The sequence below is a fragment of the Hakea prostrata genome, chromosome 7 (assembly GCF_041222555.1).
Source record: "Hakea prostrata isolate BN-2017 chromosome 7, UWA_Hpros_2, whole genome shotgun sequence".
In the NCBI taxonomy this organism is placed as follows: Eukaryota; Viridiplantae; Streptophyta; class Magnoliopsida; order Proteales; family Proteaceae; genus Hakea; species Hakea prostrata.
The window spans coordinates 58114558-58258736 of record NC_142606.1 but is presented as its reverse complement, the minus strand read 5'-3'; the positions used below and the strand labels follow the sequence as shown (position 1 = coordinate 58258736).

Below are 144179 nucleotides of genomic sequence, written 5' to 3'. Positions count from 1 at the left end.
GATCCTGGAAGATCTAACCTAGACCCAGGTTACATCAAATTTTTATCAATTAAAATTTTACTTTATTTTTTGTAAGGCAGCTGTGTTCCATTAGTCAGTCTTGGCGCATTTTTCTTAGATTATTTTTCCAGTGTGATTCATCTGATTTTCATGTGTTGTCTCCTCTAAGATGTTGGGAAAGCAAAATCACCTACTTATGTTTCTATGCAAAATGAATCCTTAGCTCAATATGGCAGAGCACTTGGAATTATTCAGGGAATGTTGGTTTAAATCCAACAGGATTCATACATTGTTCTAGTATGTGGTTTAAGTTGAATAATTTAAAAAGTGTTTGAACTATTGTATATTATGGGATCTGGTTGCTCTATTGTTGCTGGTCAAGTTTTAAAAACTTTAGCAACATAGAGAGGAATAGAGGAAAGCATATGAGGTGGAGATACAAATTCATGATTTCCTAGAAACATGATTCCAATGTTGAAACAGTGCTCCTAGCATAGAAACGTTATCAATGCATGCTAGTTTATGAAATAAAATTTTGAAAGACTATTATGAAGCATACAAGTTTTAAAATTAAAAAGAAAATCATTTCTGCAGAAAGATATGACAAGCTAGCACATTTTTTAGTAGTTTCTTTTGCTTTTACTTATTGATTACCAAACACTTTTTGCATTTTGATCAGAAATCATTTTTAACACTGATTTTTGAAAAATAGGTAAAAATAAAAAATGAAAATCACACCAGAGAGAGCCTTATTGACTAAGCAAGCCTAACAGTGAATAGCGTTTACAAGAAATAAATTGACTTTGAATAATAGACTGAAAGAAAACCTAAATGACCTCAAAAAAATAATGACTTTAGCCAAGGAGCTTTACCTGGGCTTCTAAGGGCAGGGCAACAAGTCCAAGGGCTTTAATTAACGGCTGGATCTCCTTCACAAGATTAGTTTATAATTTTTATTTGAAAGCGTTTAGGTCCAAGAATCCTCCTATAACCTCAGCCTTTAGGACTGAGAGTCCTCTTCTAACTTTGATACAAACCCCATAGAGGGCTAATACAAGGTTACAGTTGATTATCTAATTGTTTGCCAAGTGCTCTTAGTGCTCTTGCACAGGATCAGCCCAGGTAATTCCACATAGCTGCTGCCTAGGTGGGGAAGCCCTAGGAGAAGCCATAAGGCAAATAGGTGAAGACCTTCTCTTTCAACTGACTGTTGAATCAGCCCTCAACAGCACCAATCTTCAACCATTGACCCAGGTACAGTACAAAACCCCCTGCCCCCTTCTTTCCATTTAATTTTCATTGTTTCATAGTACAAGAAACCCCATCAGAGCACCACCTTCATCTCCACAGACCTCAGAGTTCCACTATCATAATTCTCTCAGAGTTGGTGTACATATATTCCCCTACATAAACCTGACTTTCAATCCCTGTACCAGCCAAACCTGAAAACCCTACCCTTGATTCTTGAGATTCTTGATCAGAAACCCCAAATCTTGGGACTGAAAATCAAGATTTTTCATGATTTTCAAGCCACCCAGCTAGATCCTTTGAACTTGGGAGGATATTGTCCAGCCAATAAACTCTAAATTTGACCCAAGTTTCACCAAGCTCTGAATTCATTTCACCAGATGCACAGGCAATTAAGGTTTCTCCATATTTCATCCCATCGAGAATTTACCTATTCCTCTTGAAACCTCACCTAATCTCATTAATAAAGAACCAGAACCTACTTGTGAGATCACCTGTTCTCAATACATTATCAACTTGATGATCATAATAAACATCCCACCATGATCTATATCACCCTAATTGAACATATGTTGGACTAGTAAAACTGTTGCTGGAGCTATTTCTGACTGACCTCTTGGCTGTTCAGATTTCATTCAGTTGAGGCTACATCAGTGAGTATATATTTTATGGATTTAAACAAATATATGAAGAAAAATTCCTATGTCAGTGGTGTAGCTCGGGCCCGGCCCTTTATAGATATCACCAAATACATGCTTCACCACCAAATCTACTCCACCGCTTCAACCTTGTGAAATGCAACAACTGGATTAAACTAACATATGAGAAGAAAATTCATAGATGCTAACAGAATAGCTTTGGGCAATCCTTTACAGATACCATCAAATCAAATTCACCACTTCACCTTAAGTCATGCAATAACTGGTGCAATACAAATTAGTTTTTTCCTCTGCCATACATCCACGTATTTAGACAAATCCAGATTTTGACATCCCAACTTGACTGGTCAAACTGGTGATCCAGACTCCAGAAGCATTTAGTCATTATGAGTGGGAGTGGCCAGTTTTCAGGATACACAAAAGAGAAGTATACAGAAGCTAGCAAACTAAATGGATACATAGTTAGACTCGTACCGTCAGTTAGAAAACCAAGGCAGTGGCAGATCCTCCCTCAAAAGAAGAAGAAGTAGAAGAAGAGAGAGAGAAGGGGAAAAAAAGAAAAAAAAAGGGGTTCCATTGCAATAATCAGAAAATCACTCATTGCATAAATGCTGCTAAGCATCTCATAAGAAAATTAAGGGACATTCAACTAGTCTCAACTCTCAACTAGCATCGCTCTAAACCATTAGTTCCAGCAGAAACTGATTTTGAAATTCACAACATATTAAGATGTAGAAAAAGATTACTGACTTTCTTATGAAAGAAAAAGTGTCTAGAACAATAAAACCCTCAAATCAGTAATGAGTATCTATTGATCGGTTGACCACCTCTTATACATTAACATATTATAAAAATGGATCTAGATCGCATACCTCTTTGACAAGATCACTTAATGCACCAATTCCAAGGCAACCAACAGCATTCCAAACTAAGTATGATTTCTTTTCCTTCAAACGTCTACATGTGTCAATCACAAACCTGCAAAATGGTATAATATTGAACAGAAATAATCAGAACCTCAAAATCATGAATAGCTTTCTAATTTGGCCTGCGTTGGTAAATCTATGATGTATAGATTTATATCTTATGTTCAGTGAGCAATGTTAGAAAATATAGCCATAGATATAATGATGATCACATCATTGCATGAATGCCATTAGGGATTGTAAATCATATAAATCAGAAATTTAGTAACACTTGCCTGTTTATGTCTGTGATGCTAGACGTTGAGATGCCCCTTTTCTTATTCTTCTTCTTCTTCTTCTTTCTCTTCTCCTTCCCCTTCCACCTGCGGTTTCCATCAAGTGAGTCTTGAAGAGCCATTTTATCATCTTCTCCACTAGCTTCTATTGGTTCAATGTTCTTATCATGCTCCACACACTCACCTTCTTCTACATCAACCATATCAACATCTTCCATGCTTACATCATCGTTAAGGGAATCTAAAATACTCTCTTCACCTTCCAAGAAAGCCATGGAACTTATAGATATTTTGTGATTCTACCTGTAAAATGTACATCAAAAAATAAAAAATAAAAATGATGAAAATCACAGGTATCAACAAAACTTTCTCATAAAATCCTCATAAATTAAATGCCCAGATAAAATTACTGTTAAATTGAAAAGCAAAACAAGGGACAAAAAACCGATGCCCAAAAAGAAAAATCACACTAGACGAATGACTAAAATGGAAAAAAAAAATAGTTTAGGGTAATGATTTTACAAAACATGCTTTGATTAAGGGATTAAAACAAAAGAGAATGCTGCTTCATTTGAAATCCATCAATACCCTAAACTTCAAAACAAATTGAATTATAAACAAAAACAGTGAAAATGAAGAACAGAGACGAAAATCCAGAGGCAATATTCATGAAAATGAATCCTACAGAAGAAGCATCGTTTGTGGAAAAACATGTAAACCCTTGAAGACCAGAACTCCGATGTGCCGGTGGGTAAGCAGGTAAGCGATAGAACATCAAATCATCCTGTCGGTCTCTCCATGATAAAAGCTTTGTGTCTGTGCCACAACTCTCTTTAAGCAGTTTCACTGAAGTTGTGCTTCGGGATCTCGTGGGGTTTTGGCGGTTTCGGTTTAGAAAAAAATTGGATCCCTCCGTTTGGTTGCAGGTTTTGGAATTTAAAAAGGGGTTGTAAGTTGTAACGAGGAGTATATCCAAATTCCTAGAAAAATATGGAAAAGTTAAGTGTTTGGTTACGAGGAAATTAGGGAACTTTATGCGCCTAAATGATCTGATGTATCCAAATGAATCTTTGAGAGAAATAGATTCCACGTGATAGATTCTGTTTGAATGTCTCACCTATATTTACATACGTTAAAGATTCACCATACAAACTTATAACCAAAGACAGGATTTCCGTGAATAATATTTTTGGTAGAAAGTTCATTTATTAAAGATCAATCAAGGCCATCAAAGAAACATCACCACGGGCGGATCCAGAATTGAATATTGAAGGGCCGAAGAATAGAAGTATAGATTGGGAAGCACAAATGCTTTTTCATCGTACATATTATGTGGGCCCTTATAAGACTCATTGGGGGTGCCACCTATGAATTATTTTATTATATTAAGAAATATGCCCACATATATTTGTGGGGCCCACACATATTTGACAAAAATAAATAAATTATTGATATTGATATTTTTTTCAACAAGATATAGGTAAATTAAAGCATTAGTATAAAAAAAAACAAAACACATGACTTCCAACCCTTAATAGTCAGATGCAAATCAAACTTTTTTTAGGTAAGAGATGCAAACCAATGGTAGTAAATTACCTTACTACCTATAAACATTTTATTTACAAAATAAAAACAAATATAAAAATTGCAGAAGAAATAAAGAAACAAATAATATAAAATCAAATAAAGAATAAAAAAAAAATATAAACAATAAATAAATTGAGAAAGATAAAGAGTACCTAATTGTGGAGAAAAATTTCTTCCCAAATTTTCCTTAACTCACGCTTATAGAAAGGGAAAAAGAATAAATAGGAAGAAATAAATGTTAGAACCAAAAGACCAGAGGCACAATATAGACCGACCAATAACAGAATCAAGGAGAAACAAATATATAAAGTATTCTTTATGTCAGAATCACTTACCCAAATGTAGTAGAAGAACCGAAGGAAAATCAGCACGAACTCGAACAGGGTGAGTTGAGGTGTACGAACAGTACTTTTCCTTAAGGTATTTGAATGCCCCCCTTTATGCTACTGGGTTTGACCTTGACGTTCTCACCTCCAAGATACAACAACTCCTAGATCTGAATGCTGCACTCCAACAGAGTCTACTTGCAACGGAGATCCGAAAGTAATACACATCACAGAATGAAGAAAACAAAAAATGGATTTTTTTCTAACACTAGATTTTCGAATTTCTGTTTTTCACCAAAAATGGAGTAATTCTTTGTTGAGAGCTTAACCTCTATTTATAGGCTCGTATGGACACCTTCAGAGAGCTACATTTGTACGTAAGGTCACCTTCAGGAGTTCTGTATTGCATGATCACCTCCCGCCCCCCAAAACCGGGTTTTCAATCCCATCATAGACACCTAATATTAGTTATATAATATTATAGTGCCCCATGGCTTGGTTAGACTAGGGTCTATGGACCACTACCGCAACCACGCCCAACTCGGTCCAGCTAGTTGCATGCAGTGGCGGACCCAGGATTCAATAGTGGGGGGGGGGCGAAGAATGAAAACCAGTAACCTTCCTATTTGGGATCCCACCGCTAAATTATTTTATTAAATTAAAGAATAGACCCACATATATTTTGTAGGGCCACACTTATTTGAAAAAAATGATGAATTATTGATAATGATCTATTTTTTTTCGACAAAATATACGTAAAATTAAAGCAACAATATAAAAAAAATATACACATGACTTCAACCCTAAAAAGTTAAATGCAAACCAAAATTTTCTTTGATAGGAGATGTAAACCAAAATTTTTTTTTTTAGGTAAGAGATGCAAATCAATAGTAGTTAGTTACCTACTAACTATAGACATTTTATTCACAATACAAAATCAAATAACAAAAATTGCAGAAGAAATAAAGAAACATAGAATATAAAATCAAATTAAAAATAATAACAAAAGAAAAGAGAAAGAAAAAAGAAACAATAAATAAATTGAGAAAGAGAAAGAGACTTAATTTTGGAGTAGATTTTTTTCCAAATTTTCTTAAGCCACGCTATAAAAGGGAAGAGAATAAATAGGAAAAAAGAGGATAGAGAAGAGGAGATAAGAGAATAAATAGGGATTGAAGAGTTAGTTTTTAATTAAAATAACATTTTGATTTTTGAATACCTAATAAGATTTTTTTTTAAAAAAAATTTCCTTTAACCCACGTTTATAGAAACAGGAGAGAATAAATAGGAAGAAAAGATGAGAGAGAAGAGAGGGGAATAAATAGGGATTGATGAATTAGTTTTTTTATTATGAATGACATTTATACCCATCATTTTACCTTTAAAAATTGTTCACAATATTGGGGGGGGGGGCAAATAGTGACATTTCACATGTGGGGAGAGAATAAATAGGAAGAAAAGATGAGAGAGAAGAGAGGGGAATAAATAGGGATTGATGAATTAGTTTTTTTATTATGAATGACATTTATACCCATCATTTTGGGGGGGCAAATAGTGACATTTCACATGTGGGAAGAGAAAAAACCGGAAAAATTAAAGGAATTAGGAGAATATGCATAAAATTTTAAAATCCGGGGGGGGGGGCATGGCCCCCTCCGGCCCAGGTTCGCCCATGGTTGCATGCACGTGATCCACTCGTAGTTCTCTACCAGCATACACCCCACTTAGGAGCTATATATATATATATATATAATCATATAATCATTAGCTCCATCCGATGTGGGACTAAACACATATGGTAATCTAAATCACCTAATATACATCCAGAAGAGTCCTATAGAGTAAGAATAAACAATAGTCCTAAAAACAAAACTAGGGAGATAGAGTTTTAATGATTTTGAAACTTATCTAAATAGTATATTATATTATATTATTATTTTCTTTTAAAACAAAATCCAACAATAAATGGAAGAGAATAAATAGGAAGACAAGAGGAGAGAGGAGAGAGGAGAGATGAGAAACATGAGAGAATAAATAGGGATTGAGAAGTTAGTTTCTAACTAGAAATGACATTTTGAATTTCTAATAAGATTTTTTTCAAAAATTTCCTTTAACCCACGTTTATAGAAAGATCCGGCATGGGCTACGTGAGCCCCGAGTATTTACCAAATTTCTAATAAGATATTTTTCAAAAATTTCCTTTAACCCACTTTTATAGAAAGAGAAGAGAATAAATAGAAATAAAAGATGTGAAAGAGAAGAGATGGGAGAATAAATAGGGATTGAGAAGTTAGTTTTTAACTAGGGATGATAGTTATACCCATTATTTTACCTTTAAAATTGTTCTCAATATTGAGGGGGGGGGGCAAATAGTGACATTTCACATGTGAGAAGAGAAAAAGCTGGAAAAATGAAAAAAATTAATATAAAAAGTGAAAAACTAATGGAATTACAAAAAAAAGTTAAAAATACCGGGGGCATGGCCCCCTCAGCCCCTTTAGTGGGTTCGCCCTTGAACATCAGTGAGCCCCGGAATGGGGAGCAGCCAAACAATTGAACCTCCTACCAACTGAGCCTTCTTGGCTAGGACATCTGCATGGGAAATTGCGAGTCTTAGTAACAAAAGAAAACTTACAAACTTCAAAGTTCGATGCCAAATGTAAATATCAAATGGTATGTATTTTTGTAGATATTGGCATCGATACCAACCTATTAAATGGGTTGTTTTGAGTTCGCTAAGGCTATATGTACAATACTAGGTTTTATTGCTCTTAGGTTTTGGGTTGTTAGTAACAGGCACTAACTCATGATAGGAAAATGTTTGGGTATAATCTATAATTTGTTATTTTTTTTATTGGACCATGGGTTTGAGTTTAGTTTGAATCATCTTAAACCGGCGCCGATACTACCGGTTCAACCTATGCTATTTATATTTAGGTTGGTTCATGTATTTTGGTTAAGATTCATTTGGGTTCAGCATGCTCTGTTCTTCTTCTTCTTCTCCCACAAGCTTAAGGCTCTAAGATCGTCGCTGTTGCTGCATCTCTATGAAGATTCTTCGGTGTACAAGCGAGTTTTCAGGTGTGAATTGTGCCATTGTGATTGCCTCTGCAAGGGTTTCCTTCGGTTGTACATATAGAACAATTTATAAGGTCTTTTATTACCCTATGATATAGTGGACTTGACTCTATCTAGTGTCCCAGAGGCGTACGCGGAAAAGCCGAACTCCATCATCAATTGTGTGTGTGTGTGTGTGTGTGTGTGTCTCTCTCTCTCTCAATTTCTTGCATAGTCATAGATTTATCATCACTGGTCACAACATGTGGCATCAAAGCCAGTTTAGGTTTGATCTGTGATGAAACTAAATTAGGGTTTTTTGTTCTAATTGCTCTAATTCGTAGTTTAGGATTTATCTAAGTGTTTTTGGCATATGGTTTAGTCAATCTTGCTCACTATTTGCTTATTAGGTTAATTATCTTAGTTAATTAGGTTCATCTAGGATTTGTGTGCATCTAATTGAATGTTCTAGTGGTTTATACCTTGATTTTGAGATCTGTTACATACATCTGATGTTATCTAATTTGATTAGTTGGTTGCTCCTCCTGTTAATTGTTAATAATTGTGCATAGTAGTTTGTTTTTTGTTAACATTGCCAGGTTTGACCAATAGTGTGTTTTCTTAAATCAATTTTGTGATAAATTTTTATTGTATTTTAGTTTAGATTATACCTGTATTCATTTTGTATATTATGATTGTGAGAATATTGCTTAAAGAAATTATAAGTGGAGAACAGGAAGGGGTTTGGTTTGCCTAGGGAGGAAACACCTCCCAGACTCCCAGTGTGACTACCACAGTATCTAGTTGGGTTGTAGGTAAGGGTGATAACCCTAAGTATTTGAATTTGAAAGTTCCAATGGAGAGCTCAAGGATAGACATAGAGAAATTTGATGGGACTGAAGACTATGGGATTTGGAAGAGAAAGATAAGAGCCCTGATGGCCCAACAACGATTATTGAGGGCTATAGATGATCATGATACTTTCTTTGAAGCATAGACCATATATTGAAGATTGAGGTGATAGAGAATGCAATTGGTTGCATGCTTTGAAACAACAACGAAATGGTAAGGAAGGACCCCCCCCCCCCCCCCCCCCCCCCCCCCCCCCCCCCCCCCCGATCCCACCACTGGTCTTGAATCATTGATAATTGGGGGGGGCACAGGTGATAGAGAATGCAATTGGTTGCATGCTTTGAAACATCACTGATGATGTTATGGGTGCCTTGGTGAGGAAGATAATACATCTATCAAAGTGTGGACAAAACTTGAACAAATTAATCAGAAAATAATTTAGGTAACATGATCTATTTGAAATAAATATTATATGGCTTCAAAATGGATCTTTCTATTAGTCTAGACCAAAATCTAGACATGTTTAAAAAGTTAGTTCAAGATTTGGCTAGTACTAGGGAGAAAAGTAAATTAGATGACCAAGACTAGTCTATTATATTGTTGAATTCCCTTCACAACGATTATCTTGTTATTAAGAATTCTATAAAATATGTTTATCAAAATATGACCCTTGTCCAATGTATTGAGGTTCTCAAAAATAGGGAGTTAGAGGTTTTGGCTTCCGAAAAGACCAAGGGAAGTGGGGAGAACCTATTTGTGAAGGGAAAGGGCCCTAACAAGCAAGGTAAGCCCAAAGGAAAAGGTAAGGGGAATGACAATCATACTAATAACAATAAGAACAATAATAGGAATAATAAATCTGACTCTAGCACTAAGAGAATTTTTTTTTTTTTGTAAAAAAATGGGTTACTTTAAAAGAAATTGTTATGCATACAAAAGAAAATAAAAAAAAAAAAAAATGAGACATCAAATTCTAATATGTCATCCACTAGTAAAAGCCAAGCCAATGTATATGAAGATATTTGTGAGATATTGACTATGTGATAGTGATAAGCATGATGAATTGATCATTGATTCTAGTTGTACTTACCATATGTGCCCGCATTTACATTGGTTTACATACTTGACTGAGATAGATAATGCTAATGTCACACCCCATTTAGCCGGATCTGGTCATACTCGAATACTTGTGGGGGTGATACACCGCAAAACCTAAGTTGAGTGACAATTCCATACAACATATGATATAGCATAAATTAATGGACAAGAATAAATCAAGTTCAAGTATTAAATTTCAAAATTTGAAATATCGGTTACAATCATCCCACAACTAAAGTTAAAGTTAACTAAAGTTAATCAAATAGACATCAGAGTTGAAGAGGAAAGTAAATCATTTGAAGCGGAATATCTCTAGGGAAAACTTTAATGGAAGGGGACTCCATAAGAACAATCTTAACACGAGAATGAAGCATCATATGCGTCCACATCTTCTCCAATCATGCCTTCATGGTAATCTCCCGACAATTGATCCTCCATGGGAGTGGGGTCCTCATAACCTGAAGAGAAGTCTAAAGAACATACACAAATAAATGAGTGAGTTCACAAAACTCAACGAGGATAACTAGTATTATTGTCATGCATTCAACCATAATTTCCATATCATACCCACAATAAGATAATAAAAATAAATGACAAAATATAATAATGCGTGGTTATGATGATGTGTGCCTAACTCTACTATGAAGTCTCTAAGGTAGACACCCATCAAGAAAATCATCAGTCTCCTTTGGGTGGTCTCAATAACTCTCCCTCAACAAGAGATGTCTATTGGGTTCTCCATGGTTGTTGGTTAAAGTCCGTCAAGCCATGGTTGGGGTTATAAGTCACCATTCTCTCACATCACCATTTGGTATGAGACTCGGTGCGCGTCAAGGTTATACGTAGGCCTAATGCAAGGTCCTATAGTCTTGCACTACATATGGTCGGGATATCTCCCCTCATGCCTAATCCCTTTTGGTTCGATACCTTCCCACTTATGAATGGAATCCTCAATGGGAGGCATCTGTCAGATCCCATTCCTTAACCCAATGGTCATCCAAATATAATGGACATGATACTCTCCATGTCCTCTCACGGGTTGGGTACCGGTCTTGAGCGCCCATGAGCCCTTATCTATTATATGCAATTCTCCCAAACTATAATGATAGTGGGCCTGCTTGACACAGGACCTAGCCACTGGCATCATGGGTTAACCGGCTTCAATACCCCTATTGGAAGGGTAGTAGTACTCATAAAGATTCCTAGTGTGAAATCCAGCATTAACCCTAACCCGAAACCTTGTTGTTTGTAGGTTCGAAGACCCAAAGTGAAGGTAAAAGACAACTACGAGCCATCCCAATGGAAGACATGGTGTTTGACCCAGAACCCATGGAGATTGATGATGGAGTTCCATACTTGGAAACCTTGTCAGAGTTGGAGAAGAAATTGCACCTTAATGAAGAAGAGCTTGGTTGATGGACTTAAAGCCTATTTGGACATGGTTTGAAGGCATCTCTCCATGCTAGGTGAGTTGCTTGATGAGTTGGGAGAAGCCCCATTGAAAATTTGGAGGTTTAGTGCTTCAATTCCCTAACATGGGCTTGTAGTCAGCCTGGGTTGACTGCTTGGGTCTATTGGGCCAATCGACCCACAGTCTCAGGGTTTAATTTTAAACTTTTGATTTAGGGTTTTGATGCTCTATTTAATGGGACTACGTGGTTTTCAGCCACTCTTGTTTCTAAAACCTTTGGAGAACATGGAGAACCTCTCTCAAGCCTTCTCTTTGGTGTGTGGAAGATCCAGTGCGAGTTCTCAAGTTCCTCGGCGATTATTCCTCATTAAGGTTAGTAATCTCTCTTAATCTTCTATGATCTACTCTTCTACTGATGGTTTCTCATCGCTGTGATTATGAAGATGGTGTATCCTTGCAAACACCTCTTCTTCAATCTCTGTAGTAGTGAGTGAACCTCCATTCACTCCAATGCTCTTATGATCTACACAACTGAGTTTTATGAAGAGATCTTGTGAAATCTTCATGAAGGTGTGATCATTCTATTGTTTTTTATTTCAAAGCATGTTAGATTCACTCATATTAGTTTCTATCATTGATTTACTATTGTTATTCTTCTAAAGTGAATTCTCATTCTCTCTAGCCTCTCCGTTGAATCCATGGACTGTTTTCTCCAAAAACCTTTTTTTTTTTTTTTTTTTTTTAAATCAATTTAGAATTCTACTATTTTGATCAATGTTGGTGTCTAATCTATGCTAGCTAATCTTAGATTACTGTTCTAGAAGTTCCTTTGAATTTTTGGAGTGTTTTGAATATCGGAAGATGAGTTTTGGATCAAAATTCAGAATTTTGCTTTGCACTGTTCATTGGGTTGACTGTTTCGATTTGTTTGACTTCTAATCTTCTAGGGTTTGTTCCTAATGATTGAACTATGCTTGTTTAGGGTTTATTTGCTAACCTTGGACCTATCCTCTTGTTTCTCTGGAATTATTCAAAGTTATTTAAGGTAAGGACGATTGATTCTCTAATAACCTAGAATGCATGATCTTTGGTTTATGATTTGGATTTGCATGGTCATACTACTATTGTCTTAGTTTCCTTTTAATTATATTACTACTGTAATTTCCTTAACTATAGTAGGTCTTGTTCATGTGATTCTTTTATCAATTTGATCATGTATGAATATTATCTTTCTATGTATTGGATTGTTAGTTGTGTATGTGAATGACTGATTTGGGAATGTGATTGCTTAAGTATAATTTGCGAATGGGGAATGTCCTTTTGACGTTTCTGTCTTTAGACATCAGTGGAAGTGGTATGGGACATTTCCTATGGTGCCCCTTGACTCTTTCCAAGATTATTGGTTGACATACCTAAGGCTTGTCTAGTAGTGTTTGGCTAGGATGTCCTTGTTATATATCAGACCCGATTTGGAAGGGTATTGAGACCGAGTAACCCGTGGCAGCAATGGGGGTTTGTGGGCACTCAAGACCGGTAACCAACCCGTGAGAGGACATGAATCACATTGTGAGGGCCATTCATTGGTAGGGTTGCAGTAGTAGACTTGGGCTCATGGGCTCTCAAGACCAATAACCAACCCATGAGAGGACATGAGAGCTTCCCATTTACTATTTGTGGATGACCTATAGGGTTGATGAGTCCGTAGTCCGAGTTGGTTGTAGCCATAGGATACGTTGACTCTAGTGAGAAGGATACCGGAAAGGATCGCGAGAGGCGAGGAATGGAAGTATCTAACTCTGAGTTGATATAATTAAGTAGAAGACTTGCATTGGGCTAGGATTAACCTTGACATGCGCCAATACTCAAACCAATGGTGATGTGAGAGAGCGGTGACCTAAACCCAAACCAAGGAATGTTCGAGAGGGATGCAAGACCCAATTACCACCGCAGAACCCAAGATACCGAGATGGTTGAGGGAGAGTGATTTGAGACCTACCAGAGGAGTATGGTGCTATGACTTAAATCATATCTGCCAATAGAGACCAGCATACATAGAGTTAGAATCATACATGCATTGTCTATTTCATAGCATCTTGTATTCCTTATGATTTGCTATCATTCTTTATTGTGTTATTATGGAATGAATTGCCTAGCTGAGTTCTTTTGAACTCACTCCTTTTTGCAAACATCTTTGTTAGACTTATCTGCAGGTACTAATGACTATGAAGGCCATTATTATGAAGCCCAATCGGATGACTCATACTACGCCCAAGGTGCTGACTATGGTGACTACAATGGTGAAGAATTCCATGGTGACGGTGTATCGTACTAGGATTAGTCGCACCCATGTGTTAGTTTAGCGTTATCTAGATACTAAGACTTAAACTTTTAGAAATGTTCTCTATGGGCTTGAAGAGACACTAGTTTAGTTTTTGATTACTTCTTTTCTATTCCTCTTATTTTGGGAATTGGTTGTAATATTTCTTTTTACTTTCGATCTACATTTCTGCTATAGTGTAGAGTGATTTTCCGCTACACTCTACATTTGATTATTATATTGGTATCATTATTTTTTCGCACTCTGATTATATATACATGTGTTCTTTGAATCTTATCTTGATCTTTCAGTTAATATAGTATAACATTGATTTAGTCTTGTTCTTGATTTTATTATTGTGAATGTGGGAGGTTGGTTTCCTCGATACTGATCTTCAGGGCTGTGGATCACACACCCTGGTATGCCAGATAGGGTACCGGCTGGGTGGATGTGACACCTAGTCCAACACTTCTAGACACCTATAATTCTTGTTGTTGGTCTAGATGCAATCACATAAGATCACTAGGGTAATGGGCAAACCCACAACCCTAGTTGATAAAATAAGGTAAGAAGAATAATCTCATTCAACATCTTTCATCTCATACATTGTCATATCATTTTCATATCAATAATATAAGATTCAAAAATAAAGAGTAATACCCAAACATTAAACCTTACCTTCCGTTTGCGCAAAGTCACACACAAGCATATCATGATAGATATCAATTTAAAGAAACTTATCTCACCAATCATTTAAAAATAACACCTAATGATACAAAACATGGTTAGTCGTTCCTCACCTTCAAACTGGATTTCTTTCCTCAATTACACAATTTTGGCTAACAAGAGTCGGCGATTAAACTCACAAAAATTCCTAATCATACAAGAAGATTAATAGACACAAATTAGAATTCAATTGGGTTTCAAAAGATTTCCCAAAATCACCCAATAAAAACCCCATTCTGACAACTAGGTTCAAACCCGCCGTTCTCAACCTAATTTCAGCGAAATTCACTATTTCGCCACCAATATGAGGTTGAATCGAAATGAAACTTTGGGAAAGTTTAATTGGAAGCAATAGGGTTCTAAGAGTACCTTCAATTTGGTCCAATTCGTTTTAGATCTAAAAGCCCCAAATTTGGCTCTCTAAATTGCCCACAGGCATTTTAGAGAGTCAAAACGGAAATCTTTTGCAACGATTTGCACAACAACTCTCATACTAAAGGGAAACATTAATACCAGAATTTAAGAGAATTCAAAATACCTAACACGCTTTCCTTTCAAAATCCCACATTCAAAGTGAAGAAAAACTCCCACAAACTATTTTTAAAGAGAAGGGTTTAAGGATTCTCACCTTTTTCCAATGTCTCGCAACGATCCGAGTCACAAAGCACATTTGGTTGGATGGAATCTACTCTTCTTCTTGGTTTCTCTTCCAAAGCCTCAACCCCACTCTAGCATTAGAAAATGTGTTTAGAGGTGAGTCAAAACATGAAATGGGGTTTTAAAACCCAAAATCCTGATTCTTGTCCCGAGCTGGGAAAGGGGTGGGGGGTTGGGGTGGTCAACCGGTCAATGTTTGGACCCCCATCCGGAATCCAATTTCGGTGATTTTTTACTTGAATGAAATGTCTTTTGATTATCTACGTTTGGATATCTTTACCTCATCAATTAGACTCTCCATCACCGGTTTACGGACGTGCCTAATTCATCTTTTAACGCCATCGGGATTGACCTTCTTTCTTCTCTTAAACTCTAGGAGAGATGTTGAGTCATCACTAGGGTCATCCACAATCATTTGGTCCGCTTTAGAATCTTCAGGCTCGACTCAAATAGCCCACAGTTGTCACTGACTCGTGGCTCGGGTTCGTGGTCCTGAAATCATGCGTTAAAGGGTTAGAAATCTGAGGGATTTCACATTTAAAGTTATGATACGTAACAATGATGTGTGTGATGTGTTTGGCATTTGTACTACTAAATTGCTCACCCACCTTAATTTTGTTTTAACACTGCATGATGTTAGATACATTCTTGATTTAAAGAGAAATTTAATTTCCATAAGTATTGTTGATAGTGTTGGTTTTGATACAAGTATATTTAGGGGTGTTCTTACAATTTCTAAAGGTTCACATGCATGTCTGAAAGGTAAATATTAGTCTGATTTGTACATGTTAGATGGTAGTACTTATCTTGATGATGTCTCTAGTACTTGTTGTTTGTCTAGTGAGTCTACATGTACTAGTATGTGGCACTCTAGGTTGGGGCACATTAGTAATAGAGGAATGCAAGCTCTAAAGAAACAAAGTCTTTTTGGCAAGGATAAAGTTGAAAATTTGAAGTTTTGTGAGTAATGTGTTTTTGGCAAGCAACACAGGTTGAGTTTTGGGGTTGGGTTCCACTTATCTAGTTTCATATTGGAATATTTACATGTGGATTTGTGGGAACCAATATCATCATGTCTTCCGGAGGTAACTCCTACTTCTTAACCTTAATTGATGACAACTCTAGGAAGACTTTGATATTCTTGTTGAAGTCCAAGGATGGGACTTTTGTTAGGTTTAAGGAATGGATTGCTTTGGTTGAAAACATGAGTTGGAAGAAAGTCAAAATATTAAAAACTGACAATGGGTTGAAATTTGTTAATGAAATATTTAATGGGTATTGTAAAAACAAAGGTATTCAAAGGCATAAAACAATTAAAGCTACTCTACAACCAAATGGCACTTTTGAAAGAATGAATAAAACTATCCTAACTAAAACAAGATGCATGCTTATTAGTTTTGGGGTTTCCAAGGGGTTTTGGGGTGAGGCTATGGCTACAACTGTCTACCTAATAATTAGATGCCCTTCTGTGACCATAGGTTTGAAGATTTATGAGGAGATGTGGCGGGAGAAGCCCCTCAAGTTGGATAACCTTAGGGTGTTTAGTAGCGAGGCCTTTTCTCATCAAAACATTGGCAAGTTGGAACCTAGGAGTAGGAAGTGTATACTCTTGGGTTACCTTGAGGGAGTTATAAGGTTATAAATTATGGGATAAATCTATACCTGGGATGAAGACTTTTGTAAGTAGGGATGTTCTATTTAGAGAGGGTGTCTTCCCTTGCATCTCTATTGACAATACCAATCTTGACCCTCCAGACCAAAGACTGATCTTACTTAATTTGACTTAGAGCAGGTTGGTATTCCTTAGGATTCTATTTAGACCATTGATGATCATGAACCTGTAGCACCCATGATTTCCTCTCAACCCAGCTCTAGTGATAATGAACCTAAGGTTGTGGAGCTTGACATTGTTAGTTGACCTTTGCTCTTTTCTGTGACTTCTACTAGTGATGTGGGTCGGGTTCTAGACTTGAGTAGCTATCAACTAGCAAGGGATAGAGTAGGGATGTCAACGGTGCGGTTTGAAGTGGTTTCGGGTTGGGCTTAACGGTTTCAGGCTCAAATACACCCAGCCCAAACACGGCCCATTAGAAAAATGATGGTTTTGGGCCGGTTTCGGTTTGGTGCGGTTTGGGTTCGGGCTAACTAACGGTTTGGGCTAATAATTTATTGTATGCAAGGAAGGAAAAAAAAAAAAAAAAAAAAAAAGAAAAGAAAAGAAGAAATAGTTGAGTATCTTGCAACAAGAACCAAAATTCTATGGAAAGCAAAATTGTTATTGATCAATTCTCATTAAAAAATGAAAAGTCATTCTACATTGTAAAAATTACACCCACTTTAGAGAAATCAAGAACTCAGATAGTAAGTAGTAACATAGAAACTACAAGTTCATTCATTAGGCTCCACCAGATAGTCCTCCTAAACAAATCTTCAAACTAAAAACTCTTTTAGATTCCAACTTGTGCTATAATTGATTGTCTTGAAATTGGGTTCTTGTTTTGTGAGAATGTAGATTTTTTTTTCCCTTCTATCCGTCTATTTTTTTTGTTGGTATTTAGCTTGATATGCAAAGAAATACCTTTGGATTGGATAAATATTCACTTAATTTAAACAAACTTGGTACATTCAATTGGCATTTGTTTGTGAAATTAAAAATAACCGCAAGCCCATGGTATCCTGTAACTAATGGGTCAATCTCAAGGAGATTTGCCACTTTAAAATTAACCTCTTAATGATAATGCGAGAATGCAATGGTTCAAAGATTTTAACTTATTAATTAAATTAAACGAGTGGTCCTAATCCATACATCTAATGCAATCAAATTGAGACGAAAAATAAAGCAAACATAACCAATGCATAATTAAAAAAAGAAAAAAAAAAAAAAAGTGAACAATAAATAAATAAAAATAAAAGGGAAGTGATCCGAATATCAGCTCTGTATCTAAGGAAATGGAGTATAATTATAATGACTTTGACCATGGACCCTTTGCCGTAGCTTACAGTCCACTGATCGGGGGAACGGATATTAGAGAAAAAAAATTTCATAAAGAAAATAATCAAAACAATGAAAGGAAAAAGGAAGCCTTAACCACAGAGAGGCACGACTATAGGCATCTCTGATCAAGGACCTAGGGGAAGGGAGAACAATAAATAAATGTTGAAAGTAAATTGCAGAAAGTAAATAACTGAGTAATGAAAGGAAAATGAAACCTTAACCAAAGAGAGGCACGACTATAGGCATCTCTGATCAAGGACCCAGGGGAAGGGAGAACAATAAATAAATGCTAAAAGTAAATCCTAAATTAAGAATATGGAAGGGTAGATAGAAGCGGGAATGGAGGGGGAGAGAAGATTATTAAAGAATGTTACTTATTTGAATCTTTGAACTTCAAATAATAAAAAAAGAATTGAACAAACGATTCGAATCTCAACTAACCCTAACAACTAGATTTAGATCTAGAATGATCTAGATCTGCAATTGCTAGACCCAGAGAAAAACGAATCTTGAAACTTGAATTTGAACTTGAAATTGCATTACATTACATAGAAAAATTAACCCTAAACATTCAATCTAGAAATTAAAATCTCACAAAAGCAAGCAAAGAAAACTAGAAAAAGCCTAAATAAACTAAAGAGAAAAAGAAAGAGTGCTTCTACTAAGCTCAAAAACATGTTCTCCCTTGATGGAATATGCGCTCCTTTTATAGAGTTTACATGGGATATGAATCTTGACAGAATTTGAATCAAACTCGGAGTTTCTATCTAACTTAACCAATTAGGGTTTTGACGTACTAATCGAACTGGCTTAGAGAGATCAAATGCAATTTTCCACCGTTGGATTTGAGAATCAAGAAGTCATGAAACTCTCCTCCAAATATCAGATCGATCGGACATCGGATGACCATTCGATGAAGGGCTTGATCGAAATTGAACAAAGACATTCAAGAAACGGGATTATTCCCTCTTCCTTATTTGAATATAATTTTTTTTTCTCTCTTTAATCAAATCCCAAATAGGAAATAAGATATTGAAGTATGCAAGGACTCTTTTCTCCATTTGGATTCTCTCAATAATATCTCCGTAGATTTGATTGATAATTTATAATCTCAGCCGTCGATCAAATTTGCCTTCTTTATCTCTTAAATATTTCGGAGTTGGCCCATAATCACATCTCTAGCCCATCATGCTCCACATCAGGCCAATTTTTGCATTTGAGAATTTGAATGGACCTCTTGACGTATAAAATTGCATGATTCATACCCAAAACTCCAAATATTTGCTTAAATCTTGAAAAGTTCTAAAATCTACGAAAACAACATAAAACCCAAGATAGCTCCACTCTAAGTGTGTAAAATGCATGCTTTATGCCCTATGATTTCACACATAAATGTGTGAAATCAGATTCCCCTACACTTAGACTAAGCTTGTCCTCAAGCAAGAATAAAAGGAGAAAAAAAAAATAAAATACAAATGCAGGTAAGAAACTAATGCAAAAAAATAAATTCCTAACTCACTTTCGTAGGAATCACGGTTATACTTAGCATATGCAACAAGCCTTTAAACCCTAGGTTACCCCTAGAGGACGAGTTTTGTCTTGTGGATGTTTGCAGAGAATATACATCAAAGATTCAAATTTAGCTCAAAATAAAACATTGCAAATTCCAACTCTAACAATTGGTAAGTACTCATACAAGATCAATAGCTATGACAATTTTTCTAACCATTGATTTAAGATCCCCCACACTTGAACTTTATTCCCCATATTGATTCTTGAGACTAAGCATATATCTCAATCAAAGACTCACCTTATATCTTTGAAGTACGCCTCTCCTTTAAGCAATGTCCTTGGAGTTTTTCAATCACCAGTGTAAAAAGGCTCATAGAGATCAATGACCTCTACACTATCAACACTTGGCATTTCAAGGAAAGGCTTTAAACGTTGACCATTCACTTTGAAAATTTGGTTGGAATGAGGATCAATTATTTCCACAGTACTATAGTTAAAAGCACGGTGAATAATAAATGGACCTTCCCATCTAGTTCGCAATTTTCTGGGAACAAATGTGGCCAAGTGTTGTACAACAAAACCTTATCACCAATAGGAAATGATTTCCTAACAATATGAGGTTTTAGTTTTAGCCTTGTAAATCTTTGAGTTTTCATAGGCTTCATTTCTAAGTTCCTCCAACTCAGATAGTTGGATGCAATGATGGATACCCGCATCGTCAAGATCAAAATTCAACTTCTTGATTGCCTAGAAAGCCCAATGCTCTAATTCAACTGGGAGGTGACAAGCTTTACCATACACTAAATGGTATGGGGATTGATCCAAATCCGTCTTATATGCAATTCTGTGGGCCCATAAAACATCAATCAAACAGTTTGACCAATCCTTATGAGTGGGGTTAGCTGTCTTTTCTAAAATTTCCTTAATCTGTCTATTGGAAACCTCTACCTGACCACTCATTTGCGGATGGTATATAGTAGCAAGCTAATGGGTGATTCCATATTTTTCATCAAGGCCTCAAAAGGCCAATTGCAAAAATGCTTGCCCTTATCACTAATCAAAGCACGAGGAGTGCCAAAACGAGAGAAGATATTTTCTCTTAAAAACTTAACTACCACTTTGTGATCATTTGATTGACAACCTATGGCTTCTATCCATTTGCTCACATAATCGACAACCAACATAATATATAGATTCCCGTAAGAATTAGGGATTGGTCCCATAAAATCAATACCCCATACATCAAAAATTTCAACAATTAAAATCGGATTCAGGGGCATCATGTTCCTTTTGGTCACTCGACCAAGAGATTGACAAGCTTGCAAGCTCTGCAAAAAGAAAATGAATCCTTAAATATAGTAGGCCAATAGACCCACATTGAAGCATTTTTTCTGCAGTTTTCCTAGGCCCAAAATGACCCCCACAGGCATGATCATGGCAAAAATGAAAGAACATACAATTGTTCATGCTCACGTACGCAACGCCTAATGATTTGATCTGAACCTATTTTAAACAAAGTATGGATCATCCCAGAAAAAAATATTTCACTTGTGAATGGAACCGATATTTATCTTGGGTGGACCAATGGGATGGAGTTTCATTGGTCACAAGATAATTTACAATATCTGCATACCAAGGTACCGTGTTTACTGACAACAATTGCTCATCTGGAAATGTCTCTAGAATTGGACTCTCTTCCTTTCTAGAATTAGAAAGGCAGGATAGATGGTCTGCAACTAAATTTTCAGTTCCCTTTTTGTCCCTAGTTTCTAAGTCAAACTCTTGTAGTAGCAAGACCCAACGAATGAGTCGGGATTTTGCATCCTTCTTTTGTAGCAAATACTTGATAGCTGAATGATCAATGTAAACAATTACATGACTACCTATCAAATATGAGCGGAATTTCTCTAATGCAAACACAACAGCCAAAAATTCTTTTTCAGTTGTCGTATAGTTAAGTTGTGCATCATTGAGTGTTCGACTTGCATAAGAAATCACAATGGGCATCTTATTTAGCCTTTGACCTAGAACTGCCCCTAAAGCATAGTGAGAAGCATCACACATTAACTCAAAGGGTTCTAACCAAGTTGGTGCTTGTATTATAGGAGCGGTGGAGAGCTTCTCTTTCAATAGTTCAAAACATAGTAAGCACCCAGAGGTAAAATGAAAGGGGACATCTTTAAAAAGTGATGAAGTTAACGGTCTGGCTATCATACTAAAGTCCTTTATAAAGCGGCGGTAAAAACCAGTATGACCTAGAAATGATCTAACATCCTTGAAAACTTTTAGGTGATAGTAAATTAGAGATAAGATCAACCTTAGCCTTATCAACCATAATTCCTTCCTTAGAAACAATATGACCTAAGACTATTTCACTCTTCACCATGAAGTGACATTTCTCCCAATTAAGAACTAATTTTTTTTGGCTCTACTATGTTCAAGAACTAAGCGGAGATGGTGAAGGCAATTAGAAAAGGTAGACCCATGAACAAAGAAATCATCCATAAATACTTCCAAATAATCATCTACCATATCTGAGAATATGCTTATCATGCATCGTTGGAATGTGGCAGGAGCATTGCATAACCCAAATGGCATGCGTTGATAGGCATATGTTCCATATGGGCATGTGAATGTGGTTTTGTCTTGGTCTTTTGGTGCTATAGGGATTTGATTATAGCCAGAATAATCATCAAGGAAACAATAATAAGCATGATCGGCTAAACGTTCTAACATTTGATCAATGAAAGGCAAAGGAAAATGATCCTTATGAGTGGCTGCATTAAGCTTCCGGTAATCAATACAAACACGCCAATCAGTTTGAATACGAGTTGGGATGAACTCATTGGTAGTAGGTGTAACTACTATAACTCCGGACTTCTTAGGAACAACTTGGACTGGGCTTACCCACTGGCTATCTGATATGGGATAGATAATCCCATTATCCATGCATTTCAACACTTCTTTGTGAATGGCTTCTTTCATCACTGGATTAGCCCTTCTTTGGGGCTCCCTAAAGGTTTTGGATCCATCAATCAAATTTATATGATGTTGAACTATGGAGGGACTAATTCCTTTAATGTTGGCCATTTGCCAACCTATGGCTTCTTGATTGTCTTTAAGCAAACTAAGAAGCTCATCCTCTTGGTCTTTGGTAAGATCAGAGGCAGTGATTACAGGAAGAGTTTCATTAGGGCTTAAAAAAGCATATCGAAGAGTTGAAGGCAAATGTTTCAATTGGAGTTGGGGGGCCTCAGCCACAGATGGGACAGGAAGATTTCTAGACAACTTACCAAGTGGTTCATTAAATTGTTGCAAGCTCATCATATCAGAAAAAGAAAAAAAAAATCACTCGCTATATCCTCTAGTTCTTCCAAACAAGTGTAAAAATCATCCTCAAAACCTTTTTCAATGGAGAAATCAATATCATCAGAAATGCTTTGCAACATACTAATATTCTTAGAAAAGTTTGATTGTTTCCCCAACCTAAAGACATTGAACTCAACGGATGTATTCCCAAATGATAACCTCAAAAGACCATTTCGACAATTAATAAGGGCATTGCTTGTAGCTAAAAACGGTCTCCCTAATATCACAGGAATTTGGTCCTTAAGATTTGTAACTGGATGTGTTTTTAAGACAATGAAATCAACAGGAAAAACAAATTCTCCTACTCGAATTAACACATCTTTAATTATTCCATTGGGTATTTTAACAGATCTATTAGCCAACTGGGGAGTAATTGAGGTTGGTTTGAGTTTCCCAAGACCCAATTGTTTATATACTGTATATGACAATAAATTAACACTAGCGCCCAAGTCTAGTAAAGCATGCTCTTTTTTTTTTTTTTATTTTTTTTTATCTCCAATAACACATGGAATTGTTGGACTTCCTAGATCTCTATACTTAATTGGGACTTGTTCTGAGATGATTGAACTCACATTGTTCGTTAGAAAGGCCTTCTTTGGGACATCTGTAGTTCTCTTTTGAGTACACAAGTCTTTAAGAACCTTAGCATAAGAAGGGACTTGAGAAATAACATATAAAAGAGGAATGTTGACACTCACATTTTTGAAAACTTCTAAAATTTTGTCAACATTTCATTCCTTTTATTACTTGCTAATCGGCTAGGAAAAGGGGCCTTAGGTACATAAGATTTCTCATTTGAAGTTTGTTATTTTCTCAGGGTTTCAGATAATGATTCATCAAACTTAGGTACCTCTAAAGCAATTGGTTCATCCTCAACTTCTAAGGGTTCTTCAGACAAACCCTCATTAAGAGATACCTGAACATTCTCCGCATCACGATGGTCACTAATTTTGCTATGGTCAGTAATAGGAGATTCACCTGTTATATACCCTTTTCCACTTCTCAATGCATACACAGAAGTAATTGTCTCTAAAGAAGAAGAAGTGGTATCAACTTGGTTGACTTGATTTGGTGGCCTTTGTTGAATCTGAGTCCTAGGATTTAACTCAGGCTGGCTAGGCATTTTACCTTTTTCTCGCTTAGACAAAGCACTTGCAAGAGTGGAAATTTGTTTTTCCATATTATGCATAGAAGTCATGAAGGTGCTAAAAAGTACTTCCATATTCTTCTCTAAGGTAGAAAGACGAGAAAACTTTGGATTATTACCTCTATTGAAACTAGGTAGTGATTGATTTTGTGCAATATGAGGCATATGAGGCACAATAGGTGGATTGGAAGGCCTAGCTAAATTGGCATTGAAAAATTAGGGGCTTGTGGGAACTGAAAATTTTGATTATGAGAAAATTGTGCACTTTGCTTTTGAGGGGCACCAAAGTGATTTTGTGTGGATTAATTGAACAGATAATGAGATTTAAGTTCAAAATTATTACCCCTCACATCAAGAACGTATAAGGGGGGTTGTGCAGATCGAGTTGGATATAATCTATCTCTAAGACTCTTAGGTAGAGGTAGGTCTTCCATGGTCAAGGTAGACACTCGGACAATTCGATTTGTGGAATCACGAGTCCAGACACGCATGCACTAACCACCTAATGCAATTAAATGTTATAATGAAAGAATTAGTCTCTCTTTTTTTTTTTTTTTTAATTATTATTATTTTTAATTTAAGTAACTAAAGAATAAAAGAAAAGAAAATAACAAAAACAAAAGGGAAAGTAGTGAATTTTCCACCACAAAGATTGAAACAATGATTCTAAGGCTGTAAGGTTGCCGTATAGCGGAGTGCTGTATAGGTTTGACAGCAAGGGAATCTGTATAGTCTTCGGAGCCACCTAGGGATTCTGCAGTAGAGTGGGGACTACTATATGTTTTTGTTTCTACTCTAGTTAAGAGTAATATCTTTGATTTTTTTTTTTTTTAAAAACATTTCGATTTACCTAAGAATGAGAAAAATAAAATGGACTAATACCTCCCCGGCAACGGCACCAAAAACTTGTTTGTGAAATTAATAATAACCGCAAGTGCACAGTATCGTGTAGCTAACGGGTCGATCTCAAGGAGATATGCCACTTTAGAATTAACCTCTTAATGATAATGCAAGAGTGCAATGGTTCAAAGATTTTAACTTATTAATTAAATTAAATGAGTGGTTCTAATCCATACATCTAATGCAATCGAATTTAGACGAAAAATAAAGCAAACATAACCAATGCATAATTAATAAAAGGCAGAAAAAAATGTGTACAATAAATAAATAAAAATAAAAGGGAATTGATCCAAGTGTCAGCTCTGGATCTAGGGAAGGGGAGTATAATTGACTTTGACCGTGGACCCTTTTCCGTAGCTTATAGTTCACCGATCGGGGGAACAGATATTAGAGAAAAAAAATTGCAGAAAGGAAATAATCAAAGCAATGAAAGGAAAGAGGAAACCTTAACTAAAGAGAGGCACAACTGTAGGCATTTCTGATCAAGGACCTAAGGGAAGGGAGAACAATAAATAAATGCTTAAAGTAAATTGCAAGAAAGTAAATAACGAGTAATAAAAGGAAAAATAAAACCTTAACCAAAGAGAGGCACGATTGTAGGCATCTCTGATCAAGGACCCAGGGGAAGGGAGAACAATAAATAAATGCTAAAAGTAAATCCTAAATTAAGAATATGGAGGGGTAGATAGAAGCGGGAATGGAGGGGGGGGAGAGAAGATTATTGAAGAATGTTACTTACTTGCATCTTTGAACTTCAAATAATAATAATAAAAAAATTGAACAAACGATTGAAATCTCTACTAACCCTAACAACCAGATCTAGATCTAGAATGATCTAGATCTGCAATTGCTAGACCCAGAGAAAAACGAATCTTGAAACTTGAACTTGAACTTGAAATTACATTACATTATATAGAAAAAATTAAACATAAACATTCAATCTAGAATTTAGAATCTCACAAAAGCAAGCAAAGAAAACTAGAGAAAGCCTAAATAAACTAAAGAGAAAAGAAAGAATGCTTCTACTAAGCTCTAAAACATGTTCTCCCTTGATGGAGTATGCTCTCCTTTTATAGAGTTTACATGGGATATGAATCTTGACAGAATTTGAATCAAACTCGGAGTTCCTATCTGAATTAACCAATTAGGGTTTTGGCGTACTAATCGGACTGGCTTATAGATATCAAATGCACAATTCCACCGTTGGATTTGAGATCAAGAAGTCATGAAGCTCTCCTCCAAAAATCAGCTTGATTGGACACCGGATGACCGTTCGATTAAGGACTTGATCAAAATTGAACAGAGACATTCAGAAACGGGATTTTTCCCTCTTCCTTCTCTGAATATAATTCTTTTTTTTTCCCCTTTATTTCTTTAATCAAAATCCCAAATAGGAAATAAGATATTGGAAGTATGCAAGGACTCTTTTCTCCATTTGGACTCTCTCAATAATATCTCCATAGATTTGACTGATAATTTATAATCTTAGCCGTAGATCAAATTTGTCTTCTTTATCTCTTAAATATTCCGGAGTTGGCCCATAATCACATCTCTAGCCCATCATGCTCCAGATCATGCCCATTTTTGCATTTGAGAATTTGAATAGACCTCTTGACGTGTAAAATTGCACGATTCATACCCAAAACTCCAAATATTTGCTTAAATTTTGAAAAGTCCTAAAATTTGCAAAAACAACATAAAACCCAGGGTAGCCCCACTGTAAGGGTGTAAAATGCATGCTTTATGCCCTAAGATTCTACACATAAATGTGCTCATTAGCATTCATACATAGTTCTTCTAATTGTCATTTACTAATAATAGGAGACTATTTGATCTTTGAATTCATACTTAGTTTTTGTGATAGTTTATACCAACTACCTAGTGGTAATATGATAACTCAAACAATATTTAATGTAAAACTATAAAGCGGGTTGTAAAATGGTTTTATAACGGGTTGCGGTTTGGGTTTGGGTTGGTGAGGGCTCTGCCACCCTCAACCTAATATGGCCCATTAAGGTTCGGTCCTGGCCGGTTCGGGCTATAACGGGCTTGTGCGGTTCGGTTTTAATGGTTTGGGCTACAAATTGACACCCCTAAATAGAGTGAGGAGAGAGGTTAGACTACCTAAGAGATATTTAGCTAATTTTGCCTTTGAAGCAGATGATTCAGCTTCTGAGTTTGGGTCTAGTGAACCTAGTTCCTAAGAGGAGACCTTAGATTCTAAGTATAAGGATCTCTGGATTCAATCCATAAATGAGGAATTAGATCATTGATGGTAGCTAGTTGATAGACCTAAAGACCTTAAGCTGTTACCTTGTAAGTAGATCTTCAAAATTAAAGTATGTGGGGTGAATAACTCCAAGAGATATAAGGCTAGACTTGTTGCTAAGGTTTTGTCCAAAATGAAGGGGTGGATTATGATGAGATATTTTCCCTAATTGCGAAGTATAAAACTATAAGGTGTTGCCTTCCTTAGTTGCTTAAGCACAAATGACAATAGAATAAATGGATGTTAAACAAAGAAGAGATGACATACATGCAGCCCCCTTTAGGCATCTTAGCAATCGGTGATGAAATTAAAGTTTGCTTGCTAAAGAAATCCCTATATGAAATTAAACAAGCCTTGAGACAATGGAATAAAAGATTTGACTCATTTGTGTTAAGTATTGGTTTTAAAAATAGTGTTTATGACAGTTGCCTCTATTTTCTTATGTCATACTCTATTGTTTTATACATGCTACTTTATGTGGATGATATCTTGATTGCATGTATTGATTCTAGTCTTTTTCAAAAAATTAAATGTATATTAAAGTCTGAATTTGAGATAAAGAGCTTGGATCAGCCAAGAAAGTGTTAGGGATTTGAGATATATCAAAATGAGGGGGAAGGGACTATGTATGTTTGTCAAACGTCTTACTTGCTTAAGGTCATTGAGAAGTTTGATATTCTGAATTGTGAATCTGTTAAGGTTCCTTTGGCTACACTCTTTAAACTTTCAAATGATTTTTGTCCTAAGACCAGTTTTAAAAAGATGAAATGTTGAAGATCCCTTACTCTAGTCTTTTGGGGTCTCTTATGTATCTTATGATATATACTAAACCTGATATCACTCATACTGTGAGTGTGCTTAATAGGTTTATGTCCAATCCTGATAGGAACACTAGCTTACTCCCAAGTGGCTCTTGAGGCATTTGAGAGGTACTGTTAATAAATGACTTGTGTTTCCTGGTGACTTTGTTCTTGAAGGTTATGCAGACTCTATTATGCTAGTAGTAAGGATAACATGAATCATCTTCTTATTTCTTTATGTTATCTCGTAATTGCATTAGTTGGAGGTGCAACTATAGTCTATGGTTCCCTTGTCTACTACTAAGGCTGAGCTTGTAGCTGCATCTGACTGTGTGAAAGAGTGCATATGGTTAAATGGTCTTTTTATGTGAATTGGGTGTTTTATGGAATAAGCCTATTGTATTTGTTGATAATCAAAGTGCAATTTTCTTGTGTAAAAACCCAATAATTCAATACGGTTTGTCTGTAAAAATTTGGTTTTGGTTTCATTGAACCATACCGTTGAAAGATGCTAGGTTTACCATCGGACCACCCGTGAGCTTGTGGTAACTTAATTGTGCTTCTAGTAAATATAAGGATTTAAGTACTATATGCTATGAAATTAAAATGAAAATTTTGCCATGGAGCAGACCTAAGCCAGTCCGTTTAAAGATGCTATCTTTAGCATCTGACCACGGTTGCACTTATATCATTTAAAATGCAGTTATAACAAATATATTTAAACTATTTTTGCATACCGATTTCGTATTGGAACCGTACCACACTGTTTTTGCAAATACCAAACCGTACCGTACCGTAAAAATTCAGTAAGGTACGGTTTCAATTTGCATTTGTCAAATTTGGAATGTACTGAAATCGTACCGATTGACACCCTTAGTGGTTTAGGGCTTCTGTACCTGTTGCATTTGTTTCATTGTGTGCCAACATGTTTTATATTTTCTTATTGCATGTTTTGATGTGCGTTTAGGTATTTTGCATGTTGTATTTGCATGGTACTTTGTTTTCTTTTTTGTTGCCTTGCAGATACATGTGGACAATGACGGTTGAGTCCAGTCAACAATGTTTGAAGGATTGCCTTACAGATTAAGGGGGAGAATTGTTAGGGTCTAATCTGTAATTTGTTATTTTTTTTATTGGACCATGGGTTTAAGTTAGCTTGAACCATCTTAAACCGGCGCCTATACTACCAGTGCAGGCTATGCTATTTATACTTGGGTTGGTTCATGTATTTGGGTTCAACGTGCTTTGTTCTTCTCCTCCTCGAGCTTAGGGCTCCAAGATCACCACTGTTGTTACCATTGCTTCTCTATGAAGATTGTCCGGTGTACAAGCGAGTTTTTAGGCGTAGATTGCGCCATTGTGATCGCCTCTGAAGGGCTTCCTTCTGTTGTACATATTGAATGATTTGTAAGGCCTTTTGTTACCCTCTAATATAGTGGATTGGACTCTATCTTGAGTCCCAAATACGGAGGCTGAAAAACCAAACTCCATCATCAATTGTGTGTATGCGTCTCTCTCAATTTCTTGCATATTCATCGATTCATCATCACTGATCACAACAGAAGAGAGGAAAATCTGAGAATCCTAGATTAAATTAGATGGGAGATCTATTCCTACTTAAATTTATATGATAATTCCAATTGGGAATCCTATTGTAAACAACTTATAAATTAGAGTTTTTGCTAAAAGAAGGCTCACAATTCCATCAAAGCCTCCATAGCAAAAATCAAACTTCTCTCCTTCTCCTCTCCTTCGTTCCTCTTCTTATTTTCTTCTCAAAATTTACAATTTTAAAGCAACCCAATAGTGGTTGTTAAAGGAAATGCCCACTATTAGCAGAAACTCAATTCCTCTATGGCAAAACTGCGTCTACAAAAACCACAGATAAAAGAGGATCCTCTGCAATCGCCAGTGAAGTATCTATCATCAATGTTGAGCAAAAATGGTTCAACTTTTAGGCTAAAATCCTATGATCGCTTGAGCCCATCTTGGACTTGCATCAAGTAACTGGCAGATCGAAGTTAGATTTGAATTTAGTTCGACCAAGCATAATTAGCGTGAACAACCAAAATCAACAACCAACAAAAGTTAGAGAGAAAAAATAGAACCCAAAACTTAAAGTTTTAGAAGCATTGAATACCTTGAATTGAAATTCCTTATTTAGTTGAAGAATCACACTGTTGGTTGATGAGCACATTTATGTGTGAAATCTTAGGGCATAAAGTATGCATTTTATACACTTAGAGTGGAGTTACCTTGGGTTTTATGTTGTTTTTGCAGATTTTAGGACTTTTCAAGATTTAAGCAAATATTTGGAGTTTTGGGCTTGAATCATGAAATTTTACACGTCAAGAAATCCATTCAAATTCTCAAATGCGAAAATGGGCCTGATCTGGAGCATGATGGGCTAGAGATGTGTGATTATGGGCCAACTCCGAAATGTTGAAGAGATAAATAAAGCAAATTTGATCTACGGCTGAGATTATAAATTATCAATCAAATCTACAAAGATATTATTGAGAGAGTCCAAATGGAGAAAAGAGTCCTTGCATACTTCAATATCTTATTTCCTATCCGGGATTTAATTAAAAAAAGAAAAAGAGGGGGAAAAAATTATATTTAGAGAAGGAAGAGGCAAAAATCCCGTTTTTGAATGTCTCTGTCCAATTTCGATCAAACCCTTCATCGAATGGTCATCCAATGTCCGATCGTGCTGATATTTGGAGGAGAGCTTCAAGACTGCTTAAGCCTCAAATCCAACGGTGGAATTATGCATCTGATCTCTCTAAGTTGGCGCGATTAGTACGTCAAAACCCTAATTGGTCGAGTCAGATAGGAAACCTGAGTTTTATTCAAATTCAGCAGTGCCTCATATCTCATGTAAACTTTATAAAAGGAGAGCATACTCCATCAAAGGAGAACGTGTTCTAGAGCTTAGGAGAAGCACATTTTCTTTTCTCTTTGGTTTATTTAGGTTTTCTTTAGTTTTCTTTGCTTACATTTGTGAGATTTTAATTTCTAGATTGAATGTTTAGGTTTAATTTTTTTATGTAATGCAATTCAAGTTCAAGTTTCAAGTTCTTAGATTCGTTTTTCTCTGGGTCTAGCAAATGCAGATTTAGATCATTCTAGATCTAGATCTGGTTGTTAGGGTTAGTTGAGATTCGAATCGTTTGTTCAATTCGCAAGTAAGTAACCTTCTTTATTAATCTTCTCTCCTCCCTCCATTTTCGCTTCTATCTACCCCTCCATATTCTTAATTTAGGATTTACTTTCAGCATTTATTTATTGTTCTCCCATCCCCTGGATCCTTAATCAGAGATGTCTACAGTCGTGCCTCTCTTTGGTTAAGGTTTCCATTTTACTTTCTGCAATTTACTTTCTGTTATTCACTTTCTGCAATTTACTTTCAGCATTTATTTATTGTTCTCCCTTCCCCTGAATCCTTGATTAGAGATGCCTACAGTCGTGCCTCTCTTTGCTTAAGGCTTCTTTTTCCTTTTATTGCTTTGTTTATTGCTTTGTTATTTACTTTATGTTATTTACCTTATGCACTGTTTCTTTTCTTTAATATCCATCGGTGGACTGTAAGCTACGGCAAAGGGTCCACGGTCAAAGTCATTATTATTATACTTCCCATCTCTCGATCCAGAGCTGACACTTGGATCACTTCCCTTTTCCTTTTATTTTTATTGTTCGCATTTTTTTTCCTGTCTTTTATTTTTGCATTGATTGTGTTTAATTTATTTTCCATTTCAATTCGATTGCATTAGATGTATAGATTAGGATCGTTTAGTTTAGTTAATTAGTTAACAAAAATTGAATCATTCCACTCTCGCATTGTTATTAAGAAGTTGAATTATAAGTGGCATATCTCCTTGAGATCGACCAGTTAGCTACACGATACCGTGCGCTTGCGGTTACTTTTAACTTCACAAACATTGGTGTCACACCCCAGCCACCGGTATCGATCCCGCCCGACAACCCCTGTGTGCAATACACAGTCACAAGATCCATGGTTTACCCATCAATGATAATAAATACACGCAATAATAATCAAGAGCAAGAATAATCCAAATAATTAAATAAAAGGAATTACATGAGTCCAATACGCAAAGGAAAGAATCATGAAAAATGAATAAAATAATCATGTACCAAAATTAATAAAGTTTCAGCGGAAGCAAAATTAAATTAAGTTTGATTGTTTATTTGCGCTCTTTCATAGGCGGCGGTCTTTTCTTCTAGCTTCGCGATGAAGGGAGTCATCCATTCTTGCTCCATTGACTTCTCAAAAGGACATGCTACCTGAATTCTCCTGCCATCAATGGGTACTGTAAGCATACTCCAGGCATCCACAAGTGGCTTCCTGGTATACATTGCCACTTCCCACTAAGCTTCTTCACTAGGGTTCTCCTTGTCATAAGGAATTTCTCCCAATCCAAGATTTCCATTTGATTAGTTTAACAAATATCCACAAAAGAAATGAGTTATGACGAACTCAATAAAAAAACACATCTCATATACATGTCAACATTATATCATGGTAAACAACATATATAAAGGATAATATGCAAGTGTATGGATGCAACTAAAATCTAATTATGCAAGTCTCTATTACGGTAGACATGCTTTAAGATATAACACCAACCCCCCTTTAGGTATTTGAACTTGCATTGGATCAGTTCTCGTCAATCAATCATGGCTGGGGTTTAGGTCCACATTCTCTCACCACAACCATTGGCATGAGTACTGAAGCATGTTGGGCTTTCTAATCCAATGCAAGTTTATACAGTGACATACTACATGTAGTCCAAATACTTCCCCTATGAAGAAACCTGACGGTTTTGAATCAGCCCACATTTGACATTGTTTTGTAGGAATCTGATGGTTGATCAATTTTTGGACGCATCACTTGGGAAAAATAATACTCTTGCAACCTAACATCTCAATTTTTGTATATAGAAAATAAACTTCATTTTGCATCAGACTATTTGCATTCTAGAATACTTAAGAGACAGAAAGTAGAAGTGCTGAGATCTTATTGTTAGGGGTTTTTTAGTCAAGAGAGGTGTCTTGGTATTAGTTCAGCTAGGAGATGTTGTTTTGTTAATTTATTGTAGGGATAATTACTGTTGCCCCCTTGTACTTTGATTTTATTACTACTTTATCCCCTGTACTTTTTAAAATTGCTAATCCAACCTTTAACTTTGTCTACAATTACTAATGCCCCCCTACCGTTAAACTCCGTTAGTTTACTGATGATGTGGCATCTATATATTTATTCAAAATCCAAAAAATAACCCCCCAATTATCTTTTTACTTATTTACTCTTTTGTCAAGTTATAATACTACCCTTAATTAACTATGGGGAAAAATTAACTTTAAATTAACTTTTCTTTTCAAAAATAAACCACCGAATGAAGGAAAGATGTGATTTTCTTCTCTAAAAAGAAATCACCAAATAAATGAATGTAATTAAATAAAACTTAAAATGGAAACTAAAATATTAAGAAATATCAAATTTAATTCAAAGTTGGAAATTGAAAATCACCTAATATATGCTGACCATAATATATATTACCAAATTTTCTATCAATTAGCATCTTATATGCTAATTTGTTTGTAAAATTTCCATCATGGTGATAATGAAAAATTTAAGTGGAATGTGAAAGTTTCAACAACCATAAGTATGTGGTTCCACCAAATTCAAAACTAATTCTAAAATATAAGATTTTAAGGATATAATTGACATTCAATATAGTTTCTATAAATGAGTGTAATGCAATATTTTTGACTTCTTAATTCTAAGAGCAAAATAGACATTTCATATTTGATGTTAACAGCCACTTAACACCATTAGAAATGAGGGGGGGGGGGCAATAGTAATTTCACAAGGAATAGGGTTTGATTAGTAATAAAACCAAAGTATAAGGGGGCAATAGTAATTATCCCTTTATTGTAAGTTAGTCGTCAACAATAAGTGCAAAATCATCATCTCTATTGCCAATGATGGGTTAGTAAAAGCGGTTAAAGGCCCAAACTCCCTAGGAGAGGTCTTGGGTTCGCACCCATTCGGTGGCATTAATTATATAAAAAGCTCCATTGAGGATGTAATCGTGGTGCGTGCAAGCTGGACCAGATGAACCTCATATCCAAAAAAAAAAAAGTACCATCTTGGTGACTGTTTCGAATATGAGAACCGAATCTCTTTGTTCTAGTAAGTAGGTTTCACCAGGAATTCCAACCAATTTGAATCCATATGGAATCAGTGTTAGTATAAAGATTTTATATAGCAAACTAGAAACTTCACACAAAGGTTAAAAAATAGTGTGACTCTTATCTTGCACCTTGCCTAGCCCTCGATTGACAATATAAGGTCACCCGAGGCCAACTTGGCCCGATCATGATTGATTCATGCTGAGACAAACTGGATTGAGCTAATACAATCACTATGCATCGATGCATCTTGAAAGAGCAAGAGAGAGTCTATAAATAACAACATAGTTCTCAACAATAGTCTTTTTTTTGGCCAAATTTCTCAACAATAGTCGAGTCTGATACAAATGCCTCAACCAGATGTAGGGAACGGAACTTGGTTGCTACCAAGGTATTAGAATTGTTCTTGTTACCCCTACTAATAGCCAAGATATTTTTGAAAACATAAAACCAAGAATGTACTAAGGGCTTGTTTGGTTACTTGAGTCTGGAGATTTCCAAAATCTAGAGATTTCAAATTATGGAGTCATGGTTCATAAAATTAACTATTTGGTTAGCCTGAATCTTTAGAATGAAATCTGTAAATTCATCATAAAAGAACATCTATGGAATCATGGTTTAAATGTTTAGCGCTTTTATAATAGGGGTGAAATATCTAGATTTGATTTCACCTCATATCCATAAATCTTCATATTCACGCTTTTAGTTTTAAAAGGTGAATCCCTAGATTTCATGAATCCAGGGATTCACACAACCAAACGGGTATAAATCTCCCATTTGTGAATAAAAAATTTGAAATTTCTAGATTCATGTAACCAAATAGGCCCTAATTGAATCCAAAAATGGATTGAGTAACTCCATTTCATTGTAAATTCCTTGTAGCCAAGTTTTTTTTCCAAATTTAAGTGCGTAGTTATCTTTAACCACACCCCCCCAGTTACTATTTATCAAGGGTTGCCTGTGTCTCAACTCAATCCTGAAAATAAAATCAAAGAGAACTAGGAAAGGGTGTGGTGTAGTCCATTACCTCCAATGGGAATTCTCATCTTTTGCAACCACAAAGGTATCAACTATCCGTCAAGCCTTTAAGGAGAGTCTGTCATGTAGATAATGACGGATATAATGGTGGAGCATGTTTCCTCAAAGTACTCTTTTGAACCATGCACTTTTTCCTGAACCGACCACCAACCGACTCGGTTTGGAGGAGTATTATGAGGAAACATGCTCCATTGTTAGATCCGTTGATGTCCACATTAGGGGTGTCAATTTGTAGCCCAAACCGTTAAAATTGTACTACGCCAACCCATTATAGCCTGAACTGAACCTAATGGGTTATGTTTGGGCTGAGGAGGGTGCAACTCGCACTAGCCCGAAACCGAACCGCAACCCGTTATAACCCATTTTATAGTTTTGTTGCTCTTCCTATTAATGACAAATTAGGAAGAAAAAAAAAAAAAAAAAAGAAAAAAAAAAAAAGAAGAAGATGAAGAAAAGAAAACGTGATCCCAGCCTATTTGGGGGGGGGGGGATTGTTGGTTGGGTGCATCTTCTCATGAAGAACTTTTTCGAATATCCTTGTTTGGTAGTTGTTTATTTGTTTATTTGTTATATGATTATGTTGTTTATATGTTTCTCTTGTGTTATGAATTTCCAACACTTATAAAAAAGAATCATATATGTTGATTTTAAGGTTGGGTGGGGTGTGGGATTGTTGGTTGGGTGCATCTTCTCATGAAGAACCTTTTTGGATATCCTTGTTTGGTAGTTCTTTATTTATTTTTTTTCTTATTTGATTATGTTGTTTATATGTTATCTTGTGTTATGAATTCCAACACTTCAAAAAAAAAATAATAATAATAATATATGCTGATTTTAAGGTGGTGCTGAATTTGAAACTACTGAGCACATTCTTCTTGTTCAAGTATTACGACTAAAAATGTTTGGTTACAGTTACCTTTTGAATGCAATTTAAAGTTTTTGTGTTTATTATTCTTCCAAGCACCCTTGCCAACAGAATTATCTAGTTGTGCATATGTATTGTCTTTTTTTGTTTCTCAGTTAGATATACGATTTCTTTTTTACTCTATTATATAATCTTGTTGTCTTATAGTTTGTTATAATCCAATTGTTTCCAAAGTCTTTTAATTTAGTCCAAACCATTAGCCCAAACTGAACCCAAACCGCACCAAGTTAAAACAGGTTCGAAACCATTATTTTCCTAATGGGCCGTGTTTGGAATGAGTGTTTCTCAGCCTGAAACCATTAAACCTAGCCCGAAACCACTCCAAAACTACACTGTTGACACCCCTAGGACTCCACATGGCAAACTCTCCTTAAGGGGTTGATGGATGGTTGATGCCTTTGTGGTTGTAGAGCATGTAGATCCCTCCAATGGAACCCACATCTCATAAATTAGAATATTTTTAGCAGATCTTGTTTCCCCCCCCCCCCCCCCCTTGAAAAGGTAGCTTTATCTCATTGAGGTGCATCCTCTAGAAGTATAATATCCGTCTTCACACACTCTCAATGTAAGGGCCCTTCCTCTGTTTTTCAAACACAACACCTTCACTAGGATCTTCTCTCTCCACCTCAAGAGGTTGGGCCCAATACTGGGTTGTCCATTTGGATGGATCACAATATATCTATGCTTGTCCTCTCGAGCTCAGGGGTCACACCCCACCCGATAGTACTACCCTTGGATGTGATCCACTGTAACAAGATCAGGTTACAACCACAGTAATAAATATCGCACACAAAACCACAATCTTGAGAAAAACTAATAAATCCATTATAAATAACATAATACTATCCCTATTAATCAGCACCATAAGAGTGTTCTGCATGGTCAACTTCCATAGGTGCCTCAAGTAAACCTTCTGTGGCAAATTCCTCAGGAATCAGTGTCTCATCAAAACTTGCAAAACCATCTAAAGAAAACAAAGAACCATAAGGGTGAGTTCCAAAGAACTTCATAAGATAATCAATTCACTTATACTAGGATGATATAAGATGTACAATGTAGTGATGCTCTAGGTATGCAATTAGTATGCTAACCATGTCAGTCTCTACCTATGTAGACACGCATTAAGGTGAACACCAACTTCCTTTGGGTAGTCTCACTTAGACCCCTCACAACATCCAACCAACTTTTAGGCATCACAATTGAGGCATAAGGATACAAATCCAATCTGACCAATGTATGGGTTATAGAGCCACAATCTCTCACCACAACTATTGAGATGAGAACTGGCTCATGTGAGGGATATCCTAGCTTAATGTAAAGTTGTATGGGTCAAATACTACATGTGGTCCAAATACTTTCCATCTTTTCTAGTGCCCTTTTAGTCAAGTATCCTTCTCTACTAGGAACATTAATCCTCATGGCATCCCTATCAACGTTGGATTAACACCTCGTAACCCTACGAGCATCCACATATGACATGGTGGACGCCTCTCGCGTCTCCTCACGAGATGGTTACCAACTATTGGATGCCCACGAGCCCAACCCTCAACGTGTACAACCCTACCATGAATGATACGTCAATAGGTCTATGTCTCCTCACCGAATGGTTACCGACTGTTGGATGCCCACTAGTGCCATAGTACTATCATGGGTCATTCAACTTCAATTCCCCGTTGAATGGGTAATAGCATGTACAAGGGAACCCTAACCATGCATCTAGACATCATAACATGCATAACCAACAACTATATGCAGCTCTAAAAGCATCAAGGGCGAAGGTCTAAGCCACAACCCCTAATGTAAGGTGATAGTCATACAAGTTAATGCAATCCCGAACTCAAATTCATAATTCCAACACATCACACCAAGTACAAAAGTAGTGAACAACATTAGATAAGTATTCCCCATTGCATTCCACATGCCTAAACAGAATATTACAACATAATACATGACCATGAACACGCTTTAATTATCCAAAAAGAAGCATATTAAACCAACCAAGCATAAGTGTATTGTTCCCTTACATTACCAATGTCCAAAATCTTCTATAAGACTTGATTTCATCCATACCAATAATCTAACAAGTCACAACAGGTCCCATTGACATGTTCATACAGTTACACTTAGTGTTTGGACTCAATTAAGCCATACATCAAAACCAAGACAGGGGAGGGGCCGGTTGGTTGGCCAACCTACCGCTGGACCAACCGCTAAGTCTCTATGGCAACAGGTGTTCGTGCTTGAACTGCTTGTATGATGTTTCAATTGTTTTGATCTTTGTGGGGGTGTTCTTTAGAGACATAATAGAGTTTGACTAGGAATGCATAACTTTGCTTAGGGAGGGTTTACCCTTTCAAACCTTTTGATAAACATTTTAGGACTTCCGCTATTATAACAATGAATTTTGATATTTAACTCTGATAATATTTTGATATTTAAATCTTGGACAATTGTAATAACTTACATTTTAATACCTTTTAATTGTTTACTCCTTTGTTTATGCTATTGTGTATTGAATGGTTATAGATTGGCCATGAACCTAGATCTTGCGGTTATGGATCACCTTCATGGGTATTTGGGTAAGTCTGATACTGGCTAGGTGGAGTGTGACAAGTACTCTCGGCGACAATGCTCCTTGACCATCCAATCTCATATTTGGAACATTTAGAGAACAAAAACCCAGCCAAGGGGATGTGATTTGCTCAGAGAATAAAAATGGACAAACAGGTAAAGGGTAGGGTTGATCGGATTTTTATCCGCTCTAGTTTGTGTCAGGCTCCAGTTCCTCCTGTTAGCCATTAGATTTTCAACACATATTTCATTATAATCGTATGGTTACGATTATTCCAACTTAACTAGTTTATCCTTTATTTTTTTTCTTTCTCTTGATTCGGCTGGCTCTCCCTCTTCACCTCAGGCAACACCGACTCATCGTTGGCGAAGCGAATCAAGGGATCGAGCGATCACTGAAGCGAAGCAATCGGTCTCAGATCTGCTTCTTAGATCTCTGTTCTTCTTCTTCTCAGATCTGGGTTCGGTTTTCGGTTTCGGTGTTCTTCTTGGTATTCGAAGCTTGTTTTTCTGGAGACTTGTTCGTTGCAGGAGAAATAGAAAGGGAAAAGAAGAAGAAGAAATATTTGGGCACTTTTTTTTTCAAAAATTCGTTATATAAAATGAATCCTCTGCAACCCCTGCTACTTTTCTGAGCTTATACAAATTAACAATGGAAGAACAAAGACCCATCAGACGTGTTAGCATATAGGCAATCTCCTTTATGGTATTTCACTTTTAAGAGTATTTTTGCAAAGAAGCATAACTGCTACCCATTTGGATTCCCCGAGTGAAAAAAAATGCTCAATCAGAAATGAATTGAGTGAATAAATCAAGAAAATACAGATCACAATGACCCTTCATGGATCTAGAGTTCTTTCTGGCAACGGCAAACCACCATTAAGAGAAGAAGAAGGAATGCCTATCATACGAGATCTTGAAGAAGTAGGAATTTTACTCTTTTTGACGAAAGCCAGATCTTGGAAACGGAGAAGCTCTCGCCTTCACTTCGTCTACTGAGTTTCTTTCCCTGCCAAACCACAATAACGGGGGGGAGAGGGGGGGAGGGGGGGGATTGACATCCGTCGAGGGGCGGGGGGGAAGTGGAGGGAGGAGAAATATATATACTTTTTTTATATTAATGCCGCCGAGTGGATGCGAACCCAAGACCTCCCCTAGGGAAGTTGGATCTTTAACCGTTTTAACATACCACCTAGTGGTCAACATGATGAAATGATTAAGGTTTTACAACCATAGGATTAGAATAAGATAGGTGTTCCTCATCTAGTGGTCAACCGGATGAAACAGGGGGTTGATCCCCAATTTATGGCAAAGCCCTTTAAACTCCACGATGTGACGCCAACTATTCGTCGGCAAAGCATCACAGGCAAAATCTCCCAATGGTTACAGATGGCTATGAAAAGATGAAAGAAAAAAACCAAACGCTGCTCTTGAAGGTGTCAGCATAAGTAGTAAACTCGCCAATAGGTCAAAATTGGCACTCTCTTTGGAATCTAGAATGCACAGAGCAAACCCAGGAGGGATCGAGTACTTGGCAATCAGCCGCTCTAGTTTCTCAGGCAAGTAGTGAGATTGGAAATGTTAGGGATCCCCCAAGGGCCCCTTCCCAAAGGAAACATAAAAGGCAGGGTGTGCACCAACCCTAAAAGAACCAACTTTAGGATGGGGGGAGTGGGGCGAGGCACCTGAAACCTATGAGGCATTTCCTGGCGCGTCCTTCCGAAGGTTTGATTCGACTGCCGTATACCATCCAACGGTAACCCCAAGTTCTCTGTCGAAAGAGAGAATGATTGAGTTCAACCGTCGAGGTGTAGTTGAAGAGCCAAGTCACCCAAAGCAATACGGTTCTCAAAATGGTCTTCACTTGTTCTAGCGCTACCCATTTTCTGATGGATGCCAGAAAGGTCTAAGAGTAAGGCAAGAAGGTCCTAAAATGCCCAAAAAAAGCAAGAAGGAAGAATAAGACAACAACAAAAATGAAGAAATAAGAGTCCAGAGAAACAAAAATGCAGCGAAATAAAGGGGCGAAGGAAGGAGAACTTTCTGGCTTTCACTCGCCAGGAGAGAGTTGGAGAGGAATGCGTAAGCTTGGGACCACCAAAAACCGTAGGGAATGTGCTGGAGCAAAAGAAGACTAAGCGCAGAAAGCTTGGAGAAACCAGTGAGTTCAAAATGGCCAACTGTTAAGGGGACGGTCACTTCAAGGAAGAGACAGTTGGGTTCCCTTTAGGAAATGCTGAGGTCTTTTTGAATTCACTACACATGGGTAACGACCCAAGTAAGGACACCGATTGATAAATACATCCCATCCTCCCAATTAATATAGTCAGGGTGCATGGTCTGGGGGTCTAATGATGAACAAAGAATAGTCCAAATGGACCGGAATGATATGAAAGACTCAGTTATAGATTTGAAATCTCTAGATTTTTAATAGTTCATATCTTTAATGTAAAATCACAAAATTCTAGAGATTTCAAATCTGTAGACTTTAAATCTCTAGAGTCATGATTCATAAAATTAACTGTTTGATTAGCCTGAATTTTTGGAATGAAATTTATAAATTTATCCTGAAAAAACATTTATTGAGTCATGGTTTAAATGCTGAACTCTTTTATAGTTGGAGTGAAATCTCTTGATTTCACCTCATACCCATAAATCTACAGATTTACATTTTCTAGTGTAAAAATGTGAATCTTTAGATTTCATGAATCCAGGAATTCACACAACCAAATGGGTATAAATCTCCCATATGTGAATCCAGAGATTTCAAATCTCTGAATTCATGGGCCAGTTTGGTTACTTGAGTCTGTAGATTTAAAAAATCTAGGATTTCAAATCTATAGACTTAAAATCTCTAGAATTATGGTTTATAAAATTAATTGTTTTGTTAGCTTGAATTTTTGGAATGAAATTTGTAAATTTATCTTAAAAAAATATTTATTGGATTATGGTTCAAATGTTTAACACTTTGATAGTCAGGGTGAAATCTCTGGATTTCACCTCATACCCATAAACCTACAGATTCACGTTTTTAGTGTAAAAAGATGAATCTCTAGATTTCATGAATCTAGGGATTCACACAACCAAACGGGTAAAAATCTCCCATTTGTGAATCTAGAGATTCCAAATCTCTAGATTCGAATAACCAAATAGGCCCGTAACCAATGAGTCTGGAGATTTCAAATATCTAGAGATTTCAAATCTATAGATTTCAAATCTATGGAGTCATAATTTATAAAATTAAATGTTTGGTTGTGGAATGAAATCTATGGATTCATCCTAAAAAACTATTTGATCAACGTGATTTTTGTGAATGTGCAAATGTATAGCTTTTTTTAAAATCTCTGGATTTCACCACTTACCCATAAATTTACAAATTCACGTTTTTAGTGTAAAAAGGTGAATCTCTAGATTTCATGAATCTAGAGATTTTTACAACCAAACGGGTATAATTCTCAGATTCATGAATCCAGAAATTTCAAATTTCTTGATTCATATAACCAAACAGGCCCTTAAGTGGTGTTTATATTGCCTTGATCATCGGAGGCGGCTTCCCGACCATCAAAGTTGGCCTGTGTTTAACTCTCTCTCTTGCAAGACTTTGTCGATCAAGGTAATTCACAACTCCAAAAAGTTAGAAGCTCACAACTGGTCATTTCAAAGAACTTCAAATTCTGAATAAGACGCATACTTACTCGGTGATAAATGACATTGCAAAACGTTTTCTTTTTAAGATATTTCAAAACGTTTCATATGCTGAAAATTCATCTTCACCATTGCACCCTAGGTTGTAAAAGACATCTTTTAACTTACCAAAAAAAATATATATATACATCATTTAAAACTCATACATAATTATAATTGAAGATTTTACATTAAAGTAGTTCTATATTTTTGGAAGGTTCATTAAAGTAAGTAAATTCGTTACCAAAATAAAAAATTAAAAAAAAAATAATTTAAGAAGTAGACTCCAAAAGTGAAGCTTTATAACAAGGGATGATGATCCCTTCTTCCATGCTTTTCAATGGAGATAACTCTTTTTCACCAGAAAGGATGACTCGCTTCTTCACCGGGATTATTCTCTCATTCTTATTCTCAATTTCAATCCAAAATGTCGATGGCCGGAATCTTACTAGTCTGCCGTCGAAGGTGATGGAATTCATAAATGGTGAAGTAAAAGGCGAAGATGGTCATAACACTGGGACCAAATGGGCCATCCTTATTGCTGGTTCCATGGGCTTTGTTAACTATCGCCATCAGGTAATAAAATGAACCTTCTTTAGACCCTCTAAGCATATATAAGGTGTTAATTCTTGTTTATCGAACTCGAAACCATGCCACTCATACTATATGATTATATCATATCATACCAAATAAATATTAAGCTTATATTACATAATTATATCATATCGTACCAAATAAATATATAGTATAATATTAGTATGACATAGTTGTACCATGTTGCTCCAAAAATCCAATCAGTGCTTCTTTACCGATGCGAACCTACAAAACAACGTGCTCAAGTTCGACCAAGGGTGGTTTGAGGGACGTCTCTGACTATCAAGTTAGTGAATCCAAGCAATTTGAAGAACGACTCTTAAGTGTGATGATCTTCAGATCCTTGATGCTGGAATAAGGGTAATGAATGAGTCCTAGCACAATAAACAAGGTTTATATAGCCGCTAGGGAGTTATCTCAACCGTTATTGATTAGCGGTGTTAGTTTCCTGGTCGTTGGATGCAGGGCATCCCTCCTTGTGATGGTGGTTGAATCCCACTTAAAAACGGTATGTGACACTTAGATTGATCAAATCCTTGTATGTCTGGCATTCTGTTTGGTGATTTCGGAGTGCTTGGCGAGACCCCTTCATTTTTATCGAATTCGATCTTCGTTCCTAGTAGCACTCAGGCTGGGTCCAACTGCCTTTGGTCCATCAGGCTAGTTCATGTTTCATCTGTCCCTATCATGTCGTTTGATAAACGAGAGTGTAATTGTATGGACAAAATAATACAAATGAACTATATAGCACCCATACATAGGATATGAGGTAAATGTATTCCTTACCATATACCAATATCGTATTAAATACCGGTTTCACACGGAGTAGACACCCTTAGTCTAAGTGACAAAAATTAGTGCACTGGGTATGTTTTTTTTTTTAGGGGGGGGGGGTCAAAGGGAATGACATACTCTAATTCACTTAAACCAATCCGTTAACTTTAATGATATGATATACTCTTTTATGGATGAGGGAACAAATCAAGCACAAACTAAGGAGTTCTAAGTTTCGATATTTCTTGAGTTAGAGTTGGGATCTAGATGGTACTCCCTTCATGCTCTTCTATCATAAATTTTGGAAGGAGGCTTATGTCTAAGAATTGATAAAGTGGGCAGAGGTGAACCCCTTTCTGAAACATGTGATGAGAGCACAATTTGACAGGTCATGGATCAAGACTCCTAAGTTAACTAACAATCTAGTGAATATGCCCTGTGTTTCTAACAATTACTTATATATCTCCTATTTTACAATCTATCATTTCACTTTGCCTTAATGGTCGATTAGGGGTGAAATTTGAAATTTATATTTTTAATGACCAGAATAGCCTTGATAACTGACTCTGACCTATTCTTTGATCAAAATACTCTTTTTGTTCATAATCCCAACCAGGAATGAGCACTTAACTGATGTTATAGTTGTTTAATTAGTTTGATATTGAAAAATTTTAACATGTTTATGGTTTTGTTCTTATTTTTATCAGGCTGATGTATGCCATGCATACCAAATCATGAGAAAAGGTGGATTAAGAGATGAAAACATTATTGTTTTCATGTATGATGACATTGCTTCAAATAAGAGAAACCCTACACCAGGCATCATCATCAATAAACCAAATGGTCATGATGTTTATAAAGGAGTTCCAAAGGTTATTTTATTTTTAAGTTTTATTCAGACCTAACCCTACTTTAATTCTTTTTCTCTGGTTAACTGTTTCATCTCATGTATGGAAATTGACCTGTTGCAGGATTACACTGGAAAAGATGTTAATATAGACAACTTTTTTGCTGTTCTACTTGGAAACAAAACTGCCCTTAAAGGGGGTAGTGGAAAGGTTGTGGACAGTGGTCCACATGACCATATCTTTGTTTACTATAGTGACCATGGAAGTCCTGGAGCTCTTGGTTAGTAACTCCATACATGCTTAAGCCTTCTCACCTTGGTCTCATGTTTTCTTCATGGTTTAAGATCCGAAATTTTGGCCATCAAGGCTTGGTGGTTTGATGAAACTGACATGCTCTGTGGTCATGTTTTCCTTTTCAGGGTTGCCTGGTGGTCATACCCTATATGCACATGATCTAATAGATGTTTTAAAGAAAAAACATGCTTCAGGGACATACAAGAGTTTGGTAAAAACATTTCTACATACTGTTTGTGTTCTTCAAGGTTCATGGAGAGAATGCTTTCTTGCTTAGCTCTTTATCTATGTGAAATTGTAGGTTTTCTATCTTGAAGCTTGTTACGGTGGGAGTATTTTTGAGGGCCTTCTACCAGAGGGAATAAATATCTATGCAACGACAGCTTCAAGTGCAAAAGAGGACAGTTATGGAACCTACTGTAGTTATCAAAATTATCCATGTTTGGGTGACATGTACAGTGTTTCATGGATGGAAGATAGGTATGTTTCTCCTTGAAGCTCACTTGCTTTCATGATCAACTTGGAACTGCACCCCTTCATCTATGTGTATAATTGTGGGCAGTGATCGAAACAACTTGAGGACTGAAACTCTGGAGGAGCAGTATGAGCGGGTAAACATTTGAATTTAGTGCTTATATTACTTTGATTGATTCTACATATATGTCTAAGAAATCTATCTGTAAGCATTTTCAGGTTAAACGGAGGACATTAGATTCAGGCTCCCATGTTCAGCAATATGGGAATTTAGGTCTTAGCAAGGAGCACGTCGCTCAGTATATGGGTACAAATGGAGCAAATGATAATTCAAACTTCACAGAAGAAAAATCTTTCCCATCTTTAACAGTGTCTGTGAAGCAATTGGATGCAGATCTTCTTTATTTATGGCACAAGGTTTGGTCAAAATCTCACATTATAGGGCTTCATGAATCTTTACTGTGTTTTTCAATGTTGGTTGCAGCTAACTGTAGTCACTTCCTCATGAGAACCTGTAAACAAAGACTTCTTAGCTTTAGAGAACAGCTTTGTTTCATGTATTATGGCTTTATATCCATGTTCACTACATAATAGTAAACAAGGCCTGTTCTTCCTCTGACCTTTCTTTTTGTGGGTTTCCCTGGGGGGCATTGTTCTCCTATCAGTTGACCAAATCTCCAGAAGGCTCTCGAACGAAACTTGCAGCTCGAAAGCGGTATGTTGATGCAATGTCTCATAGGGTGCACATAGACCAGAGTGTTAAACTTATTGCAAAGCTTATGTTTGGAACTGAGAAAGGTTTAGAGGTTTTGAATGCTGTTCGTCCTAGAGGGCGGCCTCTTGTAGATGATTGGGATTGCTTTAAGGCAATGGTAAGTGACCCAATTCTTACAATACCATCTTGTAGAAGGTTATCCTGATTCAAGATAAGTTTTCAAGCTGCTTTAAGTCTCTGGGAATTTATTTGCTTTTCTTGCAGGTGAGGAGTTTTGAGACACATTGTGGATCTTTATATCAGTATGGAAGGAAACACATGTTTTTCCTTGCTAACATCTGCAATGAGGGTATGAAAGTGGAGCAAATGGCACAGGTCTCAGCCCAAGCTTGTGGCAGGATGGGTCTCTAAACCTTCAAGTTCTCTTTAGAATGATTCTAGATATCTAACTGGAATCATCTTAGAAACATCCTATAAAGGGGTAGTCTGTAATGAAAATTTGAAGTTGTGACTAATTTGATAAAGCAAGGAGCTGTTTTTGGCATTTCAATCAGAAGGACTAATAAGATCTGGATACAGAGAAAGATAATTGAGACTTTGAAATTGGGACAATTTCTTAAATTGCAATTTATTTTTCTGATCTAGTACCTTTAAGGCAATTTTTCCTATAAAACTTCCTTTCCTCCTTGGTGCTTTCATCTACTCTTGTCACTCACTAGTCATACCCAGCAAGCCACATGAGCAGAAAACTGGTGAACGTCAGCAGAGGACTCATCAAATTCCAGAGTCATCTCCAACTCCAATATCGATACTTGGAAACCAATTCAATTTCTGATTCAAATCTCTCCCTAACCCACGTAAAACCCAACTCACCTGTCGATCCTGCTCAGCTACTTCGGGTCTTTACGATCCTCTACCAACAACAGGACGCGGTGGAGTCAAAGCTACACTCATGCCTCTGTAAATGCGAATTCAATCTTTCTCACGAGTTCTTCCTTCAGGTCTGCAACAAGTTCCTTTATTCATGGAAACCCCTCTATGCATTCTTCAAGTTCACCAAAATCCAGCCGGGTTTCACTCATTCGTCGGTCTCCTTCAACAAGATGGTCGATGTGATTGGGAAGTCAAGAAACATCGAGCTTCTTTGGGAGGTGTTACAGGAGATGGCCAGACGACGGCTTGTTAATGATTGAACTTTCAGAATTGCTCTGAAATGTTTGGCATCGGCGAGGGAGTTGAAAAAATGTGTCGAATTTTTCCATTTGATGAACTTCCATTAGTTTACTTACAATCTGGAGACTCTTAACAAGGTTGTTGAGACTCTTTGTTGTAGTAAGCTTGCTGTTGAAGCTAGATATATAGTCTTCAAGTTAAAGCCATGGATCAGACCATCTGGTGTCAATTACAAATACTTGATTGTTGGGTTCTGTGATACGGGTGATCTAGTTGAAGCAGGCAAAGTTTGGAGTTTAATGGTGGATGAGGGGTGCCTGCCAGATATAGATGCAGTTGAGAAAATGATGGAGACTCTTTTCAAAACAAATCGATCTGATGAGGCGTTGAAACTTTTTCAGTTTATGAGAACAGAAAGGATTAACGATTTGGGTTTGTCAACGTACAAGCTTGTGATCACTTGGTTGTGTAAAAGAAATAAGTTAGCCCAGGTTCATATGGTGTTTGAAGAAATGCGGAAGAGAGGAATCAATGCAGATAACCAGACATTTGCAGCACTAATTTGTGGGCTTTTAACCAAACGGAGAGTCAGGAAAGCATATAAGATAGCAAGTGAGATTGAAAACCCAGATATAAGCATCTACCGTGGCTTGATTAAAGGGCTACTGAACCTGGAAAAGCCGAATGAAGCAACTCAAGTATTTAGGGAGATGATAAAAAGAGGGTGTGAGCCGATTATGCACACTTACATCATGCTATTGCAAGGACACCTAGGGAAGAGAGGAAGAAAGGGGCCTGACCCTATTGTCAATTTTGATGCCATCTTTGTTGGAGGCTTGGTTAAGGTGGGAAAGCTTTTAGAAGCTACCATGTTTGTGGAAAGGATGATGGGTGGTGGAGTTGAGGTGCCTAGGTTCAATTACAATATGTTTTTGCACTGTTTTTCAAATGAGGAAGGTGTTGTAATGTTTGAGGAAGTGGGCAAGAGATTAAGGGAGGTGGGATTAGTTGATCTTGCTGACATATTTGTGAGGTATGGGGAAAGGATGGCTACTAGAGATAGGAGGAGAAAACGAGTAGCAGAACCATGAAAATAGCTCCTGAAAGTTCATCTGATTGATGGAATTGAATGGTAGGACAGTGGCTTACATATAAAGGTATCTGGAGAAATGGAATTCCTTTAACTGGATCACAAAGAAATTTACCTGAGTCTTCTACATATCCTTTATCCATTCCTTGTGGACAGACAATTTCAAGCCAGGTGGACATGATGCAGATCACAAGTATTCTTCTAATTAGGACTATGAAAAAGAATAATTATACAGGTTGGAATCTCTGTTACAAATTACAGTCCTTTTAAGCTCTTGTTGGTTTTATTTATATATTAAGAGATGTAGCAATTTTGGAGTTCTCCCTCAACTCACTTTCGGGAGTTACATAGTTTTTGTTTCCTTTTTCATGCTTTGTTAGGGGGTGGATCTTGTTAGTTGGCAGGTTTCTGGTATTACCTATAATGATTTATCTTTGTGAGTTTTATAAATATTGTAAAGCTGCTAGCAGCTCCAATCTCCCCCTTCCCCGGGCAACGGTTTTGAACTAATAGAAAACTGGCTTTCTTTCTCTACCAACTTCGATGTGATTCAGTGACATGTATGGTGGGGACTTTGAAATTGCCCTTCCTTTTTGTCATATATTCTTTTTGCCTGCAATCAGATTTCAAGTGAGCATCTTGTGCAGTATTTTTCTAATGTTGTTTATCTGATTCAATTTCACGCTATGACTGAAATTTGTTGCTGTTCTGGGTAATAATTTGACCCGAGTTAGTGACTGTTATTGCATATTTGGCTGATGATATAACTTAATCTTCTGAGAGCTACATTTTTCCATATCAAAACCTGCTTATATTATTCCATTTCTGTTTGCACTCACTGCATCAGAATCAATTGTTCGTTTAATCTGAGATTCTGACTTACCCTACAGGTTGGGCCTTTTTGGAATATCCCCTGTTTTTTTTTTTTTACTTTTTTTTTTTTTTTTTTCCCTTAATATCACCTCAATCTAAATGTGATTCATTTACCTCCCCAAATCTAAACTTTTGACGTCTTTGGTTCGTTTAATCTGAGATTCTGCTTACCCTACAGGGTGGGCCGTTTAGATGACCGTTGAATGCTGCATTGGTATTCTCTGATGGGATACTCGTAAGCTGGTGACTGAAATGGTTTGACAGTGTACTAAATGTAAGATCCCTGATCAATATCATTACTATTTTTTGGTACTCCAACTTCAGGAAGATAACTTATGCAAATATGACAGATTTCTGAACTAAATCTAATAGAGAAAGAATTCTATTGATAGACAAAGAAAATGATAAATATTAGTGGACATTTACTAGATTGTTCATTCTCAGAATTTGTCAACAGGGATTCAATGAGATGTGAACTTATAGATGTCAAATGGTTCATGTGTCTGAGTCATATGTGAAAGAAGTATTAGAGATAATGGGCAGTTGATTCAAAGACGTACCACCATAAACCAAGTGTTAATATCATGTGAGTGAAATTATCCAATCCCAAGTTCACTATCAAACAATATCAAATCATCTTCTATATTCTTACAGCTTCCTCGTTTCAATTCCAACTTCCTCATCATTGTCATATGTTGAAATGACAAGAATGAACTTCTCGATCTCTTTTGATTTGATTTTCAATTCCAATAAATAGGAAAATCGATACAGTAGTTGCCAAAGTCAGGTACAGAAACAAGTGCATGTGTTCTCCTTCAAATCTCCTCCATTGTGTCTCTCTTTAGTATTCTTCATCCAAGAACTAGCCATAACAAGATTTTATTACTATATTAATTTAATTATAGCAAATAAAATAACCTTAACTATAATAGGTTTATACCAAATTAAACAGATTTAATATAACAGATAACCAATTAAAATATCAATTATGAACATAATTTACTTAAAACAGTTTAATATCATGTGTGGTTTGTGAATGGATTAAGTTAAATTGACCAACAATTTAATCACCAGTAGTAAATTAGATTCAACCGAACCCAATTCGATCATTCCAACAGAGACAGTTCCCAATCCTCACCCTTAATTAATTCACGATTTAGACTTGTAATGGTTAAACTAGCTAGGGATGTCAATGGTGCGGTTTGGGCCGGATGTCCCAACGGTGGGCTAAAGCTCAGTCAAAACACGGCCCGTTAGCAAACTTATGGAGTACTGAGTAGCTCTACCTTAATGATGTGGCAAGATTGGGAATAAACAACGGGTTAACTAATGGTTTGGACTAATAATTTAGTAATGCAGCAAAAAAAATTTTTGATTTAACAAACTTTGTACATTCAATTGGACATTCAGACTTAATCCTTCTAATTGTCTTTTACAAGAAGTAGATTGACTATTTGTCTTTAAACTTTTGAGATAGTCTATAGCAACGGTCAATGGTAATTAGATGTATTCAAATAATATTTAGATGCTGAACCATAAACGGGGGATTGAAAATCTAGGGAAAAACAAAATGAGGCTTTATGGATTGGCAGGCCAATGCTATAACGGGCTAGCGCTTTGGTTTTAACGGTTCGGATTGTTAATAGACACCCTAGTTAAACGCTCGGACCCAGATCTCGTCAAGTTAGACTTATACGCAGATTTGTTTGCTGTACCTTAATGATGTGCCAAGATTGGGCCCAAACAACAAGTCGGGAGTGACATGTGGTAATAGAAATAATGGATTTAGAGCCGTATTCATTCATGGCGAGATATCCAATGTTTGACAGACAGTGTTAAAGTTAAAGCGAATTAGTCTCCTGGGAAGCATTGAAAATCTAGGGAAAACAAAATGAGGCTTTATGGTCCAAGAATGCCAGGAGGCGGAACCAAGCACTAGCACCCTCGGAAGATTTGTTTGTGACTGGCAACATCCCCAAAAACAATAGGTGCTCTGAAAGGAAGTTAAAGCCCTACTTTCAGTCTCATCCGATCATAGTATAGATTTTAGTATTGATCGATCATCAGACATTATATTGTCAGATGTCAAAATCCTGATAAGTAGTTGCAGGGAATTAGAGGAAAACTAATTGCAAAGGATGAAAATCCGAAAAAAGAGCAATTATTTCTTCCCACTGTCATCTAGCATATATATTGCTCAGTTCCAGTTATTTATCTATTCTTCTAAACCAAGATCCAAACCGAAGAATGCAACAACACAATCTTATGGAAGTGACCCCTATTCGAATGAGCTGGAAGATGATGAGCTTGATTCTTGAGTAACAAGACGAACTAGGGTTCTAAGGTGGCAAATTACTTAATTCAAACTTAAACAACCTGAACATGGTTAACACTTATGAAAACACCCACCAAAAAGGTGAAAGCATGCTTTTTTTATTTCAGTCACTGCTGCAATGCGTAGTTTTCTAACCTACTGTACTTCAATTTTAGTTGAAATCCAGTCATGATGTTTCTGCATGATACGATAAGCTTAACCCTCAAACTCAAAACACATACAATTTTCCTCCCATAAAGTCTCTCTATACTTGAGAAATACATCATTTCCATGCCAATAATTGAAGTATCATGCATGGGTTGACTCTCATTCTCTAGTTTTATCTATTAAGTTTAAAAGAAATTCTCAAGTTTTGAAATCATCAGTGAACAATGTAAGTCCTGTGGGGCACAGATTCCAAAAGTTGTTTAGTTTGATAATTCATACACTCATAAATTATTTGGCATAAATGTCATTTTAATCCGTGGTGAGGGCATTCTTGGAGGAGGCCTTGGAACCTCTCCATTACTTTAGCAAATAACTCATTAATCGGGTTTTTAACAAAATTGAGGAATGATATTTCTTGTTTTATTCGTCTTGGAAAAAGGATAGAATTTCTTCAATAATAGAACAGTAAATTGTTCCCATGTGGGTAATGTTATCTAGAGGTAAGCTATAAAGCCATTTTTTTGCTTGGTCCTTTAATGCAAATGTTATAAATCGTAATTTTACAGCATCATCAGTGAGTTGTTGCATTTTTATAAGGACACAAACCTCCTTAAACTCCCTAAGGAACAAATATGCGTATTGATCAAATAACCCATGAAATTGGAATAATATAGATAGATAATGAGGTTTAAGTTCAAAATAATTATCCCTCACGTCAAGTAAACGTATACAGGAGGGTATGTAGATCGAGTTGGATTAAATTTATCTCTAAGACTCTTAAGTGGAAGTATATCTCCCGTGGTCAAGGTAGATACTCGAACAAATCAATTGATGGAATCACGAGTCCAAACATGCATGCACTAACCACCTAATGCAATCAAAGGCTCTTATGAAAGAATAAGCTTTTATTTTACTTTGTTTTATTTTTTAAATAAATTAACTAAAGAAGAAATGAAAAGAAAATAATAAAAGCAAAAACAAAAGGGAAGTAGTAAGTAGTGAATCTCCCTACCACAAAGATTGAAACAGTGATCCCAAAGCCGTAAGGTTGACGTATAGCTTAGCACGTACAAGTTTGACAGCAAGGGAATCCGTATAGTCTTTGTAGTCACCTACAATCGAATTTTAGGGATTCTGCAGTAGAGTGGGGACTACTATACGTTTTTGTTTATACTCTGGTTAAGAGTCATATCTTTGAATTTTTTTTTTTTTAACACTTCAATTTACCTAAGAATGAGAAAAATAAAATGGACTAATACCTCCACGACAACAGCGCCAAAAACTTGTTTGCAAAATAAAAATAATCATAAGTGCACGGTATCATGTAGCTAACGAGTCGACTCAGTAACATATGCCACTTTAGAATTTAACCTCTTAATGGTAACGCGATAGTGTAATTATTCAAAAATTTTAACTAAACAATTAAACTAAATGAGCGGTCCTAACACTCTAATGCGATCAAATTGAGACTAAAAATAAAACATACATAACCAAACCACCCATCATCTAATAATAAATGGAAAAAAATGCATAAATAAAAAGGTAGAAATGAAAAAAATGCAAACAATAAATAAATAAATAAATAAAAGGGAAGTGATCTGAATATCAGCTCTCGATCGAGGGAATGGGAGTATAACTAGGATGACTTTGACCGTGGACCCTTTGTCGTAGCTTACAGTCCACCGATCGGGGGAACAGATATTAAAAGTGTTATTCCCAGGTTGACACTGAGAGTATTGAGAGGGGGGTGAATCAATGTCTTTTAAAATTCTCTTTGATGTGACGCTTCTTTAAATTCAAGACAAGGTTGCTCAAGATAATCCTGTAATTATCAATTACATAAGGGCATGTCCACCACACACCACAATGTGGCTGTGTCTACCAGACAGTGCACCACCACTCTACAATCAAAGCACTCCAATATATGCAATGAAAAATAAACTAGAAATGCAAAACACCAAATTTACGTGTTTCAGCCAAATTGCCTACATCCACGGAGTAATGCCCTAAATAGAGCTTCGTATTTACTCAATACTTTCCAACTAAAATTTTGATCACTACAATGATTAGAGAACACACTCTCAATTAATTCAAAACATAGAGCACCCACTCCAGTATTAATTCTTGCATCCAGAAAAGTATAAGGCATCAACCTCAAGCAACTACTTGAAAGGTGAAACTTTTCACTACAATGATCAGAGAGCACTCACTCTCAATTAATTCAAAACATAGAGCACCTACTCTAGTATTAAGTCTTGCACCCACAAAAGTATAAGGCGTCAACCTCAAGCAACTCAACCCTAACAAGCAACTACTTGAAAGGTGAAACTTTTCAAATTAAGGGAGATTACAATAGATTACTCACCTTCTTCAACGTTTTCACCAAAATACGCATCCAAGCTTGTTCTCCATACCCATATTGCTTATTGGCTTCTCTTCCACGTTTTTTTTAGTCTCCACAAGACAAAAAAACTCAAAAACCCCCTTGTGTTTTGCTCAAATTCGAGCTTTTAAAGAGAATGAACGTTGATGCACAGGAACCGTTGGATTTCATCTTCTAGATGAGTCCCAAAGAGAATTTAATCCCACAGCCGTTGGATATCCACTTTAAAAAGGCAGGTGAGATCTGGGCTATCAAATCCTTTAAGTGATGTAAGATTAGATACCCTTAACCAGATTATTCAAATGGAATCTTTTCTAATCTTACCTTTAAGCTGCGATACACAGGATCATGTTGATCATTATACTTTCCAGTGCACCATATTATCATGCTCCCGACCAACCAAAAGGCGCGCGATGGAATCTTTTCCATCTTGGGCACTTGAAAACCAAGTGCATCAATCTTGACTCTCAAAATTGGTTCTTCATCCACATCCTTCTAATGACCATTAGATTGTATCATTCAATCTTTCAAAATTACACTTTCTTCCTTAAGATGTAAAATTTATTTCACAAAGACCTCCGAACTCTTAAAAATTATTTTTGAACCCCTGAAAGTAAATTACATCATAGTAGCCAAATTTGATATTTCTTCTACAATGCTCAGATTTGCTTCCATATTGCACACTCTCACGATAAACCTCATAACTCCCTTGTTTGATATCGAAATAACAATCCAAAAAAATGCGTTGGAAAGAAAACTTCATAAAATACGTTTATTCAATTTAAGTTGAACCCAGAAAACAACTGGATGACTACTCAAAAATTCATCTAATGTAACCCTTGTGCAGTGACCTGTGAAATCCACTATTCTAAGTAATCTTCACTTCACCCAAAACACTTAAATCTTCTCACAAACACTCAACACTGTTGTAATAGTGTTAATCACTCTCCAAAATATATAACAAATGCCCAAAGTCTTCTATGGGAGCTTCACTTCAGTACAAGTCATGTACTCTTAGAACACACTGTATTTTAGTTGCCAACAATGACAACATATGCAATCTCAGCCAATGGAACAACAAAAAGAAAAAAAATGCAGAAAATAAATAACAAAACAAATAAGAAAGCAATAAAAAGAAAATGGAAACCTTAACCAAAGAGATGCACGACTGTAGACATCTTTGATCAAGGACTCAGGGGGAAAAGAATAATAAATAATTATTGCAAAATAAATCTTAAGTTAAGAATATTGAGGGGGAAAATAGAAGCAGGAATGGAGGGGAGAAGATTATTAACAAAGATTACTTACTTGCATCATCGAATCTTGAATAACAAAAAAAACCTTGCAGATCCAGATCTGCAATTGCTAGACCCAGAGAAAAACGAATCCTCAAACTTGAAGCTTTTGAATTTGAACTTGAAATTGAAATTGAAAGTGCATTGATCAAAAGAAAGAAAAATACACTTGCATAAAATAAACTAAATAACTTGAATATTCCTTGCGCTACATAGAAAAATTGAACCTAAACATTCAATCTAGAAACTAGAATCCCACAAAGCAATCAAAAAACTAGAGAAAACTTAAATAAACTAAAGAAAAAGAAAGTATAAACCTAAGTTTAAGAGGGGATGATATATTTATAGGAGATGGTGAATTGGGGTAGAAATAAGAAAATAAATAATAATAATAATAATAATAATAATAATAATAATAATAATAATAATAATAATAATAATAATAATAATAATAATAATAATAATAATAATAATAATAATAATAATAATAATAATAATAATAATAATAATAATAATAATAATAATAATAATAATAATAATAATAATAATAATAATAATAATAATAATAATAATAATAATAATAATAATAATAATAATAATAATAATAATAATAATAATAATAATAATAATAATAATAATAATAATAATAATAATATATATATTATTTATTTATAATAATATAATAATAATAATAATAATAATAATAATAATAATAATAATAATAATAATAATAATAATAATAATAATAATAATAATAATAATAATAATAATAATAATAATAATAATAATAATAATAATAATAATAATAATAATAATAATAATAATAATAATAATAATAATAATAATAATAATAATAATAATAATAATAATAATAATAATAATAATAATAATAATAATAATAATAATAATAATAATAATAATAATAATAATAATAATAATAATAATAGGTAATATAAGAAAAGGGGAAGGGAAAAAAAGCCTAATTTCGTTGGAAAAACCTAGGTCTAAGAGGGGAGGGTATATTTATAGGAGGTGGTGAATTGGGGTAGATAAGGAAATAAATAAATAAAAGTAATAATAATAAGTGAAATAGGAAAAAAAAAAAAACAAATAAAAAACCTAATTTCGTTGGAAAATCTGAGGAATGAAGATAGAGAGAGAGAGAGAGAGAGAGAGAGAGAGAGAGAGAGAGGGGAAAGAAAGAAAAAAAATTTTAGAAAAGTAATGTGGTTAAATTAAAGAAGGAAAAAAAAAGTAAACTAAAAGAAATATAACGTGGGGAGAGAAAGAAAAAATAATTAAGGAAAAGAAATAAAATTTAATATAAAAAGATCTTCTAGAAAATTTATAGAAAATCCTAATCTTTGACTACTTGTGGGCCCCATACATTTTTCAATTACAATAAAGGAAAATAAAATATAAATCCTAACTAATCTCAATCGTAAATCAAAATTGGTTTCTTTATTACTAAGATATTCTGGAGTTAGCCAATAATCACATCTCTAGTCCATCATGCTCTAAATTAGACCCTTTTCGTACTTGTGAATTTGAACGGACCTCTTAACGTGTAAAATTGCATGTTTCATACCCAAAACTCCATATATTTGCTCAAATCCTAAAAAATCCTAAAATCTACAAAAACAACATAAAACCCAAGGTAGCTCCACTCTAAGTGTGTAAAATGCAAGCTTTATGCCCTAACATTTCACACATAAATGTGCTCAGCATCTATGTTTAATTCTAGATTCATGGAAAAAATAGATACAGTCCTATAATCTCCTTCTCAATCCCTATAAGTACATTGAATGCAATGTGAAAATAAATTATCAACTGTCACCCCACCCAACTGGTATCAGATCCACTCAAATACTAAGTAATCCACAACCACAAGATTATGTTTACTGTACAATCATAACAATTCCACATAATAATATAATCATTGAACAAGAATTAATAATAAGCTTATATAATGAAAATCAAACTGACTACATCTTCAATCTGTTTGTTTTTAATTAAATGATAAACAATAAACTCAAAAGTCTCGATGTCTCTAAAGGTAATGGTCTTCCCAAACGAAGCGTTGAGGACCGTATGAACACTCAATACATTCACAAGTGTCATTGTGTATATCGATATCCCTATAATCCTGTTGCTCGTGGATATCCGTAGACATCTCAAATTCCGACAACATGGAGTTATCATATCTTACAGCACAATCTAAAGAAAACACCCACAAGGTATGAGTTCTAAAGAACCCAGTGAGATCATCAAACTCACAAAGTAATGTAAATGATCATTAATCAAATATAAAATGCAGATGAAGGAATGAACCTAAGAAACTGACTATACCAGTCTCTATTTAGGTAGACATGATTAAGATACACTAGCTTGTATGAGGAGTCTCACACAGGCCCCAACAACACTAGTTGAATTGGGTGTCATGACCAAGGAATGAAAATATAAGTCAACACCGACCATGGTTGGTGACTAGGGCTACACTCTCTCACCACGACCATTGGTATGAAAACTATCCCGTACCAAGGTATATGCCTAACCCAATGCAGAAGAAATCACCTACTTAATCATGTCGTTCTAGGTTCAAATACCTTTTCTATAGCACCAACCAACTCGGTCCGGTATCATTGCATAAACTAGTGAATGTCGTATCCTATGGCATCAACTAACTTTCACTACACACTCATAAATCTGTGGTCATCCACATATAATAGGATAGACTACCTCATGTCCCCTCACCTGCTACAATAGGCTATTGGGCACCCCATGAGACCATCAACTATATGCAACCCTACCATAATGATTTGTGGAATAACAATATTGTTGCCTCACTTGCTACAATAGGCTATTGGCTAACACACTCAGACACCACGTCCTCGATCACTCGGCCTCAATTCTCATGGCGATAGGGGAACAACATGATCCCAACCATGCATCTAGACAACCTAAGTCATGCATCTAACAACCTGATAACATGCAAGGCACCAAGGGCAATGGATAATTCAATATCAATATTCAATATGCATCATTATGCTTTTCCACATAATACATCAAATATCCCTAATTAAAGAAGGAGGCGGAATAAGAATACAAATGATACAATTCCCAACATTCTATCCGTGCTTGCATATTACAGCATAACAAATTATCATAGGTGAATTAGCAAAACTAATATCAAACATGTATCATAAAACATGAATAAGTGAGGTTGAATGCCTCACCTGATCAATAATAGTATATCTCTCAAAGAATGCAAGGAACAATTTAGAATGCCTCAAAATACCCTAAATATAACATTGTTTAAATTAGATTATCATCAGAGATCAAATGGGCTTAGATTATGCAACCTCCACAGGTGCTTGAACAACTCCTTGTTGAGAATTTCCTAAGCCTTGCTACTCTCCTTCAGATGAGTTCCAGATCATTCGAGGGTCTTAAAACCTTCCCAAAAACATGCATCAACATTCCCAACAACCCTAGATCAAAACACCAACATAAATCTGACAAATCATGAATCTAGGTTTTTCTCTAAGATTTTCCTGGGATGAGAATTCAGCAACTAAAATGATTGGGGAATCATTCATGTTGCCTAATCTAATCAAGGATAGGGTTGTCTTAATCAAATTCGTCACTTGACGTTGATCTCCTTCATCCAAAGTAATAAGAAAGAAGAGGATAGAGTTTGGGAATGAATTATTACATTTTATTTCTCAGCACTGGATCTAAATAGCAAATTGTAATGGAAACTCAACTTCCCTTTTCACTGATACGAACTCTTTTACACATTCTAGGTCTCTTTGACGGCTAAACAATAAAATAATACATTTTAGGTCAAATTTTAGAAGTCAAAAACATGATTATGCCTTTAGCTGCTCATGGGCTCCAAGAGGGGGTCGCCTTAGGCACCGATCCACAATCGACCTCCACCTTTAATTTTTCACACTGGTGGGGTCTTTTAGCATGGTTCATCTATGACTCTCGCATAAACCCTTAAATCAAGTTAGGGTCTCTTACCTAGGTTTGAGGTATTTCCAACTCGTCTTCTTGTGAGCTATTAATCTACATTCCCAGTCCATCCAGATTTGTGTCAGATCTCCCTCTAAAATTCAACAAAATAACGGATCCTTCATCTACACCATCCATATCCATGGATTATGATCCTAATCCAAGAGTCTCTATCTGGATGATCCGCAACTGTCTTCCACTAGCACTTCGGGTTCTCAAAGCTACAAATATTGTTTTCCAGTAAGGATCCTAGGGGATTTCAAATCAACAATCAACTTGAACTTTTGAAAATACCAACAACTTCAAATTTTAAAGTCATAGGGTAAAACCATATGAACTTGCTAAAATCATCCACAAAGATGACATAATAACAATTCCCATCAATAGACTCAACAGAGGAGGGTCCCCATACATCAGAAATAGAGTTGGATAAGTAGAAGAGAAGCTTATGGCTTTTCCCTTTTTGACAAGCATCACACCAAAATTGAAACTATCTAAAGTAATAGGCAAATCAAAACTTGAAGTTATACTTTTAACAACTTTGAAGGCAGGATGCCACAAACTTGAATGCCAACTAGAAATAGAAGTGTGTTCCCAATTAACATTTGGGAGAAGAGTTTTCCAAGCAAAGTTGATAAAGTTCATCCTTAATGCAGTCCTGAAGGAGCATCTTCCTGCCATATGATCCTTCACATAAAAGACATCAGGATGAAACTCAAACACAACATTATTATCCCTTGTGAATTGCGAAATCAATAATAAATTCTTGCATATATATAAAGCGCACATGAACAATTGAATACATATTTATAGGAGAAGTTGTACGAATAGAGATGTTACTAGTGTTAGTAATAGGCAGTCCAACACTATTCCTAACTTGAACATGGTTTAATCCCATGTAAGGTTAAGTGACATGAAGATTCTCAAGAGCATCGGTAATATGGTGTGTGGCTCTAGAATCAGGGTACCAATTTTCATCTGGAATTGAAGCACTAGAAATTTCATAAATATTCACAAAAGGAGGTGTGCTTGGTGTACCTTGATATGCATGATTGAAGCATTGATAACAATCATTAGCATTATGTCCAAGATGATCACAGATCTGACAAATAATTCTTGATCCATGGCCTCTAGAATTAGATTGGGGTGACTGAGATGTCTAAGAAGGATGATTAGAAGTTAAATGTCCATGAAAGGGTTTGCATCTTTGATTGAAATGCCCCCTAATGGGTTGTTTTGGAGGAAAATTCCTCCACGATGAGTGCTAGTGAGATTGGCCATAGGCTAAGATGTATCAACATTAGAGTGTTCATCTTTTACATGGATTTTTTGAATCAACAACAGACCTTGTAATTCACCATTGGTGATGGGGAACCTCAAGTTGTAATGACAATCACAAACGAAGAGTATTGAGCTCCCAAGCATTCATAACATGAATATACAATTATTTATCATTGATGGGCTTTCTTGCAATTACAAGTTGATCAGAAATAGTCTTCATTTGAATGAGGTATTCACGAATATTATCGTTACCTCTTTTAGCATTTTGAATGTGAAGACAAAGTTGCATAATATGAGCAGAAGAAAAAGCTAAATAGATACAATCAAGTTGCACCAGACATCGCTAAAAGTGGTGCATCCAACAATCTAGGCATGAACTAATTCTGTTTGGGAAGCAATGAGCCAACACATTAACAACTGATCTTGGCAATTCCATCTCTAATGTTCAAGATTTGACTTAAAAATGTTACCAGTAGTGCCATCGGATGGGAGACAAGGATGATAGTGGGTGGCCAAGGTGAGTATCCATCCACAATGTCATAAAATTCACAAGTCTTGAGAAGAGGTACAATTTGAGATCTCCATAGAGGAGAGGGGGCAGTGGGGCGCGTTTTCTAGCGAGGTATAGGAAGAAGATGGGTGAAGGGGGATCCCTTCACCCACATCAGATGGGTTAATTTTTTTTTGGGAAGGGGGGGGGGCATTATGGTTAACACTACATTTAAGGGCAAAATGATCATTTCAATTTCAAATTTTGAATTAGTTAACATTGTAAAGGCTATTCTCTAACAATGGGTAACCAATAATTTTGGAATTGGGTCACTTGTAATTTTTAACTTAAGGGGGGTGCCTGGAGTTTCACCCCACTAAAGTAGACCACCAAGTAAAAAAAATTTTTTTATTATTAAAAACAAAAGATCAACTGTTATTAAAGGGAACAGAATATTACAATGAACATAAAACACTCAAACCCACAACAAAAGTTGCACCCACTACACCCATAGCTCACCTGTTCCTTAACAAATGGTAAACTTAGTCAAGAAAAATGTTTTCCAGCTAAGACCCCTTCATTTTAAATTTGTAAGAGAGAACAAATAGTCTGTATCATTGTTAACACAATGGCAAACACTGCAGCAGCGATTGAAATTCCTGCCCATGGGGTGTTGAAATAGGTTTGCCTCAAGTTTGCCATCCATTTATTCCACAATCTATTGTAATAACCATTCAAGTCATTGGCAATACCACTGAAGTAAGGATTCACAGCAACAGTTTTGGTAATGTTGTTAAATAAAGCCGCCACATCTTCTGGGCAGCCAAGGTTGTTTATAATAATTCCTTCTTGTGTTAGCAAGGCGACATCCCTGGCAGTGTCAACAAGGCCATCCATGAAGTTTGCATATGATGTGAAGTAACGATTAGTGCGGGGCATATCTTGCTCAAAGGCGATAAGGTTTCTAAGGATGACTTCTGTCTCATCATAGATCGTGATAGTTGGGATTGTCATTACCCCATTTTCCAGAAAACATGCAAATAAATTAGAAGCATTCCCGAAACACACCAACACAGTCGAGGCATTATAAGCAGGCATAACCCATTAGAGATCTCCTGGAGATGATGGGATGAGAATACACCAATAAATCAGAAAATGCTTAGCCCCCCCCCCCCCCAACCGAGAAAAGGATGGGCCATTAGCGATATCAAACACATAAAGGCCACAAATGCATAAATGAATGAGATTTGGCGATCAAAAGTGGGCCATCTAAATGCTAGAACAAACAAAGGAAGCTGATTTTCAAGTTTAATCAATCGGAATCTGCACCACCCATGAATCATTGGATACGAAATGATCATTCTTCGTTGAATTCTTGGTCATAAAGAACTCAAGTATAAAGCAACTATCCATCACCATCATCTTGACAAACTCACTTTTTCTTAAGTTCATGGTATCAGAATAATATTTGCAAGTTTCTGCCTCCAAACCACTCAAAGCCTGGACAAGAAACTCAAAGATTATCGAGCACTGTTTTAAAAGGCGATTCAAATACTGCAACTTATGTGTTTCTTTTATCCATAAGTGGTTGTCCTTATGATGCAAAGGGCCAATTGAGACCATGTTAGGCGCGTAGGCATCTGGCTTTTGCTTGTAAAGCTCTTTGAGAACATGGTATACATCATAACAAGATCGTGATGGATTGACCTTTTTTCTCTTTTCTTCCACGGATTCAATCATTATTCTAGTTTCTTTAATATTCTGTGGAAAACATCATTTTAGTTTTTTTGTTACATATCTAGTAAAATCATTAAATTGAAGTTTTTCCCTTCATAAATGTTGTACAACCGCTAAAGAACCAACAATACTATTGACCAATTGAGTGAAGCGAATTGACCTGCTCTTCTTCTTCCTCGAACTCTATTAGTTTCGTGATTTCATCATTGATGCTCATAAATGTACTAGACTTATCAAAAGAACTTGAAGATTTTGCTATTGAATGAAGTTCCCTATTGTTCTTTCCAACTGGTAGAGGATATCATATGCAATAATAAGAATACAACTGGTAGCCAGATGATCAAAAATTTTATCAAAATTATAAGATTACAACTATGTAGTTTAGAAAGACTTCAATAAGAAAAAAAAATTGGAAATCTAAAAAATTAGAAACTATAGTGATCTCCATACAAAACTACCACTTAAAAATAAAAATTTTAAAAAATAAATAAAAAGAAGGCAATTTGCATATTTCGAAATCTCATCAACGAATATAGGCTTGGCTTTTTCTTGGGTCACCCAGGAACCTGCCGAGAACAATATTCTAATACTAGAGTTGTTTATTTAAAATAGTTGGATCAGTGACGATTCATGTGCCATTAATGGAGTTTTGAATAAACCGCCATTAATGGAGTTTTGAATAAACCTATTGGAGATGTCAGCCGTTGACTAAGCATTCACCATTTTAAAAACAAAGTCATCGAAACTAATATTTAATAAAGATAACCATGAATCCAAATTGTAACCATATTTTCAATGGAGGTTTAGTGGAATTGTTAATTTTTTTTCCTATAGAGATGTGGTGGGTTCAACGGGTTTACATCCTCTTTAATTCTCACCTAGTATAATTTCCTGTAATTCCTATCTAGGATTGTGACACATGGCAGTCAATTATCCAAGGGTCACAATTAGAACCCAACTAAGAATTGAATCTAATAAACAATTTTTAGGGATTTATTAATTTTCACATCCCATGTGCTTATTGCTGTGCTACTTTGCTTTGCGATGATTCTTCTTCGTTCTTAGGGGACCGGTGGTCCCCTCCCCAACGACCACCCATCCGTTTTGACGCGTGCCTTCCAAAGACATGTGGGTCATGAACTACAATTATCTCATCTCATGGATGGTGGTTGAGCGGCTTGAGCCCACTTCCTATGACTGAGAAATAGTCCGGTGGATGGAGAGGGAGGGTTTGATTTTGTAAATTTTTAAAATAGAAAATCTTTGAAGGTAAAAAAACAAAATTACATCTCTAATGTTCATGATTTGACTAAAAATGTAACCAGTAGTGCCATCGGATGGGAAACAAGGAAGATAGTGGGTGGCCAAGGAGAGGATCCATCCACAATGTCATAAAATTCACACGTCTTGAGAAGAGGAACAATTTGAGATATCCATAGAAGAGAGGGGGCAGTGGGACGTGTTTTCTGGCAAGGTCTAGGAAGAAGATGAGTGAAGGGGGATCCCCCTTCATCCACATAAGGGGGGTTAAGCACGGAATGGCACAATGATTTTTTTTTGGGGGGGGGGGGCATTATGGTTAACACTACATTTAAAGGCAAAATGATCATTTCAATTTCAAATTTTGAATTAGTTAACATTGTACAGGCTATTCTTTAATAGTGGGTAACTAGTAATTTTGGAATTGGGTCACTTGTAATTTTTAAGTTAAGGGGAGTGCCTGAAGTTTCACCCCACTTAAGTGGATCGCCAGTAAAAAGATGTTTTTTTATTATTAAAAATAAAAGATCAACTTTTATTAAAGGGAAAAGAATATTACAATGAACATAAAACACTCAAACCCACAACAAAAGTTGCACCCAATACACCCATAGCTAACCTGTTCCTTAACAAATGGTAAACTTAGTCAAGAAAAATGTTTTCCAACTAAAACCCCTTCATTTTAAATTTGTAAGAGAGAACAAATAGTCTGTATCATTGTTAACACAATGGCAAACACTGCAGCAGCGACTGAAATTCCTGCCCATGGGGTGTTGAAATAGGTTTGCCTCAAGTTTGCCATCCATTTATTCCACAATCTATTGTAATAACCATTCAAGTCGTTGGCAATTCCATTGAAGTAAGGATTCACAACAATAGTTTTGGTGATGTTGTTAAATAAAGCCGCCACATCTTCTGGGCAGCCAAGATTGTTTATAATAATTCCTTCTTGTGTTAGCAAGGCGACATCCCTGGCAGTGTCAACAAGGCCATCCATGAAGTTTGCATATGCTGTGAAGTAACGATTAGTGCGGGGCATATCTTGCTCAAAGGCGATAAGGTTTCTAAGGATGACATCCGTCTCATCATAGATCGTGATAGTTGGGATTGTCAATACCCCCTTTTCCATGTCAAAACCTATGTCAAATAAATTAGAAACATTCTGTTTCTTCTGAAACTTTACACCAGCATTCTTAAGTTTCGAGGCATTATAAGCAAGCTGCATATACCCATTAGATTGTATCTCCCTTTGAGATGATGGGATGAGAATACATCTCAATAAATCAAGAAAATGCTTAGCTCCCTCAGCCGGTAGTAATGCTTCTAATTCTTCTATATGAAAAAGGATTGGGCCATTTAGCGATATTTCAAAACGCTTTATAAAGGCCACATATATGTCATAAATGAATGAGATTTTATTTTGGCGATCAAATAGTAGGCCATCTAAATGCTTAAGAACAAACAAAGGAAGCTGATTTTCAAGTTTAATCATATCAATAATCATGTCACCACTCCATGAATCATTGGATACGAAATGATCATTCTTCGTTGAATTCTTGGTCATAAGGAACTCAAGTATAAAGCAACTATCCATCACCATCATTTTGACAAACTCACTTTTTCTTAAGTTCATGGTATCAGAATAATATTTGCAAATTTCTGCCTCCAAACCACTCAAAACTTAGACAAGAAACTCAAAGATTATCAAACACCGTTTTAAAAGGCGATTCACATACTGCAACTTATGTGTTTCTTTTATCCATAAGTGGTTGTCCTTATGGTGCAAAGGGCCAATTGAGACCGTGTTAAGTGCGTAGGCATCTGGCTTTTGCTTGTAAAGCTCTTTGAGAACATGGTATACATCATAACAAGATCGTGATGGATTGACCTTTTTTCGCTTTTCTTCCACGGATTCAATCATTATTTTGATTTCTTTAATATTCTGTGGCAAACATCATTTCAGTTTTTCTGTTACATATCTAGTAAAATCACTAAATTGAAGTTTTTCCCTTCATAAATGTTGTACAACCGCTAAAAGAACCAACAATACCATTGACTAATTGAGTGAAGCGAATTGACCTGCTCTTCTTCTTCCTCGAACTCTATCAGTTTCGTGATTTCATCATTGATGCTCATAAATGTACTAGATTCATCAGAAGAACTTGAAGATTTTGCCATTGAATGAAGTTCCCTATTGTTCTTTCCAACTAGTAGAGGATATCATACGCAATAATAAAGAATACAACTAGTAGCCAGATGATCAAAAATTTTATCAAAATTGTAAGATTACAACTGTGTAGTTTAGAAAGACTTCAATAAGAAGAAAAAAAATTGGAAATCTAAAAAAATAGAAACTACAGTGATCTCCATATAAAACTATCATTTAAAAAATAAATAAATAAATAAATAAATAAGAAAGAAGAATTAAAGTTATCCTAAAATGAAGTTGGATAAATGAAAAATTAAGAATCAGAAGAAAAGAAAATTTTCTAACATGGAACTTTTGCTTACCAAATATTGTTGCTGATAATGAACTAATGCAAGCAAAGTTTTTATAGAAGCTTTAGAGGAAAACTTTATTTTATAAATAATGATGATTATGAAAACTTGGTCAAATGACTATAGACAATTTTTTTTGTTTGGCATACTCATGCATCAAGTGGAGCAATACTAAAAGGAAAACCTTCCCCGAATAAAATCAATAAAAAGTAGCACAAGTTTTCTTGTAATTGATAAAAGAAAAAGAAAAAACGGAGACCTAGTTAAAGTCTTGTTGACTTAAATTAATAATGGGAAGAGAATTAAATGAGATATTAGTTGGGAAGGAAAACTATTCTCCATAATTGATATAAAGCTATAAAAATAATATTCTAATACTAGAGTTGTTTATTTGAAATAGCTGGATCAGTGATGATTCAAGTGCCATTAATGGAGTTTTGAATAAACCTATTGGAGATGTCAACCGTTGACTAAGGATGCTCCATTTTAAAAACAAAGTCATCGAAACTAATATTTAATAAAGATAACTATGAATCCAAATTGTAACCATATTTTCAATGGAGGTTTAGTAGAATTGTTAATTTTTTTTTTTTCGTAGAGATGTGGTGGGTTCAACGGGTTTACATCTTCTTCAATTCTCACCTCGTATAATTTCCTGTAATTCCTATCTAGGATTGTGACACGTGGCAGTCAATTATCCAAGGGTCACAATTAGAACCCAACTAAGAATTGAATCTAATAAACAATTTTTAGGGATTTATTACATCAATTCTTAGTTGGGTTCTAATTGTGACCCTTGGATAATTGACTGCTACGTGTCACAATCCTAGATAGGAATTACAGGGAATTGTAGGAGGTGATCGTAGAGGATGTGAACCCGGCATGTTCAACCCTTACCGGCATCCCCAGTTTCTTTATATATAAAAAAAAAGGACTTTGTACACCAAAAAAAAAGGAAAATTGTAATCTAGTTTTTTGTCCTCCTAGATTTATTCTAACCTATTAAAGTGTGAAAGTGTGATGATGGTGTGTATTCGGGGTAAAACACATCAGCGAAATTCGGCCGACGCCCGGTTTGATGAAGAGCGAAACATAAATGGGGCGATTTATGTCATATATCGTCAGAAAATCACCAATTTTTTCCAGCGAACTAGTTAAATATAGGCGAAAATCACCAATACTTTACAAAAATCACCGGAATTCATGGCCATCGTTGTTGCCTCATCCTCTTCTTCTTGCATGAGTTCTTCCAAAACTCTCCCCAAACCTCACAAACCCTCCCATCCAAACCTGACGACTGTACCCTGCATTGCACCTCTGTTATCTTCGAACTCCACCTGAAATGTCGGCGAAATTCTCCGATTTGCCAGGTTTCACCAAAAGGCAAACCCGCAAATCTCACTGGAATCGCACCTTGTGTGTATTTTTCCTTTTTTTCTTTTGTCTATCTTTTATAACAATTGTGCCCATTTCTTTTTTATTTTTCTGCTGTTTTTCCATTTCTTCATCTTTTATAAGAACCCACCAAACATCATTTCGTCTGTTTCTTTTCAATTAATAATTTTTGGAAATGAGTTCGTCCTGGCCAGCTTGCGCGCACCACAACTACATCCCAAAGGCGCTTTTTATATAATTAATATATAGGTAGGGCTTCGCCCCTCCTGAAAACGATAATTTTACATTACCCAAAAAAAAACGTTAATTTTATGAAATACTTTCTTAGATACGGTGATATATAATCTATCCTTTATCGTGAGGAAATATCATATTATTCTGATCAATAAAAAATCTTGATTTTAACCTTAAAGTTTTGGTTAACAAAACTATAATTCTATCACTTCAGATTTGCATGTTAATTATTTGGATAACAAGAGTGATGTATGTGATCTTAGAAATTCAATGGGTGAAGTCTAAAGAGATGACGGACACGTTAAAGTGTGCGTAAGTTGACCTAGACACTTAGACACTTTGGTTATAAGCAAAATACATATCATAAATGCGTAAGTTTGGGTTTTCCTTTGTTTCTTTTCCAATGGTGTTTGTTAGGGACTGGGTGTTGTGTTGCAGATTTAGTTATACGAGATTCTTAAGTATCGATATAGAAAGTTGAGTATTCCACCCCCACAAAGCGATGCTTTTCTACTCATTCTGATATTATTTCATTTATGAAGGAGAAGTAATGAAAATTAATTGTTTGTATGGTTGTTCTTTCGGGAATTATAAGGAATTTTTTTAATTGTTAAATATTTTTTCTTGTACTTCTGTTAAGGTTTAAAAAAAATTAAAAAAAAAAAAAAAAAAAAAACCATCCCCTTACCTGTTTTGTTATATACGCGTTCTTCCTTTATAAATAATAAATAAATTGAAATTTGCACCCCAAAAAAAAAAAATGTAGACTATGCTACTGTTTAGAGGTCCTAACTCCTAATGGCTTGTCATGTGATAGCAGGATTTCCATTAGAAGAAGAGAAGTCAACGAGTTTGTAAGTGGTGCTTTAGTAGGCGTGATGAGTAAAGTTTAGGGGTGCAAGTTTGGCCCTGGCAGCCCTGACCCGCCCTAAGCCCGCCCTAAGCCCGAATAGGGCTTGGGCTAAAGATTTTGGCCCTAAGGGCGATAGGGCCAAAATATTCTGGCCCTAAGGGCGATAGGGCCAAAATATTCTCGCCCTGAACTAGGGCCAAGGGCGGGCCTGGGATTACTCTCTGGCCCGCCCAGCCCATCCCGGCCCGTCCCTGATTTTTAGCGCTGACCCAAGCCCTGATTTTGGCCCTGATCTTAGCCCTGAGCTTGACCCTGACCCAGACCCTGATTTTGGCCCTGACCCAAGCCCTGATTTTGGCCCTGATCTTAGCCTTGATTTTGGCCCTGATCTTGACCCTGACCCAGGCCCTGATTTTGGCCCTGACCCAGGCCTTGATCCTAGCCTTGATTTTGGCCCTGATCCTAGCCTTAATCTTGGCCCTGATTCTGGCCCTGATTTTGGCCCTGATCCTAGCCTTAATCTTGGCCTTGATTCTGGCCCTGATTCTGGCCCTGATCGTGGCCCTGATCTTGGCCTTGATATTAGCCCTGATATTAGCCCTGACCCTGATCCTGGCCCTGATTTGAGTCTAAAGACTCTGGACCCTCCACCCACATTGAGAGGAATTAATTGTAATACATATAGGTGGATACTTGACACGTGTCAAATTTTAAAAACATGATCATGTTTTGTAGAAAATTAATAAAAATAAACTATAACCTCATTACCAATGTAATAAGCATCTATTTGATTTTGACCCTGATCCTGACCCTAATTTTGGCTCTAATCTTAATATTAATTTGACGATGATCATGTACTACAGTACTAGATTTTTACCCTGATCTTCATACTAACATTGATATGAGTCTTGATTTTGATATTTAGTCACTTTGATCATATTAGACTATAAATTCACTTTTTATATTATTTTTAAGGTAATTTTTATTTTTCCAACAAAGTCATTTTTAGTTCAATAAAATATGGATTTTGTTTTGACTAAGGCGAGATAATATATTATAAATAATAAAAACTATTACATAAAGAATTAATATCTAACAAATCTATACTCTAACTTCTCATCATGAATATCTAACAAATCTACTGTGATATTTCAAAAAAAAATTTATTAAAAACATATAGCAATGTTTGTAACTAAAACATTATTTTCTTTAACTATGAAAAAAATACTTTTTTTTTTGTTGAATACTAAATTATTGTCGATTTACTTGTTAACAAGGTTTTGAATATGATTTTTTTTGTATTGAATAAAGATATCAATTTATTGAACAGTTGTGAATGAAAACATACCTACCTACGGCTAAATTCTTGACTTTGAAGATAAAATTTTCATTTATCGATTCCTTTGAATTATGAATCTCTGATGTTTCTAAGTTTACAAAAAGAGTTTGTGTAACATTCTCTATAATTGACTTGACTTTCAAATATGCCTAAATTTAATTACAATTCTTCTCTCTACTTATTATATTTCATGAATAATTTTAACTCTTTCGCTGGAGAAAAACCAAAGGAAAAAAAAAGAAGAAGAGGGGAGAGAGAGAGAGAGAGAGAGAGAGAGAGAGAGAGAGAGAGAGAGAGAGAGAGAGAGAGAGAGAGAGAGAGAGAGAGAGAGAGCAAATTAAAAACCCTAGAAATTGAATTTCTATTCTCTAAAATCTAAATGGTATAAATAGTTAAATACATATTGAATCTAAGTTTTGGATTATTTGTTGACATCTTTAATATTTTATTTTCCGAATTGAGTTCGAATTTAAGTATTTAATTACTTTAATATGTATTTAATTACTACCTGCCTTACATTTGATATTACGACCAAAGATATGGCCAATTAAAGCTAGGGACAAGGCCAAAGGGCGCCAACAGGGGCGGGGACAGGGCCAAAGGGCGGGACGGGGACGGGCCAAAGGGCCGGGGACGGGCCAATAGGGTCAAGGATAGGGCCAAAGGGCCGGGGACGGGGACAGGGCCAACGCCAACCCACCCACCCGGCCCAATAGGGCCAATTAGGCGGGAATGGGCGGCTGGCCCTATAGGGCTAGGGCCAGGGGACAATAATTAGCCCGAAATAGGGCCAGGGGGGAATGGGCCCAAATTATACCATATAGGGCTGGGCTTGGGATTGCAAAAGCGCGGCCCAGACCGGCCCAATTGCAGCCCTAGTAAAGTTGTTCTTTTTAACTCCGAGGGGTGGCTCAGTTGGCAAAGCCCAACGCTTCCACATAGGAGGTCAGAGTTTGAATCCCCTCGGGGCCAGGGGCAAAGCCCCGCCTATATTAATTATATAAAAAGCGCATTGAGGATATAGTCGTGGTGCGCGTAAGCTGGTCCGGATGAACCTCATTCCAAGAAAAAAGTTGTTCTTGCTCCCTAGAAGCAATCAGATGGGCATTTCTTTTTCTTTCTTTTTTTTTTTCTTCAAAAAAAGATGATGTTCCTTAGTGAATGTTATCTTTTTTGTTCTTAATATTAAATTTAGAAGTGTGGATGGTTGCATGTTTAAATCGAGCTTGTATGTTAATGCCATCTTTGATAAAAGTTTGTTGTTCCATTAGCTGAGATTGCATGTGTTGTCATTGTTGGCAACTAAAATACAGTGTGTTCTAAGAATACATGACTTGTACTGAAGTGAAGGTCCTCTAGAAGGCTTTGAACATTTATTATATTTTTTTAGAAGGTGATTAACACTATTACAATAGTTTTGAATATTTGTAAGAAGCCTTAAGTGTTTTAGGTGAAGTGAAGATTCCTTGAAAAAGTGGATTTCACAGGTCACTGCACAAGGGTGAATTTTTGAGTAGTCATCCGGTTGTTTTATGGGTTCTACTTCAACTAGAAAAACGTAATTCATGAAGTCTTCTTTCCAACAAACTTTTCGGATGATTCCGATATCAAACAAGGAAGTTATGAGGTTTCTCATGAGAGAGTGTGCGATATGGAAGCAAATCTGAGCAATGTAGAAATAATATAAAAATTGGCTACTTTGATCAAATTCGGTCTTTTTGATGTAATCTACTTTCAAACGTTAAAAAATAATTTTTAAGGGTTTGGGGGTCTTTGTGAAATAAGTTTTACATCTCAAGGAAAAAACTATAATTTTGAAATATTGAACGATACAATCTAATGATCATTAGAAAAACGTGGATGAAGATCAAATTTTGAGGGTCGAGATTGATGCGTTTGGTTTTCAAGTGTCCAAGACGGAAAAGATTCCATCACATGCCTTTTGGTTGGTCGGGAGCATGAAAATGTGGTGCACTGCAAAATATAATGATCAACATGATCCTGTGTATTGCAAATTAAAGGTAAGATTAAAAAAGATTCAATTTGAAATAATTTGGTGAAGGATACTCTAATCTTGCATCACTTAAAGGATCTGACGGCCCATATCTCACCCGTTTTTTTAAGTGGATATCCAACGGTTGTGTGATTAGATTTTCTTTGGAACTCATATAGAAGATGAAATCCAACAATTCCTGTGCATTAACATTCATTCTCTTTAAAAGCCCAAATTTGAGCGAAATAGAAGAAAGTTTTTGAGGTTTTTGGCTTGTGAAGACTAAAAAAAACAAGGAGGAGAAGCCAAGAAGCAAGATGGGTATGGAGAACAAGCTCAAATGCATATTTTGATGAAAACGTTGAAGAAAAAGATGAGTGATCTATTGTAATCTCCCTCAATTTGAAAGTTTCACCTTTCAGGTAATTGCTTGTTAGGGTTGAGTTTATTTGAGATTGTGGCCTTATACTTTTGTGGGTGTAAGAGTTAATACTGGAGTAGGTGCTCTATATTTTGAATTAATTGAGAGTAGGTGCTCTCTGATCATTGTAATAATCAAAATTTTAGTTGGAAAGTATTGAGTAAATACGAAACTCTATTTAGGGCATTACTCCGTGGATATAGGCAATTTGGCTGAACCACATAAATTTGGTGTCTTGCGTTTATAGTTTATTTTTCATTACATATATTTGAATGCTTTGATTACAGAGTGGTGGTGCACTGTCTGGTAAACCCATCCACATTGTGGTGTGTGGTGGACGTGCCCGTGTTTAACTCTCTCTCTCTTGCAAGCCTTTGTCGATCAAGGTAATTCACAACTCCAAAAAGTTAGAAGCTCACAATTGGTCATTTCAAAGAACTTCAAATTCTGAATAAGACGCATACTTACGGATTTTTGTCCACTACGGTCTTGACATCCTCCGGTCCCCCTATTCTCCCTTGGATTTTTGACACCTATTAAATTCTAATCCAACGGTCAAAAGCATTTCATTTTCAAAATGAGAGTTGCGGCTTGAACGAACTTCTTCCCTCATTCAGTTTTTCCCTTCTTCGGCTGCCGCTTTCTTCCGTCTGAGGACTCCATTGTTCCTCACAAATCACCCGAATATCTCCTACGGCTTCAAGCATCAACGTGTAAAATCTCCGACCAAAACCTCCACTTCAGTCAGAGTCAACCGAACTTTTTCCCTTTTCTTCCGTTCTTCCCTCTTTAACATGCCATCGTAGCCATGTCTAATGGTCATCTATGGGATTGAAAGCAAAGGTTTTTTAATCTTCTTGTTGGAAGATTGATAAACAGAAAGACCAAACAGAGAGGATTCTTTGAGATCGGCGACAACAAGGTGTCTGGGGATTTTATCTATTTCAAGTTCCATTATCTCGCTTTTTCTCAAATAACATGAGAACCTGAAAGGTATGCTTTCTGTTCAAAAAAACAATGCCATTCTTTTTTATCTGTTTCTTATAGGATCAAATCTGTCTTCCTTTCTTCTTTGATCAGATTGTCTTCCTCTGTTGTTTCTTTGTTACTGCCTTTTGAGTTGAAGCAGCTATTAATTCCCAATTCGTAGCTCATCACTCAATTATCATATATTGTTATGACTTGCCCAATATAAATTTCAATGCTTTGTTTCTTTTTTGAAATTTCATTAATTAAAAACATAAAGAAACAGAGTATGAATAAGATGGTTATTTATCATTTTGAGAACAAACCATTTAGATTGTTTGTATGCCCACCACATATTTGTTTATATTCCCAAATAAGTATGCCAAACAAAATGTTGACTTCCTTCAGTTTCTGTTTGGCATTTCCTCTAAATTTGTCTTAGGATCTGATGGCAAAAAGTTGATGAGAAAACAGCTTGGAATTTATGTATGCGAGGAAGACCTCAGATTAAATGTTCAACTAACTTTAAGGAAATAGGTAATTCAAATTGCAAATCTCTAACATCGGTTCTAAAGGGAAGGCCCTCTGTTGCAGTTTTACTGATGTAGTAATATCACATGGCATGCTTGTGACTAAATAAAGCTGATGTACTACATAGAAAATTTGAATTCATTATAGCTGGATCCTTGACTTATCTTTGATAATTTTGATTTTCCTCTTCAGAATATGTATGGTGGAAATTCTACCCTGAAAGGTAGTGGTGTACTTTCTATAGCAGTTCCAGGGGAACTTGCTGGCCTTCACAAAGCTTGGAAACAACATGGGAGGCTTCCATGGAAAAGGCTAGTAATGCCATGCGAAAATCTTGCACAAAAAGGGTTCAAGATATATCTCCATTTCTCTACATGCAGATGAATAAATCAATATCAGGTATCTTTGCTGACAAGGGCCTTAGCAATATTTTCACATCAAATGGAAACCTACTGCAGCCAGGAGTTATATGCCACAACAGAAAACTAGCACAGACACTAAAAGCAATTTCAAGATATGGCCCAGATGCATTCTATAATGGTTCTGTTGGCCGCAGTTTAGTTAGAGATTTTCAGAAGTTTGGAGGAATACTGACTATGCAAGACCTGTAAAAGTATCAAGTTAGATTGAAATAAAAAAGAAAAAAAAAAGTTTCAGTTATTTAATTTCATTCCTTTTGTGGTATTGATCCTGGTGCCATACATTACTTGCAGGTTTCCTTGGTTCAAGACCGACTCTTGCATCATTTGGTATCAAAGCTAAGAAGAAGTGGTTCATGACAAAAAGTTGTTGCATTCTACTTGAAGATTTCGTCATGCAAGTCAGATTCCGCATCTCTACCAAGCTCGAGGATGAATTCAAGACTTCAAGGGTGTAGATCTAAACATGAAGAAAAAGACCATACACTAGTCAAGTAAGCCGTGTGTCACATATTTGCGTTATATAGGGATGCTTTTGTAGAATATCATGTAGGTCCATCAAATGGAGAAAGGTCATATCCTATTGATGTCAAAGTTTAGTTTCTAATTTCAGTTTGTGACCATTTTATTTTGTTCCCTATGATAGAAACTTCTATTCTGATATGAAGCAGCTAGGTTTTATAAGATTTTTTTTTTTCTTTTTTGGTGCTGTGGGGGGGAATAGTTTTTATGAATTAGTTGTTTCTGTTTCAGAACTCTTTATTTTTTTCCTTAGCTTTTATGTTCTCCATTCATATATAACAGAACAACAGCGTGGGGAAAAAGAAAAAAGAATCTGAGTTATTTAATTTTGTTCCTTTTATTGATCCTACTGCAGTCAATCTCCTGCTGGTTTCCTTGGTTTTAGGCTGACTTTTGCGTTAGGAGAAAATGAGGTGTGGGATACCAATCCTGCAAGCACCCCTCAACAGCTTAAAACTCTTAACATCAAAACCAAAACACCTGATGGAACTACCACAGGAACTAAAATGATCGCTGAACAAGCACCAATATATGTAACCAATAGATAATCAGCTATTTAGAATAGAATGTCAGACCAAAAGACTTTAACTGCAGGTCAAGAATAATAAGCAATTTGACAAACCAAAACCATTATTTGACTCATATGTCACTTCTAGTAAACAATCAAAAGAATTAAACAAATCAGAAATGCTTAGACAAACAGAAATTCTTTTAACTTCAATGGTTATACCTAACAGCTGACACAACCCAAAGAACATCTCACCTTATTGAAATAATAATAAATAATTTATGGTACAAGTTCAACATCCTCTGAAATAATATCAAACTCAGACTTGAACCATGAAAATACAAATACTGACTATGCAAAATCAGATGCATTCTATAATGGTTCTGTCGGCTGCAGTTTAGTTAGAGATGTTCAGAAGTTTGGAGGAATACTGACTATGCAAGACCTGGAAAAGTATCGAGTTAGAGTGAAGAACCAATCTCTACAAATATTAAGAGGCTTGAGATGCCACCTCCATCTGGTGGTGCTGCAGTGATACTTGTAATTTAATTTGTATCCTTAGTTCATTTTTGGTTGTTTGGCTAGAGTCATTGTTTAATGTCTTCCAATTCTTCTTTCAGGTTTTAAACATTCTTGCTCAATATGGATTCCCTGGGGGTGTTTCTGGTTCACTGGGGATCCATCGGCAAATTGAAGTGCTGAAACATGCATTCGCAGTTAGGATGAATCTTGGTGACCCTGATTTTGTTGATGACTCAAAAGTTCTATCTAATATGCTCTCTCCCAAGTTTGCAAAAAAGTTGAAGAAAACCATATTTGACAATATGACTTTTGTTCCTAGTCATTATGGTGGCAGGTATAGAAATTCTATTCATAGATGAATTATGGTTTTTTGAAAGAATGCAGATCAGCTTATCTTTAAATGCTTTAAGGGGATTCTAACTGTGATCATTACACCATTCATATTTGTATTGAAACTTCACTTGCATCCAGGTGGAACCAAATCCAAGACCATGGAACTAGTCATATGTCTATAGTAGACTGAGCGAAATGTTGTTTCCATAATTTGTACTATAAAAAGATTTTGATTCTTCTTTGTATGGCTTTTTCTTTCTAATTGTGGTAGGTTGCAGTGTAATTAGCAACTAAACAATACTAGTGACTGAAATTAGGAGCCACCAGCTAAAAGCTAAGCTAAGGTGAAGAGAAAATAGTTACTTTTTCCCCTGCAGGAAACCCAGTTGTTATGTTTTGATTAAGCAAAGTCAACATTAATAGTGTTGGAGATCTAAAATGTCTGTTAACTGAACTGGTAACCCTATCTTATATATCCTCATCTGGGGCCCTTCCGAATAGATAAAGATAAAAGCATAAAAACAGAAAGTAAAAATCACATACATTGGTAGGTTCAGCTAAACTGAATCCTTGGTTCCAGAGGCTAGGTAGGTCTTAGATAAATGAGTCTTTAGCTCAACTGGAAGAGCACATAGGGTCACACCCATGAGATGGTGGTTCAAGTCCACCAAGACTCAGAAATAATTTTCCTTTCATTTTTCTTTTTAGGGCAACAAAAAGGTCAGTCTCAAAAATGCTTTTACGCTTCATTTGTTTAACCAAAGATCAGATTGAAAAATAAATATTCAATCAAATTGTATGATGGCTATCTAAAAAATTATACTAAATCTTCACATAAAAAAGAACCAAGTAAAGATCTGAGAGACCCACAAAGATATTGAATTTTAGTGGAATCGAACCACCTCTCATGGGTGGGCCCATGTGCTCTTTCATTTGAGCTAAAGATTCACCTACCTACATAAAGAGTGTTAGCAAAGGTATATAATAAATACACCAAGAGTCCTTCACAGCTTTAGCCGTTCACATACAGTATTTAGATTACTGATCTCAGCTTTTCCAGCTAATACCATGTACATAATGCCAATATCAAGCCCCCAGCTGAATAATGTGCCACCTATAACAATTGAAAATCAAAATGGTAAGCATTTACCTGTTAACAGCTTTGCAGTCTTCTCTGTTCAGGCCCTTAAACAAAGTCACCATGGCTGATTTGCAGACCTCTACACATCGATCCAAGTGGATTTTCAAGCCAACTGATCTTGTAAGACAACCTTCTTTCCCCATTTCAATCAGTCTTTTATTCGCAGCATTTTCCGTTATTTTTTTACATTATTGTCTGCTGTATTTTCCATTATTTTTTTTACATTTTTTACATTTTCTGTTATTATTTTACATTTCAAACATGTTAAAGCAAAGAACCAGAATGCCTGCTGTGTTATATTAAATATTTCATAACTCCAACAAATAGTGGAATTTTTTATACCCCAAGCCTTGAAGATTCATCCCAAACCTGACTGCAATTTGAATTTGTTATTCCAGTCCAAGTGTCCCCTCAATTGGGAGATCTTACCCATCTGAGAAGCCTAGCTACTACTTCTGGAAATATTTGATATTATGGGTATTACTGTATTAGCTTAATTCATGTCATGATGATAGACCAGAATTTGCATGGTTTTGTTTCTTCAGTGGCTAAGACATCATCCCAACATACTGAGATCAGAGCACATCCTTGTTCTCAACATGGCATGATGTCATTCTTATTGAGAGCTCAGATTTGACAGTTTTCTTTAAATAGTGTTGTCAATACCTGATAATAATTCATGGATGCTTTTAGATGGTACTTAAAATCTTCTAGCATAGCATTGTAATGAAGTATTGAACCCATACAAATATTAACAAGATGGCTTCACCAGGTATGACACCTTTTCTAACGCATGTCTCATGAATAGAACATTGGGACGCTAAAGAATACTATGTTTAACACGATGAAGTGTCACTAAATCATGATTTTTGGTTTTCAAGTCTAAAAGTAATCTAACCATCTATAAACATTCTGCATTTGCGGGGGTTAATGCTTGTTACCTGTCTTCAGTGGATGAGAGTGAAGAATAGTTGTCTACTACACCAAGAAACCAATGCTGACCCCATGTGAAGGGCAATAGCCAAATCTGCATTGTTAAAGCCAACCAATTCGAAATCGGCACCTTCAACATAAATAAACCATGGCAACCGACATCTCAGAATCTTCAAAACTACATTTAAGTGACCTTAACACTGATCATGAATTAATAGGCAAGCCCTCATGTGTTATTCAAACAAATAATCTCTCATCCCATGGTGGAACATAACAGCAACAATGTGAAGAATTTATCACATGTATCATGCAGATTTTCATTTCATGGGCAACACAGTCAGATGCTCAGGCTTAATTCATCTTAAAAGAAACCATACATAACACCATCTAACATGAAGACAAGCAAAGAAATCTAGCTAACTCAATTAAGACAAGACTGTATCCAAATAGGTGAGCACAAATCTCTACAAGTCATAATGTCAATGTGTTTCTGCACTCGCCATATGCTAATTCAATGGCTAGACCAAATTCATTAGTTGAGAGGTGTTAGAAGGAAATCATGAAGCATTATAAGCATAGAAGTTCCTGCCATATGAAAGTAGGCATCATTTATCAACAACCTAAGGCATTTGTTAACACTGATTTGAACAATAAATTGGCCATCAACACTAAATTCATGCTGTTTAACCATATGATTTCCCATCAAGTGAATTTGAAGTCAAGGAACCCATTCAAGTAAAACATCCATAAGGATTGGATGTAAACAGATCCAATCTCTTAAGGAGAAAACATAAGGATGAAGAAACTTGTAAAATGCAAAATTCAGACTGGAGGAGTCTTAAGCCCATAAGAAACAGATTAAAGGGACTACAAGGAACAAAGCATAGATCAAAAATCACCTGGGTAAAAGACAGAAATGGCTTTAGGTTAACACTAACGGCCTTAGGTTAACAATAATAATTTTAAATGGAGTTCAACAGTGAAACAATATTCATGCTGCCAAGATGACACTTGCTTGAGTAAAGAACAGCAGACTTCAATATATTTTGCTTTATCTTCCTTACCATTATTACAGAAGAGTAGAAAATAAAATTAATCTTTCCAATAAAATGCATCGCTGTAGAAATGCAAAGCAATGTCCAGTACCATTACATCATGAAACTAACTTATCAGCACATCATAATTAACCTTCCAGATATAGATTCAAAACAAGATAAACATACAATAACTATCATCAAATTACTCAAATATATTCAATAAATAACCAACATAAAAGTAATACAAAAATAACAGAAGAATTAAGAAAACATCTTCAAACAACCTATTTGCACATAGTAGGACCATAATAACACAAGTTTAGCAAACAGACCTGATTCATAACTTCTTTTATCATTTCTCTAGCCACCTCAATCTACTTTTTATTGCCAGTCACACGCACAGTCCTCTCCTTGGATTGGTCACCCTCAGGAAGATGTTGGGGTATAAGCTAAGTAAAAATGATTGTCAGTATTGAGTGGTACAAAATGCAGAACAGCATAAACATAAAAAACAGGCAAAGGGAAATAAAAAATAGCATTGAGAAGTGCATTCTTGGTACTCCAACCCTCTAGCATTGAAATGGTATAACCGATGTCAAAGTTATCTGGCAATGTGGCATTATGAAAAAGTTGCTAAATTTCATAATGAATAGAAAAATTAGTATTTTTTCCTCAACTTTTTCATAATGAACAGAAAAATTAGTATTTATCTTTTATGTCCGGGCCCTTGACATGGTATAACCGATGTCAAAGTCCTGTATAGATCAGCTTGGTTTCATGATTTTTATCATTTGGCAAGCAGTCCCTTTTTCTTCAATTGTTCTTTTGATTATTCACTGCCTATGCAAATCAATTTCTATAGAAAGTTAAGATCTTCTAGTTATGTTTACCAAGAAGTCTTTGATGATCCATATAAAAGCTTCTTTTGTTGGTGCAAAACAAAAGAGAAAAAGGGTACTGTGACTGCCAAAGAAGAGCAGAATTGATTTACCTTGGCAGTCGACTCTTGCGTGTTAAATTGTAAAGTAGATGCAAAGTAGAAGCTTGCCTAGTATGAATCTAGCTGGGAAACAAGCTAAGAATAGCAAGCAAACTGTAAAAGCAGAACTAACTAAATAAGTTAGCTGTGCAACACAACAGGATGAGGACATTTATCTCATTGAGTTATATACATGCATACCCATTATGTACCCAGTATAGATAGGCTACATTAGTTGACAAGTATATCAACAAAAGTACTGTATCTTGAGGACTTCCTACTTCCTAGGGTACCTAATTGTATCTATTTGCACCCCAGTTTTCAAACTGTCATATAGGCATCCAGTCTTTTTGTTGCATCCAACATGTCTTGTTGTCATATGCTTATACTATGTCCCATGCTTTGTTATTATGTTTGGCTTTCGCACATTAGGCATTCTGTTTTTTAGTAAAACACATTCGGCCACATCTGGTATTCTCATGTCATACTGCATCGATATTGCTTCAATGTTACAAAATTATCATTCAACTATAGAATGTCTAAGCAGCGCTGTAACACCTATGGTCATGTAGTTGCCTACACAACTATGATTTGAGCATGTTATTTCTCTCAATTAGTTGATAGTGCTCCCAACTTACTTGTTGTTCATCATCTTTTTGATGGTGATACTTGATATTCATCTTCGTTTCATGCGTTCACCTTACATTTAGAACAGTAGAGGATATCTAGATCGACAATGTCCTCATTTTATGCATATTTACACATTTTTGTCACTCTCCAATCTTCCCTCCCCCAACCCCCCCCCCCCCCCTTCCAAAAAAGAAAATTTTACCCAAAAAGCCAAAAATAAAAAAATTACTTGACTTCAGCTTTTCATTGTGCTTTAAATTATTTATGCAGCATCCTGTCCATATTGCAACCATGGAGAAGCATACTACAGGCAAATTCAGATAAGGTCTGCAGATGAACCCATGACAACTTTTTACCAGTGCTGCAATGAGAACTGCAAACGTCAATGGCATGAAGACTAATCCGAATTATGCAATTGGTAAACCTATAATTTCTTGGTTGCTACCTTTCATTGAGGTTGAATGGGATTCTCTGGCAGTCCAAGGGCATTCAGGCTTTGTAAGTTGACATAAATGAGTAACAACTAACACAGATAACTATGAAAGTTAAAGAAATAACAAATTAAGAGATTACTGACTTCTGGAAATAGCTTGTGAAGAAGGTATCAGAATCAATGGACTTAAAAGCTTTGAGGAAAGTCCACATATTGCCAATCAAAGGCTAACCCATATCGCCTGGAGGGATATTAGCCCGTTTATCACCCAGTTTGGATTCATATAACCGGGATAATATCAATTAACATTCTTGAGCAATCCGCAAAACCCAATAAACCCTCCAATCAGAACTGTCAATCCTACCCAGAGTAACCCACTCTCCATCTTTTTCTCTCCTTTTGGCTACTCACTCTGCAAAGTTCAGAATTGCAGACACCTATGACTCAGTTCTCCCTCTATAGCTGTATTTATAGCAGAGGAAGGAGGAGAAGAGCGGGGGAGAGAAAGCGAGAGAGATTGTGACAGACCAAAGATGAATTTTTGTCCACCAAGTACAGCTATAGAGGGATTTCGGTTGCCTTTGAAAGAAAAAAAAAATTCATTCGAGCAAATCCGTGGAACAGAGGGATTAATTTATCGGATTCTCGACCAATGAGCGGTGATTTGTCCTTAATTTTCTCTGTTCTTTGTTTGGGAAAGAAATGAAAAAATGAGTCTACCTGGTAGAGAGGTCGAGAGATGTCAAGAGTTGCAGAACTTCTTCACCTTCTGATATTACAACTAAAGAACAGCGGCAGAACAATGGTTGAAGCCGTAGGACAAAAATCCAGTGATTCGTGCAGAACGATGGCACCTGAGGTCTTCAAATGAAAGAACAGCGGCAGCCGAAGAGGGAAGAAGTTCGTTCAAGCCCCAACTCTCATTTTGAAAATGAAATGTTTTTGACCGTTGGATTAGAATGTAATAGGTGTCAAAAATCAAGGGAGAACGGGAAACCGGAGGATGTCAGAACCGTAGCGGACAAAAATCCCATACTTAGTCGGTGATAAATGACATTGCAAAACGTTTTCTTTTTAAGATATTTCAAAACGTTTCATATGCTGAAAATTCACCAGTACACCCTTGGTTGTAAAAGACATCTTGTAACTTACAAAAAAAATAATAATAATGCATCATTTAAAACTCATAAATAATTATAATTGAAGATTTTTACATTAAAGAAGTTCTATAATTTTGGAAGGTTCATTAAAGTAAGTAAATTCGTTACCAAAAGTAAAAAATAAAAAAGTTAAAGAAGTAGACTCCAAAAGTGAAGCCTTATAACAAGGGATATGATCCCTTCTTCCATGCTTTTCAACGGAGATAACTCTTCTTCACCGAAAGGATGACTCGCTTCTTCACTAGGATTATTCTCTCATTCTTATTCTCAATATCAATCCAAAATGTCGATGGCCGGAATCTTACTAGTCTGCCGTCGAAGGTGACGGAATTCATAAACGGCAAAGTAAAAGGCGAAGATGGTCATAACATTGGGACCAAATGGACCGTCCTTATTGTTGGTTCCATGGGCTTTGTTAACTATTGCCATCAGGTAATAAAATGAACCTTCTCTAGACCCTCTATCTAAGCATAAGGTGTTAATTCTTGTTTATCAAACTTGAAACCATTCCGCTTATATTATATGATTATATCATATCATACCAAATAAATATTAAGCTTATATTACATAATTATATCATATCGTACCAAATAAATATATAGTATAATATCAGTATGACATAGTTGTACCGTGTTGCTCCAAAAATCCAATCAGTACTTCTTTACCGGTGCAAACCTACAAAACAATGTGCTCAAGTTCAACTAAGGGTGGTTGGAGGACGTCTCTGACTATCAAGTCAGTGAATGCAAGCAATTTGAAGAACGACTCTAAGTGTGATGATCTTCACATCCTTGATGCTGGAATAAGGGTAATGAATGTGTCCTTGCCCAATAAACAAGTTTTATATAGCCACTAGGGAGTTATCTCAACCATTATTGATCAGGGTGTTAGTTTTCCTGGTTGTCGAATGCGTCTTGTGATGGTGGTTGAATCCCACTTAAAAACAGTATGTGACACTTAGATTAATCAAATCCTTGTATGTCTGGCATTCTGGTTTGGTGATTTCGAGTGCTCGGCGAGACCCCTTCATTTTATTGAATCCGATCTTCTTTCCTAGCAGCACTCAGGCTGGAGTCCAACCGCCTTTGGTCCATCAGGCCAGTTCATGTTTCATCTTTCCCTATCATATCGTTTGATAAATGAGAGTGCAATGGTATGGACAAAATAATACAAATGAACTATATAGCACCCATACATAGGGATATGAGGTAAATGTATTCCTTACCATATACCAATATCGTATTAAATATCGGTTTCACACAGAGTAGACACCCTTAGTCTAAGTGACAAAATTAGTGCATTGGGTATGCTTTTTTTTTTGGGGGGGGGGGTCAAAGGGAATGACATACTCTAATTCACTTAAACCAATCCATTAACTTTAATGATATGACATACTCTTTTAGGGATGAAGGAACAAATCAAGCACAAACTAGGAGTTCTAAGTTTCGATATTCCTGAGTTAGAATTGAGATCTAGATTGTGCTCCCTTCACACTCTTCCATCATATATTTAGGAAGGAGGCTTATGTCTAATAATTGATAAAGTGGGTGGAAGTGAGCCCTTTTCCAAAACATGTGGTGGGGAGGTGTGATGAGAGCACAATTTGACAGGTCAAGGGTCAAGACTCCTGAGTTAACTAACAATCCAGTGAATATATCATGTGTTTCTAACAGTTACTTATATATCTCCTATTTTACAATCTATCATTTCACTATGCTTTAATGGTTGATTAGGGGTGAAATTTAAATTTTAAATTTTTAATGACCAAAATAGCCTTGATAACTTACTCTGACCTATTCTTTGATCAAAATACTCTTTTGTCCATAATCCCAACCAGGAATGAGCACTTAACTGATGTTATAGTTGTTTAGTAATTTTAGTTTGATCTTGAAAATTTTTAACATGTTTATGGTTTTTGTTCTTATTTTTATCAGGCTGATGTATGCCATGCATACCAGATCAAGAGAAAACGTGGATTAAGTGATGAAAACATTATTGTTTTCATGTATGATGAATTGATGACATTGCTTCAAATAAGGGAAACCCTACACCAGGCATCATCATCAATAAACCAAATGGTCATGATGTTTATAAAGGAGTTCCAAAGGTTATTTTATTTTTAAGTTTTATTCAGACCTAACCCTACTTTAATTCTGTTTCTCTGGTTAACTGTTTCATCTCATGTATGGAAACTGACCTGTTCCAGGATTACACTGGAAAAGATGTTAATATTGACAACGTTTTTGCTGTTCTACTTGGAAACAAAACTGCTCTTAAAGGGGGCAGTGGAAAGGTTGTGGACAGTGGTCCACATGACCATATCTTTGTTTACTATAGTGACCATGGAAGTCCTGGAGCTCTTGGTTAGTAACTCCATACATGCTTAAGCCTTCTAACCTTGGTTTCATGTTTTCTTCACCGTTTAAATCCTAAATTTTGGCCATCAAGGCTTGGTGGTTTGATGAAACTGACATGCTCTGTGGTCATTGTTTTCTTTTTCAGGGTTGCCTGGTGGTTATACCCTATATGCACATGATCCAATAGATGTTTTAAAGAAAAAACATGCTTCAGGGACATACAAGAGTTTGGTAAAAAAAATTCTACATACTGTTTGTGTTCTTCAAGGTTCATGGAGAGAATGTTTTCTTGCTTAGTTCTTTGTATATGTGAAATTGTAGGTTTTCTATCTTGAAGCTTGTTATGGTGGGAGTATTTTTGAGGGCCTTCTACCGAAGGGATTAAATATCTATGCAACAACAGCTTCAAGTGCAAAAGAGGACAGTTATGCAACCTACTGTAGTTATCAAAATTATCCATGTTTGGGTGACATGTACAGAGTTTCATGGATGGAAGATAGGTATATTTCTCATTGAAGCTCACTTGCTTTCATGATCAACTTGTAACTGCACTCCTTCATCTATGTGTTGTCTTAGGCAGAGAGAAAAATTAGTAACTTTTATATTTGTGGGCAGTGATCGAAACAACTTGAGGACTGAAACTCTGGAGGAGCAGTATGAGCGGGTAAACACTTGAACTTTGTGCTTTTATTACTTTGATTGATTCTACATATATGTCTAAGAAATCTATCTGTAAGCATTTTCAGGTTAAACAGAGGACACTAGATTCAGGCTCCCATGTTCAGCAATATGGGAATTTAGGTCTTAGCAAGGAGCACGTCGCTCAATATATGGGTACAAATGGAGCAAATGAAAATTCAAACTTCACAGAAGAAAAGTCTTTCCCATCTTTAACAGTGTCTGTGAAGCAATTGGATGCAGATCTTCTTTATTTATGGCACAAGGTTTGGTCAAAATCTCACATTATAGGGCTTCATGAATCTTTACTGTGTTTTTCAATGTTGGTTGCAGCTAACTGTAGTCACTTCCTCATGAGAACCTGTAAACTAAGACTTCTAACCTTTAGAGAACAGCTTTGTTTCATGTATTATGACTTTATATCCATGTTCACTACATAATAGTAAACAAGGCCTGTTCTTCCTCTGACCTTTTGCTTTTTTTGGGTTTCCCTGGGGGGGCATTGTTCTCTTATTAGTTGACCAAATCTCCAGAAGGCTCTCCAATGAAACTTGCAGCTCGAAAGCGGTACGTCAATGCAATGTCTCATAGGGTGCACATAGACCAGAGTGTTGAACTTATTGCAAAGCTTATGTTTGGAACTGAGAATGGTTCAGAGGTTTTCAATGCTGTTCGTCCTAGAGGGCGGCCTCTTGTAGATGATTGGGATTGCTTTAAGGCAATGGTAAGTGACCCAATTCTTACAATACCATCTTGTAGAAGGTTATCCTGATTCAAGATAAGTTTCTGAGAATTCATTTGCTTTTCTTGCAGGTGAGGACTTTTGAGACACATTGTGGATCTTTATATAAGTATGGAAGGAAACACATGTTTTTCCTTGCTAACATCTGCAATGAGGGTGAAAGTGGAGCAAATGGCACAGGTCTCAGCCCAAGCTCACAAGATATTAACACTCTAGTTTATGGTAGTACTTTGAATCAACTGCACATTATCTCTAATACTTCTTTCACATATGATTCAGACACAAGAACCATTAGAAATCGAATAGTTGACATATCATTGAATCCCTGGCGACAGATCCTGAGAATGAACAATCTAGTAAAAAGTCCAGTAATGTTTATCATTTTCTTTGCATATCAATAGAACTCTTCCTCTATTAGATTTAGTACAGAAATCTGGCATATATGCATATGTTATCTTCCTGAAGTTGGAGTACCAAAAAATAGTAATGATATTGATCAGGGTTCTTACATTAAGTACACTGTCAAGCCATTTCATTTTTGCCTTTTATCTTAAATATAAAACCCATCTGAGAATACCAGTGCAGTCATTCAATTCGTGTCAAATTATAATACTAAAATATGGTTCTAGGCCACCAAAGGAAAATTTTCAGAAACCAACCAAAAGAACTGCTAACTTTAAAAAGTTCCCAGATTTTAGGAGAAAGCTGATGTAAATGAATCAACATTTAGATTGAAGGCAATCTTAGATAGACATACAGTTCTGTAAAGTTTTAATGAAATACCATGGGAAAACTGAAAGACATGACTTGATGCAAAGTAACCAAAAGCACAACAGAATCTGAGATTTCAAATATAAAAATCAACACCAGTGAATCTGATCCTATTCTGATCAAAGGCCCACCCTGTAGGTTAAGTCAGAATCTCAGATTAAACGAACAATTGATTCTGATGCAGTGAGTGCACACAGAAATGGAATAATATAAGCAGGTTTTGATATGGGAAAATGTAGTTCTCAAAAGATAAGTTATTGATCAGCCAAATATGTAATAACAGTCACTAACTCGGGTCAAATTATTACCCAGAACAGCAACAAATTTCAGTATAGCATCATGAAATTGAATCAGATAACCAACAGTAGAAAAATGCTGCACAAGATGCTTACTTGAAATCTGATTGCAGGCAAAAAGAATATATGACAAAAAGGAAGGCAATGTCAAAGTCCCCACCATACATGTCACTGAATCACAACGAAGTTGGTAGAGAAAGAAAGCCAGTTTTCTATTAGTTCAAAATCGTTGCCCCGGGGAGGGGGACATTGGGGCTGCTAGCAGCTTTACAATATTTATAAAACTCACAAAGATAAATCATTATAGGCAATACTGGAAACCTGCCAACCGACAAGATCCACCCCCTAACAAAGCATTAAAAAGGAAACAAAAACTGACTATGTAACTCCTGAAAGTGAGCTGAGGGAGAACTCCAAAATTGCTGTCTCTTAATAAGAAATAAAACCAGCAAGAGCTTAAAAGGACTAATTTGTAACAGAGATTCCAACCTGTATAATGATTCTTTTTCGTAGTTCTAATTAGAAGAATACATGTGATCTCTGCATCATGTCTACCTAGCTTGAAGTCATCTGTCCACAAGGAATGGATAAACGATATGTAGAAGACTCAGGTAAATTTCTTTGTGATCCAGTTAAATTCCATTTCTCCAGATCCCTTTATATGTAAGCCACTGTCCTACCATTCAATTCCAATAATCAGATGAACTTTCAGGAGCTATTTTCATGGTTCTGCTACTCGTATTCTCCTCCTATCTCTAGTAGCCATCCTTTCCCCATACCTCCCAAATATGTCTGCAAGGTCAACTAATCCCACCTCCCTTAATCTCTTGCCCACTTCCTCAAACATTACAACACCTTCCTCATTTGAAAAACAGTGCAAAAACATATTGTAATTGAACCTAGGCACCTCAACTCCACCACCCATCATCCTTTCCACAAACTTGGTAGCTTCTAAAAGCTTCCCCACCTTAACCAAGCCTCCAACAAAGATGGCATCAAAATTGACAATAGGGTCAGGCCCCTTTCTTCCTCTCTTCCCTAGGTGTCCTTGCAATAACATGATGTAAGTGTGCATAGTCGGCTCACACCTTCTTTTTATCATCTCCCTAAATACTTGAGTTGCTTCAGTCGGCTTTTTCAGGTTCAGTAGCCCTTTAATCAAGCCATGGTAGATGCTTATATCTGGGTTTTCAATCTCACCTGCTATCTTATATGCTTCCCTGACTCTCCCTTTGGTTAAAAGCCCACAAATTAGTGCTGCAAATGTCTGGTTATCTGCATTGATTCCTCTCTTCCGCATTTCTTCAAACACCATATGAACCTGGGCTAACTTATTCTTTTTACACAACCAAGTGATCACAAGCTTGTAGGTTGACAAACCTAAATCGTTAATCCTTTCTATTCTCATAAACTGAAAAAGTTTCAACGCCTCATCAAATCGATTTGATTTGAAAAGAGTCTCCATCATTTTCTCAACTGCATCTATATCTGGCAGAAACCCGTCATCCACCATTAAAGTCCAAACTTTTCCTGCTTCAACTAGCTCACCAGTATCACAGAACCCAACAATCAAGTATTTGTAAGTGACACCAGATGGTCTGATCCAAGGCTTTAACTTGAAGACTATATATTTAGCTTCAACTGCAAGCTTATTACAACAAAGAGTCTCAACAACCTTGTTAAGAGTCTCCACATTGTAAGTAAACTCATGGGCGTTCATCAAATGGAAAAATTCGACACATTTCTTCAACTCCCTCGCCGATGCCAAACATTTCAGAGCAATTCTGAAAGTTCTATCATTAACAAGCCGTCGTCTGGCCATCTCCTGTAACACCTCCCAAAGAAGCTCGATGTTTCTTGACTTCCCAATCACATCGACCATCTTGTTGAAGGAGACCGACGAATGAGTGAAACCCGGCTGGGTTTCGGTGAACTTGAAGAATGCATAGATGGGTTTCCATGAATAAAGAAACTTGTTGCAGACCTGAAGGAAGAACTCGTGAGAAAGATTGAATTCGCATTTACAGAGGCGTGAGTGTAGCTTTGACTCCACCGCGTTCTGTTGTTGGTAGAGGATCGTACAGACCCGAAGTAGCTGAGCAGGATCGACAGGTGAGTTGGGTTTTAGGTGGGTTAGGGAGAGATTTGAATCAGAAATTGAATTGGTTTCCAAGTATCGATATTGGAGTTGGAGGTGACTCTGGAATTTGATGAGTCCTCTGCTGATGTTCACCAATTTTCTGCTCATGTGGCTTGCTGGGTATGACTAGTGAGTGACAAGAGTAGATGAAAGCACCAGGGAGGAAAGGAACTTTTATAGGAAAAATTGCCTTAAGAGGTACTAGATCAGAAAAATAAATTGCAATTTAAGAAATTGTCCTAATTTCAAAGTCTCAATGATCTTTCTTGCTTGCTTTTTTTTCCTTCCGTGTTCATACGAAGCAGATAGAAAAAGGAAACCAAGCCCATTGCCTAGCAATTTTAAACCCAATTTGTCTTGACAACTAATAGCCTTTGTTTTGCATTTAATCCCAAACCATATTGTTCAATACAGGGCACAGACTTCCCAAAAAAAGCTGAAACAGATGATCGCGAGATCCTACCTTGTAGGCTTCTCTTGTTCTTGGAGGTCGGATAAGTCCCCAACAAAAAACGAAACAAAAACGCAGGAGCTGAAACAATATTAGAAATTGTTAGAAGGCAAGAAGAAGTCCACCCAGATCATTTTATTTGGGAACAAAATGCTATCCTTCTTAGCTACCAGAATCCCGTCGGGAGAGTTTCTGGAGGAGCTGAGGACTCTTGAGTTGTGCTTCGTTTCTCGGACAAGTTGTAGTTTGAAAATTTTGTGCTTCGTTTCTCAGACAAGTTGCGGTTTGAAGATTTAGACAGAAGAAGCTTGGAGTTGTTTCAAAAGTTTTTAACAACTCAGAAAGAGCTCTTCCACAACTAGATCGATCAATTCAGAAGATTGTTGTGTAAACTCAGTGGTGTAAATCCTAGCTCAAGATTTTATCGTTGTCGTTACAATAAGGGAGGAAAAGAAGAAAAGAGAAGTAACAGTAGGAATCAGTGAGAACATTGAGACGGGGAGGTTTGAGAAGCCGCCGCGAGGGATTTTTATTTGCGGCAGCTGCTGCCGACGGTCCAGATTTTGCCATATCAGCAAAGTCTGATCGTGTGGCTGAGATTCAAGTGATGAGGGTTAAGATGTAAATATTGATTTTTACTTTTACATTTTCAAGAATCAAGTTTTATTAATTTACAAATCAAGTCCTTCATTTTACCCGATACCAAAAACCCTCTCTCGTCACCATGGCTGTGCTTTCTTCTTCTTTCTTCTTCTTTCGTCTTCTTTCGTCTTCTTCTTTGAAAACTTCGTATCGCCTCCTGCACTCCTCACTCTCCTCTCTGTTCTCCTGTAAGTATACAGCCGTTATCAAGATGTACATATTTTCAAATTTTATATAAATTCTTTTCTGGCTTCTTGAGTTCTTATGGCTGGAGGAGCGATGAGATGCGTTCGTAGGCCTTGACGCCCATTTGTCTCAACTGGAGTGACAGGAATTGGCTCAAAACTGGGACAGAAGTTCTTGCTTCGGCGACTGAGCCAAGGAACGATTCGACGATCTTGTGTTGGTGTTCGATTCCTTTGAGATCCCCCATTGTTCCTGAGCTGAAACCGATGTCTTTGGATGTTTTGAGTGGGGAATTTGTGCATACCTCGAGTCCTGATTTCAGGCTGTGACAGTAGACCTCGAGCATGTTGAGTTTTTTCTCCAATTCTGCCATGGATTGTTTGAGATTGGATGCTTCAAGAACGGCTTCATCTCTGTTTCATGTGGTTTGGATGAGATTGTGAGAGAGTTCAAAGGAAGTGGAAGGTCGAGAGGGTGGCACAAGCTTACGGACCTGATTCCCGGAGCCGACACCACTGCGCCATCTACTAAGACCACCTTCTTTAACATGCCGGCATCGAAATCAAGCTGCAGAATAAAATAGAAACGAAGGACAAATTTTGAGAAATCAAGAACAAGAAGATCGAATGATTGGAAGTTCAGGCCAATCAAGAGATTGCAAACAGATAAAATGGTCGATGCACCCCTGGTTTACAAAATGGCGAGGAAGAAGCGAAACAAACCATGATCTTTAGGCAGAAACGGGATGTGATAATCGGTCATGACTCGCAATTCCATTGAGGGGTTCTCACACCATGCTTGGTTAAAAGTTACCAATCTGAACCTTATTTTAAAACAGTTCCAAGCGTTTAAACACCATTTTTATGGCATTAAACAGATCTCTGGAAAGTGTTCCTGGTTTCACCATGAATTCTTGAACCCATCTTTTATTTTTATTTTCTCTGGTTTTACTTGCCATAAGCATGTAACCGTGTTTAGCATAACCTGGCCGGATGAACCTCAATCCCACCACCCAAAGATAAAAAAGGAAACAAAGAGCTTAATGTGCGTAAAGCTTATGTGGTAGGTCCATCCAACCTCAATCACTGCTTGTACCACCACGGGTTGCTGGATTTAGTGTTCTTTTGACGGAAATGCCGAAAAATAATTTTTATAAAATCAGAAAATACATATATCATTGTATACTTGCAGGAGAACAGAGATGAGAGTGAATTGGAGCTGGAGGAGGCGAATACGAAGTTTTCGAAGAAAAAGACGGAGAAGAAGAAAGAAGAAGAAAGCACAGCATGGAGATGAGAGAGGGTTTTTGGTATCGGGTAAAATGAAGGACTTGAGTTGTAAATTAATAAAATTTGATTCTTTAAAATGTAAAAGTAAAAATCAATATTTACATCTTAACCCTCATCACTTGAATCTCAGCCACACGATCAAACTTTGCTGATATGGCATAATCTGGGCCGGTAACTGCTGCCGCAAATAAAAATCCCACCGCGAGGGATTTTTGTTTGCGGCAGCAGCTGCCTGCTGCTGCCGACGGCTCTGATTGAGCCACGTCATCATAGAAATCAACGATCCAGATTTAAACAATGAGGAGTTGTTGTAAATATGGATTTCTTTTTATCACACATTAATCCCTTAAAATTTTATTAATTTACAATAACAGGTCCTTGTCTCAACCTCCGGCATAGGACAGACTCCAACGGAGAGATTAGGTCGGACCCCAACCTCTCTTTCGAGCACCTCTACCCTCCCACTAAAACCATCTCAGATCTTTTTATTACTTTGCAAGCGATCCATTAAAAGGGGGGGAAAAAACAATCTGCAATAGCCGAAGAACTCAAATAGATACAAAACGACGGTTCAACCCGTAGAAAACAAGAACTACTCAGAGATGCAAAGGAAACAAATGAACAACCATAGAATTTATCATCCATCATCCATGTAAGAAAAGAATTGGTAATGCTTACTTTTCAAGTCGGGTTTAAGCTTTTTAACCCATCTCAATCGACAAGATTTTCCTGTTCGTGGCAAAAGACATTTGGATCGAATGGAGCTCCAATCTCTGGATCTCTTTTTTACACAATCTTTCAGTGATCTCGTCTTCCTCTTGCCATCCATGGCCCTTTCCTTATCATCATCATGTCATCCTTGCATTTTTTCATTCCAGAGACTAGACTTTCGTCGAAAACCCAGATTTCTTTTTTTTCGCAGCCTTCTCTGGTTTCTTTTTAAATTTCAATCTCTGACAATTGATATCAACGAAGAAGAAGACAGTAGTGGGCGGCCTTGATCCCATTCTCACCTACACTGCTAGGGTTGAGATCGAACAGCTGCAGTGGTCCTCGTCCCAACCCGATTGGGTTGCCATTGCCTTCTCTACCAAGCTCCGGATTCTCAGGGTTTGATTAAGAAAGATTTGAATCATTCTCTGCTATTCGCATCGCAGGCGTCTCCCTCTTAGAGCAGACTTGCCGCTTGGAAGATCTGAGATGGTTTTAGTGGGAGGGTAGGGGTGATCGAAAGAGAGGTTGGGGTCCAACCTGATCTCCCCGTTGGAGTCTGTCCTATGCCGGAAGCCGAGACGAGGACCTGTTATTGTAAATTAATAAAACTTTAAGGATTAAAATGTGAGAAAAAAAATTAATATTTACAATAACCCCTCATTGTTTAAATCTGGATCGTTGATTTCTATTTTGATGATGTGGCTCAATTAGAGCCGTCGGCAACAGCAAATAAAAATCCCGCCGGTAGTTGAGAAGAATTTTTCAGAAATGAAGAGCATGCGTTAGGGTTTGAGAGAGTTTGAGAGGGGATTTTATAAAATACTCTGCATTTACTATTGTACCCCCACATAAATGAGGATAATGACTTCTCACCCATAATCCATAATGGACTTTTAATCCATTGTGGATTTTGGAGGTTTTTCTATTATTTTAAATAAAAATAAAAATGATAATGGATGCCAAACCATTTAGAACAATGAAAAAAATCTCATAATAAACAATGAGAATTGATACTAAAAAGAGCCTTCATCCAAGAAGTAGCCATAACAATTTTTCATTACTATACTAATTTTATGATCAAGTTTCTTCATGTTATTTTTGACCATATGTTGAATATGACTCATGCTTCACATTTTGTTGCCAACAGATACGGGTCCCGCTCCCCGGAGAGAGGACGGGGTCCGGGGAGGTTGCCTGGGCGGGAGTGTGGGGGCAGTGCCCCAAAGCCCGTAGAGGTCTTATGTCACTTTGGCAAAAATTGAATGAAAAATCGGTGAAAAACCGAATGAAATTTTGTTAAATATGGTGGATTTGGTGATTTATCGCCGAAAAATAGACTTTTTGTGATATATGGCTGAAAATTGCCAATTTTTTGGCGATATACCGTTGACATTGGTATATGTAGTGTCACTGGGGGGAATCGTGTCGCCCCCCAAGACTCCCCCCAACGACAGGGCGATATATCACCCTATGTTGGCGATGTATAGCTGACACTTTGTTCCGTGGTCTGAACCAAATATGGACTACTGAGTAGCTAGCTCTACCTTAATGATGTGGCTAGATTGGGAACAAACAAAAAGTCCGGTAGATTACATGTAGTTATAGAAATAACGGATTGAGAGCCGTATTCATTCATGGCGAGATATCCAATGTTTGATAAGACGAGTTGCAGTCTTAAACCAGTTCATAGCAAGGTCAAGAATTAGATGTTTACCATTCTCCAAAACTTTGAAAATCTAGGGAAAAACAAAATGAGACTTTATGGATTGAGGAATGCCAGGAGGCTTTCGAATAGTTAAAAAGGAAGCTCGGGTTACCAGCAATACTAGCTCGACCATCTCTCGGGGAAGATTTGTTTGTGTACTTGGACATCCCCAGCAACAATCAGTGTAGTGCTTACCATTCTCCAAAGCTTTGAAAAATTAGGGAAAAACACAGGGACACTTTATGGACCGAGGAATGCCAAGAAGCTTTCGAAGAGTTCAAAAGGAAGCTCAAGTCACTAGCAATACTAGCTCGACCATCTCTCAAGGAAGATTTGTTTGTGTACATGGCGACATCCCCAACAACAATCAGTGCAGTGCTCATGAAAGGAACTATCCAGCACATGATGTTTTGTTAAGTCACATACTTGTGGATGCAGAAACTAGGTAGCTGGAGGTTGACAACCAAGCACTAGCCCTGATCACTGTGGGTTGAAAGTTAAATCCCTACTTTCAGTCTCATCCGATCAGTATGGATTTTAATATTTCTTCCTATTGTCATCTAGCATATATATTGCTCAGCCAAAGAATCTAGTTCCAGTTCTTCATCTATTCTTCTAAACGAGATCCAAACTGAAGAATGCAACAGCACAAGCTTATGGGAGTGACCCTATTCTAATAAACCATCGATTCAATTGGGGAAGATGATGAGCTTGATTCTTGAGTAACAAGATGAACTAGGGTTCTAAGGTAGCAAATTACTTAATTCAAACTAAAACAACCTGAACATGGTTAACACTTATGAAAATCCACCCCCAAAAAAGTGAAAGCAAGCTTTTTTATTTCAGTCACTACTGCAATGCATAGTTTTCTAACCTACTGTACTTCAATTTTAGTAGAAATCTAGTCAAGATGTTTCTGCATGATACGATAAGCTTAACCCTCAAATTCAAAACGCATACAATATTCCTCCCATAAAGTCTTACTCTTTACTTGAGAAATACATCATTTCCATGCCAAAGATGTACTAAGGGCATGTTTGGTTATTTGAATCCAAGAGATTTCAAATTCCGAATTCATGAATTGGAGATTTATACCTGTTTGGTTGTAAAACATCTCTGGATTCAAGAAATTCAGGGATTTCACTTTTTTGCCTAAAAACGTGAATTAAGCCATTCTTGGGTATTGAGTAAAATCCATGGATTCCACTATTACGAGAGTTATATCAATATATACTCTTTCTGCTTTCTTCCTTGTGTATGATGAAATTAGTGCTTGTGTTTATGCATTTAGCAAGGTACTCGTTCAAAGTATTGTTTATGCATTTAGCAATATTTAATAACTACTATGTCCTAGTACATTGTAATGATACTAACCACCCCTCACCCATAGACAGTCATGTTATAGTAAATAAAAGAGATCACAAGAAATGGAGACTCCAATCCAAATATACTTTCCCCATCATCCAATGTCTTATTCATGGTGAGAAACACACGAATTGTGGCATTTAAGCATCCACATAGTATCTTTGAAAATCCACAAAAAAAGCGTTCATTGATGAAAAAACAAAAATGGTTATTTTCCAAGATCTTAGGCTCGTACAACCTAGTTAGAAGATTATCATTGAACATTCCTCTAATCTGTACAAATGTTGGATAAAAACAAAGTAAAAAAATCAATCGTGTCTATTGTTAACAAACACACAGACGTCTCTAAAACTCTTATAAAGGTCTCTAAAACTCATATGCAATCATGGTGGCATCGGCCCATTTAACCTCAATAAAGTTTGCAGTTGATTTCGAGAAGTCAAGCTATTGCAGAAACTTGTTCAAATTAGCAAACTTCAATGCCATCTTCGAACAAAATATGCAGTTAGTAGTCCAATTATGAAAATTCATAACAAATGTCTCTAAAACTTTGCAAATGATCTTCATTTTTAGTTGTTTCTAGAAATAGTCTGAAGTATGAATTATCCATGTCCTTGGACCTCCAGCTACCAAAAACACCAATACAAAATATTAAAAACACACCTTAGCCAAAGATCGTTAGAAAATATATGTATTTGAACAAGTATATTTGGCGACAATTGTGCAATAACTATGACTTTAGTCCATTTAAAAATGAAAATTGGACTTACTAGATATATTTTATGATTTCCTACAGTGTCTCATTCTTAGCATTTGAAAGCTCATAGTCATAATTCTTTTTCATCACTTAACAATATAAGGTAGATGGGAAGATACAAAATTTGTGTATGTTGAAGTATCTTAGGCTATGATGTTAAATAAAAATAAAAAATAAAAATAAAAACCAATTTATTATCCAATTCAAATACTGGATTTTTTTTTCTTTTCTTTTTGGTACAATGAAACTTCTTGTTTACCATAATAATAATATATATTTTTTTATTTGATCACATTAAACTTAGTTTTGAATGTTGATACAGGGGTGTTTTGGTTTGTCAATTAAGAAAATCCATCTTGTTGAGGCTCAGCAATCCTTTTTTCTCTACAAATCTCTTTTTGGCACTTTGATTTTCATTTTCAAGCAATGGTGGGGCAAAGTCAATTTGTTCTTCCATCGTTTTCCAAAGTTTTCACTTTTACCTTTTATTTAATGGTTTGTTCTTCCATCGTTTCTCAGAGTTTTCACTTTGATATTAAGGGGAAGTTTCCATGTCAACTGGAATTCCTTCCAACAATGAAGATAATGAATCCCCAGCCAAGTACTATATTTCAGTATGTCTTGCTTGTGTGTATGCTCCACTATTCATCTTGTGTGTACTTTTTTCTATCTTCAAGAGAGTTGGTTCGACTCTATTCTTATGCGAGATGCCTTATTGATTTAGGGAGAATTTTATCTGGCGTTAGGGCTTAGAATGCTACGACTAGAGGCTTGCTCCAATTTCCTTGCTTTGGTGCATTAGTGATTGAAACGTGGGGATTCTTATTCGTTCAATATATTTTAGATGATGCATTTGAACTATGCAGGTTTCTTGTTTTTTTTATGTTTTTGGTCATGTTCCAAGGGTATCAAATTGTTTCTCAATCGCCCTAACAAGGAGGGCTCTGTCACTCCCACGATCAACATATTGGCCCATTTTCACTCCCAAGATTGAGAAGTTTATTCATCTAGGTGTTTCTTTGGGGTTTAACTTCAGTCCTATGTATTTAATGCTCTGTATTGTGCTGCCTATGATAGATTGAAATCTCGACCATCCAGTTTCGTTTTCACCACCTATGAAATGGACAATCAAGCTTGAAATCATGGTCGAGGTTTGATCTTGACCGTTGGTAGCAGGTGTTGCTAATTATATGCGCAGCATTCAAGTTCACTCCATTTCTTTGCAGTAGTCTCAATAAAGTTAGTCTTTCTACCCAAAAGAGAGAATATTGATTCAGTTTTAGGCCTAGCCCTGAATTCACTGGGCTTCTACAAGCTCATAACCAGCCCAAACCAATTAGAGAAGCTACAGGCCGAGGCCCAACTGAATACCTGATGGGCTACCCATTGCTACTTTTATCCACTAGGAAATCAAATGAAGCAGAAGCTTCAGCATTTCCATTAATTCATTTATACATTGATTCTTCTAAAAAAATATTGATTAATTCCCTTTTTCACCTAAAAAAACAAAACACAAAGAGCGAGGGAGAGTAACTACATTTTGGGATTAAGGCTCTTTTTTGTGTCAATTCTCATTCTCTATTATGCTTATTTAAAAGAAATAAGTACAAGAATTCATTATTGGTCAAGAATGAAAAATGTTTTGATGACAGTTGTCGGGAATAAGTTTGGTATGTCAAAATGAAAAATTCTTAGAAAATAATAATGAAAATTAATACAAAAATAAAAAAGAAAATCCATTTTAGTTCGCCCTTCTGGACATAGAGCAAGGGTTAAGTACCTTAATTGGAAGCTCCCTCTTCCTCATAGTTTTGAGTACTCTCCTTTTGTCAAGCAAATATTGTATGATTTTAGTTTTATCTGTTTGAGAAATAAGATTCATGTGTCACCCTAGTTAGGAAAGACACATTTAATAAATGGTGGAGTTAAAAACATTATAAGCTTTATTTGTTCGAAATGAAATTAATGCCCCCAACTAAAATTAGGTTGTTCGAAATGAAGTTAATTGAAGGTTTAATGCCCCCGACTAAAATTTTTTACCCAATATATCGAGTTATAGAGTCCAGATCCTCTACCCATTGGGGAAAAGGATATGTACACCCTTCACACTCTTCCACCATATATTTAGGAGTGAGATCAATCTTTAAGTACTAACAAAGTGGATCAGATATGAATCACTCTCTTAAATATATGATGAAAGATGTGATGGGAGCACAATCCTCACTCCAGCTGATGGAGGATCCCGACTTGGTGTTATATATTGGCCAAAAAGTCACTTAAACCCCATTATTTCAACAAATCAAAAAAATTAGGGTAAATATCACTTACCTCCCCTTTTAGATGGACAAATAGCACTTACACTCCCTCTTAGTTGGATAATATCACTTACCTCCCCTCTTACCTAACAAATATATCAAACACCTCCCCTCTGTCAACTTTCTCGGTTAAATTTAACTTTTACCGTTAAATATTTTTCTAAAACCCCAAACTATCCTTGGTTAAATATATTTTTTATTTTAAACCCTAAATTACCGTAATCACCCTAACAGTTAAAATACTAAATTACCTTCAATTAAAATAATTATTATAAACCAAAACACCATAGTTAAAAACCAAATTATCTTTAATTATTAAAAGCCCAACATACCCTCTCTTTTTTATTTTTTTTATTTTTTATGAAACAATTAAAAAAATGCGTACTACTATTAAGTAAAATTAAAAATGCAATTAAAAAGAAAAAGGATATGTTGATAAAATTAAACAAGTACTACTATTTTGGGTTTTTTTAATTGTTTGATAATTTTTTTAAAAAAAAAGGGTATGTTGAGCTTTTAATAATTAAAGATAATTTTAATTTTAATTATGCAGTTTTGATTTTTTTAATAACTATTTTAATTGAGGGTAATTTAGTTTTTTAACTGTTAGGGTGATTACAATAATTTAAGGTTTAAAATAAAAAATTTGTGTAGTTTTGGGTTTTAGAAAAAAATTTAACAGTAAAAGTTAAATTTAAACGAGAAAATTAACAGAGGGAGGTGTTTGATATATTTGCTAGGTAAGAGGGAAGGTAAGTGATATTATCCAACTAAGAAGGGATGTAAGTGCTATTTGTTCAGCTAAGAGGGGAGGTAAGTGATATTTACCCAAATAATTATGTTTGATATATCAATTGAAACATAGAGGTTGTAAGCACAATAGTGTACAAACTCACAGGGTATATATGTAATTTGCGTGTATTTTTATTAGCGGACACCGGTGTGACCACATATATCTTGAACTAGTACCTTGCTAAATGCATAAACACAAGCACTAATTTCATCATATACAAGGAAGAAAGTAAAAAGAGTTTATATTGATATAACTCTCGTAACTCCCACCTAAATGGACGTATCATTACAATAACTACTATGTTCTAGTACATTGTAATGATACTAACCACCCCTCACCCATAGACTCTCATGTTATACTAAATAAAAGAGATTAGAAGAAATAGAGACTCCAATCCAAATATACTTTCCCCATCATCCAATGTCTTATTCATGGTGAGAAACACACGAATTTTGTGGCTTTCAAGCATCCACACGGCGTTTTTAAAAATCCAAAAAAAAGCGTTCATTGATTGAAAAAACAAAAAATGGTTATTTTCCAAGATCCTAGGCTCGTACAACCCTAGTTAGAAGATTATTATTGAACATTCCTCTAATTTGTACAAATGTTGGATAAAACCAAGAATAAGAATGTCTGTACATAAGAAATCAATATTGCTGAGATCGTGATGGAGGGCATTAGCATTAGAGGCTCAGGAATAGAAAATCGCCGTCAATAGTGTCTGTTGTTAACAAACACATAGACGTATCTAAAATTCTTAATAAAGGGCTCTAAAGCTCATATGCAATGATGGTGGCATCAGCCCATTTTCTAACCTCAATAAAATTTGTAGTTGATTTCGGGAAGTCAAGGTACTGCAGAAACTTGTTCAAATCAACGAAATTCAATGCCATCTTCGAACAAAATATGCAGTTAGTAGTCCAATTATGAAAACTCATAACAAAGGTCTCTAAAACTTTGCAAATGATCATCATTTTTAGTTGTTTCTAGAAATAGTCTGAAACATTGTATGAGTTATCAATGTCCTTGGACCGCCAGCTACCAAAAACACCAATACAAAATATAAAAAGCACATATTAACAAAAGATCGTTAGAAAATATATGTATTTAAGCAAGTATATTTGGCGACAATTGTGCAATAACTATGAATTTAGTCCATTTAAAAATGAAAATTGGACTTACTAGATATATTTTATGATTTCCTCCAGTGTCTCCTTCTTAGCATTTGAAAGCTCATAGTCATAATTCTTTTTCATCACTTAACAATATAAGGTAGATGGTAAGATACAAATGGTCAAGTATCTTAGGCTATGATGTTTCGATGAGGAACTTTAAGTTGTTATAACAAGTATAATGCCAATTATGCATTTGCTTCATGTTCATCACCAATGCATGCTTAAAAAAATTATATATATAAAAAATAAAAAAACCCAACCAACCAACTTATTATCCAAAATTGTATCTACTCTTATTTCTTCTTTCTTAAGTATAATTTTAATTCCATTCATTTCTAAATATTGAAATTTTTTTTGGGTACAATGAAACTTCTTGTTTACCATAATAATAATATTGTTATAAAATAAAGAGAATAAATCAGAGACAAAGAATAAAACTAGAACAAGATCAATCAGAAGTAATTCATTCAGTTGAGTGCATTACATATTTATAATAGAAGGAGCATCTACTCTGATATGGAAATACAATATATGATTCTTGCACATAATAAATATTCTTGATATGAAAAGATAGATTGCCGCCCAAGATAGAAGGTGCATAGAATGGAAATATTGACTGCCAACATTGCGTGTTGAGATCACTGTAATCTTCAATTAAGATAGGAATGTGAATCACCAAGATTGTATGCTGAGGTGGTTAAGATCTTCAATTGGAAGTATTGTCTATTGGAGGGTGATGGATATCCACAATCAATATTATTTATAACACTCCCCCTTGGATGTCCATCAATAGATAATGTACCTCGTTAAAATCTTACTAAGAAAAAACCCTATGGGAAAAAATCTTAGTGAAGAAAAAAGAGTATACATATCTAAATAATATGTATTGGTAGCTACCTCATTTAAAAACCTTACTAGGAAAACCCAGTGAGACAAAACCTTGGTTAAGGGAAAAAGAGTGCAGCACATATTTTACTCCCCCTGATGATAACATCATTGAGTATCTTTAAATATGTACATTCCAATATCATATACTAGCTTCTCAAGATTTGAAGTATGCAACTTCTCAATAGATAAATCTGTCAAATAATCACTTGAACGAGTTTGTTGAACATCGATTTCACCATTTCATTGAAGACCATGAATGAAGAATAATTTCAGTGAAATATGTATCGTTCCATCTCCTTTGATGTATTATCGCTTCAATTGAACTATGCATGCAGCATAATCTTCATATAATATTGTTCAAACATCTTCTTCTAATAGAAGACTGCATGCTTCCTGAATGTGTTGTATCATTGATCTAAACCAAATATAAAATAGCTAACATTCACTTGTGAATAAATAGCCTGTTTGAGATCTAGTTGTATATAGATCAGATAAAAATCTTGCATCTGCATAACAAGTAAGTTGATGTCTACATTCATAAAATAATATCATATCAATAATTTCTCGAATATACTGAAATATATGTTTTATAATATTTCAGTGTCTTCATATTGGAGAATAGATAAATCTTGCTAATACACTAATAGAAAATGTTATATCTGGTCTTATACTATTAGCAAAATACATTAATGCTCCAATTGCACTAAGTATGATACTTTATGACTAAGAAATTTTTCACTATTTTCTTGGGGTCGAAATGAATCTTTCTTTATATTGAGCGATCTCACAACTATTGGGGTACTCAATGGATGTTTTTATCTAGATAAAATCTCTTCAAAATATTCTCTATATAAGTCGATTGATGAACGAATATTTCATTCGTCAAATGCTCAATTTACAAGTCAAGACAAAACATTGTCTTTTTAAGATTTTCATTTCAACTTTCTTCAAATAATCTCCTGCTTTTGGAAACTCTTCAGGAGTTTTGATGATATTTAAATCATCATCATATATACTTAATAAAATTAGATCCATATCATTTAATAAAGGCACAATAATAAATTGAATCATTTTTATACTTTTCATTTAGTAAATATCCATTAAAGATTATATCATATATGCCATGATCATCTTTGAAGCCTTATTGAACAAACTTCCTAGGAATTTTTATATGCTTCAGTCATTTTGAATCCTTCAAGGATTTTCATATATATTTCACACTCGAGTGAGCCATATAAATAGGCTGTAATAATATCCATTAGACGCATGTCAAAATTTTCATATACTGCCAGATTAATAAGATATCTGAAGGTGGTTGCATCCACCACAATAGAACATGTTTCCATGTAATCAATGCCAGACATCTGCGAAAATTCTTGTGTCATAATTCATGATTTATATATCACAATTTCATTTTTTTCTCATTTCATTTTTTCGCAGAAAACTCAATTGTACCCCACTAGCTTTATACCTTCAGATGTTGGACTACAAGTCCAAAAACTTTTATTTTCTAGCGAATTCAATTCTGCTTGAATTGCGTCTCTACATTTTGGCCAATAATTTCTTGATTTATATTCATCAACAAATTTATGTTCAAGATCCTTGTCTTGTTGTATTATTTCAACAATAACATAATATGCAAAAATGTTGTCAACAACTTTATCTTTTTTGTTCTATCTTTTTCCTGTAATGACATAACTAATCGAGATCTCTTCATTATTTTCAGGGAACCGAGCCTCTTCTCGGGTTTTATAGAAAGTTATGTTTTCAGGATCTTCATAATCAATTGTCTCCATATTATGATCATCTTGATCATTTGCTCCTTTCTTTTTCTAGGATTTTATCATTGGAACCGATTGATCTTCCACGTTTTAAACGTGGTTTAATTTCATTTGCACTGATAGATTGTCCTGTTGGGACATCAATTCTAATTGGAGCATTTACAGCTGAAATATGAGATTTAGTAACTCTTAGCAGGTCAGCAAATCTGGCAGTTGATTCATAATATTTATTGCATTATCCTTCGAACTTCAAGTTCACAATGTTCAGTGCGAGGATCTAATGAGATAATGATAATGCATACAATCAATTTCTTTTTCCAACTGTTTATTCTCTCCCCCTCATGTTGGAAAAATTAATTCATTAAATAAATCTCCTATCATTGGCAATATATTGCATTTTATAAGGAGATTCATATCCAACATATATTCCCAACTTTATTTGGGAACTCATCTTTGTGCGCTGTGGTGAAGCAATTAGAACATAAGCCGCACATACAAAAAAAAATTTTAAGATGATAAATATTTTGCTTCTGACCATAAGCCAATTGTAACAAGGAGAATTTATGACAACATTTTGGCCTGATGCATACAAATGATGTTTTGTTCTCATAACCAATGGTTTAACTATTAATTGGAGACATTTAATAAATAATTTAGCTAAACCATTTTGGATATTAACATAAACAACAGGCTATTCAACTGTGATCTCAGTTGTTATACAATAATCATAAAGCCTGAGATGTAAATTCATCAGCATTATCAAGACAAACTGTCTTTATCTTATAATCCATAAATTATGCTATTAATCTCATTATTTGAACAAACAATCTCGCAAACACCAAATTGCAAGTTTATAATGAACATACATGTGACCACTTTATAGATGCATCTACTAAAATCATATATTATCTGAATGGTCCACATGATAGGTGAATGAGCCCATATATTTCACCCTCTATATGTTTTAAAAACGTAAAATGTTCAATCTCAATTTATCTGGTGAATATTTAATAATAAATTTTTCTTGAGAACAAGCAATACAAGAAAATTCACTTAATTGAAGAATCTTCTGGTTCTTCAATGGATGACAATTGAATTTTCAATAATTTTTCGCATCATGCTTGATCCGGGATTGTCCAACCGGTCATGTCAAATAATAAAATTATTGGAATCAATCTTCATTTGATTTACCCAAGCATGTGTTTCAACCACGCGATATTTGTGTAGTACAAATTGGGAGAAATATCTAATACCTTTGCATAGATATTTACTTATACCATTATTTGTAGTCTCAATCTGATAATCATTTTGGCAAATAGCTTTGAAGCTTAATAAGTTTCTTTGGGACTTACTACAAAATAATGAATTATTCATAGCCAATTTTATCTCCCAGATAATAATAGATTAGCTCTTCCGGAGCTTTCAATCAATGTTGTACTACCGATTTTATATGAACATTGGCTTCCGTATCATCAAATAAGAGAAATATGTATATTTTTCTCTCAGTATAATATGTGTCACAGAATATAAGAGAATATTCACATTCTTCATCAAATTGAAACAAAATATATTAAAAGATATATAGAAAGTCAATAAAAAAATTATAGAGGAAAAATATTAAATTTAAGATAAATTAACATATGAGATGAGATTTGAAGAGAAAAGAACTACAAACTAATATAATATTATTTTTATTTTTATTTGAATTCTACTAACATAATCAAATCTTCAACTATTATCTTAAAAAAAGTTTGCAGCATCTAGATGTGTAGTATCTGTGAGGCCATCAAAATCATTCATTTTATAGGCAAAAATTGCTTAAATATCATGATTTTGGAAATTCCAATTTATCGCCACATTATTTTTATTTCTTTAATTAAGGCTTGACAAATCTTAATTAAATATTGTAGAGTATGACAAATACATGTCTAATAACTTTCATACCACATCGGTAACAAATATTATCTTCACTTCTTGAATTGTTATATTGAGAATCCTTATTGTTCTTTTATTTATTTCCATAATAATAACGGTAACTATTCGGTCTTTTCCCTCATCCTCTTCCACAGTCATGACTATAATTTTAATTTTGTCTTCTTTCAGGCATATCATGAATTAATGCATTCACTTCAGAGAATGGAACATAACCAATAGGACGAGCTGCATGACTTTTCATTAATAGTCCATTATTTTACTCAGCCACAAATAGGCATGATATCATTCAGAGTATTTCTTAAAACTCCTTTTACAATATTGTTATTGTAACAACAAATCTGAAATATGAAAATTTGCTGACATATTTTCATGAATAATATTTTTCTCCTTATAATTTCAATAAAGAATTAATTTAAAAAACTATAGAACTATATTTATTTACAGTTTCAAATCTTGCAACTTCATGTGCATCTGCTGAACTGTATTCATTTACAATTTCAAATTTTGCAACTTCAAGTGCATCTGCAGAACTATACTCATTTACAGTTTTAAATCTTGCAATTTCAAGTGCATCTGCAGAACTGTACTCATTTACAGTTTCAAATCTTGCAACTTCATGTGCATCTGCAGAACTGTACTCATTTACAGTTTCAAATCTTGCAACATCATGTGTATCTGTAGAACTGTATTTATTTATAGTTTCAAATATTGCAACTTCAAGTGCATTTAATAATATTTGTGGTGCAAAACTAGCAACCACTATATATAATAAATAAAATCAATTGTTAATGACAAATCACAATTGTTAAGAAAATCTAATATCTTATTATTTGTTTGATTCTTAGATTCAATAAAACACATACCTTTTTATCATGATTCACTTACATTTCAAGATGGACAAGGTAAACTCCATTGTTTACAAAAACGTGCGAGGAGGTCGATCATTCTTTTCACTTTGGAATAGAAAACATAATGATACATAGTCTCACTGTCTTTCTTCTCAAAACCCAATACTTCGAGCGGAGTCGTTCACAATTACTTCGAGCGGAATCGTGCGGATAACATGTTATAAAATAAAGAGAATATATCAGAGACAAAGAATAAAACTAAAACAAGATCAATCAGAAGTAATTCATTTAGTTGAGTGCATTACATATTTATAGTAGAAGGAGCATCTACTATGATATGGAAATACAATATATGATTCTTGCACATAATAAAATATTCTTGATATGGAAAGATAGATTGCCGCCCAAGATAGAAGGTGCATAGAATGGAAATATTGACTGCCAACATTGCATGTTGAGATCACTGTAATCTTCAATTAAGATGGGAATGTGAATCACCAAGATTGTATGCTGAGGTGGTTGAGATCTTCAATTGGAAGTATTGTCTATTGGAGGGTGATGGATATTCACAATCAATATTATTTATAACAAATATATTTTTTTTATTTGTTGACATTCAACTTAGTTTTGAATATTGATACAGGGGTGCTTTGGTTTGTCAATTAAGAAAATTCATCTTGTTGAGGCTCTGCAATCCTTTCCTCCCTACAAATCTCTTTTTGGCATTTTGATTTTCATTTTCAAGCAATGGTGGAGGAAAGTCAATTTGTTCTTCCATTGTTTTTTAGAGTTTTTAGTTTTTTCTTTTATTTAGTGGATATTAAGGGGAAGTTTCCATGTCAACTGGAATTCCTTCCAACAATGAAGATAATGAATCCTCAACCAAGAACTATATTTCAGTATGTCTTGTGTGTATGCTTTTTTCTATCTTCAAGAAAGTTGGTTCGATTCTATTCTTATGGGAGATGCCTTATTGAATCAAGGAGAATTTTATCTGGTGTTAGGGCTTAGAATGCTACAACTAGAGGTTTGCTCCGATTGCCTTGTTTTGGTGCATTATTGATTGAAACGTGGGGGATCCTATCCGTTCAATATATTTTAGATGATGATGCATTTGAACTATGTGGGTTTCTTGTTTTTTATGTTTTTGTTCATATTCCAAGGGTATCAAATTGTTTCTCAATCTCCCTAACAAGGAGGGCTCAGTCATTCCCACAATCAACATATTGGTCCATTTTCACTCCCTAGAATGAGAAGTTTGTTCATCTAGGTGTTTCTTTGGGGTTCAACTTTAATGTGACACATTTAATACTTAGCACTATGCTGCCTACAATCGAGATCGAAATCTCTACTGTCCGGTTTGGTTTTCACCACCTACGAAATAGACGGTCAAGAACGAAATCAGGGTAGAGATTTGATCTCAATCGAAAGCAGCAGGTGCTACTCATTATAAGCGCAACATTCAAGTTCACTCCATTACTTTGCTGTGGTCTCAATAAAGTTAGTCTTTCTGCAAAAAAGAGAGAATATTAATCCAGTTTTAGGCCTAGCCCTGAAGTCACTGTGCTTCTACAAGCTCATAACAAGCCCAAACCAATTAGAGAAGCTACAGGCAGAGGCCCAACCGAATACCTAATGGGCTACCCATTGCTACTTTTATCCACTAGGAAATCAAACGAAGCAGAAGCTTCAATATTTCATTTATACATTGATATTTCCCAAAAAAAAATAATGTTGATAAATTCCGTTTTTCACCAAAAAAAAAAAAAACACAGAAGAGAGAGAGATGGGGACTCATGGGGAGAATACCTATATTTGTGGGATTATATCTCTTTTTAAAATAGTTTATGGGTGTCCATGTTTTGCCAAATGCCTAGGGGTTGTAGCTGAAAATTTTTCCTTTTTTTTTTTTATAAAAATAAAAAGAAGGGTAATTTTCATATGGACCCCCTGAGGTTTGGTCCATGTTATTTTTAGCCCAAATAAATGGACACTTTGCATCTGCCTCCCCTGAGGTATTCAATAAAATCAATTAAGGACAATTTGTGATTTTTATGATCAAAATACCCTCAAATCTATTCTACAGTAAGATTTGCATATTTTTTTCATAATTAAATCCAACGTGAAAATCAAAAGAGGGGGTGTTTACTGGATCCTCTAGTGTACTGACACCCTCCCATTACCTCCAGTTGGCCATAAGATTTTAAACACGTGGATCATTCCAATTGAAAAATATACATTTCTAAGTCCCCAATTCTCTCTCATCTCCTTCATCGTCTCCATCTTCGGTTCGGCCGTCACTGCCATCCCTGCCTTTTTTCCTCTTAAACTCTAGCGATAGTTGAATTGATTGACTAAATGTTCACTAGTATTAGAAGGAGCATGATTGCTTCTGCGCCAGCGGCATAGCCAAGAACAACCCACTTCAAAGCCACGGCTAACAAGAAACCCTAAACAAAATGAAAGTGTCAAGAAGAGATTTATAGAGATCTGTTTTTGGTTTTCTTGAATATGTTGGGCAGACAAGAGATAATGAAGGGGGGTCGAGAGGGTTTCCATCGAAGCGATTACTTACGCAAGGAGCCTTCTGCACACTGAGGATGGAATGGATGCCTAGATTTTCGATATCGATGAGACTCTGCTTTCAAATATCCCGTATTATACTGACCACGGGTTCAGGTGAGTTCATTCTTCACAACTTTGTTTGTGATCAGATTTGTCTGAACTGAAAATTCTTTGATTGTTGTTTCTGTGAATTTTTGTTTGGTTGAGATAATGGGTTTTGCAAGACTGTTTCTCTAACACGGATTTCAATGGAAATGTAGCATAGAGGTGTTTGATGGCCATGAGTTTGATAAATGGGTGGATAAAGCTGCTGCTCCTGCCATAGAGTCAAGCTTGAAGTTGTATATAGGAATCAAGGTCTTCTTGTTGATGGGGCGAAAGGAGTGTTAATTAAAGAGCAAAAGGATGAAGACGACAAAAGGTGTTCCAATCGATTCAAAAGGGTACTTGGGGATCTTCATTTTCTTCTTCCTTCATCTCTCTTTCTTGTTTGGTTGAAATGTTCAAATCAAGGAGATAGATCTATAGCTATACAACTTTGATTCTGAAGATTTTCGTAACCTCATTCTTACAGTTTCTTATTTTTGTTTAAATGTGTCTTCGATCTGATGATATCTGGTTTTGGGTTTGCAATTAGGTTGGAAGTCTACCACCAATCAATTATTTAAGATCCAACAATGGTTGAAGACTTTGAGTTTGCTGATAAGGTTCCTCCATCTTTTGATCGCATGGTATCTTCCATGTGCAAGCCTTTTTATTTTTTTTCTACTGTGATCTGTTTCATCTAGATTCTTTATAATGTTGAATCTTGCCAATGCGTTTTCTTGTGGAAGCTTCAGTTTTTCTACTGTGGTTATTTTTCTTCAATTCAACTATTGCCAGAGTTGAAGAGGAAAAAAGGCAGAGATGGCGGCGACGCCGGACCGAAGATGGAGATGAGAGAGAATTGGGGACTTAAAAAATGTGTATTTTTTCAAATGGATTTATGTTCATCCGATTGGAATGATCCATTAAACACCCTCCTCTTTTGATTTTCACCGTCGAATTTAATTTGAATAAAATATGCAAATCTTACGGTAGAATAGATGTGAGGGTATTTTGATCATAAAAATCACAATTGTCCTTAATTGATCTTATTGAATACCTCAAGGGAGGTAAATGCAAAGTGTCCATTTATTTGGACTAAAAATGACATGGACCAAACCTCAGGGGGTCCATATGAAAATTACCCAAAAAGAATAAGCTCATAGAAGATTAACAAATACAAAAGGTCATGGTGGGTAAAGGGTACCTACCGGGGAGTGTTTTTAGGGATGTAAGTATTGTGAGCTAAACTAAGAAGCCAAGATTGTGTAGTGGTGCATGTGAAAGTTGCTAGTTTGATATTTCCTATTTTTGTCCCTAGTTGTAATTATTCGGTTGTAGCAGCTATAGGCCAGGCCTTCCTTGTGATTAGGATCCAATCCACGAGAAATGGACAGTTGTTCCAAATAGTTGTGATCTACATTCCTTGATTTTGGGCAGATTTCATCCCATCAAGCAAACTTTATAAGATTCCTTTAGTGACATCTTCATTGTCGAAGAATATTCCTACAGCCGGACTAAAGCACCTGTTGACTTATCAATGGAGAAAAAAAATCCTCTGTTGTGCACATCTCTCTATTGTGCACAGCAGTGCGGCACCACAAGTTGACACGTGGCATATTCATAATAAACTGTTCAGATTAGAAGGCAGGGTTTTAAGGGAAATTGACCCACATTATAACCCATTTTAACACCAAAAAATAAAAAATAAAAAACCGTTTTGTGACCCGGTTCTAAATATGGATGCCCAAGATTGCTTTCCATTTTACTCCCATCTTTTCCCGCGATGTTCCCTCTCCTCCGTCTCTCTCGCCCCATGAGCAGTTGCAGAGTTGCAGGTAGAAGAGGAGGGGTAGTGGAGAAAGCTAGACTACTGTGTTTGTGGATTTGGAGAGATCAATTTGCAGGGAGACTACTGTCTTCTTCTTCTCCTTCGTTTGTGAATCTGGGGTTCAAAATATGGGGTTGAGGTTGTGAATCTTTTATTCCTCCAAGCCCTATTTCATTCAAAATATGGTTTAGGTTTTCCTATCTTGATTGTTGTGAATATCAATTTGTGAATCTCCATGTAATCTGAAGTGTGCAAGTTGAGATTTTGACAGTTAACCCATTTTTTATGTATACTCTGTTTCTGAAACAGTTTAATGGAGGAAATTCTGCTCTATTTCTTACAACGATTATTCAATTTTCATAACTTTTGTTTTAATCAATTGAATCCTCCTTCTTGAGAACAATCGATCTTGTAGTCTAAGAGCTTGAATTCGTAGTCTTTGGTCCTCCATAGAATAAAACTTTGTTACCTTCCTGTTTTGATGAAATGGCGGTGGTTTAATTCTAAAATCTGTTACATGTTTTTCTTGTGCTTAATCAATTATTGATGAGAATTGCAAACATGGGCCGCTTCCTATTGATCTTTGTGCCACTGGCAAAACTTGATAATATCTCATATAGAGTTTGATCATTGATTTTGAGCATTGTTCCATGGGGCACGGATGTTTTTTGGTCAGGTGATGGTGTTTTAGAAATCCATATGTAACAGAAGGTGATAAGGTCTGCATTACTTTGCAGCACCATTGGCATGGCTCCACTAAAATCACAGTATCTTAGGTTTGTCATTGACAAGTCCCAGGCAAAATCACTAATTTCTTATCTGGGGATTTACCTTGATCCTTATTCCATTATAAATGATGCATCTGTTACAACCTCACCACTGCACTGCAATGACACTGGAGTAATTCAGCTGAAAGCATACAACCACTCTCGTAGTTCGAAGATGTAGATTTTGAATTTGAAGATTGTGCAGATCAATATTTTTCACCTGTGCAGAAGCTAGAAACACCAGTGGAGTGAAGAGGCAGAATAAGACATATGTGATTCCTGTAAATGTGATTCCTTTCATATGGTTCAACTTCAAAGACACGTGTTTGGATAATTGATGTTTTCTTTTTATGATAAACATATTGTTTTGTGGGTTTCATGGATTGTAGGACTGATAATGTTTCTCTTCTATGATGATTTTTATCTTTTGATTTTCATGGTTTTAGACATCATGACATGGAACTTTATTTTGTGAATTTCTTGAATTATATGAGGAATATTCTATAGATATCTCTTCAATTGGAAAATAAATAAACTCAGCCAGAGAATGCCATTATTTTGTTTATCAGGTATGTATAAGTCCATATTATTGCTTGTAGAGCAGTTGTATTGAGCATGTAGATATCATTTTTGTGAGTATCTTATTGTGCCCGATTTTTGTAAAAGTATTATTACTGCCTAGCTCTATCTTATAGCAAAACTGAGTGAAATAATAGTTGTCAGAAAGTAGGAACTTAAAACACCGAAATTGGTACAAAATCATTGACATACAACCCCTTAGTGACTCATAGGAAAAACAGATGGAGTCGGAAACTTGATGGAAATTCTGAAATCCCAATTTCTACATCTAAGATCAGCTATTGAAGCCAAAAGTCCCAATTTAGTACAAGCACAATTATTTTGGGTACATAAAAATGTTTCTAACTTGTTTTTATTTTTTTATGTGCATTATATGCAAAATCCTACCATTTTATGGAGAACCCAACAATTGGCCTTGAAAATGAGTTTGGTGGAGATGTGGAGTATAAGCCTCAAATTGGTATGTTGTTTACTACAGACTTAGAAGCTTGTGATTTCTACATTAAATATGGACGAAGTCTTGGATTTAGTGTTAGGAGTGATTATGCAAATAAGAGCAGGGAAGACAAATCAACTATAACTTCACGAAGATTTGTATGTTATAAAACTAGTGTTCGATTGAAAGATAAGAGGGATATTTATACAAGTAAACCACGAGCAGAGACAAGAACAGATTGTTTGGCACGGATGTCCATATACTTGTTAGAGAATGGAAAATATGAGTGTCATGATTTTGTTGAAGAACATAATCATGAATTTCATCTTCCAAATACATCTCACATGATGCGTTCACAGAGGAAAGTTTCAGACATACATATGCATGAAATTGATTTGGTTGATAATTCGGGGATTAAAGCTAAGTCAATGCATGAGTATATGGGTAGGCAAGCAAGTGGATAGGAGAATCTTGGTTACACTCCTGTGGATCATCAGAACTACCTCTGAACTAAAAAACAACATTCACGATCTTATGGTGAGGCAGGGAGCTTGCTGGTGTATTTTGGAAGGTAGCATAATACTAATAATTCTTTTACATATTTAATACAATTGGATAGCGATGAGCAAATAACTAATATTTTTTGGGTCGATCCAAGAATTATCATTGATTATACATTATTTGGTGATATTGTTAGCTTTGACACCACATTTTGCACAAACAAAGAATATAGGTCATGTGGGGTATTTGTTGGGTTTAATCATCATAGAGGAACTGTTATATTTGGGGCGGCGCTCTTATATGATGAGATGGCTTAATCATTTATGTGGTTATTTGAAACATTCGCAAAAGCACATGGAGGAAAAAAACCTATTACCATCTTTACAGATCAAGATGCTGCCATGGCAAAAGCATTAAATGAGGTGTGGCCTGAGACACGGCATGGGCTATGCATATGATATATAATGCAAAATGGCATCAAGCATTTGGGTAATTTAATGAAGGATGTTCACATTTTCTTCAGGATTTTAAAAGGTGCATATATCAATATGAGGAGGAAAAACAATTTGAGGATGAATGGCAAAAATTATTGAGCAAATATGGAGTGATTCATAATTCATGGTTGCAACGAATTATGGATTGAAATACAAGTGGGCTACGTGCTACCTGAAAAATACATTTACTTTAGGTATGAGAAGTACACAACTTAGCAATAGCTTGAACGCTAAATTGAAAAAGTATTTAAAATCCCCATTGGACATTGTACAAATTTTCACACACTTTGAAAGAGTTACGGCTGCCAAGCGAGAGAACGAGTTTAAAAGCTGAGTTTGAATCAAGAAACAAACTTCCAAGGACAATGTGTTTAATGTCACCTATCATAAAACAAGTTGGGGAAATCTACACTCTTGTGATTTTTGACATATTTCAAGAACAATATAACTAGGTAAGTGTTTGCTTAATCAAAAATCGAAATGAAAATAATACTTTGGATGAATTTGTTGTTCGAGTTATGAATTCAAAATGTGAGTAAAAAGTATTTTGCAACAAAGATGAGTTTATGATTAGTTGTAGTTGCTACAAATATGAGACACTTGGCATTCTTTGTTGTCATTCTTTGAAAGTTTTGGATGTATTAGATGTTAAATTGTTAGGTTTTTTTATTAAAAATCTATATTAAGTTTCAAAATTAGTATTTTGCATTTCTTTTATTTAATTGTTTTGGTAGTGTGTGGGACCCTTGAGGTAAGGGTGGTAATGAGGCACCATGAGTAAAGAAGGCCCTTCATGACCTTGGTTATGAGGCTCTTCATGACATTGGTCATGGGTCTTAATGGTCTTGATCATGGTGGTGTGGTGGGGTTACTTGAAGGGTGGAATTTACTTCAATTCTAACTCTTGACCATCAACTCTCATTTCAACTTCATGACCATTCATGGCCATTACCATGAGTGGGGTTGAGGTTATTGAATGGATTAAATCCAATTCATTGCCTTAAGAATCCTAAGGGGTGTAAGGTGAGGTTTGGGCCTATATAAACCCAACATTTCCTTGCATGTGGTGTGCAATTGTGGTGTGCTATTGTGACACTCCTCACTCACATTATTTGTTTTACAAAGTTCATTTCTTTCTTGAGTTGTCTAAGTGTTGTGCTCTAGCTTTTGGCTCCTTGAAAGGACTAGAAGAACTACCTCATCTTCTAGTTGGAGGTTGCTTTATCTTGGAGGTGGTGGTGCGAAGAACCCTTGGTAGTAGGGTGCATCAATTACCTTAAAGACAGCATCAAGGTGTGACTCAACCTCATCGATCAGTGGTTCGTTCGGTTGCTACTTCAAGCTCTTCAGATTTGCTAAAGATCTTCATCTCTCAATTGTATTGCAATTTCACTTTTGTATGTTTGAAGAATTTTTAATACAATTACCCCAACAAGTTTACGGTAATTGATCTGGAAGATCCAATGGTAAGTCTTGGAGATGGCGATTTCAACAAAGACGAGAACAACACCATTGAGGTTGTTGATGGAGTTAACACCGGAAGAGATCCTTCAAACAATACTATTGAAGGCAAAATCAACAAACAAGGAGATGACACATTCATTGGCATGATAAGTTAGGTCATAGTAGTGTGAAATATATCACCAAACTATGCAAGTTAGGGATGATCACCGATAAGATGGAATCTCCCAAGGACAAGTGCAAAAACTTGTGTGGAGGCTAAGTTAACAAAAATGCCTCACAAGACTATGGATAGAAAGAGTGATCTCTTGGAATTATCCATAGTGACTTATGTGACTATAAATCATATGAGTCAAGGAGATGAAACAATTATGTTATCACCTTCATAGATGATCATTCTAGATATAAATCAAAGGATGACGCCGGAAAGGCATTTATATCTTACGAAACGGAAGTTGAAAATCAACTTGGCAAGAAGATTAAAAGACTTGGAACCGATAGAGGGACTGAGTATTTTATTCTTGATAAGTTTTGTGAGGAAAATGGAATTATCCATGAAAAGACCGCTCCTACCAACCGAAATCAAATGGTGTAGCGGAAAGGAAAAATAAATCTCTTAAAGAGATGATGAACTCCATGTTATTGAGTTCTAATGTATCACTTGATATGTGAGGGGAAGCCATGTTGACATCTTGTTATCTTTCAAAAAGAATAAGGTGTACAATGGTAAAAGAAGGCATGTACGCCTTAGACACAATCTTGTTGACAGTACATAGATGAAGAAATGATAGCTATTGATTATGTGAAGTCAGAAAGGAATCAAGCTGACGTGTTCACAAAGGCTATGTCTGTCAAAAACTTGTGTATTGCATCTACAGGAATGGGGTTAATGCCTAATCCTCGGGTCACATGATGGATACCCTACCTATGTGAAGAGGCTAAATACCTGAATTAGGTTCAAGGGGTACAAATACCTACGTGTTCACAAAGGCTATGTCTATCAAAAACTTGTGTATTGCATCTACAGGAATGGGGTTAATGCCTAATCCTCGGGTCACATGATGGATACCCTACCTATGTGAAGAGGCTAAATACCTGAATTAGGTTCAAGGGGTACAAACGAAGTCATGGGAAGACCGGTTCAGTACTACCATTTATAATTATTCCATTCTAGGGTGTAGATGAAGGTAATAGTACTACCACAAGGGTAAGGTTGAGCGAAGCTCTTAATTAGTCTAATCCCAAGGAATGTGGGGGTGTGTTAGTTGTGGTGCACAACAGAGACTAACCTAAGTGGATGTAGGTGGTTTGGCCGCTGCCAATGAGAACTTATAGGCTTATAGGCGAGTTCTTTAAACATTCATGAATCCAGGATAAGGGACATGGCCGGTTCAAAAGTCCAATGTGTAGTATAAAAGGTAGCTCCAAAAATCGACCTTTGGGACATGGATGATGGGGCGGTCAGCTACACTAATGAGGAAAGGTTCAAGGAGTCTAACTCTACCCGGTACTCTGTAGCGCGACTCATTAGACCTAGTGTAGGTTCAAGTCCGAAAGACACCTACAACGATGTGTCCTTTAGTGTCTAATAAAGTCACAACACGAGTCCTTTTTTTTTTTTTGCTATTTTGAAACTTGTGGGGGATTGTTAGGTGTTTTATTAAAAATCTATATTAAGTTTCAAAATTAGTATTTTGCATTTCTTTTATTTAATTGTTTTGGTAGTGTGTGGGACCCTTGAGGTAAGGGTGGTAATGAGGCACCATGAGTAAAGAAGGCCCTGCATGACCTTGGTTATGAGGCTCTTCATGACTTTGGTCATGGGTCTTAATGGTCTTGATCATGGTGGTGTGGTGGGGTTACTTGAAGGGTGGAATTTACTTCAATTCTAACTCTTGACCATCAATTCTCATTTCAACTTCATGACCATTCATGGCCATTACCATGAGTGGGGTTGAGGTTATTGAATGGATTAAATCCAATTCATTGCCTTAAGAATCCTAAGGGGTGTAAGGTGAGGTTTGGGCCTATATAAACCCAACATTTCCTTGCATGTGGTGTGCAATTGTGGTGTGCTATTGTGACACTCCTCACTCACGTTATTTGTTTTACAAAGTTCATTTCTTTCTTGAGTTGTCTAAGTGTTGTGCTCTAGCTTTTGGCTCCTTGAAGGGACTAGAAGAACTACCTCATCTTCTAGTTGGAGGTTGCTTTATCTTGGAGGTGGTGGTGCGAAGAACCCTTGGTAGTAGGGTGCATCAATTACCTTAAAGACAGCATCAAGGTGTGACTCAACCTCATCGATCAGTGGTTCGTTCGGTTGCTACTTCAAGCTCTTCAGATTTGCTAAAGATCTTCATCTCTCAATTGTATTGCAATTTCACTTTTGTATGTTTGAAGAATTTGTAATACAATTACCCCAACATAAATTTATACCCACAACATATATTCTGAAAAGATGGATACGAGTAACAAGAAATATGGTAGTGACGGACAACGAGGGAAAACAGGTTAAAGAAGATGTTAATTTAGAAAGTTCAGAACGATATAGGCATCTATGTCATGAACTTGTTGATGTAGCAAAACAAGCTTCAAATTTAGCGGAAGGTTATGCTTTGGTAAGAAATGTGGTCCAAGAATTACGTATACAGCTTGGTACTATCATTGATGATAATGGTCCACAAGTGGTTAATAGTGATAAGATCCCTACGTCTACAATAAGGTTAAAGAAGAAGCAAAAGTGTGTAAGTGGTAGGCAGAAGAAAGGCTAGGAGGAGACCCGAAGACATAAGAAGAAAACAAAAGACCCAATAAACATACAAGAGTCACAAATTTTAGCCCCAGCATCAGGCAATAAACCAAATGTGTTTCATCAGATGGATGACAATGTCAGCTTCACTTCACTTTTATCTGGGTAAGACGATCTATTTATATTTAACTTATTAGATTATTATTATAATTATTATTTTTGTTAACCACTTATCAGATTACTTTAAATGTTTTACTCATTGTACTTAGCATTTTCTTTTTTCCATCTATGAATAAGGGTAGGGAACCTATGGATGAGCTTTTCTTAGGTTTGTCCTCTTAAGCATCATGTCACTTCTCTAATTTCCAACATCAAGATTAAACAGTATAATTCACTTTTGTTGGTAAGCTACTGTTGTGGTTGATATAATGTTTGCAATCTACATTCCTTGATTTAAACAGTATAATTCGACATAAATGAGTCAAGGCTGTCGCAAGCTTCCACGTGGAAAGTTAAACACCAGTTACAAAGGAACGCAGTTTGAGAAACGAACAGTCACCCAATTACAATAAAGACGATGGAATGTAAAAATTTCTTGGGAAGGTTAACCAAGGAATAATTACGAGAAAAACATTTGGTTTTCCCCAGAAGGATCATGCCGAACATAGCTTTCGCAAAAGTTAGAAGATAGGAATCGGTCATGAGAGTAAGGAAACTTCAAGTTTCCCAAAATTGGGCTTCGGGAAACCGAATGAGACCCTCCAACGAAACATCGGTTTTTACCGAATGAGACCTCCGAAGGGCGAAGCATCTGTTTTTACCGAATGAGACTTCCAAAGGATGGAGCATCGGTTCTACACCGAGTGAGACTTCCCAGCGACAAAGCATCAGTTTGAACCGAGCGAGGCTTCCGAAGGACGACGCTTAGGCTTGTCTCAAACGCTGCTCTTCGTTAAGATTCGACAAGGCTCCAAAGGAGGCGTGGGCTATGTTCGATGGAGTCACCATCATATTTTAGATATTCCCGAAAAGGAAATCCCACAAATCAACCATGGCAATAAGTATGAAATTCTTAAAGCAAGGAGTTACAGTCTATTCATAAATTCATGAAATGGCCATGGGGGGCCAACCCTTACAAAAAAAAAAATAATCTTTCATTCCGGCGCAGGTTGATGAACTGGAGTGGTTGAAGGATCTGCAGCTGAAGCCTGTTCCCGAAGATTCTGATTCTCACCAACAGCCTCAGTATCGGGAAGGGGTGGAGAGTCACTGAGATAAGAATCAAGATCCGGATCAAACGGATAAGGATCATCATCTTCCTGGGCCCACTGGGGAAGAGGCATCTCAAGCTTCTCGAAAACTTTAGAATGACAAACCTCCTTGAAAGAAGTAGTGTCAAAAGAAGGATCAGCCAAGAGATATGGCCTTCCACACATCATTCTGTCCCTCCCGATAGGCATGAGTGTTGTAGGGAAGCATCAGTTTGCTGAAGGGAACGTTGTTCAAATATTTTCGAACACAGGCTTTCCGAAGATCCTGGGAAAGGTGTTCGGGCTTAGAGGGAATGACCATCTTCTGGAGATCTTCTTTTTATTTGGCCAAAATTTCAACCCTCCTACCAAGATCAATAGAAATCCCTTCATACTTCTTTGATTCACGGGTTAAGGCTCCAATGCAGCTTTCTTAAGACGACCGACCGTGGCGTTTTCTTTTCAAGCTCAACCACCTCCTTCTTCAGTCGGGCAAACTCTAAGTTTGCCAACCTCATCTGGTCCTCATAATATTGAAGTCGGGAGCCACTGCAACCCACTCAGTTCAGGGCCTCAATCTGCTGATGAAAATTCTCCACGGCGGTCCTGATAAAGTGGAAAACTGTCAAGAAACTATGAAGAATGATGTCACATCCACCCAGCCGGTATCCTATCTGGCATACTCGGGATGTGATCCACAACCCGAAGATCAAGATCGAGCCGCCATGCCTCCCACATACACGATAACATAATCATGAACAATATAATCAATGTTTAAAGTAAGTAATAAACAAATCAAGTGAATAAGAAAAGATAATCAATCAGAGTGCGGAATTTATCAAGTATTAATTACACATAAAGTAATCTCAAAAGGAAAAAGAGTGATCAGGAGTCACTCCTTCAAATATAGCGGAGAGTGGTTAATCAATCTTAGTTACAGCCAATATCAAGAACAAATCCATAAGAGTTAAAGATAACATATCCAGGTGTTTAACAGTAATCGAGGGAAATGGGGCACTACGCAAAGGTTTCTTCCATCCTAATGATTGTTTCTTCATAAGTGTGGACGAACTAAACCCAGCACGGCTGCTCCCTCATCATGGTGGGGCTAACCCTGGTACGAACCATAATCCTCCTCAGCACAATAATCCTGACTCTCATTGTAGCCATCACCCGAAGGGTAGTATGCAGGATCATAGCTCGTGTTGTAGAGTGCGCCATCAGAGTCTTCTACACCTGTAGAATAATCTAACAAATTGTACGAAAGGAATGAGTTCAAAAGAACTCAGCAAGGCAAGTCGTTTCATAATACACAATTCATTCGATACAAGTCACGATATGATGCAAGATGATATGAGACAATGATGATATATGATTCTAACCCTAAGTATGCTAGTCTCTAAGGTAGACATGCTTTAAGCCATAGCACCATAATTCTTTAGGTTGTCTGTCACTCCCCCTCAATCATACATGATATATTGGGTCTGCCGGGGTAATTGGGTAAAGTCCTCATCAAAACCATGGTTGGGGTTTAAGTCACCACTCTCTCACATCACCATTGGTATAAGTATTGGCGCATGTCACGGCGAAGCCTAGCCCAATGCAAGTCATCTACTTAGTCGTATCATGTCAGATCCGAATACTTTCCCTATGGCACCGACCAACTCGGTTCCGTATCCTTCACGCTAGAGTTAGCGTATCCTATGGCTCCCACCAACTCGGACTACGGACTCATCAACCCTATTGGTCATCCACAAATGGTAAACGAGAAGCTCTCACGTCCTCTCACGGGTTGGTTACCGGTCTTGAGCGCCCGTGAGCCCAGGTCTATCCATTTGCAACCCTACCAATAAATGACCCCTTTTGGGTATCCGCAGTATGGTTTAAGTCCTCTCACGGAGTGGTTACCGGTCTTGAGCGCCCATCAACCATACTCTACCACGGGTGGTTCGGTTTCAATACCCTTCCGATTCGGGTTTGATACAACAAGGATAATCCTAACCATACACCTAGACAATCCTATGTATGTCATCCAATAACCCGGGAAAGTGTCGATGGACACCTTCGGAGAATATCCCATACTATTCCCTCCGATGTCCAAGGACAGAAGTGTCGAAAGGACACTTGTCAATCCCAAGTCATACGTAGTCATTCACAAGTTCAATCTCATCATATCATATCAAATCAATAATTCATCATATAATTAAAGGCATGTCATAACATGATTAATCATATACATAATCATAAAGGATAATTAAACATGATATTCCAAATGACATATAACATACAATTACAGATAAAAATGCATATAATAGTCATGCATAGTTAAGGAGTACACATAGGAAATATATCTACTGAGTTCTCAAAGTATAGGCATGTTTACATAATCAATGTACTTGAGTTAACGACCGTCCTTACCTTAATCGAGTCGTAAATAAAATCAATGATCATCAAGAATAGTCCCAAAAGTCAGTGTTGGTACCCTAGACAACATACAAGTAACATCAGAGAAGAAAACAATCGAATCGGAGGTCAAACGAAACATTTCGGTCAAGTACAGGGATGTTAACATCTCTTGGTTGACTTGGCTTGGTCGCTGTTAGTTGACCAAGACTTGTTAACAATGGGCAGAATTTAAGATTTGGCCCGAAACTGACCTTCCGGTGCTCCGATCGACACGAAATTTGGAGGGCGTGATTATAACAATATGAGGACACTACACACTAAATTTCATGACGATCCAACAATCCAATTATAAATGCCCAAAAAAAATCGAAGCCCTATGTTCTATATGATAAATATCAAAAATCGAATTAGAATTGATTGAAATTGTAAAGAATGATGGGAATCAATCAAGTGAATGTTAAGAATTAAGTTTGAATCATGAATTCATAATAATTTTGACCTAACATGCATCTACATATCAGTTTTGAATCAAGAATAGGTTGAAATGAAAGGAATCAAAGCAATGAAATGTAAGCAATCCTAATGGGAGCATAACATAGCAAGAGTGGGGTGATAATCATGGAATTGAAAGGGGGAAACTCATGGTTAAGTGTTTGCAAGGTTGCAGCACTTCAACCATGGTCTTAAGGTCATAAATTGATACAATAATGAATAGATTAGAAGAAGAATAAGAGGAATCATACCTTGAGTTGATGATTGAGGTGTAAAACTAATGATTGGAGTCAAAGATCTTCACAAACACCAAGGAAAACCCAAGAGAGTGACACTTTTCGTTCTCTAGAGTGCCAATGATTGGGGTAGACCCACGGTTCAAAATGTCGGCGACATATCGCCGACACAGGGCGATATGTCGCCATGTCGCTCGGGGGCGACACGACACCCCCAAGTGACACCGACATCGCGAGAAGTCGGTCGATAAATCGCCGACTTCTCGCGATATATCTCTAACGGTCGAAATATCGACCATTAACGATATATCGCGAGAAGTCGGCGATTTCGCACTTTCGCCCGAATTCGTTCGATTTTTTTTTACTTTCTCTCTCTTCTCTAGAGCTTCTCTCTCATTTTTCGCACTTTTCACTATATTTTCGTCCGATCTTCGACATCTACGGGTACATCTTGCTTCCTTGTTGCCGGATATCACGTTGTTTCTGTCGATCAGTAGCTGTTTCGCACAGATCTGAGAGTTTTTTCGTCAAACAGGTAACCATTCTTATCCAAGTAATTTTTCACAAAATGCATGCTATATGATGTTGGTTGATTTTGAAATTAATATATGTTGAATACCATGTGCCGATCTACGATTTCACGGAGTCGAAATTTTTTTCCGCAAAGTATTTTATTTTTTTATTTTTGTGGGTAAAAAATGATATTTTGATTATCTTGTATGATTACTTTTTAAGTGATACAGTGGTTGTATGATGATAGAAAAAACATATGTGGAACTCCGTGAGCCGATCTACGGACTCACGGAGTCGAAATATTTTTTGACCCAAAAATAAGTTATTTTATTTTTCAAAAAATATCCTGATATTAATAAAAATATCAATAATTATGAAAAATGCAAAAAATAGGGGGAAATGGGGGGAAATGTTTTGAAAATTATGGAATAATTATATAAGTATTTTTCAACTGTTGGTTGTGTTGCCCATGTGGCTTCATCGCCGGTTTTGATATGGGCAGCCTATTTTTATAATTATATCATACATGCAATATTCATAATTTCATATATGATTGTTTATATGTGTATAAACAATTATAATGATGTTGTTATTTGTTAATGTTATTTGAATGCAACAGTCATCATGTCTGCTGGTGGGAGTCAGAGGGGAACTGGGTCTTCCCAGGGTGGACGGGGGGAGGGTCAGGGGGTCGGGGACAACTTCGAGAGATCGGCAGTAGGAGGGAGGGGCCCGACCCAACATGGCAATATTGTACGGCTATTGATGGAGACAAAAATAAAGCGAGTGTAATTTTTGTCACAAAAGAATATACTCGGGTGGCATCGGTAGGTTCAAGGGTCACATCCTTTGGGAGTTCAAAGGATGTGACTAAATGCACAGAGGCCCATCCAGATGTAATCAAGTTACTCAGGGATTTACAAAAACAAAAGGGGAAGAAGAAAGATGATCGGAGGAAAGTCAACAGAGCACTAGATGATGCAGTGCGGGGACCGTCATCATATGTGGATGATTCAGATGATGATAGGGATGTTGATCTTGTTGATGTGGACAAAGATCAGGAGGAGAGGGATATGCGGCGGGCCATGGCAGAGACCAGACAATTGCACCATCAGGAGCAGGATATGGCCAGAGCTAGAGCTACAGGAGCTGGTCCATCTAGGCTTACAGGGGCTAGACCTTCTGATTCTGGGGGGAGGGGTGGTGTATTTGGCATGTTTGGCAGATCACAGAGTCAGCGGGCCCCTCATACATCAAGTTCAGACCGTTCAGTGCCACTACCACGGCAACCATCTGATTATCCACGCCGTCCAGACCCGACCATGGAGCAGGATCCTGATACATTCAAGAGAAAAGGGGCCAAGCAGCCCAAGATATCTGGTGCATGGAAAGGTATGGCAAAGAAGGTAAAGAAAGCAATTTCAAAGTGGATTTATTACAATCACATCCCAGCAAACACAGCACAGGGTCCATACTATACGAATATGATTGATACTATTGCAGCGGCAGGCCCTGGATATAATGGTCCCAACCCTACAGAGTTGATGACCACCCTCCTTCAAGAGGAGAAGCAAGAGCTGCAGGAGTATATTGATAGTATGAAACCCTTTTGGGATACTTATGGATGCACCATCATGTCTGATGGATGGACCGGCCCGACGAGAAAGTCCATCATCAACTTCATGGTATACTGTGATTGGAGAACTGTCTTCTTGAAATCAGTGGATGCTACTGGTCATATGAAAGACCACAGATATATCATGGGTCTCCTGCAGGATGTGATCGATCAGGTTGGTAGGAAAAATGTGGTGCAAATTGTCACTGACAATGGCTCCAACTATAAGAAGGCCGGTGAAGTGTTGATGGCTTCACCTGATTATAACCTTATGTGGACACCTTGTGCTGCACATTCAATTGACCTAATCTTTGAAGGACATTGGAAAAATCAGCATTGTCCACAACACCGTTGAGAGTGCAAGACAGGTAACCAACTTCATCTACAATCATAACGTTGATTTGGCAATGATGCGGAGATCATGTGGAGGTGAGTTGGTGCGACCTGGTCCGACAAGATTTGCGACAAATTTCGTCGCCTTGAGCAGCATGCAAGATAAGAAGTCGGGCCTCAGATCCATGTTTGCATCGCAGAGTGGTTTGATTGGGCTGGATCCAAGTAAGATAACTATCTACTATTTCATCTTATAAATTATTATATTTATATTATGAGTTTATGATTATCTTGTATGATATTTATTGTCTATTGACTTAATGAGTTTGTGATAATTCAGCACGACCAATGGGCGCGCCGCACAGTACACAATATCATCTGATGATTTTTGGAGATGTGTTACTGTAGTGTTGCAGACCATAGATCCTATAGTAAAGGACTTGCGTATGGTGGACTCTTCCTTGAGGGGACCCACTATGCCCCACTTGTATGCATCCCTTGAGCGTATGAAGGATGCTATAAAGGCAGCAAACCCTAGAGGACATCGGGCTTTCTTAGATATTGTCGATGCACGATGGACAGCTCATCTGATGCATCCTCTTCATAGGGCCGGTAAGTAAATATTCTGGGTTGTTGATTTGTAGTTGTAGACTTGTAGTCTTGTAGACTTGTGGGCTTGTAGCATTGTAGGTATTGGTACTTTGGTAGTTGGTACTAATTTTAAGCTTTTTTAATTATGCAGCATATTTTCTAAACCCTAAGTATCAATATAGTCAACATTTAGGGTTGGACACAAACCTATTGGATGCCCTGCTACAGGTGATAACGAAGTTGGAGCCAGATGAGATGCTCCAATCATTTTGCCACAATGAGGTGAGACATTGGGAATTTCAAACGATTAGTGAGTTGTATTAATTGTTTAAATAATTTAGATAACCAATCAATACTAATGATTGTATTATTGCAGATCAAATTGTTTAGAGATGCATTTGGGTCTTTTAGTGGAGCTGGTGCTGTACGGGGCAGAGAAACCATGGATCCAGGTTAGATACTTATATAGTTAGATCCTTAGGGCTTAGATGCATAAATGTTTTGAGTCTTTTGACTTTTGAGTTTCTAACTTAATGTTTTTGTGATAATGCAGCTGAATGGTGGTATCTCTATGGCAATAGTGCATCAAACTTGCGAAGATTGGCAATCAGGATCTTGTCTCAGACTTGCTTTGCCTCTGGATGTGAGAGGAATTGGAGTACATTCAGCATGATCCACTCCCAGAGGAGGAACCGGTTGGGAAGCCAGCTTCTAAATGACCTCGTATTTATTCACTATAATATGAGGTTGAAGTTGCAATATGCCGGGAGCGGGCTCGAGAATGAAAGGCAATACATCAATCTCGATGATATATTTGATGTTGCCGAAGATGACCAAGATCCCCTCACTCGGTGGATGTTGGACGGGGGTGAGCCGGTATTGGACCAACTTTGGAGGGAGGCCCCGACCCGAGAACTAGCTCAAGCTGCGGGGGTTAATGTGGGTGAGTATATGGCCATTGAAGAGGGTCAGGCACATGCAAAGGCAGCTGCCACTGCTGATGAGGATTGGATGATGGCACCAGGCACGGAGGAGCCGTAGGACGACAATCCCGATGACACACTCTCGCCTAGTCAGACTGGTGGAGATGATGATGGTGGTGGTGGTGGTAGTGGTAGTGGTGGTGGTGGTGGTGGTAGTGGTGGTGGTGGTGGTGGAGGCATTGGAGAGCGTATACATGTTCCACTACCAGAGACACAGCAGCCCCCACCCAGATACACTGGGGAGAGTCATTTTGATCATGCCACTCATGATTATGATCATGGTGGTGATTATCAGTGTGGTCGTCAATATCTTGATACGAGGCCGAGCCACCATCAGAGGGGAGCTGGCCATGACTATGTTAATCCTTGGGATGCGGCGATTGCGTCAATGGGGTCCATGAGCTTGGATGAGTCTGTAGGCTCCACAGCAGGTTATTGGCCTACGGGTAATTATGGTGTCCCTCTCCCTCCTTCAGATGGACAGTATGATATGGGAATTAGTAACCCCTCTAGTTCTTCGTATCATGGGAGCTATGGTGTCCCCTCTAGTTCTTCGTATCATGGGAGCTATGGTGTCCCTCTCCCTCTTTCACAATCAGAGTCATTAGTACCAACAAGGGCATCTGATGGCATGCAGTACGTTCCTTGGCCCTATTCTCACTTCCCTCAAATTGGAGTTCTCATGGCAGCGGAAGATGACCGCTATAGAACTGTAGTTAATGATTACTTAGACCATTTTCAATATCGTATGAGATGGGATGAGTATGTGAATTTGTTGGGGGGGCATCACTAGAGATAGTCTGAGTCAGAGGAGTTCAATCCACCTAGGCACGGTACTTGGTACTGAGAGTTTCAGATTTTATATGGTTGGATGACTTTATGTATTACAGTATTTGTACAATGAATTGTAGACTTTATATGATTTGGTTTTATGAGTTTTTAGGTTTTTAGTTTCGGGGCTTTCGTCCGCGTATAGTAGGACATGGGTCGATTAAGAACATTAGTTTAGGTAATGTTTTAGATCAAAATAACACTACCAATGTGTTTATTGGCCTCAAATTAGGCTACACATCAAATTTCAGGTCAAAATGACCAAAAAAACCCATCGAAACAGGGGGTTCGATTTTCATCGAACCCCTACCAAAAGTCACCCGACTTTTGGCGAAATTTCGGCCGTGTCGCCGTGTCGCCAAGGAGTGACACGGCGACACGGCTCGAAATTTCGAACTATGGGTAGACCTTCATCCACGAGTTCCAAAAAGGTAGGGTCAAAATGGCAAGTAATTTTGTGAATTTTTGAATTTCATTACTGCTGGTCAACTGTCAGTCGACCAAGCAGTTGACCAAGGCTTGACAGCAACTTAGAACAGGGAATTGGAAGGCCAGACAGATCCGAATTGAGTTGGGTTTTCTCCTACAAGTCAATCAACAAGTCTAGTTTCAAGAAATACCTTCGGATTGAGCACGGGGGTTTAATAGGTGCTTCAACTAATTCAATCTTCATCGATACGCATATTTTCACTAAACACTGACAATGTGCTCAAGTAAGGGGCATCATTGTCAATGTCCATGGGCTCTAGATCAAGCATCGAATCTTCAACTACGAGGGCCCACAAGTCTCTTCTACCTCCACTTCGGGTCTTCGGACCTGCAACAAGATAAAATCCGGGCCGGGTCAGGGTTAGGATAAGGCCGGATTTTACAAATGACATTGTCAAGAGATCATTGAACCAGTTAAATTAATTACCTGGTAGGAATACGGGCAAGTGCATCATCGCTGAGGGATTCGAAGGCTTGACGGTCGGCTGGCATCAGACAAAGCGAACTCCATTCGGAGGCTTTCTCAGAATCCTGCGTGACCCGATCGGATGCGTTCAAAGTCCATTGGGGAACGAAGATCTCCTCCGATCCCTGGATATTCCGTTGTTTCTTCGGGACAGTGGCATCGATCGAGTCATGCTTCCTCTTGGTTCGGACAAGAGGAGGGACGACCTCATCCTCCTCGATAGGCTTTTTTCCTTTCCCCGAGCCTTCACCCATGGGTCTTTGTATTCTTAAGCTCCTGGTGGATAGCTTTGGGGTGGGGGAGGCAGTTTCTCAGCTATAGCTCTCTCAGTCGGTGTCACCGTTCGAGGAGACCTCTTCTCTGCAGCCTCAACCCCCTTGGCTACATTGGCTCGGATGGCTTCCGGATTAACTCTTGGAGGCACTGCAAAAAAGATGGGAGTTAGATAACTCGATGAAGTGATATGATGATCAAAAAAAAACACAAAGATTAGAAAGCTCACACTTAGCCAGCCCCCAATATTGAAGGATAGTGGTATATTCCATCTCCAAACCGTGAATTTCTTGGAACCACGGAATTGACTTGATCTTGTTGGCAGCAGCTTGTTCAGCATTGTTCAACGAAAGAACGCAGTTAGCCTTGGTATAAGAAACAAGCTGATTCCAACCAATCGGGAAGTTCAAATCTTTTTGGGGCGCTCGGCAGAAAAAGTACCATTTGCGCCACCCTTTGTGATTGGAAGGGCAGGTACCCCTAGCTAGGATATTGCCCGACCATCCAAGCTCAGTCTCGTTATGCTTGAATAGAAAAACCCAACTTGGAGGGTTGGATTGAGACAAAGCATAGAAATGTACAAAAAGAGCGAGAGAAGGTTCAATGCTAAGTTCGAAGCATAAACCAAGAAAGCCAACAATATGGCGCCAGCTATTGGGGAGAAGCATTCCAGAACAAATCTCCCAGTGGTTCAAAATGGCAGAAAACAGAGGATTGAAAAAAGGAAACCGGACTCCACTTTCCAAATTGTCCAGGATCTGCGAAAATTCGTCAGTAAGATTCGAGTTGGCTCTCTCATCAGAATTGGGAAGTCGAAGAAAATAGTTGGAGGGAAAGTCAAAGTGTTCAAATGCCGAAGTCAATTCGGCATCGATATATTCAGAAACAAAGGAATTTGGGTCTTCTTTGGGTATGTTAGATTGCCGAGGGGCTTTGGTGGCCGCTTTCAAAGTTTTAGATGGTTTGGAGTAGAGAGGCAGGGTTGGAACCTCAATATCTTTCTTTTGGCTCACTTCTTCAAACTCACGCCAAGCCTTAGTTAATTTCTGTTCCTCATTATATGATTGCTCGACGGAGGTAGAGACAGTGACCTCATCATCAGAATTGCCCTGATCGGCATAATGTTCAGGGGAGCCCTTGTCAGATGTTTTACCACGTCCCATTGCAAGGAAAGTCTGATTGTGACTTTTAAATCGGAAAGAAAACGAATGCAAAAGTGAAAGGAGTAACTAAAGTAAGCAAAGAAGGCAAGAAAGTTACTAAACTTACTTGTTCACCGAGTAAAAAGCTTGGAAGCAGGAAGACAGCTAGGGCATAGAGAAGAAGACGACGAGTTTTTGAGTTGCAAACAAGAATGAAATTTGAAAAAGCAACAAGCGGTTTTTAAATAAGCCATCCAGTGGGCACGTGTATGATCAAGATCAGTTCAGATCAACGATCGTGATCGAGAGATGATTCGAAAAGGCGTGAATGAATCGAATCAAAGTTGACGTTTTGAGGAACCGTTGTTTTGAGTTAAAAGCAATGATGATTTCGACTGTAATAGACACGTCGTAACTCCCATGTAAAAGCTGAAGACGTTTGCATAACTCGAGGAAAACGATGACGCAGCAGCATTAAATACAACTTGACATTCAAGAGAACAAGCAATCGTTCGGATTCCTTGTTCGGTATTCACATTCAGTTTGAATCAAACCAAGCCCTCGGCGTTCCTGAACGCTTGGTCTGGGGGCTCGTGATACAGGAAAAAAATATCGTTGAACCGGGTCCGTCCTTGGTTCAACCTTCAACCTCGGTCAGGGGCAAACTGATCGATTTAGGTTCGGGGCGAATCGGGTTCGAAGATGACGTGCTAAGGAAGAAACCTTACACGATCAACAGGCAAACACGAGTCTGAGATTCTCGGGATGAATAACCCATCAAAGAGACGGTTATCAGCACTCACGGGAGCGGACGATCGTGCCAACTTGGATAACTACCACGACCGAAGCATCAAGATCGTGTAATCAAGGGAAGTTATCCATTACCCCCACTAACGGGTCTAACCGTCAAGATCTTATGGTCACCAGAAGAAGGCACGTACTAACTCAACGAACGGGATTAAAAGGTAAACTCTATATAAGTCAGAATCTGCGTACAAAGAAGGTATATGAATCGTATTCCCAGTTATCGTATTCATACTTTAGTTCTACAACTAGTCAGAGCCTTTGTGATCAGTTCATTAACTGACTTAGCCATCGGAGGTGGACTCCCGACCCCCACGGTCGGGCCACATCTGACGATTGTTTTGCAGGTCATTCTCAAGTGATTTAAGGGCTCAGCAGATTTTGGACGCGTCAATTATCAAATAACATCAAATCATCTTCTATATTCTTACATCTTCTTCATTTCAATTCCAACTTCCTCATCATTGCCATATGTTGAAATGACAAGATCCTTGACTGAACTTCATCTCTTTTGATTTGATTTTCGTGAGAGTTTATTTCTTATTTGGTATATATTGCTTCAAAAGCACTCCAATTTGTCACGCATGATGATGAGCTATAAGGTTGGCTCAAAGTGCGATAGCAATATTTTGAAGTAAAAGGGAAAGGGGTTCTCTGAATATATTTAGGAGTTACTCACAATCCTTTTGGATTTTTATTTTTTTAAATAAAATATATAAAATCCAATTAATAGGAAAATTGATAACAGTAGGTGTCAAAGTCGGAGTCGGGTACATAAACAAGTGCATGTGTTCGCCTTCAAATCTCCTCCTTTGTGTCTCTCTTTAGTCTTCTGCATCCAAGAAGTAGCCATAACAATTTTTCATTACTATACTAATTTAATCATTCCAAATAAAATAACATTAACTATAATAGGTTTATCCCAAATTAAATGTTGGGGTAATTGTATTACAAATTCTTCAAACATACAAAAATGAAATTGCAATACAATTGAGAGATGAAGATCTTTAGCTAATCTGGAGAGCTTGATGTTGCAAACGAACGAACCACCGATCAATGAGGTTGAATCACACCTTGAGTTATGTTTTTAAGGTAATTGATGCACCCTACTACCAAGGGTTCTTCGCACCACCACCTCCAAGATAAAGCAACCTCCAACTAGAAGATAAGGTAGTTCTTCTAGTCCCTTCAAGGAGCCAAAAGCTAGAGCACAACACTGAGACAAATTCAAATAAAGAAATTAACTTTGTAACACAAATAATGTGAGAGTGAGGAGTGTCTCCATTGCACACCACATGCAAGGAAAGGTTGGGTTTATATAGGCCCAAACCTCACCTTACACCACTAAGGATTCTTAAGGCAATGAATTGGATTTAATCCATTCAATGACCTAAACCCCACTCACGGTAATGGCCATGAATGGTCATGAAGTTGAAATGAGAATTGATGGTCAAGAGTTAGAATTGAAGTAAATTCCACCCTTCAAGTAACCCCACCACACCACCATGATCAAGACCATTAAGACCCATGACCAATGTCATGAAGAGCCTCATAACCAAGGTCATGAAGGGCCTCCTTTACTCATGGTGCCTCATTACCACCCTTACCTCAAGGGTCCCACACACTAACAAAATAATTAAATAAAAGAAATGCAAAAGCTAATTTTGAAACTTAATATAGATTTTTAATAAAAAACCTAACATTAAACAAATTTCATATAACAAACAACCAATTAAAATATCAATTATGAACATAATTTTACTTAAAATTGTTTAATATCATGTGTCGTTTGGAATAGATTAAACTAAATTGACCAACAATTTAATCACAATAGTAAATTAGATTCAACCAAACCTAATTCGATCAGTCCAACAGAGAATGGATGCTTTTCTAGTTCTCAATCCTCACCCTTAATTAATTCCCAATTTAGTCTTGTAATGGTAAAAGCATCTTGAACAAGGGTGTCCCAATCTTTTTGTCGATTGAGACTTATAACTCCGGGTCTGAACCAAGGTCCGAAATATCAAATTGTTGCCATGTCGGTGACTGGCAACACCACCGACATGGCGACATTTCGCCGGCATGTCGGCGGCTTTTGGCAAGGATGTTGATAAAAATTTGACCCCTAATTTTGGGAGTATTTAGGGTTGTTTTGGCTTGAAATTTGTTGTGTGGCCTAATTTGAGGCCATTAAACACACTCGGAGCATTATTTTGACTTAAAACATCTAATCTAAAGTTTCTGATTGGTACATGCTAGAATATATGCAGAAAAAAACTGGAAGTTTGGAAAACTCATATAAACTAATGTAAAAATGTGAAGAGAACACAAATACACGACTGATGAAGAGAAGTATTAAAGTCTACAAATTATACAATTATGTTGAATATGACTCATGCTTCACATTTTGTTGCCGACAAACACGGGGTCCCGCTCCCCAAAGAGAGGGCAGGGGTCCGGGGAGGCCGCCTAGGCAGGGGTGTGGGGGCAGCACCCCAGAGCCTATAGAGGTCTTATGTCACTTTGGCGAAAACCGAATGAAAAATTGGTGAAAAACCGAATGAAATTCTGTTAACTATGAAGAATTTGGCGATATATCGCCGAAAATCGACTTTTCGTGATATATGGCCGAAATTGCCGATTTTTCAGTGATATATCATCGACATTTGGTATATATCATGTCGTTGGGGGGAGTCGTGTCGCCCCCCACGACTCCCCCTAGCGATAGGGGGATATATCGCCTTGTGTCGGCGATGTAGTGCTGACACTTTGTTCTGTGGTCTAAACCAAATATGGACTACTGAGTAGCTCTACCTTAAAGATGTGGCAAGATTGGGAACAAACAACAAGTCGGGTAGACTACATGTAGTTATAGAAATAATGGATTGAGGGCCGTATTCATTCATGGTGAGATATCCAATGTTTGACAAGACGAGTTGCGGTCTTAAACCAGTTCATAGAAAGGTCAAGAATTAGATGTTTACCATTCTCCAAAACTTTGAAAATCTAGGGGAAAACAAAATGAGGCTTTATAGACCGAGGAATGCCAAGAGGCTTTCGAAGAGTTAAAAAGGAAGCTCGGGTCAACAGCAATACTAGCTTGACCATCTCTCGGGGAAGATTTGTTTGTGTACTTGGCAACATCCCCATCAACAATCAGTGTAGTGCCTACCATTCTCCAAAGCTTTGAAAAATTAGGGAAAAACACGGGGAAGCTCTATTGGACCGAGGAATGCCAAGAGGCTTTTGAAGAGTTCAAAAGGAAGCTCAGGTCACTAGTAATACTAGCTCGACGACCATCTCTCGAGGAAGATTTGTTTGTGTACTTGGCAACGTCCCCAGCAACAATCGGTGTAGTGCTCATGAAAGGAACCATCCAACACATGATGTTATGTTAAGTCACATACTTGTGGATGCAGAAACTTGTACTGTGGGTCCAAATTTAAATCAGGGCTAGTGCTTGGTAGCTGGAGGTTGACAACCAAGCACTAGCCCTGATTACTGTGGGTCGAAAGTTAAATCCCTTCTTTCAGTCTCACCCGATCAGTATAGATTTTAATATATCTTCCCACTGTCATCTAGCATATATATTGCTCAGCCAGAGAATTTAGTTCCAGTTCTTTATCTATTCTTCTAAACGAGATCCAAACTGAAGAATGCAACAGCACAATCTTATGGGAGTGACCCTATTCGAATAAACCGTCGGTTCAATTGGGGAAGATGATAAGCTTGATTCTTGAGTAACAAGACGAACTAGGGTTCTAAGGTAGCAAATTACTTAATTCAAACTAAAACAACCTGAACATGGTTAACACTTATGAAAGCCCACCCAAAAAAGTGAAAGCAAGCTTTTTTATTTCAGTCACTACTGCAATGCATAGTTTTCTAACCTACTGTACTTCAATTTTAGTTGAAATCCAGTCATGATGTTTCTGCATGATACGATAAGCTTAACCCTCAAATTCAAAACGCATACAATATTCCTCCCATAAAGTCTTACTCTTTACTTGAGAAATACATCATTTCCATGCCAAAGATGCACTAAGGGCATGTTTGGGAGATTTCAAATTCCTGAATTTATGAATTGGGGACTTATACCTGTTTGGTTGTAAAACATCTCTGAATTCAAGAAATTCAGGGATTTCACTTTTTTGCCCAAAACGTGAATTAAGCCATTCTTGGGTATTGAGTGAAATCCATGGATTCCATCGTAAGTGAAAAATTGATGAAATTTGTGGATTCAAGTTGAGTAACCTAATGGAACTTTATGAACTTTGATAGATTTGAGAATAATCAAATAGTTAATATTTTGAACCATGAATACTTAGATTTGAAATTTGTAGATTTGAAATCTCATTTCAAATTTCTGGTTTCATATAACCAAATAGGCTATAAAAGCTTTGATGGATTTATACTCCATTTTAGTTCGCCCTTCTGAACATAGCGCAGGGGTTAAGTACCTTAATTGGAAGTTCCGTCTTCATCATAGTTTTGAGTACTCTCCTTTTGTCAAGCAAATACGGTATGATTTAGTTTCATCTATTTGAAGAAATGAGATTCATGTGTCACCCTAGTTAGGAACGACACATTTAATTAAACAGGGGAGTTAAAAACATTATAAGCTTTAGTTGTTCGAAATGAAGTTAATGCCCCCAACTAAAATCCGTACCCGATGGATTGAGTTATAGAGTCCAGATCCTCTACCCATTGGGGTAAAAGATATATACTCCCTTCACACTCTTGTACCACATATTTAGGAGTGAGATCTATCTTTAAGTACTGACAAAGTGGATCAGATATGAGTTCTTCTCTTAAATATATGATGAAGGATGTGATGGGAGCACAATCCTCACTCCAGCGGATGGAGGAGGATCCCGACATGGTGTTATGTATTGGCCAAAAAGTTTGTAGCTCTTTAATTATGTAATAGTATAGTAATGATCTATTTTGTATCAAATAGATATACACCCTCAGAATTTGTAAACTATTACATTCATATCATCTACAAATTATTCTATCATCAATATCCCCTTGTATATTTATCCTTACTTCTTATAAGTGAGAAAATATACTTGAAAATCAGTCATGGCTGCTATTCATCCTTCCCTCTCTTTTTTTTTAAGCAGTTTGCAATTTTTGAAAATACTGTGGATGCAAGGTCATCACTTAAACCCCATTATTTCAACAAATCAAAAGAATTATGTTTGATATATCAATTGACCCATAGAGGGTGTAAGCACAATAGTGTACAAACTCACAAGGTATATATGTAATTTACGTGTATTTTTATTAGCAGACACCGGTGTGACCACATATATCTTGAACTAGTACCTTGCTAAATGCATAAACACAAGCACTAATTTCATCATACACAAGGAAGAAAGCAGAAAGAGTTTATATTGATATAACTCTCATAACTCCCGCCTAAATGTACGTATCATTACAGTAACTACTATGTTCTAGTACATTGAAATGATATTAAACACCCCTCACCCATAGACACTCATGTTATACTAAATAAAAAGATCACAAGAAATGGAGACTCCAATCCAAATATACCTTCCCCATCATCCAATGTCTTATTCATGGTGAGAAACACACGAATTTTGTGGCGTTCCACACGGCGTCTTTGAAAATCCACAAAAAAAGCGTTAATTGATGAAAAAAAACAAAAAATGGTTCTTTTACAAGAGCATAGGCTTCTACAACCCTAGTTAGAAGATTATCATTGAACATTCCTCTAATCTGCACAAATGTTGGATAAAACAAGGTATAAGAGTCAATATATAGTGTCTATTGTTAACAAACACATAGACGTCTCTAAAACTCTTAATAAAGGTCTCTAAAACTCATATGCAATAATGGTGACATCGGCCCATTTTCTAACCTCAATAAAGTTTGTAGTTGATTTCATGAAGTCAAGCTACTGCAGAATCTTGTTCAAATCAATGAACTTCAATGCCATCTTCAAACAAAATATGCAGTCAATAGTCCAATTATGAAAACTCATAACAAAGGTCTATAAAACTTTGCAAATGATCTTCATTTTCAGTTGCTTCTAGAAATACACTGAAGCATTTTATGAGTTATCCATGTCCATGGACCGCCAGCTACCAAAAACACCAATACAAAATATCAAAAGACACACTAGCAAAAGATCGTTAGAAAACATATGTACTTGAGCAAGTATATTTGGTGACAATTGTGCAATAACTATGACTTTAGTCCATTTAAAAATGAAAATCAAGCTTACCAGATATATTTTATGATTTCCTCCAGTGTCCCATTCTTAGCATTTGAAAGCTCATTATCATAATTCTTTTTCATCACTTAACAATATAAGGTAGATGAGAAGATACAAATGGTCAAGTATATTAGGCTATGATGTTTCAATGGGGAACTTTAAGTTGTTATAACAAGTATAATGCCAATTATGCATTTGCTTCATGTTCATCACCAATGCATGCTTAAAAAATTATAAAAAAATAATAATAATAATTAAAAAAAAAAAAAAAAAAACCAACCATCCAATTTACTATCCAAATTTTTATCTACAGTTATTTTTTCTTTCTTAATTATAATTTCAATTCCATTCATTTCCAAATATTGAATTTTTTTGGGTACAATGAAACTTCTTGTTTACCATAATAATAATATAAATTTTTTTTATTTGTTCACATTCAACTTAGTTTTGAATATTGATACAAGGGTGTTTTGGTTTGTCAATTAAGAAAATCCATCTTGTTGAGGCTCTGCAATCATTTTCTCCCCACAAATCTTTTTTTGGCACTTTGATTTTCATTTCAAGCAATGGTGGAGGAAAGTTAGTTTGTTATTCCATTGTTTTTCTGAGTTTTCACTCTTATTTTTTACTAGTAAAAATCGCACGTGCAAATGCATGTAGAAATATATGGGGGAAAATTAAAAGAAAAAAAATTCAAGCAAGCATAAATTTGAAAAAACAATCATATTAAACATCATTTTATTTTATGACTTTCGAAGTCATTAATTGATATACTATGAGTTCTAAAGTGTTGGAGATCACCCGTACATCAGTGGACATTTGCTTCTTTATCTTTTGCACAATCAATAGTATTCATCTTCAGCACTTGTTCAAAATCTCCAATTGAAAATTGGAGAAACAATCTTATGACCAATTTCTTTGACAGCCTGAAGTAGCAACAAACAAACCTCTTGAAATTTCAATAGTGATCATTGAGATTTAAATATGATATTCTGAATATAACAATTAAATACGTTTTACTTATTAATATAGCAAATATCTGAACTCATAAAAGAGCTTATCAGTTATTTGCTTAATCTTTATCCATTACATTCTTGCCATTATATAAATTTCGTTTTGAGAGGAAACTTATTCTTTCTATATCAGTGGTGATGCAAGCCAGATTGATGATAACTTGAATGCAAGCCAGAGATGGAGCAAAGAAGAACACCAATTTCAAAATGGTCGCCTTGTCTTTATCCAAACAGGTTTGCATACTAATGCACAAAACTTTGTTTTCACTGCATTTTATTTTCTCAAACTTCATGATCTCTGCCTCATTGTTTGTAGGTGAAATGTCAAACACTGACTGGTGTAATGCGCATTTTCCTGAAGTTGAAGTTCTAATTCTGGATTTCTTTGCAAAAAAGTACACCTTACCCTTTTTCATTTAGAAAATGGAGAAGCTAAAGGTTTTAATCACCATTAACTAAGGCCATCACTAGGGGTGTCAATTTATAGTCCAAACCATTAAAACCGAACCGCACCGGCCCGTTATAGCCCAAATCGGCCCGAACTGAACCTTAATGGGCCGTAATTGGGCTGAGGGTTGTGGAGCCCACACCAACCCGAAACTGAACCGCAACCCGTTATAACCCGTGTACAAACCGCACCGTTGACACCCCTAGCCGCCACTGTGCCAAGTTAAATTATTTGACAAGAAAAGGTTGCCTGTCCACTTTAAGGATAGTAAGGTTAGAAAACTGTGTGGTCCCTTCCCTAAATGAAATCACAATGCCATTGAAAGACTTGCAGAAGATATCATTGTGATGTGTGAGGTTAGCCAAGCGTTGAGGAGTTGTCACCTAAATTTCCCATACGTATTGCCAAATCTTGTGGAGATCAACATCGACTATTGCAATGAGCTTTTTGAATTGCCCCAAGGATTTGCAATCTTGTCCATGTACAAAAGCTCAGCATAACCAATTGTCATCATTTATTTGCATTGCTTGAGAGAATTGGATCTATAATAGGTTTAGAGTTGTTAAGGTTGTACTATATAGGGATCAAATTTTGCACTTTTAATTATTCACTACCAGGGGTACAAGTTTGGCTTGGTAGCCATGACCCGCCCTGAGCTCGAATAGGGTTTAGGCTAAAGATTTTGGCCCTAAGGGCGGGTTAGGGCCAAAATATTTAAGGGCGGGCCTGGAGGGCTTGGGATTACTCTCTAGCCCGCCCATCCCATCCAGGCACGTCCCTAATCTTGGCCCTAATCTTGGCCTTGATTTTGGCCTTGATTTTGGCCTTGATCATGGCCCTGATTTTGGCCGTGATTATGGCCTTAATTTTGGCCATAATTCTGACCTTGATCTTGGCCCTGATCCTAGCCTTGATCTTGGCCCTAATCTTGGCATTGATTCCAGGCCCATGATTTTGGCCCTGATTTGAGTCTAGACCCTCCACCCATATGGAGAGGAATTAATTATAATCCACATGGGTGAATATTTGACACTTGTCAAATGTTAAAAACATGATCATGTTTTGTAAGAAAATTAATAAAAATAAATTATATTTTCATTACCAATGTAGTAAGCATCCACCTGATTTTGGCCTCAATCTCAGATCCTAATTTTGGCTCTAGTCTTAATGTTAATTTGACCATGATTATGTATTAGATTTTTACCGTAATCTTCACATTAACATTGATATAACTATAAGTCTCGACTTTGACCTTCAGTCATTTTGATAATATTAGACTATGAGTTCACTTTTTATATTATTTTTAAGATAATTTTTATTTTTCGAATTAAGTCATTTTTAGTTCAACAAATCCTTGATTTGTTAATTTGACCATGATTATGTATTAGATTTTTACCGTAATTTTCACATTAACATTGATACAACTATAAGTCTCGACTTTGACCTTCAGTCATTTTGATAATATTAGACTATGCGTTCACTTTTTATATTATTTTTAAGATAATTTTTATTTTTCGAATTAAGTCATTTTTAGTTCAACAAATCATTGATTTTTTTTTTTTTTGGACTAAGGTGAGATAATATATTATAAATAATAAAAGCTAATATATAGATAATTAATATCTAACAAATCTACATCCCCAACTTCTCATCATGAATATTGACATTTTTCTTTTGCCTCCAATGTGATATTTCAGAAAGAAAATAATAATAATAATAATAATATTAAGGACAGATAGCTATGTTTGTAATTAAAATATAATTTTCTTTAACTACAAAAAAAATATCAATACTAAATTATCGTTGATTTACTTGTTAACAAAGTTTTGAATATGATTTTTTTTTTTTTTTTTTTTTTTTTTTTTTGAATAAGGATATCAATGGGAGGGGTTTTCAATTTCCATCACCAAAGTAATTGGAGATTTTTTCAATTTCCATCATCAAAGCAATGAGAGACTTTCAAAGATCAATATAGAATTATGGAGTGTGCATTTATTTATGTTTAAAGCAACACTATCAACTTATTGACTATTTTATCATTTTGTATGAGCTTAAATCATCTTATATTTCTATGAATTTTATTTTTAGTTTACTGATAATACTTTTATTATTATTATTTTATGAATTTACATTTATTATTTTAGGTCCAAGAATATGACCAATTAAGGCTAAGGCCAAGATAGGGTCAATCAGGGCCAGGGACAAGGCTAATTAGGGTCAGGGCCAATTAGGGCCAGGGACAAGATCAATCAAGGCTAATTAGGGCCAATCAGGGCTAATCAGGGTCAGGGCCAATTAGGGCCAATCCGAGCCAACTCATCCTGACCCGGCCCAATTAGGGCCAACTAGGGCGGGAATGGGCTTGGCTTGGCCTTGTAGGGCTTAGGGCCAGGGACAATAATCATTGGCCCTAAACTAGGGTCAGGGCATGAATGGACTCAGATTAGAACATATAGGGCTGAGCTTGGGATTATCAAAAGCCCGCCCCAGTCCGGCCCTAGTTGCAGCCCTATTCACTACCCACTACCCACATCTTCGTGCTTACAGTGTATGTATGCTAAAAGCTCATTATTTACATCTGAGTACTTGTAATACATGTGTGCAGTGAAAATTTCTTAATGAGAGAGTTACCGTTTGATTAGATCCTCTTTCGTTGTTTCTTGTCTGCAACCCATTTAAGCATTTCATAGTGGAAAGCCGTATTGCACTTCAAAATCTATTCATACAAAATAACTACCAGAAAACAACATATCAAAATTAAGAATTGAAATGACATAGTTTTTCATTAAAATGGAAAAATTATGTACACTAAATAATAAATCCATTCACCACCGGGGGTGGTGGTCTAGTGGTCCCAAGCTCTCTCCCTAGTGGTTTGGTAAACCTCATGTCTTCGGTTCGAATCTCCTCTGCTCCTCTGTTTCTTGCATTGGACAGTTGTGTGCTTTGGGCTAATGCTTGTACAGGTTGCACTTGATAAAAAGTCCGAGCATTGCGTAGCTGGAGGAACTATGACAAAAACTACTTGAAACTCGATTATGCAAAACTAAATCCCAAAACTGCTGAGTATTGACCATCAATAAAATAAACAGAAAACGCCACTAAGTGTCTACCACGAGAAGGGTTACATTTTACTTTCCCTTCCTGGCCAGCTAACTTAGTAACCTTGGCACCAGAAGGACCCTTTAATCCACGCTCTTGATGACACTAACAACAACGGTTTGTCTCATATCTCTCACAGCAAAACGACCCAATGGAGGGTCCTCAGAGAAGATTTCCACAACCATGGGCTTGGTTGGAATCAACTTAACAAACCTAACATCACCATTCTTCAAAAACTTGGGTTCCCTCTCAAGTTCCTTATTAGATCGCCTGTCAATCTTGGTGAGGATCTCAACAAAGTAGACAGCAATGTGAGAGTGTGGCAGTCGAGCACTGGGGTGTATCCATTTTCAATCTGGCCTGGGTGGTTCATGATGATGACCTGGGAGGTGAAGTTGGGTGCCTCCTTGGCTGGATCATTCTTTGAGTCAGAAGCAGCAACAAGACCACGCTTCAGATCTTTCACTGCAACATTCTTAACGTTGAACCATTGAAATGAAGAGAGTATTTTGGGGGTAGTAGCATCCATCTAGCACACAATCAACCAATGAAATGAAGAGAACAAAAAACTCAGCAATTTCGGAAGAACGACCCAATTGGAAGACAAACTAACAAACTGAAGAGGAAATCCTCACCTTGTTGCAACAACATATCATTTGCTTGACACCCAGTGGTGAAAGCAAGCAAGGCATGCTCACGGGTCTGACCATCTTTGGAGATACAAGCTTCAAAGCCACCAGTGGTAGAGTCGATGATAAGTACAACATAGTGATCATGTTCTAAAAACAAATGTTAAGTACAAACGACACTAAAAACGCGTGTTAACAAAGTAGAGCACAGAAAAAAACACAAAAAAATAATAATAATAATAATAATAATATAAAAACAAAAAACAACATGATTGCGTGGAGAGAACGCATGCAAACAAATAGGACAGAAGAAATTGAATCGACCAACAAAAATGAGATGATTTAAAACCAAATTGGGTGTAGATCGTAAGTGAGATTTGATACTTTTCGGTACGTTGAAAGTCAATTGATGTATACATACATTATAAAGCAAATACTCTGTCGATAAACTAAGACTTACAGCCTTTCATCCCTATCCATATATCCCCTCCTTAGCAGTCCCTGAAGTTGGTACCCTCCCTCTTAGAATCCAGTCATCATTCAAACTTCACCATAAGACCATACCTCGATGTCCTAAAACCTAACCAGCAGTACGAAGGGAATTAGTCCACCATTCTTCCATTAATAATTATCAGAATCAGAGGACCTAATTTAGGGAATCGGACCAGTTTTGGAACCCTGTTTTGGCCCCAAACAGAAACTTGAAACTCTTCTACCATTGAAAGAAAAATCCAATAAAAGTAAACAACAAAACATTGAGAATTAGAATTTTTTGGTATGCTCAAGAACATCAGTCTTGACCTTCGATTGCCCAATCCTCGACCACCGTAGCAGCTTCTCCCAAGCAAGTCTCACTGCTTTAGGACGATCCCCATCTGAGATCAATTTCAAGAATAAGAAACTGGAGGGATTGAAATACCTAGCTTCGTCTTCCTAATTTATGAAAAGAGATTGAGAGATAAGTATTCATAAGTGAAAAATAGAACAATATAAATTTTTGGTAAGAAAAGAAGAGAATTAGTTTTTTGACCGGGAATGGAGAAAATTCACCTTCATGATTTTATACTTTTTATTAAAAAACGAATGTCAAATTAGGATTTTTTTTATTTCCATAAAAATAATGCATTTTTGGTAAAAGAAAGGAGAGAATTAGATTTTTAGGATAAAAAATGGAAACTGACACCGTAGGGATGGAGATGGAAATTTCTAATTTTTATTGATTTGATTTTATATTTTATAAATTTAAGAAAAAAATACAAAGGTTACCAAAATTTTATGATAAAAGAAATAGAACAATAAGAAAATTAGTAAAAAAACATGTCATTTGAATAAAAATAAAGGATAAAATAATAAAATAAAAAAAGATTTGTCAGGATGAGTTCGTGTTTTTATATGAGGATAATTATTGTTGCCCCTTGTAGTATGATTTTATTACTAATAAAACTCTGTTCTTTACGAAATTATTGTTGTTCCCCTTCCTTATAACGGTATTAAGTAACCGTTAAGTTTTAATATGTAATGTCTAATTTGCCCTGCATTAAAATTAAAAAATCAAAAGACGATACTACCACATTTATAAAAACCAAATTAAATGTCAATTTTACCCTAAACTTCATTTATTTAGAATTAATGAAATGGGCAAAATCCAAATCCAATTTGGTGCACCTTCACTAAACTTCATTTATTTTGAATTAAAGAAATGAGCAAAATTCCTTTGGGTAATTTTCATCTAGACCCCCTAAAGTTTGCTCCATGTCGCTTTTAGTCGAAAGAAAGTTTCCCTACGTATATGGCTCCCCTGAAGTTTTTGAAAATGACTAATTGAGGA

General features: G+C 36.5%; 5 protein-coding genes, 1 long non-coding RNA gene and 5 pseudogenes across 6 annotated transcripts in view; 5 read left to right on the top strand and 6 right to left on the bottom strand.

Annotated features, from left to right (window-relative positions):
• LOC149011491 (uncharacterized) overlaps positions 1-3992 on the bottom strand; it is a 7915-nt gene extending 3923 nt beyond the window's left edge. Inside the window, exons 1-3 of the mRNA XM_089163227.1 lie at positions 3794-3992; positions 3109-3411; positions 2780-2885 (exon numbers count right to left, since the gene is read on the bottom strand). Coding sequence (XP_089019353.1) covers positions 2780-2885; positions 3109-3383 — 381 coding nt within the window. The 5' untranslated portion in view covers positions 3384-3411; positions 3794-3992. The remainder of the gene's footprint in view (positions 1-2779; positions 2886-3108; positions 3412-3793) is intronic.
• A 38942-nt stretch (positions 3993-42934) lies between these two features.
• On the top strand, positions 42935-46675 carry LOC149011490 (vacuolar-processing enzyme-like). The gene is made up of 9 exons (XM_089162672.1): positions 42935-43141; positions 44641-44805; positions 44905-45061; positions 45201-45286; positions 45377-45555; positions 45638-45686; positions 45769-45966; positions 46215-46421; positions 46529-46675. The coding sequence occupies exons 1-9, from the start codon at positions 42935-42937 to the stop codon at positions 46673-46675; spliced, it is 1395 nt and encodes a 464-aa protein (XP_089018798.1).
• Positions 46676-46985: 310 nt separating this feature from the next.
• LOC149011489 (putative pentatricopeptide repeat-containing protein At1g26500 pseudogene) lies at positions 46986-48960 on the top strand (annotated as a pseudogene).
• A 12973-nt stretch (positions 48961-61933) lies between these two features.
• On the bottom strand, positions 61934-62365 carry LOC149011488 (putative UPF0481 protein At3g02645). Its single transcript, XM_089162670.1, has one exon. It carries the CDS (start codon positions 62363-62365, stop codon positions 61934-61936), a length of 432 nt encoding a protein of 143 aa, XP_089018796.1.
• Positions 62366-65030: 2665 nt separating this feature from the next.
• Positions 65031-65948, bottom strand: LOC149011487 (UPF0481 protein At3g47200-like). Its single transcript, XM_089162669.1, has one exon. The coding sequence runs from the start codon at positions 65946-65948 to the stop codon at positions 65031-65033; it is 918 nt and encodes a 305-aa protein (XP_089018795.1).
• Positions 65949-74881: 8933 nt separating this feature from the next.
• On the top strand, positions 74882-76909 carry LOC149011486 (glutathione hydrolase 1 pseudogene; annotated as a pseudogene).
• Positions 76910-77981: 1072 nt separating this feature from the next.
• On the bottom strand, positions 77982-82900 carry LOC149011485 (uncharacterized). The gene is made up of 3 exons (XR_016174754.1): positions 82757-82900; positions 80327-80443; positions 77982-79087 (listed from the first exon to the last, which is right to left on the bottom strand). It is a non-coding gene; the product is annotated as an uncharacterized LOC149011485 (long non-coding RNA).
• Positions 82901-83421: 521 nt separating this feature from the next.
• LOC149011484 (vacuolar-processing enzyme-like) lies at positions 83422-87224 on the top strand (annotated as a pseudogene).
• Positions 87225-88239: 1015 nt separating this feature from the next.
• Positions 88240-91109, bottom strand: LOC149011483 (putative pentatricopeptide repeat-containing protein At1g26500). Its single transcript, XM_089162890.1, has one exon. It carries the CDS (start codon positions 90286-90288, stop codon positions 88762-88764), a length of 1527 nt encoding a protein of 508 aa, XP_089019016.1. The 5' UTR covers positions 90289-91109; the 3' UTR covers positions 88240-88761.
• A 22134-nt stretch (positions 91110-113243) lies between these two features.
• Positions 113244-118513, top strand: LOC149011482 (protein FAR1-RELATED SEQUENCE 5-like; annotated as a pseudogene).
• A 23143-nt stretch (positions 118514-141656) lies between these two features.
• Positions 141657-142095, bottom strand: LOC149011481 (elongation factor 1-alpha pseudogene; annotated as a pseudogene).
• Positions 142096-144179: the final 2084 nt, after the last annotated feature.

What these genes read in the sequence shown, in the direction of transcription:
- LOC149011490 (XM_089162672.1), top strand. Translation starts at nt 42,935, where the DNA reads ATGACTCGCTTCTTCACCGGGATTATTCTCTCATTCTTATTCTCAATT. An exon ending in TGGAGGAGCAGTATGAGCGG is followed by an intron (nt 45,687 to 45,768) that starts GTAAACATTTGA and finishes AAGCATTTTCAG; the next exon opens with GTTAAACGGAGGACATTAGA. An exon ending in TTCTTTATTTATGGCACAAG is followed by an intron (nt 45,967 to 46,214) that starts GTTTGGTCAAAA and finishes TTCTCCTATCAG; the next exon opens with TTGACCAAATCTCCAGAAGG.
- LOC149011483 (XM_089162890.1), bottom strand. Translation starts at nt 90,288, where the DNA reads ATGAGCAGAAAATTGGTGAACATCAGCAGAGGACTCATCAAATTCCAG.
- LOC149011488 (XM_089162670.1), bottom strand. Translation starts at nt 62,365, where the DNA reads ATGACAATCCCAACTATCACGATCTATGATGAGACAGAAGTCATCCTT.
- LOC149011487 (XM_089162669.1), bottom strand. Translation starts at nt 65,948, where the DNA reads ATGGTGATGGATAGTTGCTTTATACTTGAGTTCCTTATGACCAAGAAT.